Below are 136,377 nucleotides of genomic sequence, written 5' to 3' on the forward strand. Positions count from 1 at the left end.
CTAAAAAGAGGTCTTAATACAGCACTGTCAAGGTTGGTGGGCCAAAGGGACTCCCTGCTGGTCCCCCAACATGAAAGAGCCCCAAACAAGTCTGGTTTATTTACCCCAGCGTGGAGAAATGCAAAAAGCAGGAAAGCGGAGATTCCGATGAGAAATCAGCCCTGGAATGGCCTGGGGCAATAATCAGGCAGCTTAATCAAGAAAAAGACGGACAAAGGGCCGGGGTCTCGGCTCAGGCCCCGCTGGGACCCAGAGCCTTTAGCCCAGAGTGGGTAAAGGGTCAGGAGGTGGGGAAGAGAGTTCCCAGGACTCCTTGATTAGGAGCCCCATGAGCCGTGGTACCCAAACCCGTTGGTGAAGGCCTGACGTGGGCTACGACTAGAGTGAGAGCCCATCGAAATGCAAGACGATAGGATGTGAAAGTCGGAACGTCAGACAGGCTGTACGTCCAGAGGCTGCGTCTCCTTTACCGGAACGTTTTATGGGAATGGACATTGTGTCACACTGGGGAACAACGCCCCTAGTACTGTACTGTCTAGTCTGTAAAACCTCGTCTTGTCCTGTGGCTGAGGGTAAAAGAATGAATACATGAGTTACATAATGAGGGAAATCCAATGTGACATTAACACCTCGAAAGAGGCTCAGAGCAAGAGGTGATGCTGGCTCTTAGCTCCATTACACCAGACGCCTGGAAGGGAGAAGCCAGGTATTGCCGAGACCACTCCTGCTTTTGGAACCTGATCGAATGGAAGCCTGCAAACCTGCGTGTCTTTGTCGGGGAGACGTTCTCATATGATATGACGGACTGCACTAAGCTAGTAATGTGCCAGGAGCTTTCGACTTTTAGGATCGTTTTGCTATAAGGGATCTAGTCAAAGACCAGAGGGTGGCCTGTGATATAATAAAAAATAAATATTTGGTCTTTGTTCTCGTTCCCCGGCACACAGCTCCTAAGACCCTAAGCATCTCCGGAGTGATAAGAGGGTCTTTTGTAGGCTAATGAGATGACTAGTGGCTGAGGGCCCCCAGGTGGCTTCAGGACAGGGGCGGGTCTCCAGAAAGACCACGTGTGATCACAGCCCCACCCCTTGACCTCCCCGGAAGAGAGAGAGGCTCACCAATGGCCATGGCCTATGATTTAACCAATCCTGCCTGTGTGATGCAGCCTTCACAAAACCCTGAACTGACCAGGTTTAGTTGGTCAACACGTGGACGTGCCGAGAGGGTGGCACCCCCAGAGAGGGCAGGAAGCTCCGAGCCCTGTCCCCACACCTTACAGGGTCCAGCTCTGCCCTCTGTCTCTGCCTGAGTTGCGTCCTTTATAATAAACCAGTAATAATAAGTAAAACGCTTTCCTGAGTTCGGTGAGCCGTCCTCGCAAATTATCAAATGTGAGGAGGGGTTCGTGGGAGTTCCCACTCACAGCTGGTTGGCCCTGGACTTGTAATTGGCATCTGAAGTGGAGCTGAGCCCCTAACCTGAGGCATCTGACGCTGATTCCGAGTTGATGGTGTCAGAACTGACTTGAATGGCCCCCCAGCTGGTGCCCAGAGAATCAGAGAACTAAGCATTGATGTTGGAAAACATCACTGAGGGACTGTTAGAAAAACAGCTGCAAAGGATGTTCGTGTACAGGTTTTTGAGTGGACATATATTTTCATTTCTTGTGGATAAATGCCCAACAGTTCAGGGCTGGGGCGGGTGGTGGTGGCATGTTTGGTTTTATAAGAAACTGCCAACCTAATGAAATATTCTTTAGTGTTTTAATCTCCTGCTGAATCAGCAATGATGTCCCTTTTTAATTTCCTAACATGTTTTGTTTTGTTTTAGTTTTTTCACGATCTGATTTGCCGGAGTCTGTTAATCTCATTCAACTCTTTGGGAAGCTTTTGACTGTTGACCCTCTCTATTTTTTTCTTTTTAGATGTGAATCACTCGTTAGCAATTCACCAGAGTGGTTGATTTTTTTTTTTCAAAGATTGGCCCTGAGCTAACATCTGTTGCCAATCTTTTTTTCTCTCCTTCTTCTTCTTCCTCTCCCCAAAGCCCCCCAGTACCAAGCTGTATATTCTAGTTATAGGTCCTTTTGGCTCTGCTATGTGGGACGCTGCCACAGCATGGCTCGATGAGTGGCGCCATGTCTGCGCCCAGGATCCGAACTGGCGAAACCCTGGGCCACCAAAGTGGAGTGTGCCAACTTAACCACTTGGCCATGGGGTTGGCCCCTGACCCTCTCTATTGTAATGACACCCCTCATTTCATTAATTTCTGCTCTTTATTATTGTTAGTAAACCAGGTTTGCTTTGCCTGCCGCATGATTATGCCAATCGCCAAGACAAGTTTGCAAACAGAAAGGGTTTAATAACAAAGCAGCCAAGTGAGCAGACAGGAGAACTCAGCTCAAATCCTCCTCCTGGAGAAATGGGCATCAGGGATGTCAATGGGATAAAGGGGCAGGTGGTCTGAAGTGGGGAGAGATGACTGGAGGTGAGAAGGGAGGTAGCTGATGATCTGAGCAAGCGTAGTCCAGCTTCACGGCTCTTCACGGGACGCGTGTTCACAAAATGGCAGTGTCACCATGATCTGAGGGTGGAGTTTTCAGCTCGTTGACATCAAAGGGTGACCCATCGGTCGTCTGTGCAGGTCCAGTGGATGAGTTAGTGGTCTTAACCAGCCTGAACTGGACAAGGAGTCGACCCTCAGTTCCTGAAAAACCCAAGCACCTGTGCCCATGGTGACCCAGGCGTCAGAGATCTCATCTGTACGGTGGGTTTCAGTAAAGCGTTAGCTAACTACTTCTGCAAACGGGCAACTAACCAAGGGCAGTTAAAGCAAGTCAGCCCCCAGCTGCACTATTTCCTTCCTTCTGCTTTATCTGGGCTGCTCTGTTGTGCTCCTTCTGGCTTCTGCAGTTGGATGCTTGGCTCCATCCCTTCCAGCCGTCCGTCTCATCTAAGTACCAAGACCACACATGTCTCCCAAGCTCCACTTGGTTGCGGCCCATGAGTTTTTACTGTAGCTTTTCAAATATCATCCACTTCTAGGTATTTTTAAATTTCCATCATGATTTCTTCTTCGGCCCTCTCGTTGTTTAGAGTTGATGTCTCGTTTTGTCACCGATGACCGACCTGCCGCGGTCGGCAGGAGGGACAGGCCGTGTGATGCTGAATCTTCTACCATCGCGGAGCCTGTCTTGTGGCAGAGTGTGGAGGAACGGGGCTCGAGGGGCATCCTGCTGGAGGACAGCTGCACCCAGGTCCTACGTCCACTGTCCTCGGAGTGCCCCGGCAAGCCCGGCCCAGCTCTCCTCAGTCTTTGGCCTGTCTTGACCTAGTGACAATGAGCTCCTCCTCCCCACTGGGGTCAGCTGGCGACACTCTCACCCGCAGCAGGCTCCTGAGTTGGCTTTGGTGCCACAAGAAGCAGCCCATGCCCCTGGTCACATTCCTGCCAGCTCTCCCTTATCTGGTCCCACTGCTGCCCTTCCAACACCCTGGCTGGGGGCGGGGGGTGGTGGGTCACAGGCCTCCCAGGATTTCCTCGTGACTCTTTCCCCCGTCTCCCCAGAAGGGGGTTTTGCAAATTTTTCAGAAGCAGCGGCCAGACCACAGCCAGGGCCTCTGCTCCACCTCTGTCCCCCGGGAGATGTCGTGTGGCAGCCTGGCCACTTCCTTCACCAACTGGGGTGTGCTGGCCACTCAGGTTTTCAGCTCTGAACAATAAAACTCTCAGGTCCCCTTGCAGATGGACACGCACTGTCCTGGCCATGTCCCACTGCTTGGGCTGGGCAGGGCGCACAGGTGTCTACACTTGCTCTCTCTGCACCTCTCTCTGTACACTGATATACAATTCCTTACGTATATCAACATCTCACAAACATAAAACATAACACTGGAGACTCGACGACACCCCATCGCTGGCCTGCTGTGTACCAAGCTCCCGCGTCCTGGTCCCTGGCTCCCAGGATGGTAGGAACCCTGCAGGCTCGGAGCAGCCTCTCCACATGAGCGCTGGTCTGTGCACTTGCAGGTGCTGACTCACTCCATGTCCCAGGAGGTCCTGGTGCTGTCGCATCGCAGACACAGAGGAAACTGAGGCCCAGCAGTTGGGCAGAGGACCCCTGGCCATGTGGCATCCCCCTCGCCATCCATAACACTCACCCTTGGGAGGCAGGAGGGTGGCAGGAGGAGGAGAGGAGGTGACAGATGCTGTGAGGGGTGCAGTGGGAGGTCCTGGAGAATGGCAGCAAGGGGCCTGGGCAACTCTCAAACGCCCCCACCAGGGGCTCTCAGGTCCGCGCCCTGTGCCCACGGACGACAGCCCTCCTTCCTCCCTGCGCATAGAGGCAGCCAGCATTCTGGGCGCCTCTCCAGATGGACCCAGGGTGACCCAAGCGGACAAACACTTCAGCTCTCAGACCAGACAGGCATTTCAAATCCTCAGGCACACGGGAGAGCGAGGCGTGGGCACTGGTGGTCTCAGTCCTCCTGGCCCAAGGGACCAGAAAGCCCCAAATCCAGGGGCCAAATGCAACAAAGGGGGCCCTCCAGAACCCAGACCTGGGTCACAGGCCCCGCCAGGCCTCGGGGCAAAGGTCACACAGCAGTCCCTGCACGCCAGGTCCTGGACGTCCAGGGGGTGAGGCACGTGACGTGACTGAGACCAGAGTCAAGGGCAAACTCCCCACCCCTCAGTGGGAGGGCGCCACAAAGTTACAGAGCAGAAGCCTGGACACAGGTCATGGTGAGGCCTGGGGACACCAACACGATCTGTCATGGGGGGGACAGATAACTCAACTTTAAAGTCAAGGCTGCTGGATCATGACAAGGCATATCCCAACCCAGTGTGCTCATCACCTGGAGATTCTGGACCTGGAGGTGGACGTCGAGACCAGACCGGCTTTAGGAGGCAGAGAATGTGCTCTGTGGGAGGTAAGAAGAGTAAGTTGTCTGGTGAGCAGAGGGCTGCTGGTGGGAGAGACAATGCCACCATCCACTGCACCAAGTCCTCTTCCTGGGCCAACAGAAAGACTACATTTCCCAACCTGCCCATGGTCAGTGTGGTCACACGGGGGTCATGTGACTGAGTTCCAACCAATAGGATGAGAGGGGAAGTGATGTAATCTATTTCTTACATAGTCTTCCCCTTTCAAGGTGACCTTGGAGGCCGCATGTTCCCAAAGACAGTTGGAAGATGCAGAAGAGGTACTTAACCCACATTAGACCACACGCGAGTGAAAAATAAAAAAAACCTCAGATCTCAGGGTCTATTCGTTACTGTAACATGGTGTAGTTTTGAAGTGTGGCGCCTGGACCAGCCGTGTCACCTGAATGTGGGAGAAATCAAAATCCCTGGGCCCCACTCCTGACCTCCTGACAAAGAAGTGCTGGGGTGGGGCCGGCAATGGTGTTCTAACGAGCCCTCCAGGGAGACTGAGGTCCCCTCTGACGAATAAGGAGTTGAGTGAAATACACACAGGGCGAACTGGAAGGCTCAGAAGTGGTGGGAGGTCCCAAGATCAACGAGATCCAAGAGGTGGCAATGGGCTCACTCACGGCAGCAGAGGTGAGGGTTGCCTGAGATGGGAGGTCAGCTGGTGTTGGGTGGGTTGTCCCCCCAGGCACGGATACCGGGATTGGGCTGGAGAAGATGACCCTGAGCTGGTGGCATCCAGATCCTGCACACCCAGCTCCAAGGACAGAGACGCAGTCCCTTGGAACCAGCTCCCATGCTGACGTCACACTCTTGGAACAATTCCAAGGACGCAGTGTATCAGTCAGGGTTCTCCAGAGAAACAGAACCAATGGGATATGTATATACATAGAAAGAGACTCGTTATAAAGAATTGGCTCATGCGACTACAGAGGCCGACAAGTCCTGAGATCTGCAGCCAGCAGGCTGGAGACCCAGGAAACTGGGTGCTGTAGTTCGTCTGATTCTGAGGGCTTGACACCCCGGAGAGCCAACCATATATATGAGTTTCAGTCCCAAAGCCCACATGCTTGAGACCCAACAAGGACTAACATTTCAGTCCACTGAAGGCAGGGAAAGGCCCATGTTGCCACTCACAGTCAGGCAGGAGGGGTTCCCTCTTACTCAGCCTTTTGTTTGATTCAGATCTTCGACTGGTTGCATGAGGCCCACCCACATTAGGGAGGGCCATCTGCTTTACTCAGTCCACACATTCAAATGCTAATGTCATCCAGAAACACCTTCCCAGACACGCCCAGAATCATGTTTGGTCAAATGTCGGGGGCTCTCACAGGGCAGGTCCCTCCTGAGGCCTCTCTCCTTGGTGTGTAGACGCCGTCTCCTCCCTGTGTCCTCGCAGGGTCGTCCCTCTGTGCGTGTCTGTGTCCTCATCTCCTCTTAGAAGGACCCCAGTCAGATGGGATCAGGGCCCACCCTAGTGACATCATTTTACCTTAGTCACCTCCCTAAAGACCTGTGATGAGGAAATAGCCACTCTGAGTGGCTGCCCGGCACTTCCCAGCAGGACGGCTCCGCTCGCACCGAGCCTGGACGTTCAGAGAAGGACCGAGCGCAGGAGGCCCGCCTCGAGCTCCCTCTGCTTCTCCCAGGACACCTTTCAAAACGACTGCTCAGAGTGGAGCCCGAGAAAAGTGAGTGCTCTCTGCCCCAACCACCCTGCACATAACAGGTGCCCACCGCCCTGCTATCCGTCTCCTGCGGGCTCAGGACCTGGACAGAGGACTGCCCTTCCCCCATCTCCCTGCCCCCCAGCTCCTGGATCTATGGTGATAAACCTGTGACCCCACTTCCTTTGTGTGATGGTCCTGAAATGGCGCCTTGCGTCAAAATGACCCTGGGGTTTTCACTTCCCCAGCAGAGTGGGAGCTGGGACGCCCAGGGAGCAACCTGCTAACCCCGTGTGGGTGGCTCGTGCCCCATCATTCAGCAGGTCATCATCTGCAGATTCTTAATTCACTACACCAGCTATAGTGCCCCCCACACAAGACCCGATCTCCAAATACAGCCACATGGGAGGTTGGGGCTTCAACATACGTGTTTTGGGGGGACTACTCAGTCTATAACACTAAAGGAGGTAAAAATGCCAGAACTCAGGAAAGCAGGAATGCCAGATTGGATATGAGCTCGGAAGACCAGTGTATTCGTTTCTTCTCACTGCTGTAAACATGTGCAAATTCCTGAAAACTTGGTGGCTTAAAACGGTTTTGTGGTTTCTCACAGTCTGGAGGCCAGAAAATGAAACTGAAATCAAGATGCCTTAGGGCCCTGTTCCCTCCGAAAAGTCTAAGGGAGTGTCCTTTTCCTGGGCTTTTCCAGCTTCTAGAATGGCATTCCGTGGATCATGGCCTCTTCCTCTGTCTTCAAAGCCAGTCGCCTGGCATCTTCCAATCTCCCTCTGCTTCCATCCTCGCATGACCTTCTTCTGCCAAATCCCCCTCTGCCTCCCTTATGGGCCCTGGTGATGACATCGGGCCCACCCGGAGAAACAGGCTAAATTTCCTCATTTCAGAATGCTTCATCGCATCTGCAAAGGGATTAGAACCTGGATATCTCTGGGGTCCTTATTTAGCCGATCACAGCCAGAAACCCCACCAGCGGGTTGTGCTCTGTGGGAGGCCCTAAAGGAAACTTCATTTACCAATGTAACAGGAGTGTTCGGGTGAGGAGAGCACCAGCATCAGCGAGAAGGCGAGTGGAGGCCGGCCACTGTGGGCCAGGCCGATGGCAGGGATGCTCTTTCAGAACTGTACTCCCAGAGCACCTGGGACAATGGGACCCGAAACAGCAGAAGGCCAGGAGCAGCACCCAAACATCAGAAGCAAGGAGGGTGCATTATCAGAGGCCCAGCAGGGTGGTCTTGGAGCCAGGGGCTCAGTGACCGGCAGAGAGCTGAGAGACCATCAGTAAAACATGGCATTCCTAGGTGAGACCCATGGGCAGCCAGCAAGGATACTGCACCATCTCTATGAGCAAAAGAAATTAACAAGGTCTGCTCAGGAGGCTGAGAACGGCCAGCCTATTACAGGCTGAACCATGTCCCCCAAATTCATATGTCAGTCTTGACCCCCAGCACCTCAGATGTGACCGTATTTGGAGATGGGGTCTTTAAAGAGGTGATTAAGGTAAAATGAGGTCACTAGGGTGGGCCCTAATCCAGTGTAACTAGCGTCCTTATACGAAGAGGATATGAGGACACAGACACACACAAAGGGACGACCATGTGAGGACACAGGGAAGAGACGGCGTCTACACGCCAAGGAGAGAGGCCTCAGCGGGAACCAGGCCCACCCACACCTGGATCTCAGATGGCCAGCCTCCAGGACTGGGAGACAATACATTTTTCCAGTATGAGCCATCTTTGTGTAGTGTTTGTCACGGCAGCCCAAGGCATGGTCCCCTGCCTGAGCTAGTTTTCAGACCCGTAACCACTGACCAAAGGAGGAGTCAGGTCCCCTTAGGAAGGACCCTGAGATGCCATGGTGCATGGATGTGGTGGACCCCAGCGGCCCTGCCCCACCCCCAAAGCCATCACCACGACTGGAGATGTAATTCAGAACCACATCGTGGGGAAAGGAGAGCACGCAGGCTCTTCGAGGCTGCTGGACCTGGGCGCCAAGCTGGCACTGACAGCCAGGGATGGAGGCACCAGTGTGGCCCTGTCAGAGGAGGGCGTATGGAGGCCATGGAGGCTTGGTGGCTCACACTGAACCAGGCCACTACTGGGTCCCTGGACCACTGCTTATTCCCCCCAGACCCCAAATGTATACCCGGACCATCTTAGTGGCTGGCAGAACTCCCCCGTAGGTTGTTGGTCCAGGGGAGCAAAAACCATCACAGCAGAAGCCTCTGAAACTGCCCCTCCACCATAGCCAAGACAGGAAAACAAGAATAATACACACGCTGGGGAGGAGCAGCGAATGGTGCCCCTCCGAGAGACCACCATCGCCCCCAATTAGTTCACCAGTCCAGCTGCACAAAACGGGAGGAATGGCGGAGGATGCTGGCAGACCACTGCGAACTTGTGTCAAGCCGACTGGGCCCTGGGGCGCCCAGACATTTGGTCAACCGTTATTCTGGGCATGTCTGTGTGGGCGTTTCTCATAGAGATTAACATTTGAAAGGATAGATAAGGAAGGAACGAGGGCCGAGGCCCGGCCCTCCCTAGTGCGGGCGAGCGTGCTCTCTGCCCAACAGCCTTCCAGCTGGAGCCAGGGTCTCCTCCTGCCTTCAGAGTTGCACCAGACCTTATACCATTGGTCTCCCAGTTCTCGAGCCTTCAGACTGCTGAGCTTGGGACTTCTGGGCCTCCATAATCACACGAGCCAACTCCTTATGATAAATCCCTTTGTGTATATTTATCCTATTGGCTGTGTCCCTCTGGAGGACCCTGACCAGTACATAAGTCAACCGAGCAGTCGCCCAGTGGCAGCTGCTGGGCCAGCTATGACATCTTCGCTAGAGCAGAGTGACACAGCGTTGGGTACATGGTACGTGGCCACCAATCTCGCGAGTGAGTCCTATTCCACCCCCAGTAAGAAGGAGCCCTGGATATCTCTGGGGGGCCGTTATCCTGCCCTGCGCCCCTGGGGAAGAGGCACGTGGTAAACCTACGGGATTGGCCGTGAGGGGCAAGATCTTGGTACCACGTGTTTGTGTCCTCCAGGAGAGGCAATAAGCAACCGACAGGTAGAATGGCCTCTGACACTGGCCTCCCAAATGCTGGCCCACTGGGCCAATGAATGGGGTAGCCTTGGGGACAGACGTGGAGGCTGTCTATGGGGCCAACAGCATGGCCTCATCCACCAAGGCTGATCCAGCTAGGACCGCAGCCAAATGTCCAACCTGCCAGTCACAGGCTGCTATTGAGCCCCAGCTATGGTGCCACCCTTGAGGGGGGCGTTCAGGTAAACCACTCACTTTGGAGACTTCCCACTGCAAGGGGCAGCTTTGCATCCTCAGTGGAACTGACACACACACCAGGCTGATCATCCCCGACCACAGGATCTCAGCCCACCCCACTCTATGAGGACTTATAAAGTGTTTGACCCACCAACACGGGATGTGCATGGCATCACCCTGGACCAAGGGACCCACTTTATGACTTGACAGGAGGTGTGGCAGTGGGCCTGTGGCCATGCAGTTCCCAGCAGAGACCACAGCACTCAGAGGCCGCCAGCCCCCCAGAGCATGGGAGCTGCCTTTGGAAAGCTCAGCTGAGGCCACCGCTGGGCTGACACCATTTGAGAATGGGGCATCACGTTGCAGGATGCAGCATTCACTCTAAACCAACAAGCACCATGTGGTGCACCATCCCCATTGAGTCTTGGAATGAGGGATAGAGCGGGGGTGGCCTCACTCACCATCACTCCTGATACCGAACCTCTTAATCTCAAGTTTGTGTGCCCGATGCACAGGAAACCAGTCACTGAGACGCAGTGCTTGGAGATGCGGAAAGGTTTATTTGAATTGGCCAAAATGAGAAGGCAGGAGGATAGGTCCTCCCAAATCCACCTTAACAAGAGAAGAAAGCAGGGGGTTTTATAGAGCTAAGGGGCTTGGGAAGAGGCATTGAAGAGAAACAAAGAGGTAATCTGTGTTTCTTGCACTCCAGACAAGCCCTTGGGCAACCTGACTTCTGGGGATCAAGGGCAGCTGGGGGCTGGTTATCCCTGATCTGTAACTTAGCCTCATTGAATATTTACAGTAACCCTCAGGTACCCGGCTTCACTCCCAGTGACCCACGTGGGACTTGCGCTTGCTGCCTCTCCACTAGGCTGTGTGGATCAGAGGAGGACCATTCCACCAGTGGACACGGCAGGAGTCCCGCTGACCTTTAGGCCATAGCTCCTGCTTTGTCACTTTGGGTTCTTTGTCCCCAGGGACCCAGAGGCAGGACAAGGAGTCCCCAGACTGTCAGGGAGACTGACAGTGACCATGAGGAAGTAGGACTGCTGATCCACAATGGGGCCTGGGTGGCCCACCGGGGTCTCTTGGTATCTCCCTGCCCATTTTACTGGAGAGTGGGCCAGTGCAGCAGCCACAGCCTGAGACAGGAATGCTGACTAGAGGGTCATTCCCCCAGCAGGCGATGCTCACGCAGTGTCCCTCCCTAGGAAATGCCCCCGCCAAGGGGAGCTGCCCCACCTGAGGTTTTGCCCCCTCCCTGCTGGCAGCCTGGACCCAACGAATGACCAGAGGACGAAGCAAAAAGGCTGGTTCCTCTGCCTCAATTCAGGACATCTCTCAAGGGCCAGAGACGTCCTGAGGTACCATGCGAAGCCTTCGTCCTCGGGAGCCCGTCAAAGCTCGACATCCGCCTCTGCCCGCCCTGCTTCCGGGGCTCTCTCACACGCTTGCTCCAAGTCCTCCCCACGAAACCTCTGGCCTGACCTCTCTGTCTCAGAGTGTCTTTCTCAGGAAACCCAATCGCAGACTCTTTCCAGACAATGAATCCTCAGGAGGTGTCCAGGCCTCTAGCTGGGTTGACACCTCTCCACCCCGGGACCTGAGGGTATTGCTCGTCCCCCAGGCCTAGCGTTTCGTGGTGGGCACTGGCACGCCCACACTGGCTGTTAAAATGCTAAGCTACTTCCATACAGACTCATAAGCAGCCCCTGCCTCGAGCCTCCAGGTGTCCCCACGAGGCCACCCCAGCCAATCCCCCAGGATCCATCCAGGGCACCACAGAGGACTCCTGGAAGGATGCTCAGCACTGTGGCCAGGCCCTTCTGATGGGTCAGTACCCCGCAGTGTCACCTGCTAACCATCTCATCTCACCTGTGTGAGTCCGCTCGGACGGCCGTAACAAGGCACTGCGGACGGGGCGCAGACAATAGCAGTTTACTTCTCGCAGTCCTGGAGGCTGGATGTCCAAGAGGGAGCTGTCAGCAGAGTTGGTTCCTCCCAGGGTTGTGAGGGAGAATCTGGTCCAGGGAATTTTGGGGGCTCCTTGGCTTGTAGAGGCATCACCCCAATCTCTGCCTCCATCTTCACATGACGTTCTCCTTGAGTCTTTCTCTAGTCTCCCTCCGCCTTTCTCTTATAAGAACACTTGTCATTGGATTTAGGGTCCACTCTGAATGCCATTTAGGAGAGGCAGGGGCTGTGCTTAGCCAGGGCCCTCTGCTCTAACGGGGACGCACAGCAGCACCCGGCCCCAGTGGGTGACGGGATCTGACCCCAGAGTGTCCCAAAGGAGAGGGCCGTGGGAGCTGCTGCCCTGCAGCTGATCGAGCCAGACCCACGTGCCCGACAAGGTCCAAGGTCGGCTGGGGGGCCTCCAACGCAGACCCCACCCCTCCAGGAAGCCTGGCTCACCCACCCCAGGACTCTGGGAAGGAAGCAGGCTGGAGCCAGGACCCATCCTGGACCCCGTATATGCTCCCTGCCCACCCCCGAGACTTGGCCTGCCCCGCTATCCCATCCCCCTGGGCAGGCCTGGCCACCTGAGCCTGTGTTTGAGGTCGAAGGTTGCTTGGCTGCACCCAGATTCAGGGCTCAGCCCAGGTCCAGTGCCCTCAGGTTGGGCACCCAGTGGGAAGTGCCCGCACTGGATCTGCCACGTCCCCTGCCACCCTCTGCCCTTGCTGGTAGGGGTGGGGAGAGAGTGAGGCCTGAATGATGGGGGTACAGGCAGCCGTCGCGGAGCCCCGGCGCACTTTGGGGACGGGGACGAGCAGAGGGGAGGTCGAACCTCGGCGTTCTCTCCGCTGAGGTCCTTTCCTACCCTCCTGGCAGACTCAGGCCCTCTACTTGGGGGGACTCCTTCTCCACCCTCCCCTGCGCCGGTGCCCCCACCTCAGGAAATGGCCTTTCCACCCCGATACAGCCAAGCCTGGGAGCCTCCCTCAGCGCCCCCTTCCCGCCTGCCCATCACCTGGGCTGTCCCCCAAATAGCCCTGTTGTCACGCTGTGGCTCCATCTGGCCTCTCCGTCGCCCACCTGGGCCCCTGGATGACTGCCCCCTCCCCCTCCCCCCCAATCTGTCTTCAATGTCACGGCCAAAGGCATCCAAATTCCTGATGAGCATCGTGCCCTCCTCTGCAGAAGCCTGGAGCCCCACTGCCTGAAGACCCACTGCCCATGGTCAAATCCTGGCTCCTGGGTGGAACCTTTGCGACCCCAGGGCCCGTCTCTGCTCCCCTGCGCCCTGCCCCCTCATCCGCCAAGGTGCTCCCACCTGCCATCTGAGGGCGTGGCTTTGACATTTTCTCTCCCGATTATGTAGTCATTTGGAGACCAGAGCCGGCCCTTTGGTGAAGCTGTGACAGGAGGCAGATCTGACTGCATTCCTCTTCCTTAATCTTAAGAACTGAAACCACATACCACCCCCCCACCCCCACCACGGTTCAGATACTGAGGACGCCCGCCCCCACGCCACAGCCTGCAGTCTCCATTGGCAGGACACCCTCCTCGTCCGCAGCCTGTTCGAAGCCTTGGGCTCATGGGGACCCATCAACTCTCCAAGGAGAAGCATCCACGACAGTTAGGTCCCCGACCCCTCCCCTGCTGGGGACCCCTGCAGCCTGGGCGTTACCAGTCCCCAACAAGCTTCCCACTTTTGAAAGACCCACCTTCAACCAAACTTCCTGCTCTCAGTAGCCCCGCCTCGGCCCCCACCTGTGTGGGCACCCCTCCTTCTCCTGTGCATGGCCCATTTCTCTTTCAGGTCTCAGCCGGGCAGCCCCCTCCCCACAAGTACGTTCCGGGACCCAAGCGTCCTCTTTGTGGCCCCAATCGTGTTGATGTAAAGAAGGCAATGTTGATAGCTGGTGTCTGAGTTCGTCCAGGGGGAGAAAGACCCCTGGGAGCCTCTGGCTGAAGGCCTGGACCCTGAGGGTCCCTGGAGCTGGAATAGGGCCTGGAGGCACAGGGAAAGCACCGAGGTCCCCTCCTCCTAGGGGATGGTGACGACAGGGGGTGGGGGTGGGGGGACAGGAGGGGCCGGAGTCAGGTCAGAGCAGGTTGACAGTGGCCAAAGGCCAGGTCTGGATGGGCCGAGTAATTCTGAGAAGCAGGAGCTCTGTCATCCGTGCTGCCCCATCCCAGCTCCTGCAAACCCCACGGGTGGAGTAGGGGCAGCTCAGAGGGCCTCCCAAAGTCACTGCTCCAAAGGGCCGGAAGTCCCAGGGCATCTCAGGCAGCCCAGGTCACAGCAGGACAGACCCCCGTCCACCTCGTCCCACCCAGCCCTTCCTCAGGGAATGGGGTCCTGACTCACCGATTTAGAGGAGAGCGGAGGCGGCCCCGGATCCCACTCCCCAGCAGGAAGCAGCCCCCAGGACTCTGCTATCATCTGGGCCAGGAAGTGCCCCCAGCCCCGCAAGTATTAGGCAAAGCTCCCTGAGAATTCTCCCTCCCAGCATGCTCAGTCCACATCACCTCCTGGGCCCTTTCCAGCTCCGGTCACTAAGCTGAGCCCTCTAATTTACAAAGAGGGAGCTCCATGAGGTCAAGCCCCCGGTGAGCGCAGCGCTGGCACAGAGCACCCTGGAGAAGCTGAGTGAGCATCCACCTGGCCCCAGACTGCACCCTGCACCCTCTGTGGGCTAACTCGTGCCTCGCAACACCCGGGCGCAGGTGCACTAACATCCCCACCTTGTCCGCGAGGAACGAGAGACTGACGTACCAACGGACAAGGACAGGCCATATGCAACAGCAGAATTCCGACCCACACAGGAAGTCCAGGAAGGCGAGTGACAACCTCTGGAGCGATCAGCCCAGAGGTTCGAGGCACAGCCAAGACCACCAGATTCTCTTTTTTTGCCCCCAACTCAGGACCGCCCAGAGAAAGCCACAAACGCCCCCCTCAAACCAATCACATGGGATGCCCACTCCTGGTTGGCCACCTCCAACTCCCGCAGGCCCACAGCCTCCAATCAGAACACACCTGAAACCTTCCCTTTTCTTTCAGCTTTATTGAGACAGAATTCACATACCATAAAATTTACTCATTTAAAGTGTACAGTTCAGTGTTTTGGTTTTTTTTTAAGTCATTGGAAAAATCGAGAAACTGTTTTCTCCTTTTTCTTCTTTCTTTCTTTTTTTGGCGAGGAAGATTGGCCCTGAGCTAATATCTGTTGCCAATCTTCCCCTTTTTGCTTGAGGAAGATTGTCGCTGAGCTAACATCTGTGGCAATCTTCCTCCATTTTGTATGTGGGACGCTGCCACAGCATGGCCTGATGAGTGGTACCTAGGTCCATGCCTGGAATCTGAACTGGCAAACCCTGTGCTGCCGAAGCAGAGCGCACAAACTTAACCTCTACACCACTGGGCCGGCCCCTGTTCAGTGGTTTTTAGCATATTCACAGAGTTGTGCAATCATCGCCACTACCTAATTTAACATTTCAACACCCCAAAAAGAGACCCTGTATATACCCATTAGCAGTCGCTCCCCACACCCACCCCCCAGCCCCAGGCAACCACGAATCTACTTTTTGTCTGTGGATTTGCCTGTTCTGGACATTGCACACAATGGAATCCTACAGGACCTGTCCTTTTGTGTCCGGCTTCCTTCACCCAGCACAACGTCCTCAAGGTTCATCCACACTGGAGCAGGTGTCAGCATGTCACTCCTTTTTACGGCTGAATGATACTCCATGGTGTGGCTATACCACAGCTGGCTTAGCTGTCATCTGATGATGGACACTTGGGTTGTTTCTGCCCTTTAGCCGTTGTGAACAATGACACTCGTGTACACACTTCTGTATAGACATCTATTTTCATTTCTCTTGGGAATATACTTAAGAGGACTTATTGGGTCATGTGGCAACTTTATGTTTAGCATTTTGACTTTTCCAAAACGGCCGCCCCATTTTGCATTCCCACCAGCAATGAATGAGGGCTCCGATTCCTCCACGTCCTAGTCAACACTTGTTACAGCCTGTCCTTCCATGATAGCCATCCTAGTGGGTGGGAGGTGCTATCTCCTTGTGGTTTTGATTGGCACGTCCCTGACGGTTAGCGAGGCTGAGCACCTCTCCATGTGCTTTTTGACCATCTGTTTGTCTTCTTTGAAAATCTTTATCCAGATCTTTCGTCCACTGTTTAAGTTGGGTTGTTTGCTTTCCGGTTGTTGTGAAGAACTCCCTACATGTTACGGACACTAGTCTCTTATCAGAGACACGATTTGCAAAGATTTCCTCCCATTTCATGGGTTGTCTTTCCACTTTCTTTTCTTTTTTCCAGATTTTTTTTTTTTTAAAGATTGGCACCTGAGCTAACATCTGTTGCCAATCTTTTTCTTCTCTTTCTCCTTCTTCTCTCCAAAGCCCCCCAGTACATAGTTATATATTCTAGCAGTAGGTCCTTCTAGTTCTGCTGTGTGGGACGCCACCTCAGCATGGCTTGATGAGCGGTGCTAGGTCCACACCCAGGATCCGAACTAGTGAAACCCTCGGCCACCAAAGCAGAGCACGGGAACTTAACCACTTGGCCGCAGGGCTGGCCCCTCCACTTTCTTGATGATATCCTTTGACACACAGAAGTTTAAAATTTTGACTAACTCCAACTTACCTACTTTTTTCTTACTTTGCGCTTTTGGTGTCATATATAAGAAACCACGGTCTAACACAAAGTCACAAAGATTTACACTCATGTCTTTCTCTAAGAGTTTTACAGTTTTAGCTCTTACATTGAGGTCTATCACCCATTTTGAGTTAACGCTGAGTTAATTTTTGTGTACAGCGTGAGGTAGGGGCCCGGCGTCATCCTTTTCCACGTGGATACCCAGTGGTCCCAGCACAATGTGTTAAAAAGACCGTTCTTTCCCACATTGAATGGTCTTGGCATGAAACCAATCAACCATGAATGCGAGGGTTTATTTCTGGAGTCTCAGTTCCATTGCAATGGTCTGTCTGCCTGTCCTCATGTCAGGACCACGCTGTATCGATCGCTGTAGCTTCGCAGTAAGTTTGAATTAGGAAGCGTGAGTCCAACAATTTTGTTCTTCTTTTTCCAAGTTGTTTTGGCTCTTCGAGATGCCTTTGCATTTCCATGTGGATTTGAGGACGAGCTTGTAAAAAGCCAGCTGGGATTCTGATAGGTATGGCATTGAAGCTGTGGGTCCATTTGGGGCATACTGACGTGGGCACAATATGAAGTCTTCTGCTCCGTGAACATCGGATATCCTTCCATTTATTAGATCTTCTTTAATTACTTGTGACGGTGTTTGGTAGTTTTCAGTGTACAAGTCTTAGATTTCTTTTGCTAAATTTATTTCTAGGGATTTTGTTCTGTTTGCTGCTATTACAAATGGGATTATGTTCTTAATTCCATTTTTGGATCGTTCATTGCTAGTGTATAGAAATAAGACTGAGTTTTGTATGTTGATCTTGGATCCTGCCAATTGCCGTACATGGTTATTAGTTGGAATAGTTTTTCTGCAGATTGATTTCTCAGGATTTTCTATACACAGCATCATGTCACCTGCAAATAGAGATGGTTTACGCCCTCCTGTCCAATCTAGGCGCCTTTCATTTCTTCTTCTTGCCGAATTGCCTTGGCCAGAACCTCCAGGACAATGTGGCATGCAAGCGGGTAGAGTGGACGTCCTCGTCTTGCTCCTGGTCTGAGGGAACTCCCATCCTTCACAATGGGTAGGGGTTAGCTAGGGGCTTTGTAACGCCCCTTATCAAATGGGGAAGTTCCACTCTGTTCCAAACGCTTCCCTCGTGACAGAGTGTTGGGTTTTGTCAACTGCTTTTCCTGCATCTATTGAGATGGTCACATGACTTCTGTCCTTTATTCTATTAATATAGTGTATGACATTGGTTGTTTTTCGGATGTTAAACTCTCCCTTTTTTTTTTTTTTTTTTTTAATATAAAGCTGTCCCTCTCCGGCTCTGTGAGTCTCTGCCAAACGCAGTGAGGGTGGTTGGGTCCCTTGCTATAGCAGCCTCTGCATAAACAGCCTCTGTCGGTTTCATCTGGGTGGTCCTCTCTTATTTCCACAGGAAATCAAGGCAGGGGGGTGGGGTTCAGTGATTCCCCCTGGACAGGACGACAGTGTGTGTGCCCCCCAAGAGAGTGGTGAGTCACCAGTCCTGGGGCTGTGCCTGGTGGACAAGCCTCTCAGTCAAAGAAGCTTAAAGGAGGCAGTGACCTCCTGCCTCAGGGCCAGGCCCTGCTCCAAGTGCTTGCAAAAATCCTTGCATTCCACCAACCCAAGAACGCAGGGAGCTGCTCTGCCACAGATGGGGAAACTGAGGAACCAGTCCGAAGCCACACAGAGGGGCAGACTCCAAGCCAAAGCCAGCTGGCCAGGAAAGGCCTGCTCTTCTCGCCCTGCTGCCTGCTACTTGCCCATCAAACCATCAGCCCCAACTGCCCTCAGGGCAAAGTGCAGGGAGGGGTCTCCCATCCCAGGCACAGCCCTGCCCCTCCTTCCCTCATTCTCCCTGCAGCCCATCTGGGTGCTCCTCCACGAGTGCTGGGGCAGCATCCAGCTGACAACAAGAGTCTTTCTCAGGACGCACCCCCGGGATGGCCCACCTGCCCCCCGATCACACTGGTACACGTCATCTCATCACTGCCAGTGACGTTTAGTGTTGTGTGTCAGCATGACTGGCCACAGGGTGCCCAGATAAACGTTATATCTGGGGGCGTCTGGGAAGGTGTTTCCAGATGAGATGAGCTTTGGAATCACTGGATGCAGGAGAGCAGACGGCCCTCCCGCGTGCGGTGGGCCTCGTCGTCCACCGAGGGTCTGGAGGAACAAAGGTGGAGGAAGCAGGAATTCACTCCTTTTCCCGCCTCACCCCGTGTGCTGGGACATCTCAGCTCATCTTCTCCGGCCCTCAGACTGGGAACACACCATCCACTCGCCTGGGCATCCAGCTTGTAGACGGCAGACCTTGGCAGTCCTCAGGCTCCATAACTACAGGAGCCAATGCCTCATAATAAAGCTCCTTCATCTCCTCCTGGTTCTGTTTCTCTGGAGAGCCCTGACCAATACGCTGCTGGTGGGTCCCCTGAGGTCCTCACAAGGTCAAGTTGATGGGCCACTGGACAGGGCACTTCAGAAGTGGTCCCCGGGGAGAGCCCCCAGGTGCCAGGCACCTGGAGGTGGTCCTTACACCCTCGCAGCCATTTCCTAGCGAGCCCCCAGGTGCCGCTGAGAGCTGCTTCCACCGTGGAGCCAAGGCAGCCTGTTGCCGTCTGTGTTCCCACTCAATCTGGAGCAGGCCTGAGGCTCCCTGGGGAAACCCTCTGGTCACTCCCACTGCAGTCAGAAGCGAACAAAGCCCCACTCTGGCTTTCACCTGCCCCCTCACCTCCACCTGCCCCCGACCTCAGCGTCCCGCCTCTTCACCATCCCTCTGCTTGCATCCCACTGCCTTCCTTTCTGTTCCTCCAACCTGCCCCTCTGTGCCTGGACTGCTCCTCCCCAGGCGCTGCAGGGCTGCCTCCCCCCTCCTAAGGGCCTGGATCCGTTGTCAACGCCTCCAAGCCCCCAGGCTGCAACAGCGCCCCCATCTGTGACTCTCTTTCAAGTATCCTGGGAGTTCCCTCCCTTCCCAGTATGGACATAAACATTGTGGGGTAACATCCGTCACCCTCCCCAGGGCCTAAGTTATTCAAGGGAAGGGCTCCTGGCTGCCCGGCTCCCGGCTGCCCGGCTCCCCACAGCCAGCGTCTGGAAGGGCACCTGGCACACAGCTAAATATCTGATGCCAGCCCGAGGCAGGGGACAGAACAAGCCAGCCGGGCAGGACTTGCTTTGGAGATGGGGGACCGAGGATGCAGCGTGCTTGGTTCTGCCCTTGCCCCTGGTCCCTGAGGGTGAGCTCAATATCTCCCTTTGCCCCCTTCCCAGAGGGCTCAGGGAAGACCCTTTTCTGAGGATACAGCTCACAACTTTGGCAGGAATGTCCTCATCACTGTGGATGGCGGGGAGCTGACAGGACACGAGGGCACCCAGGACATCCTGACCAGGTTCCTCACGCCGGAGGTCTGTTCTGCCTCCTTTGCAACCAAAATGCATCCTGGCAGACCCCCAAGTGAAGACTTACGTTATTTTGATTATAGTGTCACTTTCACGTGCACAAACATAACACTGGGTATCAACGTGTGCTTGTGGCTCTTACACAAGCATGAAGCCAAAACAAACTTTAAAATTAATCACCAAGCAAACTACGAAACTATTAGAGCAGAGATGAATGCGATCAGGCTTCTGTCTAAAGTGGCAGCCACTGGCCACCACGGCTACTCACATTTAAACTACAACGAACGATGACGACAAAAGACTCCCTTCCTCGCTCGCGGCAGTGGCTGTGTTTCAAGCGGTCAGTGGTCATTTGTGCTAGAGTTCCTGCAGACACAGAAGGTTTCCAGCTCTTCACCTGCACGACACCTGGCCACAGACTTGCTCCGTCACCTGTGGAGAGGACACCCCTCACTTGATATGTCACCCTTCCACTTCCTCATCGCCCAGGCAGTGAGGGCATTGGGGCCCGGCCCCCACACCTTCGGGAAGACAGCAGGACTGTGGGGCTGGCCTCCCTGTGCTACTGGCACCACCACGGTGTGCAAGAAATACACAATATTTGGAGGTTCTCATACAAGTGACTTGGGCCGTCTAGACACAACACGGGTCTAGGGGACACCCTCTCAGTGCCCCTTCCAAACACAGACTCCTCTAACGGCGGTCAGCAACTCCACCTGTCCACGGGACAAGGGCTTGGCTGTCTAGAATTTCGCTGTAGGATTTTCAGGCCAGACCCCCTGACTCTCGGGCCTCACCCAGGTTCCCGTCCCAGGGAGGGGTGTGAACAAAGCGCCGGCTGGCTACTTTGGCATCACCATCGCGAGAGCATCATCTCCTCCAGGGAGCCTTCTCGGATATCCAAGGAGCCTGAGGGAGGGGAGAAGGAGAGAGGAAGGGGCTCTTCCCTGGTCAGCCCCCGCAGGCTGCGCCCCGCACAGAGCGTCCGGATCCCGCGGTCCTGGCTGCACCAGGGTCCGCAAAGTGTGCGCGCGGCAAGGGGAGGGGTTGCGCGCAGCCTCCCCGGGGGCCGGACTGGGTACCGGGCCGCGGCCGCTCGGCGCTCGGGAGGCGGGAGGCGGGGCGGAGCGGGACGGGGCGGGGCCTGGGGGGGGGGGGGGCGCGGCGCCCGATAAGTGGCGGAGCCGAGCGCGCGCCCGACCAGAGAGCGAGCGCGCAGCGGCGGCAACGACCTCGGCGCGCCCCGGCCAGGCCTCCCGCGCCCCGCGCCCCCCCGGCGTCTGCGTGCCTCCAGCGCTCCCGCGCCCCCGCGCCCCCGCCCTCGGCCCCGGCCGCCGCCTCGGCCCCCAGCCGCTGCTCACCCGGCCCGGGCCCCGCCGCCCGCCTCCCAGGACCAGCCCGCGCCCCCCAGGTCGCCGCCGCCCGCGCCGCCATGGGGGTGGAGGGCTGCACCAAGTGCATCAAGTACCTGCTCTTCGTTTTCAATTTCGTCTTCTGGGTGAGCCCCGGCCAGGGGGAGCGGGGGGCGGGGGGGGGGCAAGGCGCCCCGAGCCCCGCAGGCCGCGCGCCCCGCTAGGCCCCGCGCAGGGGGCGCAGCGGGGCCGCCAAGTTGCTGGGCCACCTGTGCACGGCGGGCGCGGGGTGGGGAGTCCTGGGCCGGCAGGCCCCGCCGTTGGGGGTCGTCTGGGGCTGCCGCGCCCCTCGACGGTGGGGCGGGTGGCTGCGAGCCGGGTTTCGGGGCCTCTGTGTCCGGGCCCAGAGCCCCGCGGCCGGACTGGCGCCTTTGGGCGCCACGGGTCTGTTCCCGATTGGTGATGGGGGGTGCGGTGGGTGCGGGCCCGGGGCCGCGCACCCATACCCGGGCCACCGCTCAGCCCCTCTGGCGCTGTTCCTGGGACCACCCTGTTTTGCGAGGACGGAGCGGGGGCTCGAGGGCCGGGCTCATGGCGCCCCGCCCCCATGAGCTCATCTGGGCCACCGCCCCTGATGAGCGGCCGTGGTGGGAGGGGGCGCACACTCTGTCCGAGTCTGGGGGAACGTTCACCGTACTCCTGGCCTAGGCTCCCAGTCTGCTAACGCCACGCTGGGGATCGTCCTGGGGGTCCGGGCCCGGGAACCTGGTGGCCTGCGTGCTGGGGTGCCTGCACCATCGTGGCCCCAGTTTGTGGGGTCCGGTCCTCCTGCCCTCTTCACCCAGACCGAGATTCTAGCCCGGCCTCGCCCTGGAGGGGTGCTGTGGAGGCTTTGAGGGCAGTGGGGTCGGAGCTTGCCTTCTGAGTTGGCACGGGGCAGGGGGCCGTGAAGACCTGAGCGTCTCTGAGTTCGGGGGGGCCTGGGTTCCCGGTGGATACCCAGGTCTGTGCTCGGGCATCCACTTTGAAAAGAGGCAGCCACAGGATGGTCATCTCTGGGTGTAGGGAGGTCTCCTGGGATCTCCAGCTGCTGGCCTGAGAGTTGCATTTTCCTGACCTTATTCTTGACTGCTGTCCAGTGGCCGATGATGCTTTTGCTTTTGTTTCCATTTCCTGTCGGTGTTGGAATTGGGAAGGGGGTGGAGATCACTTTTTGGCCTGATGGGCCCCTGAGGGAGTGTCAGGAGCCTGCCCGAGGGCCGTCCCCTACCTCCCCTCCGTGCTCGCCTGGGCAGGGACCGGGACCCCCTCCGGGGCACCCTCCCTGCTGCTCTGCCACCCCAGGCTGCTCACCCCTTCTCACTGAGGACCAGGGTGACGTCTGCTGGATGGTGTATTTCTCAAGTTGACTCAGGGAGGATAAACTTTTAAAATGGCCCCTGGAGCTAAGGTGTGGGACTGGGGACATCTGCTTGCCATCTGGACGCCCGAGGATCTTGGGGTGGATCTCAGGGCAGTGAGGTATTTGGGGTGGGGAGGAGAGAGACTGGACTGAATTCTAGCTGGGGGTGGAATGGGGGTATCACATCCTCCCTGGGGGGCACCTTTGCTGAAGGAGTGGTGTCTGTGTAGCTTTAGTGTCTGCCTGCTGTGGCCCAGGCAGGTGGGGATTATGGGGCCACCCAGACACCTCTGCTGGCTCCTGAGCCCATCGTCCCCTACAAGCACAGCCTGGATGGCGGGGGAGGACCAGCAGGAGGTGGAGGGGAGACAGAGGAGGGAACCTCTCCCAGAGTGGATTCTGGGGCTGGGTGTTAGTGCTGGGTAATTCCCTCCCACCTGCCCAGCCTGGGAGGTCTCCAGGGCAGGCCCCCTGGAGCTTAGCCTGGGTGAGTCTGGTAGTTTCCCAGGCAGCTGGGGTGGAGGCCTGACATCTGTGGCTGCTGTCCCTTGAGGCTTGAGGAAATGCTTCCGAGGCCTCTCTCTCCCCTCCTGGGGCCTGCCCAGCTGAGTATTGAGAGCGCCTGCCTGCTATAGTCACCGTAGCCCCACACACCCATGCAGGGCCACCTCCTGCAGTGGGGAGATGCAGAACTGAGCGAGGCTGGGCTGAGGGGAACCACTCTGCCTGCCCCCTGGCATCTCTTGGCTGAGAGTATGGTTGGGGGTGGGGGAGATGGACCCAGATGGAGTCCCCACCCCACTACTCTGGTCCTGGGCCTCAGCCCCTCCCATCTAAAGTGGGAGTCCTGAGTGCTCTCTCCTGGGATTGTTGGTGGAGTATCTGATGTACGGAGGGGCCACCCTCAGGAAATGGATGTTGGGGATGGTGGCTGGCTGGGAAGATGGCCAAAGGGAGCCCAGCCCATTGGCTTAGGCAGTGCCTTGGGGAAGGGGCCTCAGGCACAGGACCCAGTGGGTGAGGGAGGGCTCCTGGTGCCCAGCATGACTCCTCACTGTGCACCCCAGCCCCAGTGCAGTAAGGGATGCTGAGGGCAGGAGCCAGGAGGAGAGGTGGACAGTGGGTCTCTGGATTAGGGCACGTTTTAAAGTTCTCTTTTAGAGAGTAAAGGGGCTTCCCACGGGGAGGAGGCATCAGAGGCAGGCTGGCATGCTTCTCCAGGGAGGAGCCGGTCACCCTGTGCACCCACACACATACTTGCTCCCTGCCCTTGCACCGAGACCCCAGGGCCCCGGGCGGTGTGCACTCAGCCTTCTTTGGGGGTTCCTTGGCCAGGCAGGCACCAGGCTGTGAGGTAGGGATAGGACAGGAGGACGAGCAGCCACCCGGCCTGAGCAGGGGAGACAGTGCGGACACCCTGCCAGGCGGTGTGGAGATCCTACTCCTGGGGTGGGACCAGGAGCTTCCTGGCACAGGCAGCCGGTACTCGAGACCCCCGTTCCTGGAGCACATCCGGAAGAACAGAGGCTCTTGTCCCTGCTTACCCCAGCCGGTGACCTGGGCAGTCGGCCGACCTGTGTGAGTCCTCCCTGCCTTCCTCATCTGTGGAATGGGTATGACAATAGCCCTCTCCTTGGGTGCTGGCCAGGGAGCCCTGGAGGTGCCACTGCCCCAGTGTCCCCCGCCTGGGACTGGGACGGGCTGCTCCTCCAACCTAATGCAGTCGGTGGCTGCCTTCCAGAGGCAGGGCGGCCAGAACTGCCTGGGAACGGGGCTGATTAGAAGCCTTGCTAACTGGCATTTAATTCTCGCTTCCAGACAGCACATGACTGTCTGTCACTTAGTGATGCTGTCGCCTTCCTTCCGAGGGAGGGGGTGTGACCCAGGCGGGCTCTCGGTAGGGGTGGGGATTTCCTGTGCCCGGTTTCAGTGGGTGGGCCAGGGACTCGCCCCAGTGCGCCCCGTGTGCTGTGGTGCTTTGGGGAAACGGCCGTTGGGCTGTCCCGGGGCTGAGAAGAAGAAATCTGTGGTCTGTCCCTGGGATGGGCTGGCCCCAGTGAGGGTGTCGGGGCAGTGAGGGGCACGGAGCTGGAGTGAGGGGCAGGGAGCCTGGGCCCCTGGCGGGCTCTGCTTCGGTGCTGACGCGGTGTTCTCCCTGTGGGGTTCCCACCCCCACCCCAGCTCAGTTGTCTCCAGAATTTGAGTTCACTCTCAGTCCCCATCTCATACTGCTTCAAAGCCCGGACAGTGACATGGACCAAACAAAACTAAAGAAAAAAACACAGGGCCAGGCCCGGTGGAACAGCGGTTAAGTTCGCCTGTTCTGCTTTTCAGGGTCCCACGGTTCGCCAGTTCGGATCCCGGGTGCAGACATGGCCCCACTTGGCAAAAGCCATGCTGTGGTAGGCGTCCCACGTATAAAGTAGAAGAAGATGGGCATGGGTGTTAGCTCAGGGCCAATCTTCCTCAGCAAAAGGAGCAGGATTGGCAGTAGTTAGCTCAGGGCTAATCTTCCTCAAAAAAAAAAAGGAAAAACCATCCCACTCCCTCCCAAATACACTCCCCCCATGCCTTCATTTCAGCACCGAAATCCCGTGGCGGGGAAGAACCAGGGCATAAAATCAATACGGCTTAGAGCCCAGGCACCCGGTCAGGGAGGACTGACAGTCACCTTTGCACTGACCCGGCATTCTGGAGAGGGCCCTGGGGTGGGGGTGGGGGTGGGGATCGAGGAGAAGCCCAGGGCCTGGCCCCCCAGGTCCCAGGCTGGCCACCCAGCAAGGGCAGGGTGACTTTCGACCCCAGAGGCGGCACCTGCCTGGTGGCCAGGACTCCTTGTCCTGGGCGGAGAACCAGGCTCGCCAAGAACTAGCCCTCAGTACCCTTCTGAATCGTTTTCCACCTGTCCAGCAAAATGTGTTTTGACCCAGGGGCTGGCCCCGTGGCCGAGTGGTTAAGTTCGTGTGCTCCGCTGCAGGCGGCCCAGAGTTTCGTTGGTTCGAGTCCTGGGCGCAGACATGGCGCTGCTCATCAAACCACGCTGAGGCAGCAACCCACATGCCACAACTAGAAGGACCCACAACGAAGAATATACAACTGTGTACCGGGGGGCTTTGGGGAGAAAAAGGGAAAAAATAAAATCTTAAAAAAAAAAATGTTTTGACCCAGCCCCTCCTCCCGATGGCCGAGCAGGTGCTGGTTCATTCCAGGTGGGCCCCCAGATGCCGAGGAGTCCCCACAGGTGGGCAGGGGGCATGCCCAAGAAGCTCACCAGTCGTCAACTGGCAGCTGGATCTTCTTTCCTAAGCCAGCCGCCAGCACTGTGGCCACGGGGGCACCTGGGACGGGCCAGCCGCCCTCTGTGGGTGTGACGGCTGGTGAGGCCACAGGGTTAGCAGGCTGGGGAGGCACATTAGGCCTGGGGCTTGGTGGGGTCGGGCCCTGTACGTGCCTCAAGTTGGTGGGGAGGGTGCTCCGGGCTGGGAAGCTGAGAGCCCATGCATGGGTGGTCCAAATGCCCTGGAGGCCTGGGGACAGGGAGCCCCTTGCCCTCTTCTCTGAAGCTCTGGCTCTTCTTCTGACTTTGGAAAGTTAGTGCTCTCCCCACCCCTAGTTGTTGGCGTAACACGCTCGCTGTTGAGAGGGTGAAGGACAGGAAACCAGGAAACCGTGCAGAGCTGGTGGGCAGGTGACCCACCCTGGCATCCTGCGCTGTCATGCAGGAATCTTCTGTACCCACTGTCCCACGCCCAGGTTGGCCTGAGTCGTAACTGTCCCTTGGCGTACATCTAACGGCGCCTGGTGACCTGTCTTCCTGGTGCTGGCACCTGTGGGCGGGCGCTCAGGGTGGCTCCACGCTGCAGCTGACAGCCAGCTCCCGGCGGTGGGTGTGGGGACTCAGGCTGAAGCCCCACAGGGCTGTGGGAGTAAGGACCCCAGGCTGCCCACCTTCCCAGGTCTCAGTCCTGGGGGCTGGGAGGCCTGAGCCCCCGGGCTCAATGCCATAGGTCTCAGGGGTTCGGGGGCTTCCCGGCGGCAGTGGTTTTGGGAACCGCGGACTGTAGTCTGGCCCCGCCCGCTCAGGGCTCACTGGGTGCTCAGCCCCCACACAGCTGCAGCAGAGGCTCGGCCCGCCCACCCTCTGGACGGACAGTCTTTCCCTCTGTCCCCAGAGGGTAACAGCTCAGTGCACACGAAGCAGGACTCTCCTGTGCCAGGCAGGCCTCGGGCTGAAGCCGGGCTTTTATCAGACCCACTGAGGAGATAAGGGGAGACTGAGGTTCCCAAGTGACCACATGAGGAAGTCATGGAGGCGGGCTGGAAACCGGAGTGTGTCCTTCAACCACTGTGGTTCGTGGCCCGGCACGGCTCCAGGCCCGTGGGCTCCCCCAGAGTGGTTGGCTGTGCCCAGGTAGCAGGTTCCGGCTCTTGGCCAGGCCATCAGGTGGCTTCTCAGTGTTGTTGCTGCCCAGGGACACCCTGACCTGCCCTGGGACCCCTCCACCCACTCTGGTCCCCTGACTGACCCCACCCACCTCCCATCTCCCTCCCCAGTGGGTGCCCGGCCCACCCAGATCCTCCTTGTTTAATGCACACGGCCCTCACATGCCTCTGTCTGGCAGGTCACTGGGACGTCAGTGTCCACATGCCCCTCCCTGCAGGGGCCAAGGGGGCAGAGGGCTTCCCACAGGAGGGGCCCTTCCAGCCACTGGGGTGGGTTTAGGGTGGGAGAGCAGGCCATTTCCTAGCTTCCCTGCCCTGGGTGGGGAGGGGGTAGCGGGCTTAGGGTCTCCCTGGAAGCGACTTGGTCCTTAGGGCCCCAGGCCCACTCCGCTGCACCCCGAGAGATGGCAGGGTATCCTCGGTGGCCTGCACTCACCTCTTGGCGGGAAGTGGCTCCTGCATCCCTCAGCCAGTGGGGCCCAGGAGGGCCAGTGTCCTCACCTCCCCCCACCTATTTTTAGCTGCCAGGCCAGGCAGCTTCCTGAGGTCGAGGGGCCGACAGTGGTTTCCACTTCCTGGCTGAGGTTAGGGTCTGCTCTTCCCTCCACACTTCCTTCCTGCTTCGAGCCTGGCGGCTCTGCTCCCGGAGGCCATGACAAGGTCCTAGGGGCAGCTTCCCACCCCCCGGGAAGGCCACAGACAGGCCCTGTGTCACTCAGGGAGGAGTCTGGCAATGTCCCCTCATGGTGAGTGGGGAGCGAGGGTCAGCCTGTAGGGACCCAGGCCCCCCAGCCACTGTCAGAGCCTTCCTCTCCCTCACTGACCCTCCACATCTCATCCTGAAAGAGTCCTTGCTTGCCGCCTCCCTCTGACAAATCGCCGCATCTCCAAGGGCATTTCTGCCTTACTTCCTGCCTCAGCTCTCACTGCCTCCTTGGGAGTGTCTCCAGGCCCCTGGGAGACCCCCCCCCCCCGGTTGCCAAGCTGTTCGGGCACTCTCCCAGCAAGCATGTGCACCCCTCACGGTGGTAGGTTAGGGAGCAGAGCTGGCACAGACTGAGGCCCCTTGGTGTGCCCCCGCCTGGTGGTCCTCCCCTGTCACGGTGGAGCTGCCCTTGCTGAGAGCATCCGGCTCTGAACATCGGCGCTGAGGGTCCGGGCTCCAGACCAGCTGCTACTTACCAGAGTATGTTGATGCTCCAGTCGTCCTAGCCGCCCATGGAATGCGTGGGCAGCACCTGGGTGACCAATTGGGCCAGCCGGGTGGGGGTGGGGGAGGGCTGGGGAAATGATCGCTGTCCCTTCCTGGGGCAGGGGCATGCCTGCTGGCATGGGAGAGGGTCCTGGCAGAGATTGGCGCAGCCGGTGCTGGCATGGGACGGGGGGCTGCCCCGGGCCTGCCTGGGCAGCGCCCGCGCCACTCGCTCCCTTTTCAGTGGCTTCTTGGAAACGGCAGACAGGCTGGGCAGGAACCCAGTGCCCTTGGCAGCCCCGCTCTTCTTTTAGCTGATGTGTTATTTATTAATTCCCAGAAAGGAGGAAGAAAGAAACCGAAACAGAATCTTTCCTAGGGTTATGGACACCGTGTGCTGTGCTCTAGCGCGGAACCTCCAGGAACCCCCACAAGTTGGCTGGCTCTTCCTGAGAGCTGGCTCCCCACCCCCAGCCCGAGCAGGAGCATCTGGGGATGCAGGAGCAGGTGGCAGTGGTGCTTCCAACAGGACAGCGGGCAGGAGAGAGGTGTCTGTGACCCTGTGTGGAGGGATCTGTTGGGAGAGAGATGCATGCAGACTGCCACCGATAAACCGGCCTTGAAACTCCTGCCAGTTAATACTGATCGCCCCGTCGTCGATGGCTTTCTGTATTCAGCTGCGTTATGCTAAGCACTCGACATTATTAGTTGACGTACTTTTATTTCTTCCTTTTACAAAGGATATTGGAGGCACACAGACCCCGAGATGGGGGGCCGGCCCCGTGGCGCAGCGGTTCAGCGCGCCTGTTCTGTTTCGACAGCCCAGGGTTCGCTGATTCTGATGCCGGGTGCGGACATGGCGCTGCTTGGCAAGCCATGCTGTGGCAGGCATCCCACATGTAAAGTAGAGGAAGATGGGCACGGATGTTAGCTCAGGGCCAGTCTTCCTCAGCAAAAAGAGGAGGATTGGCAGATGTTAGTTCAGGGCTAATCTTCCTCAAAAAAAAAAAAAAAAGACCCCGAGATGGGCCTGAAGTGACCCAGCAGCCAGGGGCCTGGGGGCCGCCCTTGATCGCCATGCTCCGGGCCTCGCCCAGTGCCATTATGACACACTTCCCCTTCATGCTGGCCTCAGCTTCATCATGGACATTGTGTTCCCCAGCTGCCCAGTCCCTTCTTGGACTGACCCTAAACCCTCAGCTCTGTGGACGAGACCGCCATGTCCCAGGGGCTTGCTGCTGGCCGCCAGAAGCCTGGCGAGCCCAGGATCCTGCTTCTCACCTCGGCGCACAGTTGGCACCAGCACGGCAGCCTGGATCCTTTGGGACCCGGAAGAGACATTTACCCCAAAGGCCTTGCTGCCTAGAAGTTCAGTCATCAGGGATCTGGGGGGATGGGGAGTTTTTAAACAGCTTTATTTGACAGAGTAGACTGCGCACATTTAAAATGTACAGCTTGTGGGTCCGGCCCAGTGGCGCAGTAGTCAAGTTTGCACCTTCCGCTTCTAGGCGGCCCGGGGTTCGTCGGTTCGAATCCCTGGTGCAGACATGGCACCGCTTGCCAAAAGCCATGCTGTGGCAGGCATCCCACGTACAAAATAGAGGAAGATGGGCATGGATGTTAGCTCAGGGCCAGTCTTCCTCAGCAAAAAAGAGGAGGATTGGCAGTAGTTAGCTCAGGGCTGATCTTCCTCAAAAAAAAAAAAGTTCATAAAATGTACCACTTGTTAAGTTCTGACAGAAGCAGACACCTGAGAAGCTCACGGCTGTCAGGATGGTGGACACAGCCGTCATCCCCCAAAGTGTCCTCCGGGCCTTGTGAGGCTCCTTTTGCCCCTCCCCCAGCCCAGAGCAGCCACTGTCTGTTTTCTGTCTATGTAATTTGCATTTCTTACACCTTTATGTAAATAGAATCAGAAGGGGGTTCTTTCTTCTTTTTTTGGTCTGGCTTCTTTCACTCACGTGGTCCTTTTGAGGGCCATCCAGGGTGTTGTATGAGTAGTTCTCTCCTTTTTACGGCTGCGTAGGATTCCACCGTGTGGCTGGACCACAGGCGGTCCGTGGGCACCATCCTGCCCCAGTTGGAGGCCATCTGGGTCGTGTCCAGTGCGGGGTCCTCACGGGGAAAGCTGCCGGGCCAAGCGGGGGACGCATCTTTGTGTGGACGAGCCCCTTCACGTCCCCCGGGAGAGATCTAGGGGAGGAGTGGCCGGGGCCGGGGCGTGTGGATCGAACTTTCTGGGGAGCGGGGAGCGGCTACACTGTTTTCCTGAGGGGCTGTGGCCTCCCACTCCTCGGGCCTCCCGCTCCTCCGCGGCCACCTCAGCATGTGGTCCGGCCACTTGTCCTCATTTCAGCCGCTCGGGTGGTTGTGCAGTGGCGTCTCTTGTGGTTTTAGGTGCATTTCCCGTGACTGATGACGCTGCTCGTCATCTTACTTACTCGTCATCTGTGTCTTTTCTTTGGTGAAGCGTCCAAATTTTTTGCCCATTTTTTAAAAAGTGGATTGTTTTCTTATTGTTGAGTTTTGAAAGTTCTTTGTAAATTTTGGATACAAGTCCGTTATTAGCCGTTTGCAAGTCCCAGTCCGTGCCTCGTCTTCTGAAGGCTTGTGCTGTCTCAGGGGCTCCAGCCCTGCGCCCCACTGGTCGGCTGTGGGGCGGGCTGCCTTCCCTTTAAACCACCCCTCCTCTGCTCTTCCCCACAGCTGGGGTGACCCCGGTGCTGCCTTTACCCTCCCCCACCTCGTAGGTGACCTCAGTTTGCTCACCTGGAAATTGGGGATGGTCGTCGCCTTCATCCAGCTCCACCCCAGCGCGTCTGCGCAGGGCGGGGAGTGACTGAAGTAGTGCCAGCAGGGAGCACGTTGGCGCCAGGCTCTCTCCTGCCACCACCCCCCCGCCCCGGGAGGGTGGGCTGAGGGCCACAGGGGAGTCCGAGGCATTGCCCCACCCTGCCCGCCCTGGAGTCTGAACAGAATCCCTTCTCTTCCCAAAACAGTGAGACGTGGTGACTCTGTCTGCAAGCCCACCATTAGGGTTTGGGGGGGTAGGAAAAGCATGGCCCGCATTTCTGTTAGGACCATGTGCCCAAGATGGGCTTGTCCTCCCAGTCCTGAGGTGAGGGGACTGCAGAGGGAAGATAGGGATGGTCTCAGCCCAGCTGAGGCGGCGCAGGCCCCAGCAGCATTCGAGCCATGCGCTGCTCCATGCTCGGCTCCCCTCTAGTGACGGGGATACTGAGCCTGAGTCAGGGCTTGCGGCCAGTCTCTGCGACTACAGAGGCGGCCCGGGACGGAGCTCCCGCAGCCCCTCCCCACGGCGTCCTGGAACGTCTCACAAAGCCGTTTCTGGACCACAGTTTCAAAACAGAATAAGGGATGTTTTGAAGCCAGTTACCAGGGGAACCCTCAGCCTCGCCTCCCCTGCAGCCGCAGATGGCAGCTAGCTAGAGAGGAGCTGAGGACTCTGGGGCACCCGCCCTGCCCTCACGGTCTCCACCTCCCCCTGCACATGTCCCACAGGCCCTCCGGCATTCTCGCAGGTGTGACAGGCACCAAAGAGCAGTGACAGGATGCTGGGACCTCAGGCAGCAGGTGCACAGGAGGCCCAGATGGTCCCACTACGTGCTTGCTCGAGCGCGGGGAAGAGCTTCAGAGCCTGGGTCCTGCTGCGGTGGGAGAGTGGGGTCCCTCCCACCCCCATCAGACTATGAAATCAAGTGGAAACTTTGGGAGAAGAGGGGCTGAGAAACTACAGCTCCAGGCTGGTGGGGGTCAGAGAGGTGCTCACCTCCTGCTCTGGGGGAGGTGTTGACAGCATCCCCTTGGGAGTGGGAGCCCAGCTGCTGCCCTGCTGTCAGCCAAGCCCAGTGTAGAAGGCCGGGGAAGGGGGTGCAGCCCTAGGCTCCTCCTGTCCTCTCACCGTCCCCATAGTGCCACCTGCCTGGGGAGTCCCCCGGGCTGGTGGGGCTTTCCTTGGGGTGTCCCATGGTGCTGGGGTCTCAATTCTCACACACACTATTGAGCATGTTTCCTCTGAGCATCGTCTCGGGGCCCCGCTCCTTGGCCAGGGTCTCAGGGGCAGGCACGAGGCAAGGCCAGGTGGTTTTCTCGGGGTCCGATTTTCAGTTTCTCTTCCCCATTGAACATGTAGCTGTGTGTCTGTCGGGGGGGTCAGCAACTGGAGGTGCCGGGTGCTGCTATGGGAAGGCCTCAGCTGCCAGCATGTGATGGTGGAGAGGCAGAGGATGCCAGGAGCTGGCTGGCGGCTGCGCTTGTGGCTCTGGGAGTGGATTCTGCCTTGGTGGAGCGTTTAGGGCCAGGGGAGCCTGGGGAGGAGGCAGGGCATAAAGGACAGCCCAAGGAGGAGGCTGGGGCGTGGAGGGCAGATGGGGAGGAGGCTGGGGTGTGGAGGGCAGCCTGGGTGCTTGCGAGGGTTGATCTGATGCTCAGGCATAGGCCTGACCAGGCCTAGTCTGGGCTCATGCTCGAGGGCAGACGTCACGCCCCCCTGGCCCCAATCCCCACCACCAAGCCATATGCTGGCAGGAGGACGAGTCTCCGTCAGCTGGGAAGCCCCCCTCCCTCATGCCAGGCCCTAGCTTTTCCTCTCCTGGCCTACCCAGAGAGCACAACGAGCTTCCTTCCTCAAGCAGCTTCCCTACTCAGGGCTGACGGCAGGGGTTTATCCCACAAACCGCCTGGCCCCTCTCCCCTGTGGCTTCCTGGATGCCACCAGCCCCAGCTGCCTCCCCTTCACAGTCACTCCCACTCTCTCTGTCCTGGCAGCAAGGACGTGGAGTGCCCTCCACACACTGTTGGGGCAGCACCCACCCTTGGAGGAGGGCCCAGCGTTCCTGGGGCGCTCGGGTCTAGTGTGGCATCTGGCCAGATTTAGCAAAGAAAAATACAGGACGTCAGTTAGACTTGAGTGTCAGATAAACAAGATGTGGTTTTTTGGCATAAGCATGTCCTGTGCAGCGTTTGGGACACGCTTAAAGAAGTATTCGTTGTTCACCTGAAATGCAAATTTAACCGAGTGTCTCGCATCTTATCTGGCAACATCTCATGGGGTCTCACTACAGTAGTGCTGGTTGGAGGGTCTGGAGCTGGCCAGGTGGTTGCTGATGCCCAGGCATTTCTGGAGTACCTGGGCAGACATCTGGAGCCAGCAGGCGGCCCAGAGCCCAGCGGCGCCTATGAGCACCGCCCGAGAGGGGAGACCCCCCCCGGAGAGGGACCTCGGAGCCGTGGAGGGGAGGGGCCGGTACCCGCCTCTCTCCGGCTGTTCAGTGTGGATGATTCGCACCCACCCCTGCACTGCTCTGGGCCACAAGTAACGCTGTGTCCGTTCTTTCCCCAGCTCGCCGGAGGTGTGATCCTGGGCGTGGCCCTGTGGCTCCGCCATGACCCACAGACCACCAACCTCCTCTATCTGGAGCTTGGAGATAAGCCTGCACCCAACACCTTCTATGTAGGTGAGTGCACGTGGGGTGGGCCAAGGACCCCAGCCGGCTGTGGGCTGGGGGTCAGCAGGGACGGCCCAGCAAGGTGTCTGACCATGAGCTCAGTGAGGCTGCAGACGGGCGATCAGGGAAGGCTTCTGGGAGGAGGCAGGGCCTGAGCCAGCCCCACGGGGCTTGCTGCATGCTGGGGTGGGGAGGAGGCCAGCCAGGAAGGTCTTTTTGGGCGACAGGGTGAGAAGGAGCCAGAGAATGGGTGAAGTGAGGTCAGCCTGGGGGCCTGGAGGGCCTGGGTGAGGCGTGGGGCCTAGGTCCCTCTTCGGAGGTGGTCCGGTGCCTGGCCGGGTTGGGGTGCCTGGGGCAGGAGTCAGGTTCCTGGGGAAGCTGGAACTTGGAAGGGCATGTGGCTTGTTGGGACCCCAGCAGATGGCCTCTGGGGGCTGAGCCAGGGCAGGAGGGCGGCAGCTGGGTGGGGGCAGGGCCGCTGTGTCATGTGGTGGGTATTTTGGGGCAGGCTCCCTGGGAAGGGGTGGGGTTGGATGCCTGGGCAGCAGGACTTGCAGCTGAGGCAGCTGAGCCTGGAGCCACAGAGGATGGAGACTCAGGCCCAGAGTGGCAGGGAGGACACGGATGGATGACACGGGCCAGCAGCGGTGACTCAGGCCACCCCTGCAGCCATACCTTGCTGCCTTATTAGGCTGCATGTTTGCCTCCCAGGCACCAGCTGTGGCCCCCCGGGGGCGTCTGTCCGGCTCGGGGGACCGGGCGGGGGAACTGAGGAGGACCTCTCCTTCCAGTTGGTCCCCAGCCAAGGGGTGGCAGGCGGGCAGGCCCTTGTGGAGCTCTGGCCGTGTTTGTTGAGATGTTTCTCTCCTTTAAAGGGACGGCTCCTGGGCGGCCCCTCTTGCCCCACAGGTTGAGCAGCAGGGCGGGAAGCTTGTGCGCCTTCAGGGTTCAGGGCTTACAGCTGGGGCCAGCAGCCACTCCCACTCGGGACCCCACACACTTGGGATACATGCTTAGCTGCTGAAGTGGGGATGGCTCTGCATCCTCCCCATCCCGCCCAGGGCCATGAGGGGGGTGCCCGTCCCTTCCCGGCCCATGGGTCCCTCTGGGCCATGGGGTGGAGAGGTCTGGGTTCCAGGGAGCCTCGATGGGGCAGCCCCTCTCCTCCCCAGAGACGGCAGCCTGTGGCTCTGGCAGTGGTTTCAAGGGGCCAGCTGTCCCTGGGGAGCCCCTCTGGCCACTGAGTCCCTGCCGATCCAGGACTGGCCTTCTGGAGCCTCTTGCTGGCCCTGATGCGAGCTGGGCCTGCCAGGGAGGCGGGCAAGGAGATGGCGGCCTTGACAAAGGCCCTTTGTCTGGTGCCAGGAAGTGGGGGTGGGTTAAATGACTCGCTCAGCACCCTGGGCAACGCTGCAGGGCCCGGGTGCGTCCCTGACCTCACTTGTCAGAGCCAGGCACAGGGGTGTGGATGGGAGCCCCACACTGGGGGGAGGTCTGGGCTGGGCCTGGGAGGGGCTGTGGCTCAGGCATCTGCTCCTGGGTCTCCCAGCCCCTTGCAGGACCCTCCATAGCCCAGATGGCCAAGACGCCCCTCCCAGCACTCTGTGCCATCGCGCTGAACCTCATGGGGATGCAGGCCCGGGGGTCCCACCTCACCTCACAGATGGGGGTATCAGGGCCTGAGGAGAGGGAGACAGACCTAGTTTGAGGGAGCCTCCTGAGGGCGGCCGTGGCAGGAGGCTTCCCCTTGGCAGGTCCGCTCAGTGCTGCCCGGAGGCTGCGTCTGGCCAGGAGGAGGCCCTGGGCCTTTTCTGAGCCCGGCCTGGCCCCCAGGCTCCTTCTCCCAGGGCTAGCCGGGCACCTGAGCCTTGGAAGCCATTGTCCTGGCTCTGGAGGGGGCTTGGGCAGCCCACAGTATCTGCGGGGAGAACTAGGGACGTGGGACGTCCCCGGAGAGACGCGGTCAGTGTTTCCCACAGGACACAGGGCCCTGTCTGGGTGGGCGTGGACACTGAGAAGGGCAGCCTGGCCAGGCCAGAGGCCTCTCGGTCCCCAGTGCCCCCAGCCTCTGGTGGCCTTTCCCGCCTCCCCAGGAACCTGTTTTCAGCCCAGTGGGTGTTGGGCAGGTCAGGAGGGCAAACTGCCCCCTGTGTGCTGTCCTTGAGCCATCCCTGCTACCTGCTACCACATGCCCTATCCTGTCCATGGGCACAGCCACCTCACCACCCCAGCCGCCAGGGCACCTCGTCCAGCAGGTTCCAGCCCGCGGCTGGGGGCCTCAGAGGCAGATTCCAGCCTACCCCTCCGGCCTGAGGGGCTGCCCGGAGCTGCCTAAGAGGAGGAGCAACTGAAGTGGGCACTGCATGTGGCTGGCAGGGGATCCCTGCCAGCAGATCCCTGGCTGCCCTACCCCCTCCCACCCCCAGGCCAACAGCTCTGCACCAAGACGAGGATGATCCTTCTTGGCCCCCACAAGACCAGGAGGCTTATGGGAACCAGAGTGAATGCAGGTGGTGGGTGGGTCACCCTGGGAGAGACATTCCGAGTAAAGCTCTGATCTCCAGGTTCTCTGAGCACTTACCATGTGCCATTGCGTGCTGCCCCCGCATCACCAGTCTCCCTCCCACATTGTAGAAGAGGAACCGAGGCATGGAGAGGTGCTCGTGCAGCCTGGCCGGGCTGTGGCACCCTCCCCAGGGCATTGGGCACCTGACCTCTTCTTGGTAGGGCAGCCTCAGGGTGGGCGTCAGTAACCGTTGGACCCTCCAGAGTCCTGGGCAGTGGTATGTGTGCACAAGGCCGGGGAGGATGTCTCAGTCTCTCTGGGATGTCGAGCACTGAGGATGTCCATCTTTCTTCCCACAGGCATCTACATCCTCATTGCTGTGGGGGCCGTGATGATGTTCGTCGGATTCCTGGGCTGCTATGGGGCCATCCAGGAGTCCCAGTGCCTGCTGGGGACGGTAAGGTCCTGGGCTGGGTGGGGAACTGCGTCCAGCTCAGTGAGCAGGGGGCGCTTCGGACTGATGCCGACAGGCAGCACCAGGAGCTCCAGGGAGGCAACGTGTGGTCAGCCTACACAGGCCTCCCATGTGGAGCTCGGCGCTTCCCCTCGCCAGCCTGGCCCTGGAGGAGGGGTCCCGGGCAGCCTGAGGACCTTCCCCAGAGGGCCAGCTCCCTGTTTCCCTGTTTGGGTCTTAAGTTGCACTGCGGTTGATTGCCCTTATGTCTAGTTCCTAAGTCTAAGTTCCAAAGTTGCTTTTTTCTTTTCTTTCTTTAAAGAAAAAGCCACAGATATAATAGGAGTGTGTCCCAGTCCCACGGCCAATCTCAGGTGTCCCGGGGCACGTCACCCCCTGATGGGAAGCTTAGGCCTGGCTCTGGCGTCCAGGGTCTAGCCGGTCCAGGAGGCGTGGGCTGTAGGAGCCTGTGCCAGTGTCTCCATTGGGGGAAACGGAAGCCCACCACAATGAGCCCCTTCCCGTGGGGAGAGGAGAGGGAGAAATGAAGCAAGGAAAGCGGCACTAGGGCTCAAGCTTCCTCGGGGCATGTGCCACTCTGCACTTTCCAACCCACTGAGCCCCGAACCTCATCCTTCTGCATCAGCTGCCCTGTCCTGTGGATCCTGGTCCTGCGGGGACAATGAGAACATTGGCCTCCCACTGCTGGGGCCAAGTCAGGCTCCATGCAGCTCATCCCTGGTCGGGACATGGGTGGGTGGGTACTGCCAAGCACACCTGTTACTCGGGCATCTGTCATCTGTGGAAGGCGAGCCCTGAGCTGCCACACTGGTCAGGGCCTCGGGAAGCCCTGGCCGTGTGTGGCCTGCTCTGATCCCCCCTCTCTGCCCCGACCCAGTTCTTCACCTGCCTGGTGATCCTGTTTGCCTGCGAAGTGGCTGCTGGTATCTGGGGCTTTGTCAACAAGGACCAGGTGAGCCTGAGTCCACAGGGGAGAGCCAGTCCCAGCCTGGAGGGGTGGGAGGAGCACCCGCTGCTTAGGCTGTCAGGGACAGGTCGGATTGCAGGGTACTCTTTGGGGCCGGCCTGGGAAGAAGACCACAGAGGGCTTTCTGGAGGAGGCGGCATGGAGGCAGGGCCGCCAGACTCCCAGCCTTGGGGTTGCGGCCGAGCTGTCCTGAAAGTGATAGCTTGCAGGAGAGCCAGGTGAACGCGTGTCCCTGGGGATGGTCCCTGCTGTGGTGTGACCCCCACCCCCCACCCCAGATCGCCAAGGACGTGAAGCAGTTCTACGACCAGGCATTGCAGCAGGCCGTGGTGGACGACGACGCCAACAACGCCAAGGCCGTGGTGAAGACCTTCCATGAGACGGTGCGGGGGAACTGGGGGGAGGCCGGGGAAGGGGTCCTGGGGGACCAGGGGAGAGGCCAGGGGTTTTTGAGGCCCCAGTGAGGCCTCAGCCCAGACCTCAGGAGTAGGAGGGGCTCTTGGGAGGCCGTGGGGCCCCGTGTGCAAGCCCCGGGGGGCTTCTCTGGGACCTGTGGGTCCCTGGTGGGAACGAGATAGGCCAGGCTGGCTGGAGTGCAGGGGTCTCTGAGCAGCACAGCTCAGTGAGAGGAAGTGGGAGAGGGGGGCGCCTGGGCTCAGTTCTCCCCCCCGGAGGGGACCATCCCAGACCCCTAGCCCCACGTCAGGCCAGGGTAGCTGCTGGCACCTCTGCGGCCTGCAGGATGGCTATCCTTGCCCATCTCCTCTCGCTCGGGTCATCTCCCCACGTGCGCCTGGGGCTGACTGCGGGCACCCTGGGTCTCTGCAGCTCAACTGCTGTGGCTCCAGCACGCTGACCGCACTGACCACCTCCGTCTTAAAGATCAACCTGTGTCCCTCGGGCAGCAGCGTCCTCACCAACTTATTCAAGGTGCGTGGCGGTGGGCGGGGCCTCCCTGGGGCCCAGCGGGGCTGGGGCCTGCCCACTCCCCCACCTCACTGCCACCCTCCTCTCTCCGTGGGTCCTGGGTGGTGGGTAGGCCACGGCCACACAGTGGCACTGTGGCCAGAGTCAGAGCTGCTCTGCCTGGGGGGCTGGGCCATGGCTGAGTTTGCACTGACAGCCCACAGGGGAGGTGAGGGTGCCCTGGGTTCCCAGTTGGTCGGCTCTCCTCCTCTGGCAGCTGTACCTATACCCAAGCGGGCATGGAGGGCGCCCTGACCGCTGGGTCAACGCCCGTCTGTGCCTGGTGACCGCTGAGCAGAACAGGGTACACACAGCCCATCCCTTGGTTCCACGTTTGTTTTAAAACGGAGAGACTGGGTGTCGTTCACGCCTCTTCTGAGGGAGCCAGGGCCACGCCCTTCCGTGCTCTTTTTGCAATGACTTGTCTGCTGCCTTGTGGGGGACCTGCGGACTGACACCCCTGACCGCCTGTGGCCATCCCCTACAGGAAGACTGCCACCAGAGGATCGACGAGCTCTTCTCGGGGAAGCTGTATCTCATCGGCATCGCCGCCATCGTGGTGGCGGTGATCATGGTAAGTGGGTGGGCGGGGTGTCTGCTCAGGGCCCGCCACAGGTCTGTGGGTGCTGAGCGGCCGGCCTGCCCCTCCCTGCAGATCTTTGAGATGATCCTGAGCATGGTGCTCTGCTGTGGCATCCGGAACAGCTCCGTGTACTGAGGCTCTGGCCGCCTGGGCCGCAGGGAGGGCCGGTGGGACCCCTGCGGCACCCCCAGAGCAACCCGGACACTTCTGTGGAGGGCCTCTCACCACCTGTGTATATAACTTTTCTGGTATTATTACTTTGCTGCATTTATTAGTCTTTTTACTTTTGAGGTTTTGTTTTTGTCTTGAAGTTCCCTGTTACCTTCTGGGGCTGACGTCACCTGTAGGTGGCATGTGAGTGGGCCCTGGGGACTGCAGGCCAGGGGCCCCCTCTGCTTCTGGGGCCGCCTAGGAGGTCTTGCCTGCTCAGCCAGGCTCTCCAGGGGACCTCAGAGGCCTTCTGGCCGAGCTGCGTCCTCCCACCCACCCATCCCCATGGGCTGCACGGCTCACGCCGGTTTTAATCCTTGTTTCTCTCCTGTCTCTAGAGCCGGGTCTATGAGCGGCCTTATGCCTTTAATGCACCTCTCCTTTCTAACGCGTCACTTTCAACTGTAATTACGTCTTGAAAGTCATTCAATAAAGAAGGAAAAACCAGGCATGCTAACAAACTGTCTGGCCCCTTCTTGTGCCTGCAGCGTCCAAGACCCAGGGGGCGGCTGGAGGGGAAGAGGAGCCTGGCAAGGGTGGGGCTGAGTTCTGCCAGGGTGTGCTGCCAACCTTGTTGGTGGGTGGTGACAGACCTCCAGGGAATGCTCTACATGGCGAGTGCCCCTTTGTTGGGCCTTGTGCCACCTGCAGCAGCTTCCACCCCACCTGTCTCCTGTTCCTACTCTGTGCACCACTGCCCAGAGTTGGGTGGAAGGGACTGGGTGACCAGAGAATGTGGTGCAGGAGGTGCTTGAGGTGGGGGCCCTGTGAGACTCTCCTGAGGGACAGCTCTGTGGAGGCTGGACGCCCTGCCCTGTCCCTCCCCATCTAGGTGCCTATAAATGTTCAGTCTGGATGGCTCGGGGCCTAAGCCCCATCTTGCAGGGCTTTGGGGAGCCCGCCTGGCCCACCACAGTGGACAGAGGCCTAGCCGCCTCTTGGATCCAGCTGCTGCCCTGTCTGGAATGCTGGGCGACATCACCGTGAGCTACTGGCAGGCACGGACGTGCATGTATGTTAAACTGACCCCTCAAGGCCACAAAAGCATGGCTGGGGTTTATCTGTGAGGGCTCCTGGCAGCTTCCTTGGGGGCTGATTCTGGAAAGGAACCCTAGCCCTGCGTTGGGGGATCCAGGGGTCTCAGCAAGCCTGCCCCTCCTGCCACACCCCTCCGCCGAGCATGCTGGGGTGGGTCGGCCGGGAATACAGGATGGTCCCAGGAGTCCCCTTTTTACCCGGGGTCCGGAATAGGGCCTGGGTGTCACCTGCAAGCTGCGACGCGACACTACGGAACTAGTGCTTGGGGGAGACTGGCGAGGCCGTTGTGGGGGGGGCTGTCTTAGGAATGGGGAGTCCCGAGGCTGCACAGGGACGGGCCCCGTTTCTTCTCCGGGTGCCTGGACTGCCGGGGACACAGCCCTGGGAGAGGCCGAGGTCTGGCCGTCCAGCAGGCAGGGGCCGAGGCGCCTGTACTCTGGAACACGGAACGGCTGGGTGCCGGCCGCCGGGGCCGGGGAACACGCGCCTGTCCAGGGAGCCGGGGCCTGTCCTCGCTCCCGGACGGAAGGGACCAGCTGAGCCACAGGCAGGCGGGCCACTCCCGTTTCTCGCCGACTCGGAAGCTGGCGCTCAGCCGGGTACCCGACCTGCTCCCAGGACCCACGAGGGGCGCGGTCCGCCGCTTCCGGCCAGGACCGGAAATGCACGGGGACAACGCTGCGCGTAATGGCGCACTTCCGGTTCGAGGAAAAGCTGTCCCCGTGGCTTCCGGTAGGTGGCGCTGAGGCCCCAGAGACTCGACGATAGCTGTTAGCCCTCGAGCATTCTGGGAGTCGCAGTCCCACCGCCTTTTCCCGCTTCTCCTTAATCAATTCCGGGCTCTTCGCGAAGGAGTTCCGCCGTTTCCGGGGAGGGGAGGTTCGGGAGAAAAGCAGGGGCGCACGCGCAAGGACTACACGCCTAACAGGCTTCTGGAGTAGCGGCCCAGTGCCTTGTGGGAAATGGAGTTCTTCAGGCGTGGAAGCCGCGGCGCTTGGCCGGCGGAGGACTCGGTTTCCCAGAGGGCCGAGCGCGGCGCAAGATGGAGGCGGTGCAAGATGGAGACTCCCGGTCCGCCGTGAGCCGGTAGGTTTGCGGTGAGTACCTTCTCCGGGAGGTCGCCGTCCGCAACCTCCTGCCCCGAGCCCGGAGACCCCGACGTGCTCCGTGTCCCCCGTGCCTCGCGGCCTGGCCCTGGGGACCCCGAGCTTTGTAAGGCCCAGACATTTCCCCACCCAGCCCGAGTGGGTCCCCAAAACTCAGGTCACGGCTCTGCCTCCGAGGGGGAGACAACCTGCAAGGAGGCCAGTGGTCCGCCTCCCGGGGACCCGATCCTCCCAGGGACCCCCAGCCCCTCAGCCCGCACTCAGCTCCGCCTCCTCTGAGCCCCCGACGTTCCCAAAGAGCTCCCGTCTGCCCCGAGCGCCTCGCTGGTCAGCCCCTTGTAGTCGCGTCGGCGACCCTGCGCCGCAGGGCACGGGAGTGCGGATCTGGGGAGCAGGGGTCTGCTTGGAACTCCAGCTTTGCCTGCGACTTGCCGTGTGACGGGCAGGTTATCTCCCCCCTGCCCTGCCTGCTCGGGAACCCCCCGGTGGGGTGTGCTCGTATCCCCGTTCCCGCCTGCAGTCGTTCCTTTCTTTGGGAGTCAGGCCCCCGAGGAATGGAGGTCTCGCTCGTGTCTGACCCGGTCCAGGGCCCTTGGAGCCGCTCCTGCTCCGCCTGGCCGGGTCGTCGGTGGGAGCAGGTGCACTCGGTCCCCCTGGGCGAGGGAGGCTTCTCTGGTGAGACTGGGATGCCTCTGATCATGGAAACAAGCTGCGGGGTGCCTGTCACACTGACTACTGAGCGGTGTCGACAGCAGTTCTCTGCTGGTCTGCGGAAGGTGCGGTACGTGGAGAGTTACGGGAGAAGTGTTGCGGGGCTTGCGTCTGCCCTGCTAGGCTGCTCCAGGTGATCGCTGACACCAGTTCCCTGCGAGCTTGACCCGCAGACGCCCAGGACTTGGCTGCAGACCTCCTCCCCGCAGACCTGGCCGGTGCCCCAGTCTTGCTGGAGTACCTACTGGGTGCCGTGCGCCCTGCTGAGCGGTTTATGGACACCCCTCCTTGGTCGGGAGTGGTAGTGCTGACCAGTGGCTGCTGTCAGCCCTGGGTCCAAGCCCTGCTGGCCACCTACCACCAGAATGCCCGCCGCTCCAGCAGGCCCCTAGTCCTCGAGTTAGACTTAGCTGGAGAGGATTGAATGAGGTGACACGACCAAGGGCCTGCTCCTGGGCCTGGCCTGTGCTGGGGGCTCCGTAAAGCCAGGTCCCGGCCCTGGAGTCCTGGCACCACGTCTGCATGCTCACTGTCGGTGTGATGCTTGGCTCTCCCTCCCTACCCTCAGCCAGCTACAGTTGAGCAGCTGAACAGAGCTGTGCCGGGGGCACTTCTGGGACTGAGGACACCACACCTTTGCCAGCGCTGCTCCCACCAGCACTCCAGTGTCAGCGCAGGGACCCCGCAGACAAGGAGGTGAGGAGGGCTCTCGGGGTGTGTGGGGGGGGTCCCTTCCTTTGTCAGACACAGTCCTTTCTTTCTGCTGACCTTGCTGTCTGCCCGGGGCAGTGGGTCTGCGGGGAGGGATTTGTTCTAAATGCATGCTATTCTCAGAACAACTTTCGGGGCTGTTTTGGTCTAGGTGTGGCGTGGCCTGGAGACATGGCTGAGGCAGAGACAGGCGACTATGACACCCTGCCTTCTGACACCATCTCCCTTAGCGACTCGGACTCCGACCTCAGCCTGCCGGGCGGTGCTGAAGTGGAAGCTCTGTCCCCAGAGGGGCTTCCTGGGGAGGCCCAGGGGGATTCAGGCCCCGATGAGCCCCTCACGCCCCCCAAGGGCCACCCCACAGTCGCTGTGCAGCCGTTCCACCTGAGAGGCACGAGCTCTACCTTCTCCCAGCGCAGCCACAACATCTTCGACTGCCTGGAGGGGGCAGCCAGGCACGCTCCCCCCTCTGTGGCCCAGAAAGGCATGGGTGACAGTGGGGTCTTCAAACGGCCCCTGGCGCCCTCAAGCCAGCCTCCAGCAGAGGGCCCGGGCAGTGCCAGTCAGAGCCCTGTCCTCGTGAGGGTGCCCCCCGTCCCTGATTACGTGGCCCACCCCGAGCGCTGGACCAAGTACAGCCTGGAAGACGTGGCTGAGGCCAGTGAGCAAAGCAACCGGGCTGCCGCCCTGACCTTCCTGGGCTCCCAGAGCCTGGCTGCCCCCAGTGACTATGTGCCCTCTTTCAACCAGGATCCCTCCAGCTGTGGGGAGGGTAGGGTCATCTTCACCAAACCGGCACGAGCCAGCGAGGCCAGACCTGAGAGGAAGAGGGTCCTGAGGAAGCTGGGAGAGCCGGGCAGGGGCGACCCTGGGAACCCGGCAGTGGCCGGGGGTGAGGGGCCTGTGGAGCTGGCCCACCTGGCTGGGCCTGGGAGCCCAGAGGCTGAGGAGTGGAGCAGCCCCTGCGGGGGTTCACAGGAGGGGGACACGCCAGAGGGGCCTGCCCCCACCGGGTCAGTGGCAGGCCCCCCAGTGGTGGAGACTGTTGGCTTCCATGGCAGCAGGAAGCGGAGCAGAGACCACTTCCGGAACAAGAGCAGCAGCCCCGAGGCCCCTGGTGCTGAGTTCTGAGAGGACAGACTGTCGGGCCAGACGTCCCAAACAGGCTGCCTGCGGGCTGGCGTCAGAGGGCTGTCCGGGCCACTGCCCACCTAGGGTGGCTTTAGGGGCAGAGCAGGCTCCAGCCCCACTGCCTTGGGAAGGGAGCTGGCGGGCTGCCGGCAGGTGGCGCCAGCGGCCCTGGCTGGGTCTCAGTGCCAAAGTGTCTTCTGAGGCAGAGACCTTGCTGAGGGTGTGGGCCAGAGGACGGCGGAAGCCCTGGCCACCGGGTGCCGATGGGGGAATAGTAAAGGTTTTGGGTATTTCTCAGCTCCATGTGTCTGTGTAGACCCCCCAACCCCCAGGACTGGCGTGGCTGCGTCTTCTCCACTCTCCAGCCCACCCCATCTCCTCGTTCGCACATTTGAGCCTCCCCGACAGTGTCGTGGGCCAGAGGGGTTTTAAAGCGATACCTGCCTTCAGCAGCAGCAGATCTTGGAGGGACTTGGGTGACCCCTCCTCAGTCAGGGGCAAGAGGTGGCGACCCTGGGCCCCTGTGCTCCTGAGGGGTCTGCAGACCACAGTGCCGGGGTGAGGGGGTTGATGAAATGGGTCTGAGGAGCGAGTGTGAGTGGCATCGGGGGCATGGCCACCTGGGCGGGTGTCCTCCCCAGCCCTGGCCAAGCTTGCCCCTCAGCTCGGCCCTGCCCAGGCCGTGAGAAGGTGACTAGTGTCCTGGGGCCGCATGGCCAGTGCTGCTGAGCTTCCGTGTGCCGCAAAAGGACAGCTCCCTGAGGGTGTCAGGGAGGGTGATCGGAGCGGGCAGGGCGTGGGGGTCAGCCAGCCTGTCGTGCTGCTGAGCTTCCGGGCCTGGTCTTGTCCCTGCTGTCCCTGTGCCAGGCCTCCAGGCCCCCAAGGGAAAGGGGGATCCACTTGGCTGGCCAGTTTGCCTAGCTGGGGGGTACACAGGCGCCTGCACCCCAATCCCGTGGGCAGTTAAGCCCTCTGTCCCTGTCCCATGTGCTTTATTGACTTGGTGCCCTGAATGCCTCCCATCCATCCCTAGTGTCCACTTTGATGGCCTGGGGCTGCAGCCCAAGGTGCAGGTGTGCTCTCTGTGCTCCATTTAAGATAAAGCAGCCTGTCGGGGGGAGGCAGGTCTTCTGGGGCGGTGTCCAGGGCCACTGCCCAGGCTGGACACAGTCTAGCACTCACTGTGCAAGCTGTTGGGGGCGTTCCAGGGTGAGAGCGAACACACAGCGGACATCAGCCCCGGGTCTTAAAGGACAGAAATTGTAACCACTAGAGTTTCAAAAGCATCACTCTTAGCAGGCAGCACAGATTGGGTGGGGTGGGTGCAGGTGCTTGCCCGCCCAACGGGAGGTGGCTCCAACAGGGTGCTCAGTGAGGGCTTGCTGTGCTGGCCCAGGCTGGTTGGTTCTAGATGGGAATCCAAGTGCTTCTGTCCAGGAGAGGGCCCCTGATACCCTGCTGCGCTCTTGGGCCAAGGAAGGTGCCAGGTAGGGCAAAGAATGATTCGTTTAGAGAGCCACATCCAACTGGGGGATTCCACTGGAACTGGAGGAAGCTTGGTGTGTCCACAGGGCTGAAGATGACCAGCTAAGAGCCATGCACCCCCCGCCCACCGTGGGGCCAGAGCTCTGGGAAGGATGGGCCCCTTTCGTTGACAGTCCAAGTAGCTTAGGTGTCTGACGGTGGCTGGCCAACCTCTAGGTGCTCCCTGCTGCCCGGGCCCCCTCCATGGTCAGCAGAGGCCTGCCAGTTCCCACTGCCGAAGGTCTGAGAGTCTGGTGGGGAAGGAAGGCCCCTCCTCAGCTGCTGGATGCCCATTCAGGCAGGCCCAGGGAAGGGAGAGGTGGCCTGCTCAGGGGCAAGCCTGAGGTGGCCCTGGATGGGGAGGGCTGGGAAAGCAGCCCAGTAGGGCTGGCACCAGGCAGAGCTTCTGGAGTTAGAGTGGCCATGCCCTCACACCCTGGCTGAGTCAGGGGGCTTTGTCAGAGGACACCTCCCCACCCTGAACACTGTGGCCAGCCAGGGGCCATCAGAGACTTGGGTTAGTCCCCTCCCCGGCAAGTGGGAAGCAGAGGCCCAGGGGAAGGCAGTGGGCACAGTGCAGGCCCATGGCCTTCCTCCTGCCTCTGGACCAGCCAGCTGGAGGGTTGCCCACCCTCCCTAGATATGCACTTACTCCGGGAGGCGTTGCCCTGGGCCAGGGTGTCAGCCATGGAGGAGAGGAGCACTGTGCAGTAGTTGATCTGGAAGAGGGTGAGGGAGGCCCCAGGGCCGAGCCCCAGAGCTCTCAGGATGGCAGGACACAGAGGCCCCTCCCCATCTGCCTCTCCTGTCCTGCCAGGGCCCTGCTGCCCTGTGCCCTTCCTTCTGGTGGCTGCAACTCAAAGGAAGTGGGCAGGAGGGTGAGGTCCCAGTGTGGTGTGTGGAGAGTGGATGGTGAGGGGTCTTATATGCAGAATCCCCTACAGGGAGGTTGCCCAGTCTCTAGAGCCCCTTTGGGGAGGCCACAGGGTCTCTCTAGTGAGTTGGGGGTGGGGCAGGTACAAGTCCTGAACCCCCAACGCTCCCCTGCCCTGCCCCGACTGCTGAGCCGGAGCCTGGGTGCAGCCCGTGAGTTTGGATGTTGGGATGCGGGGCTGTGGGCGGGGCCTGCCGTCCAGCTGCCTGCTCCATCAGGAGGGCACACCGAGTTTGCCTGCCTACCTGCGATTCCAGACGCTTGATCCGCTTCTCTTGCTCTCTCAGCCCGCCGAGATACTTGGCTATGAAGTCCACCCTGTGGCAGAAGCAGGTGGCAGCAGTCGCTGATGGCCACAGGGTGCTTCCCAATTTGGGGACCCTCCCCATCCTCCCCACTCCCCTGTCACCCAGGCCCTTTGGGTGGGTTTAGGGTCACTGAGTTCTCTTTGGGTGCTTGAGTCCGGGGTGCTCTGGCCCGCTCACCCCAGGACTTAGGTACAGAGGGCTTCTGCACCCTCCCCCTGTGTGCAGCGGGGGCTGGGTTCCCTCCAGCAACAGGAGGGCAGAGGGCGGGACCATGCCCCCCGCAGGCAGGAACCATGGGCCTGAAGGAAAGACAGGAAGGACCATTCTGGGGAGACCCGAGAGCAGGGAGGACGCCACGCATATTGGCCCCTGTCCCCTAAATGCAGTGCAGGCAAGGCCTCAGCAGAGGCGTGTCCAGGGTCAGGAGGCCAAGTGTTGGACCCCTGAGCCCTGGCCACATCTCTGCTCCCTTCAGCCTGTTTCCCCAGCTCAGATCCTGTGACTGGCATGAGAGGGCCACACCCCAGCTTTAAGGGAGCCTGGCACCCAATAGTGATAATGGTAGCGGTCCCGGAGGAGATCTTAGGATCTCCCAACCCCCTAGCTGGGGTCGGGCCTTCCCAGGCAGGCGCCTCACTCGCTCTGCTGGCCACGCTTAGCACCCTGCAGGAGACTCAGCCGTCTGCCTCCAGGGAGAGGCTGTTTCTATGTTCTGGGCAACCCTGTGGGCTTAGCACCCCACGCCAGCCCAGGGGTGGGGCAGAGGCCCCTATCCAGCCCCCACGCACCTGTGGGCGGTTTTCCGCAGCACCTCCTGCTCACTGTCCTTCCTCCGCTTCTCCAGCTTGCTGAGGAAGTTCTCCTTCTGAACAGCCTCCCAGGTGACCATCTTTTGGTCCAGGGCTTCCGGCAGGTCTCTCTCTGAAAAGGCCGGGGCAGCCTCAGGCTTGGCTAGGGCCAGGTGGGTCTCAGCTGGGGTAGGGGAACCCAGGGCAAGCCCAGAGAGAGCCCTGTCCCACAGCCGTGCCACTCACTGCACATGTGGGCAGAGCACAAGGTGGAGGGGCAGAGCTGGGCCCTGCTTCCGAGACCTCTAGGCTTAGCCAGCGCCAGCTGCTCTGGGACCTGGACAGACTTGGGCTGAGGGGCCCCAGAGGCTGAGGAGGGGCCCAGGCCTCTCCTGCCTGCCCACCCGGACGCATTGCCCCTCCCCCAGGCCCAGCCCCTGCTCCTCGCCCCTCCGCACGCATGGTCCAGGGCAGCCGGGCTGCCATGTCCAGGCCTGTGGCCTCACCCAGGCGTGCCCGCTTTTGCTTGGCCTCCTTCTGGAAGACCCTCTTGAGCACCAGGCTCAGGTGGCTGAGGAGAATGAAGGGCGGGGCCAGGGCGGGGCGCTCGTGGTACTCTACGATGAGATGGTAGCGCTGGAACTTCCAAAACATGTCAGCATTGCCCTGCACGACCTGGAACGTGTAGCTGTGGGGACAGGTGTGGGTGGCCGTGGGCACACATGGCCCTGCACTCTCTCTGGCTTGCATCTCCTCCCGCAGCCCACATGCAGCCCAGAGCCATTTCCAGAGCCCTGGGGAGCCTTTTCAGAAACAGAGGCCCGGTCCCTTCTACTGTGATTGCCTAAAATCACTGATTTCTCTCTGTGGGGTGGGTCTAGAGTGGGGTTCGCTCCTCTGGGGTCTTCCACTGGCCCCTCTGCTTTCCTGAGCAAAGCTCAGGCTTCCAGACACACCACTGAACCCCCGGCCTTCACAGACTCAGGCCTGCTCCCTGGGTGTGGGAGGGGGCCCATGGAGCAGGGGGCTTGGGAAAGCAGTGCCCTACTCTGCACCTGCCATGCGCTGTACCACCTCCTGGGGGCGCTGCCCTCCTGCCTGCACTCCAGGCCCAGCTGGCAGGGGAGCCAGTGTGTGGGGTGACACTCCGCATCCAGGCCTCTCCTAGCACAGGCCCCAGCCCCTTCTCAGGGCAGAGAGGCATCTGTGGCCCCAGGTCTAGAGAGCCAAGCAGGTCTGGGCCAAAGCCGGCTGGGCCAGCTGGGACTAAGGCGGCTGGGAACTGGGGTCACCAGGGCCACCCACACGTGGACAGAGCAAAGGGGGCGGGGCAGGGCACCTGAACATGGCGATGAGCAGGTTCATGAGCAGTACGTTGGTGACTAGCAGGAAGGTGACCAGCAGGAGGATGACCAGCCAGTTGGCATAGAGGTTGGGGCAGGAGGGCGAGCCCTCCAGCAGCAGGGGGTGCACGGAACAGTTCACGCGGGCTTCTGAAACCGAGCAGGCATAGTGGGGCAGGGCGAGGGCTGAGCAGGCTGCTGGGCTGGGGCACCCACTGGGGCAGCCACGGGCAAACACCCTTGGGCAGCAAGAGCTTCATCCTGGGGTCGAGGCCACTCAGGGCCTGAGGGCACTGCTTAGGTGAGCAACCATGCTGGTATACCAGGGATTCTCTGGGTTTTAGCATTATGAGTCCCCGTCATGGGACACCCCAGACCCAGGCAACCCAGACAGATGGTCAGCCTAGCGGCACTGGTCCTGCTTTCCCACCTCTGCCAGGCTGCAGTCACAGCCAGGGCCACGGGTGTGGAGGCAGAGCCAAGGCCTTTGGGGGATGAAGGGGAGAGGACCCTGGTTTCTGCGTGGGTTACCCCCCACCAAAGGCTCTGCTCAAAGCCAGTTTGTGGAGAGCTGGCTGAGGCAAGGAGAGACAGCGTCTTTCCTGCAGGACTTCTCAGGGCTTTTCTAACACTGACGCCTGTCACAGGGCTCCTTGCCAGGGGGGCAAGTCTGCACCATTTCCAAAGCCTCTCAGGCTGGAATGTCCGCACACTGACCACTGTGGGCCCTGCGGCCATTCTGGCCTGGGGCGCGTTGTCCAGGAGGTGGAGTGAGCATGTGGTCCTGTGCCCTGGCCAGGGATGACTTGGGGGGGGGGGGGGCGGCATCCCTGAGGGACCCAAAGAACACAGCTCCAGCCCCTCCCCTGCCAGCCTCTCCCAGGCCTGCTTCCCCCCTGCAGGGCCAGTCCTGACCCCAGCCCAGCCCAGCCCACAGGACAGGAGGAAGGAGCAGATGGAAGGCAGGTGAGAGCGCAGGCCCCTGGTGGCCCTGGGTGCTCTGTGAGCCTCTTCAAGAGGGGCTGTGGCTCCCCTTGCCAACCTCCACAGGCTGCAGGTGTGTCCACGTGCGCACGCCCGCACGTTGGACCGGGATTCTGACTGCCCTTCCCAGTCTTCACGCTGTGACTGAGTCCAGCTGGCACTGGGAGTGTCTGTCTCTCTGTCTGCCTGTGTGTACGCGTGTCCCTACCTCTGTGCTCAGGGCTGGCAGGGCCTGTTTCCACGTCTCCCTCACTGGGGCACATCCCTGCCTCATTTCTCTGAGGGAGTTGTGGCTGCGTCAGGGGGATGCAGCTTCCTGCCCCTCCGCACCAGCCGCCGCCTCCCGCCCGGCCCATGGATCTGCTCTCGAGCTGCTTCACGACCCTACTCTGTCCGCCTCGCGCCCCGAGAGATAGGCCGGGGCCAGGCCTGGGAAGCGTGTTTGTGAAGCTGTAAATCTGTCTGATAAAAGCAGCTTTGCAGTAATGAGACCCCGTCCTCCCCTGTGACTCTCAAGGCGCCACCAGGCCGGGCTGGAAATTAAATTGTCCCTGGGGCCTGGAGCCCAGAGAAGGAGCTCTGTCATGGCAGCTCAGCCCCGGGGCTGCCGCCTGCCTGTGCAGACAAGCATGGTAGGGCGGCTGACCTGGGCCCCAGGGACCCGCAGACTGGGGGCTGCCTGAGCCTCAGTTTCCCTCTCGGCCTGCGCACATGTGAGTGGATTACTCTCCACCCGCAGCGTGGTGGGCTCACAGTGAGCGGCCAGTGCTTCACCCTGAGCAGACGGGAGCCGAGGCCCGGAGAGGGGAAGGGAGTTGCCAGGACGATCTGTGAGCCATAGGACTCTGCCTGCAATGGCCACAGCGGCACTTCAGGCTTGAACCCCCTTGGAGAAGTCTACACTCCCTCTGCCCTCCCCAGGTGGCCCCAAACCATACCCGGGTCCCCCCATACCAGCATGTGGCTGGGGCTGGCCAGGCTGGAGATGTAGCCATCAGGGTCGGAGTGACCTTCCCACCCAGCTGTGGAGGCGCCCGCCTCACCCCCCTCCTCCTGAGGGGCCCTGTGGGACTAGGGCAGTATTGGGGGTCACAGCACCATCTCCCAGCAGGGACCATATGGTGAGGGTGGGAGGGCTGGAGGGCAGCAGGGTCTGAGTAACTAATGGCCTGGAAAGCTATTGCCCGTGGATGAGCAAACACCGAGAATTCACAGAGGGGCCAGGGGGACTAAGAAAACAGCCCAAGGAAACGGGCCTCTGGATCACCCCAGTTAGGAGGCAATTTCCGTGACGGCATGGCCCCTTTCCCATCCTGGAGGCCTGTTGGCTTCAATCATGCCCTCATCCCTCTGACAAATATTTACCGAGAGACCTCGCCTCATTAACTGTGATGGTCAGGCTCAGTTCTCAGTGACACGGTGTTCCCAAGATTGCCCTGTGGGCCCCGGCGGCCCCAGTCTGACGCCAACCTGAGTGAATGACCCCTCTGCCCTTGCTCCACATCCCGGGAGTACGGCATGGGCCTGGGCCCCTCACACTGGCCCCCCTGCCTTGAGGGGGCTGGTCCCCTTGCCTCCCCCTTCTCCTCACTGAATCCCAGCCATCCCAGGGCCTATACAGGTGTCCCAGACCCCCCACCCCAGGGATCCCCTGTACCCATCACCACCAAGCCCCCCATGGCTGAGCGGCTCTGCCTCCTGCACTGTACCCAACGTCATGGGAAATTCTCAGAGCCTCCACCAGCCCCAGCCCAGTACCGGGGGAGACACCCACACCCTCAGACAGGCCACACACACACGACAGGAGGTAAGGCACACACATTGGGGTGGATGCCCAAAAGCAAGGGTGCCACCAGGAACGGCCTCGAAGAAGAGGGGCCTTTCTGGCAGATGGGCCCAGGCTGGGTGCCGGGCTTCTGGTGGATGGGTGACTGACAGGGAGACCCCTGCCCAGCAGGGCCAAGCAGGAGGGCAGGGGCCTGGGGGTGTGGGGTAGCCAGAGGGGCCCAGAACCCAGGCAATGGTCAGGGTCCAGCAGGGATGGCCCCTGCCCTGAGTCCACAGCACCTGCGCATCCTTCCACCTAGCAGACTGCCCCAAAGCCAGGCTTGCCCTTGCCCACCTTGCAGCCTCCTCGTGTCTCAGTCTCCAGCCCGAGGTCGGGGGCCTGGCCCTGTGTGGGTGTGCAGGGCCTGACGGCTGGCCTCAGGGACTTCCCCACTCTCGACCAGCTCCAAGCCAGGGTCTCACGTCACCCCAAAAGAGCCCTGTCGAGGGCCACATGTCTGGGGTCTTACAAAAGGAACCTTCGTAACCTGGACTCAGGTCGACCGCCCCCTGGAGGGGGGCGTCCTACTTCAAGCTGGGCCAGAGGAGCCACCCCGCCCGGCCCTGCCCCAACGGGCTGCTTGCTGACCGTCAATCTCGTCCAGTGGGATCTGCCCAAAGATCTGCAGGTAGGGCCGGTAGAGCACGCGCCGGAAGATCCACTCCAGGCGGCTGTCGCGGGGGTGCAGCAGCGCCTGGGTGGTCACGCCGTAGGCCACGAGCCACACGCTCAGGAAGAAGAGGAAGAAAAACACATCCTTCATCTGGGGGGCGTCAGAGGCCGCCTGGGGCATTGTCCCGCCCTCCCCTGGGGTCGGGGTGGGCCGTCAGGGGGCTCACCATCCGCTCCACAATGATGATCTTGGGGCCCAGCTGCTTGTGGATGGCAAAGATGTGGATGAGGCGGAGTGTGAACACCATAAAGTCGATGGCAAGCACTGTGCGGCCGGCCTCAAAGACGGAGGGCAGCATCCTGGGGGAGGATGGTGGGCAGACAGGCTGCTAGCGCCCAGAGAGGGGAAGAGACTTCCCCCAGGACACACAGCACAGGTGCTAGAGACAAGCGGGATTTCTGAGGCCCTTAGTGGCTCCACCCTACAACCAGCCCACCTGAGGCTGCCTCTGCAAAGCTTCGGGGCCCCACAGACCTGCAGGTGACACCAACGATGAACAGGAAGATGGCCACCATGTCGCACTTGTTCCAGTTGTCCTCCACATAGAGCGTGAACTTCTTCACCAGATGTGTGTCCTCGTCTGTGAAGAAGCCCTGGCGGAGAGGCAAGCAGTCCACTGACAGCTGCTTGGGCTCCCACCTTGCTGGAGACAGCCCCGTCCAGACCAGGCTAGGATCAGTGGGGATCAAGGCTGAGTCTGGAGCTGGGATCGGGGCTCAGTCTGGAGCTGGGATCGGGGCTTAGTCTGGAGCTGGGTTTAGGACTCAGTGTAAAGCTGGGATCAGAGCTCATTGATCTGGGCCCACCACTGACCTGCCGGATTTCCTCCAGCACCAGCGTAAAGACCCAGAAGTAGAGGGTGACCTCAGGCCCCGATGGCCCCTGGGGAGGTGGCCTAAAGTCCACCAGCAGGACAAAGGTGAACAGGAAGAGGAACGCAAAGTACATGACCACGTTCCCCAGGAACACGGTCACGGGTGCACCCCAGAACTTCCTCCAGCGCGTGAGCAGGAAGGCTGCACGCAGGCCTCGGTTGCCCTGAGTCCTCGGTGCTTCGGTCGGCTCCTCCACCCTACGCCACAAAGGAGCCACAGCCAGCGGTGAGTGGGCGGCCCAGTGCCCACGGGAGTCAGCTCCCTGCGGCCGGCCCGCCTCCTCGGGGCCTTTACCAGCTGCCTGGGCTGCAGAGCAAGCTCTTCTCTGTGTCCAGGCTGTCCAGCTCCCGCAGGTCCTCCAGGCCACCCCTTGGCAGGGCCTCCTCACTGCGAGCACAGGGCACCCTCAGGGCCCGTGAGAAGTGCCTGCTTGGCCCCAAGCACCCAGCCCGCCAAGAAAGTGCTGGGCACACCAAGAAGGGACATGGGCAGCAGCTGTGCATTGCATAGCAGCCCCACATGGATGCTGGACAAGGAGGGACGTGGGGACGTGCCGCCACCAGCACCCACGAGGCCCAGGGCCCCCCAGCGGCTCTGGTAAACCCGCTGCCAGACATGCCTGCCGGACAGACCTGAAGGTGATGAGGTTGGTGTAGATGAGTGCTGGGCAGAGGAAGGCGCCCAGCAGGCATAGGACGGGCGTGCCCGAGGCCATGTCCCCCCACCAGATCTTGGTCAGGAAGGCCTGAAATAAAGGCACGGCTGCTGGCCTCCCGTCCCCACACCTTTGCCCCGGCTGTGCCCTGCACCAAGTGTTCCCTTCAAGGCTCAGCTGAAGCATCGCCCCTTCCAGCCCTGCCTCCTGGAGCCTCCATCCTGGTGGGGAAGAACCTTCAAAGAGGGGAGGCTAGGCTCGGGGTCCGGGAGGGCTGAGCTGAGGAGGTGGCACGTCCCCTGAGACCCGAGTTGGGGAAGGGGCTGGCTATGGGACGAGCAGGGAGAGTGGCCGGTGGAGGAGGAAGCCGGGCATGTGCCTTCCAGGAACGGAACAGCCCTCTCCTGTGCCCCCCACCCCACATGGTAAGGACAGGGGGCGTGAAGGCGGGTGGCCGCAGGCCGGGGGAGGGCAGGCAGGGAGGTCCACTGGGCTGCCTCCTATCTGCCTGCCTGCCCCTCCCCGAGGCCGGCCGCTCACCTGCACCCCATCGTGGGCAAAGAAGGCCTTGGTGTCAGCCTCGGTGGCCAGATGCAGACAGGTGGTCCTGCTCCAGCAGCGGTTCCGGCGCACCAGCAGGGCAAAGGCGCGCTCCTCGCTGTTGCTGTAGCACTCGGAGAAGAGGTCTGCCCCGGGCACCGCCCGCTGGCGTGGACGCTGACGCCTGGCACCCAGCCTCCACCCTCCCTCCTCCTCTGCCCTAGGCCGGCCCTGCAGGACGGGCCACTCTGCCCTGTACCCACCTCCCAGGGGCCTGTGCCACGTGGATGCTGACCGTCCCCTCCTGGCCTGCCCAGGGCCCTTCCCTTCCTGGTCAGTCAGGATTATGGGAGCCTCCACAACCCTGAGTGTCCCCGCCCCGCTGTAGGCCCTGGTGTGTGCCCGAGGTGTGGGGCTGCGTGGTCATCACTGTGCACCCATCTGTCCCTCTGGTAGGGTTTTAGGGCCCACCGCCCCCCCGGGAGGAGCCCACGGGCCGAGGTGGGTTACGGAGGTCATCCTGCCTCGCCCCCCCGAATTAGTGGCCTGATCGCTAGGCTGGTCACTCACCCAGGGCCAGCTGCTCATACTTGGCTTCGCGCATGGTGCGGTGCACCTCGGCCTCTGTCTCCAGATGCGCCATCTCTTTGAGGATCTTGCAGGCGGCCAGAGCGGCTGCCACACCCTCCTGGCCCTAGCAGACGGGGTCTGAGGAGGGTGGCCAGCCTCCCCCGCCACCCTGGGGAGCCCCGGGCTCCGTGGAGCAGGGCCCAGGGCTGGGTGGCCATGCTCACCATGGCCCAGAAGTAGGTGGCCATCTCGTGGCGGTTCTGCAGCACGGCCCACAGGAACAGGTCCCTCCACGGGTTCTCGCTCTTCTGGTTCAGGTCCAGCAGCCACTTCTGGCCCCCAGGCCGCCTGGCCGGCCCCCTCTCCTGGAGGACACAGCTGTCAGCCTGCAGCCGCGGCACCTGCCGGCCCCCGCCAGCCCCCACCAGCCCCCGCCGGCCGCTCACCGCCTGGTAGAGGCCGCGGCAGGCGTCGTGCAGGAAGTCCTTGAGCACGCGGGACACCTCGTGCAGGGAGAAGGCGGGCGGCCCTGCGGGCGGCTCGCGGGACTGCTGGGTGCTCAGGCCGGCCAGCGGGCGCCGCCCCTCCTCGTGCTTGCGCTGCAGCAGGTCAAAGAGCAGGCTCTTGGGGGGCACGGAGCGGTAGAGCTGCTGCAGCCGCCCGTACGTCAGGAATTCCGCCACGTCGGCCCCGTTGTCCACGAAGAGACGCACAAACTCGGGCTTGTTGCTCACCAGCGCGTCCATCATCACCTCCTCCAGGTCACAGGACTGGTGGCCACGGAGACATGCCCAGGGGGAGAAGGGGAGACCGAGTGGGTGCCGGTGGAGAAGGGGACCCTCGGCACAGACCCCCAGCTCCCAGGCACCCAAGCCTGTCCCTCTGGGCCACTCAGAGCTCGGGGTTCTGGGCTGCTGAGGGTGTCAGGAGTCCAGAGGGCTTCAGGGGAGGTCCGCAACCACTGGTGGTTCAGCCCATCCTGCCTGGGGGGCCGAAGAGTGAGGTGTCAATCTGGGAGGTGGCCCCCCCACCCTGGCAACAGCTGGGCCAGAACGGGCCCAGCCAACGGCCCTCAGGACACCAACTGCCCCCAGACCCTCTGCCTGGTCCCTGCCGTGTCGGCCAGAAACAGGTCTCAGGATGCGCCAGCTGCCAGGGTGGGCAGGGCACCTTCCACTCCACGTCGCCATTGAAGATCTCACTCTTGGCGATGTCCACCCGGTCCCAGGCCACGGCCAGCTTCAGCTCGTCCAGGTAGTCCTGCGCCTCCTGGCTGTGGCTCTTGCAGGCTGTGTCGGAGTGGGCAGAGGGGCTGAGGCCAGCCCAGGGCCCACAGAGCCACTGGGCACAGAGTCCCTCAAGGTGGGTCTTCTAGAAACACGGCAACTGGAACCATGCCCTGGTTCAAGCCTGGGTAACAGCGAGAGGCACAAAACGCCACAGACCCCCAGGGACACCATGGGACGGGGCGAGCAGGGAGGGGTGGGAGCAGGACTGTCTGTCAGGAGGAGCCCCCCTCAAGGGCATCCCCACCCCCTGCCCAGCACAGCCCCTCCCTGCCTGGGCCTGTGTCCGGCTGCCAGAAGTCAGCCCCTCAGCACGTGCTTGTCCCCAAAAGAGTACATCGAGTGACAACCAAAAAGTGGAGACAACCCAAGTGTCCGTCGACGGAGGAACGGAGAAACAAAATGTGTCCTCCCACGCCGTGGAACGTTATTCCGCCTCACAAAGGAGCGAGGCGCCGAAGCCCACTCTAGCGTGGACGCCCTCAAAACCCGCGGCTCCGGGAGAGAAGCCAGACACCTCAGGCCACGCGGTGAGGATGCCACCGCCAGGAATGCCCCCGAGAGGCACCAGAGCCAGAGCCAGGGGCTGTGGGGTGGGGTGCTAACGGGTGCCCGATTTCTTCTGGGGTGACGGAAATGTTCTAGAATTAGATGGTAGCACTGCTTGCACAACCTCGGAAATATACTAAAACTGAATGGAAAACTTAAATCATGTGTGACACGTACTCACACACACAGGGGCATCCCCCAGGATGGGACAGGGTGTGGGAAGCAGCCCGTGCCAGGCGCGGAGCCCTGAGCCGTGGGGTGGGCAGTGGTTGGCCAAGCCATCTCCGCCAGGTGCCCTCTGTGCCCAGTGCCCTCTCTGGGCCTCCCAGGGGGCGTCCAGCCTGCCAGGCCCTCACCTTTCACCAGAGCCTTGAGGATGACAGTGTCCAGCTCCTCGGATCCCTCCTGCTCGAAGTCGTGCACAGTGAGCAGGTGCGGGTGGGAGGTGATATTCTGCAGCTGGGGACACCAGGACAAAGGCCATGAAGTGGCCCCAGGGGCAGGGGTCGGGGCAGTGGGCAGACCGCGGGCCCAGCGTGGCTGGAGGCACGGAGCTGGGCACAGGGTGTCGAGGCCATGTCCCCTGGTGAGAATGCCAGCCCAGCGTAGCACCACCCACAGACCCGGGGGCTCGCGTCAAGGTTGCCCCTAAGGCTCTGAAGCAGGAGTGAGGAGCATGGGGGCTTTGTGGCAAGAAGGGCCAGGCCATCCGGGTGGGAAGGGGGCACAGAGACTACACGGTGTTTTCCCCAAAGACCAGCCCTGCCTGGGAGGAGGGGTGCGGAGCAGGGCGGAGGGGGCGGCCTGCCTGACCCGGCAGTCTCTGGGTGGCTCATACCAGCTCGGTCCAGCGCACAATGTCCTCCCAGGAGAAATGCTCACTGGGGAACTTCTCTTTAAACTGCTTCTCGGCCACCTGGGGCACCAGGAGTTGGGGCTGGTTCATCAGGGCAGCAAGCACGTCGGCGATGCCCCCTGAGCCCGCCAGGATCAGCCACGGGGCAGCATTCTCCACAGCTCTGGAAATCCTCTGAGGCAGGCAGAGAGCGGAGAGCAGACCCCGAATCAGCTCTGGGCACCGTCCTGGGACCACAGGTTGCAGGTGCCCCCCAGTCATCCCTCCCTCCCCCGTCCCAGGCCGGGGCAGGCCCTGGAGGGGGTCCCAGGCAAACCCCACCTCCCTTCCCTCCCCTACCTCCAGGGTGCTGGGGTCACCATTGACCAGCAGACAGAGGACTGGGATCTCGATGCTGCCGGTTCCTGTGGACAGAGCACCAGTGATGTCCCCCCGGGTGCCTGGGGCCAGCGGGGAGCCTGGCCCCTACTCAGGGGGTGACCACTCAGGCCTCAGACCATCACCTGCCATGTTTTCTGGGCAAACGCCAGCCAAGAGGCTTTTTCTAGTGAAGTGTGGGCTCCAGGCTGCATGCCAGGGACCGTTTGTCACAAGCCCCATCACCCGGGACAAGGACGCTGATCCCACAACCCACTGTCCAATATGGCCGCTTCACAGTGACATAAGCAAAGTTGAGCACAGTCCTTGGCCTCACCACCTACATCCCAAGTGCCCAGCCTGTGCTCCCCCCCACGGCAGGGAACTCTGTTGACCACGCTGCCAGATCATCTGAGGCCCGTTGGAGCAAGCCAGAGGTGCAGGAGGGGCGTTGGCGGGTTTCTCCCCCAAACATAAACTGGAAATGAGACTTCCCACGTGAAGCCCCCAGAGAAGCCAGGACCTGCCGGGTGTGCTGTGTGGGAGGAGTGTCAGCAACCTGCCGGGGGCTCTGGGCCCTGAGAAGGCGGGAATCGCCCGGCTCCCAGGCAGGGTCCCCTCTCACTCCTAAAGGCGCCTCCTGGGGGAACCTTGAAGGGACGCCAGCGTGCTGGGCCAGCCATGCCTTCACGACCCAGAGCACCACATTGCCCCTACGCGGTTTAAACACGGCTTTGGTTGTGTTTTCATTTTTAAAGAGCGCTCAGTTGATAAATATTCCATATTATTATCTATGTCCTAAGCAATTATACATCTTGTGTATAAATATTAGTCACGCACTGGTACGTCTGAGTGAAGCCAGCTTTCAAGCGCTCCACCGGCCACAGCGGCATCCATTCCTCGGGCAACACTGCCTCCTGGTGGCAGCATACCTCACGGCCGGTGGAGGGAAATAGGCCTCTCTCAATTTACAAATCTCATGTCTTCCCAAAGCCCTGAGCCCGCAGCCAGAGCCTCTGGCCAGGGGAGTCCCAGTGGAAACGGACCTGCAACTACTCTGCCGTCTGGTGGGAATGCCGCTGCCTGCCAGGGCTACTCCCCGAACTGCGCCCCCATGGCTCCACTGGCAGCTCCCCTCCCAGGCCCCCTTTTGGCCCAGGTCTCAACACTCAGGCATGCTCGGTGCCTTCTGCCTGGAATGCCCTTCCCCGCCCACCTGCTGGTCCTTGCAGCCCAGCCCGCATGCCGTGCCCCACGTCTCCGGCGGCCTCCCTGGTGGCAGGCAGTCCTCACCCCCGTAACCGGTCCTCTGCTCTGAAATGTGCTTCTCCAGCCTCAGTCGCAGCTCCGTGGGCTCGTCCTCCTTCCCGGAGGGACCCGGCTCCACCAGAATGAAGTGGGAGTGGTTGTTGTCCAGGGAGCAGAGAGGGCCCTGGCTGCCGCCGTCATCCATGGGGTAGTGGACGGGGCTGTCCTCCTGGGCCCCCCACACACCATGAGTCCTGGGCAAGGCTCTGCCTGGGCCTGTTCCCACCCCCAGGCAGAGAGAGGGCCCAGGGGCAGGTGCGGGCTGGGAGGGGATCCCCCAGACAGAACCCAGGCCTGCAGGAAGCTCCACTCACTCACTGGGGGCTGCCCGGGCCTCCTGGAGCCCTGCCTGAGACAGACTCTGGGTGGGAGCACAGGCCACTCGCCCAGGGTCGCCCGGGGTTGCGGGACAGTGGCCAAGGCAGGCCTGGGCCCATTTGGGCACCAGTCCTGGGCAGGGCCTCAGAGCCCAGGTTCCCATCCCAGGTCTGTGCTGGCTGTGAGCCTGGCAGCCCCGCCCAGGCCATTCCCTAGGCAATGCTGCCATCTGCTGGCCGCATGCTGGGCACATGGATCCCCCTCCTCCCTTTCTTCATCCTCCCCCAGCACCTCTTTCCCCCACCTCCTCCACTTTCCCTTCCCCTCTTTCTCCTTCCCTCCCCCTCCTCCCCTCCCTGCCCCCTCTCTGGCTCTGAGTCCTGTCCTCCCACAGCTTTACCTCACCGTCTCAATCCTTCAGAGCACCTGCCTCACTGCCCCCCGGACCCCCAAGCCCGTGAGTCCCTAAGGGCGGGGGCTGGTCTGTCCACTGCCGGCCTGGCCCATGGAGGGGCTCAGAAGATGTTTGCCAAATAATGACGGGTCCACAGATGGCGGGATGTGGTCAGTCTTCGAGACTGCCTTGCCCTGCGGCCTCAGTGCTCCGAGCCACACGCTCACCTGGGCATCGTCCAGAAGCTGACGGTGCAGGATGTGGCCCAGCGAGGCAATACCGATGGCCACCACGCGGGCCTTGGTGGACGTGCTGGCCAGCGAGTGGTCGCGCACAGCCTGCCCGACATACCGGGCGAGGCCCACGCGGAGTGCGCTGGTTAGGATCCAGGCACCTGCAGGTATGGGGGGGCTCACTGTGGCCCCCAGGTCCTCCCCAGCCTGCTGGTCTGCCCAGGACGCAGGCCCGGTGGAGCCGCAGCGCCCCTTCCCGCCCTCAGCGTGTCTGCTGGGACCCCCGGGCGCTGTCTGGGGCAGAGCAGGCTGCAGCTCTGTCCAGTTGCCTGTGCTGGACCAGTGCCTGGGAAGGTTTTTCCAAATTACAAAGCCCCAGCCCACCTCTGGTTCATAGATCTTTTTCCTTTGCTACAACCATTTCCGGGGTGAGGGAGTCCAGAAAGCCCACACCTTGTACAGGGTTTTCTGTAGGCCCAGCCGGCCTGAAAATAAAGCCCAGTGATTTGATTCTGACCCCAACGGTTGGAAGGCCAGATGGCTCCCCCGGGGAGATGGCGGGGGAATGGGGGCCCACCCTTGGGCAGCAGGGTGTAAGAGCAGTGACCGCCACCGGGGCATCTCGCTGAGGCCTGTGGGCCCTACAAGTGGAGGGGCCAGGTCCCTGCCCACGGGGTGGGCTGGCACCCTCCTGGGGGGCTTCTGAGCTGGGGGGACCCTCAACCCCTCTGCTGTGTTCCCAGGAGCCGCTCCCACTGCAGGCTGTGTGGAGGGAGAGAGGCCGTAGGGACTGCCACGGAGGGACGGCCATGGGAGCCAGCAGGCTGGGGTGCTCCACGCTCGGGGGGCTACGGGGGGCCTTGAGCCTGGGCCAGGCAGGGTCGCACCTGTGCTCTGAGCCGCCTTCACCAGCCCTTTGCGCAGGACGTCCCGCAGCCAGGACTTCATGGCAAAAGGCCGCTCCTCGCCCACGAGGGACACTACGAGGTTAGGGGCTGGCAGGTGCCACTCAGCCAGCAGGAGGTCGAAGAGCACGGAGGGGGCCACGCTGCTCGGCACCTTCACGAACTGCAGGACAAGGCAGTTGGCAGCCTCAGGGCTTAGGGCAGGGGGGTGCTTGGCAGGGGGGGTGCTGGGCAGGGAGTGTGCTGGGTATGACTGGGGTACTGAGCATAGGAGGTACTTGGCATGGGGGATCCTGGGCGTGCAGAGTACTGGACCTTAGGGATGCTGGGTATGGGAGGTGCAAGGCATAGGGGTACTGGTCATTGGGGGTGCCGTTCATGGGGGTACTAGACGTGGAGCATACTGATCATGAGGGGTGCTGGGCATGGGTTACTGGGTATGGGAGGTGCTTGGCATGGGGGGTACTGGGCATGGGGGTACTGGGCATTGGGGGTACTGGGCATGGGGTGCTGGGCCTTGAGGGTGCTGGGCATGGGAGTTGCCGGGCATGGGGGTGCTGGGCATGTGTATACTGTGCAGGGGGGTACTGGACCTGGGGGGTACTGGTCATGGGGCTGCTGGGCATGGGGGATGCTGAAGATGCAGGGTGCTGGACATGGAGTACTGGGCATGGGGAGTGCTTGGCATTGGGGTTTCTGGGCAGGGGGGTACTGGACACGGTGGGTACTTGGCATCAGGGTTGCTGGGTATAGGCAGTACTGGGCATGGGGTGCTGGGCATTGGGGGTGCTGGTCTTGGGGGTTGCTGGTCATGGCGGGTCCTGGGCATGAGGGGGACTGGGTTGGGAATGCTGGGCACAGGGGTACTGGGCATGGGGGTACTGGGCATTGGGGGTGCTGGGCAGGCGAGTACTGGACATGGGGGGTCCTGGACAAGGGTATTGTTGGGCATGGGAATATTGGGTGTAGCGTACTGGACATGGGGGGTCCTGGACATGGGTATTGCTGGGCATGCGGGTTTCTGGCCATGGGGGTACTGGCCATGGGGTTTGCTGGGCATTTGGGAAGCTTGGCAGAGGATACTGGACATTGGGGTTTCTGGGCATGGGGTGCTGGGCATTGGGGGTGCTGGTCCTGGGGTGCACTGGGCATGGTGGGTGCTGGGCATGGGGGTGCTGGGCACCAGGGAATGGGGGACAGGCAGCAGAAGGAGAAAGGCCCGAGACCCTTTTGAGGGTAGGGCAGCTGCTGGAGGCCAGGGCTCGGCGGGCCCTGCCTTGCCTGGCCTTGTGAACTGGGCAGTCCTGACTCCTGTCTGGCCTCACTCCCCTCAGTGAGAGGTGGGTCTGGATAGAGGAGGGTCCTGGTGTGCCATGCGTGGGGAAAGGAGGCGGGGACCAGAGGGCACTGCCAGCTTCGAAATTCCGCCCTCCTGGGGCCTCTGGACACAGCCTCTGAGAGCGGCCTGGGGCGTGGGCAGGCACTGGGGTGCTCAGGTTCGGGGAGGAAACGGGGGCTCAGGGGTTCTAGGGAGCGTGGAGGCTGGTGACCGGGGAGTGGAGGCTGAGCACCTGCATGGGGGTTGGAGGGGCTCACCTTGCCTCGCTTCTTTCCAGAGCCTCCGAATTCGATCTCACCCCGGCACAGGCCCGGCCCCCAAGCATCTCCAGCATCCCTGGGGGCGCCAGGACAGGTGCCCCGGGCATCCTGCATGGGGACCTCTCTGCAGGGACAGAGCCAACCCCTGAGGGCTGGAAAGGCAAACTCTGCCTCCTTTTCTCCCTCGAGGGAAACCCCTCCCCCAGCCTACGTGCTGGCAGAGATTTGGGGCCACCAAGAGGGCGTCTGTGCCCCAGTGCCCTTCCCACCCACTGACCCTGCCTAAAGGCCCCAGTTGCAGCTTCAGCTGCCCACGCCCGCGTCGCGCCCATCAAGCTCCTGCTTCAGCATCCAGAGCCTCCCAGGCAGCCCGACCCCTCTTCCTGGGTTGGGACGGCGGTCGAATCCTGGTGCCTCTGCCTGGCTCCTGGTCCCGCTACTCACCCCACCCCGGGCGCCTCGGGCCGGCCACTCCCGTCGCTACTTCTGCAGAGGCTTTGGCAGGTGGTGTCCTGGAAAGCCCGAAAGACTTAGTGGAAGTCTGGTGCCCTTCCGGATACGAAGCCCACCTGCCCCACATCCCCGTCGGGCCCCAGGACAGGAATGGGCCCCCTGGGTGTGCCTGGGGGTAAGGGGGCGGGCAGGTGAGAAGGTCAGGCCAATACACGTAGCTCAGGTGCTGGGGGGCCGAGTGGGCCTGGAGAAGACGGTGTGGAGGAGGGAGGGACCACTCCTCTTTGCCCAGGTGGGCAGGCCCTCATCCCCCGACCCCGGGCTCTTCCCACTGAGTTCCCGCCTCACCCCAGCCCACCGCCAGTCTTGGCGCCCAGATCATCTCCCTGCAGCCCAGCAGGGTGGGGCACGTCAGCCCCACTCCACTCAGCAGGGGCCCGAGGGCTGGGGGTCCAGGACTGGCTCATGGAACAAGGAGCTGGGTCCTACCAGCCCGCCCGACTGCAAACACCCCCACGTCTCTGTGGCCAGCCACCCCAAGTCTCCCAGCCTCCCAGCTCCAGCCACAGCCCACCACACCCACTGTGGCCATGGCAGCCCGGCCCGAGGCCTGCAGGGCTCAAATGGTTTTCTCCGTAGACCCCGCAGAGGGAGTGAGCCCGCGGGAGGAGCAGAGGTCCCCCAGAACCCTGCTCGAGGCCCTGCCCCTGAGACACCAGTGAAACTCAGTCTCTCCGGCCCCCTGGGCGGGAAGCAGCCCTCGGTTCCACAGCCCCCCTGTCCAACCTGGGGTGTCAGCAGCCCCCTCTCACTGAGCTATTTTCCCAGCTTCTCCACGGTCAGCCCCACCCAGTCTTCTACCCCCGGGAGGCGCCCTGGGCAGTGCCCGGCCACGGCCGGGGCCCTTTGTGAGAGCAGAATAGATCCTTTTGTCAAACCCTCTCTGCCGGTGGCTCTTAAGACCAGCTCTTTGTTTCTCAGAGAGGGTCCACCTGTGTACACAGGCGGGGACCGCAGGGGGGCAGGATGCCCGCAGGCACGACAGGGTCCTGGATCCTCATGGCCTCCCCAGCGTCCCGCAGAAGATGTGCCCCGTCCTGACTCCTGCACCTGCGAGCGGGGCCTTGTGTGGAAAGAAGCTCTTTGCAGATGCCGTCAAGTTAAGCTGAGATCATTAGGGTGGGCCCAAACCCAATGACTGGTGTCCTTTTAAGACAAGGAACCCGTGTGTGACCACGGAGGCAAAAGGGAGTGATGCGGCCACAACCCGGGAACACCTGGACCCCTAGAAGCTGGGAGGACCCTCTCCCAGACTGCAGAGGGAGGCAGCCCCGCCGACACCTTGATTTGGGAGCCCTGGCCTCCAGAACCGGGAGAGAATCAATTCCTGTTGTTTTAAGATACCCCATTTGCGGTCGTTTGTTACGGACGCCCCAGGACAGGCATACAGTTATTGACCCAGAGGGCCACAGAGCCAGACAGGTGAGCTGGGCTGGTGCCAGGCCCCAGGCCAGGTCCAGCTCCCCCCGCACCCCCGGGTCCAGGCAGGACCAGCCTGGGAGGCTGCCCATGCTCTGGGTACCGGTGACCTCGGGCCCCGCCCTGCGGGTGGGGTGGGATGCAAATCCTGGCGGTTTTCCATTCCTAGAGCAGGAACTCGGCACCAAGGGGCCACAGAGCGATGGGATTTGAATATGGCCTTTCCGAGTTGATGATTATGGGTTTATAGTATTGGAGGCTGGTGTCTGGGGACGAGGCCTGGGTGTGTGGGGGAGGGGGACAAGACATGCGCTGTGCGTGAGTCTCCAGGGCAGCTGTAACGAAGTCCCACAGACTAGGCAGCTTAGAACCACAGGAATTTATTCTCTCAGTTCTGGAGGCCAGAAGTCCAAAACCGAGGTGTGGGCTGAGCGGCGCTCCCTTGGTAGGGTCCGGGGAGGGTTCTTCCTGCCTACATTGCTCCAACCCCTGTCTCCATCTTCACACGGCCTCTCCTCTGTGTCTCTCTGTCCAAATTTCCCTCTTCTTATAGGGACACCAGCCGTGGAATTAGGGGCCCACCCCCCCCTACTCCACTATGACCTCGTCTCGGCTAATTATATCTGCAAAGACCCTGCTTCTAAATAAGTCACATTCTGAGGTTCTGGCGGGTGTGAATTTGGGGGACATTCCTCAACCCCAAAGCACAGGCATTGAGGTGGGGAGTGTGTGTCACTTCGGGAGGGTGGGGTGCAGTGGGGGCCTCAGGGCTGGCTGCTGTCTGGGGACGGCCCTCACTCCCACCAGGGCCCGGTCATGCCTGGCCACCAGTGGGGTCACCTGTCGCTGTGTCTGGACAGTGCCTCAGAAGCAGGGAGCGCACAGCTGGACATGTCCCCATCCCAAGTGTGGGGGGTTTGGGGCTCGGGGGCCTGGACAGCATGGATGTGCTCATACGCCATGAGTCTCAGGCTTGCTGGGCCAGTGAGGGGGACCTGGCTGGTGGGAGGCCCTGCCTCGGAGAGGGTCCTGGGGGGTTCCCGACCTGGGGCCCACGTCACCTCTCTCCTCGATGATGGCACAGGTAGTGGCAAGCAGGCGTGTGGAGGGTCAGCCCTACCTTCCCTGAGGCCACAACCACCGCCCCTCACCCCACACCCCAACAGGCCTGGGCCAGGCCCTCTGCTTCTCCACCCAGGGCCGAGGGGGCATTTGGGCACTGTGCCAGATGCCAGGCAAATGGGGCCACCAAGTGGGAAGAGAATGCAAACGGGCAGGATTTGCATGAGCAGATGGCGGCTCTTAAATGCCCCCTGGTTCCTGGAGGGGGAGGGGGGCGGGGCAGCTGGGGGTCCTACCCGACCGCTGGCTGGAATCCTATCCCACAGCTCCAGAGAGGACCAACTGAGGCGAAATCTTCAGCCTCAGCGGCGAAGGCACCGGGTGCTCCTGCTCGATGGGCAGACGGCCACCCCCTGGTCGGAGGCCATCAGGGAAATGGTCCCAGGCCCCTGGGGTCCCAGCCCAGACCTCCTCCACTGTGTGACCTTGGGCAAGCCCCTCAGACTCTCTGGGCCCATATCCTCCTCCGTGAGGTGGAGGAAGACGGCAGTAACCAGGAGGAGCACGGACCAGCCCGAACTGCACCCAACAGACCAGTGGTCAGTGAGGTGGCCCCCTGTCCCAGTGAGGACACGGGTCTCCCGGGACCGGGTGTGGACCGGGGAGGGGCAGTGAGGGGCACGGCCTCCCCAGCACCCCCTTGCACTTCTCAGCCTCCCAACCCCAACAGGCTCTGGCTCTGAGCCCCCCGGCCTCTCCAGCCACTGGGACAGAGGCCAGCCCCGAGTCCAGGACCCAGGGCCTGGAGACCACCGCTCCTGCCCAGACTATGGGCCGGGGTCGAGGGGCAGCCCCTGCCTCCCCCACAGAGGGGCCTCCCTCTGCCGCCCAGGAGGGCAGAATTCTCCCCAGGCTCCACACAAGGAAACTGAGGCCAGAGGTAGGTGTGTGGCCTGAGCCCCTTCTCTCCCGCCCAGGAAGAGGGACCCCCACCCCTGCTCCCACCTGGCAGCCGGCGGCCCTGGGCACCTACCTGCCTGCTTTCTCCCCGGCGCCCTGACATGCAGCCACTGGCCAAGGAGCAGTGGAGGCTGCCCGTGGGACCGAGAGCCTGAAGCCCGTGCCCCCCTCCTCCCTGCCCCGCCCACCACGCCTGGCGCCTGGCACCTGGCAGCCAAGGCCGGGACCAACGTGGGTGCCGCCTGGTCTCAGCACGGCTGGGCCCGCAGGCCTGCCCTGACCAAAGCCTCCTGGTGCCGAGGGTCAGCATTCCCCCGGCCTGATTGGCCCAGTGGCCCCTCGGGCATGTCCGGTTGCCCGGTGCCAAGAGGTGACCCTGCGTCGGGGAGGCGGTTGGGCCACCTTGCTTGCTGTTATTCCCTCCAAGGGCTATGCCTGGGGGTGGACTGGCTGGGGCCGAGTCCAGCCAGTGTCACACCCTGACCTGCCTCAGTTTCCCAATAAGCCTCAGTTGCCCTCTCCAACAGGTGGGAGTGGCTGACCCTAGGGTGTGCAGCGCAGCCGTCCCCCGGGGGACTCATTGCAGAGACTGCAATTCTGCAGTCTCATTGCAGGGGTCCTGTAAAGCCGAGAGGCATCGGCCCCGAGGGTGTGCCATCCTCCTGGACGTAAGCACTGCATGAACTCTGTCCCTTCGTCCTGGGACAGGACGGGGGTTACGGGGGGAAGGACGCCTTCAGGAGTCCCACGGTCCTGGGCTCACATCCTGCTTGACCTTCAGGTTCCTCAACCACTCTGGACCTGTTTCTCTGGAAAATGGGGATCTGAGTAGTCAGCTTCTGGGAGCTTGTGGGCAACACCCGAGGAAAGCAGAACCTCATGATAGTTCTGAGTCTCCAAAGAGACCCCCCAGGACCCCCCCCCCCCCCCCACTCCTGAGGACCTCCTCCCAGGGACCCTCACCCCCTGTGCTTGGGTGGGGACGGGCAATGGCATCCAGGCCCTGCACTCTGGGACCCCTAGCGGCTGCTCCAGTCTGGCTGGTAGGCCACCAGAGGGCGCCCCAGGCCTGTGCACAGAGTCGGGGATGGCGGAGGCGGTCCAAGGCAGTGGAGGCCAGCTTCGCCCTCCAACAGGAGGGCTCCGGTCATGGGCTGGGCACGTCCCACTGCTTCTCCTGGAGCCCACCCAGGGAGGAGGAAAGACTGGGCTTCAGGAAACTGGGGATCCAGGGTAGGGACCCACCAGCCCTCAGGGCCTGAGACCCTGTGGGCCAGATTCTGAGGGGGAGAGGCTGATCTTGGGGCCCCAGGGCAGAAGGGTCAGACCCCAGGCCTGGCAAGGTGGTCCACTGGGCCACACGCCTAACTCTGAGAGAGCAGCCTGGGCTCACACCCACCCTGCTGGCCTGGGCCTGTCAGGGTATGTGGCAAGCGAGGGGGTCTCTCCAGACCCTCCGAGCCTGTGGGAGTGGGGAACACACAGTCCTTGCCCCCTCCCTTCCTCTATGCCAGTTCCGCCTCTCTACCTCTGCCTCCTGGATGCCCCTCTCCAGCTCCTCCCCTGCCTACAACCCTCCGTGGCTCCCTAGGACCCAACAATAAAACCCAGTTTCCACCCCTCTCCTCGGCCATCTGGCCTCGTCTTTGGTCCCTTGTCCTCACCTGACAGCCTTCCCTTCTGCTCCTCCAACCCCACCCCTGGCCACACCAGTGCAGGGGTCCTGCCCTCCATCTCTGTTTCCATGTCACCTGGTATTATTTTCCAGGGAGTCTGACCCTCTGGAGTGACCTTTTGTTTACTCGTTTGTTGTCTGTCTGCTTCCTGCTTGGGAAGCGTTCTCTGCTGCCTCCCGGGGCCCAGGACCCAAGCTGTTGGATGAATGAGCGAATGAATGGTGAGCGTGCACCTGTGCATTTATGCATGAGGCGCCGCAGGCAGAGAGGGGGTGTCTGGGCGTCTTTGGGACCAATGGGCTGCTGTGCCCGGGGTGGGCAGGGCGGGAGGGGCCGGGCTCAGCTCAGCAGGACATGGAGGGGATGGAGGTGTCTGGGTGCCATCTGCGCCCCCGACACTGTCTGGAGGGACGTCCAAGCTGGCCTGCACTTCTGCTGTATTTTTAGCTGCCTCCATCCCCTTTGCTACAGTTGGCCCCAGAGCTGCTCCACACGGGACAGGATTGCATTCACGTGACACTTCCTTTAGGGGAGAGGCTGCCCGGCAGAATGCGGGCCCAGCCCCTGCAGGCCTCTGTCCCTGGGACAGCAGATCCGATTCTGGAGTGGGCTGAACACGGGGACCCACCTGTCTTCTGAGGCTGGGGAGGGAGGGAGGGGAGGGGGCTGAGGGTGGGCTCTGACACACATGCCCCCCCCATGGGCAGCCCTCCCCCGGTGCATGCTGGGTGCCACGCGGGGTTTAATTTGCAGGAAGATTTGCAGCCCTCTGAGTCACCTCTGCTCCTTTGTCTCGTGGGACGGAAGCCATGACCCAGAGAGGGCCCAGCTGGCCCTGGGTCTCCCAGCCGGTGTGGGGGCCTCCTCCGACCCAGTGCTTCCTTTGAGTCCACATGAGGTCCAGACTCAGGACCCCCCGGTCCTCTCTGGGGATGCCACCTCTGGCCCCTCCTGGTTGGAGAGCTCAGGGCAGGCTCGGCAGGCCGGGGATCCGGCCACAACCTCTGGGCTGCCCGAGCGCCCGCAGTGGAGCCGAGAGCCTGGGGGCCACCCTGTTGAAGGGTCACCCACACCAAGCAGCCCAGACTCGCCCCCCACCCCAGTGAAGCAGACACGTCCTTGCTGACCCCTGCACTCCCAGGTCCTCCCCACCCCCACCCCTGGGACTCCAGGGACCCGGCACCCCTCCTCCCCACAAGGGCACCACAGTTCTGAAACTGTGCCTCCGCCCCCACAGCCATGGTCAGTGTCTTCTCCCCGAAGTGACCACCAGGATCTCAGCCCAGGGTCCTGCGTCCAGCAGATGGACCCTTGTCCGTGGCCTCTGCCCACAGGAGCAGGGATGGGGAAGGAACGAACAGGGGGCTGTCGGCCCCACAGTCAGCACTTCTGTGTCTGGTGCAGGCCTCCCATCAACCTGGGAGGGGCACTGGCCCCCCATAGGTGCGGGGTGGAGGCCAGAGAGGGGCTACAGCGGCACTCGGGCATGGCCTCCGTCACAGGCTCATCCTCTCTCCCTCCCCTTGTCTCGCCCCTGGGGCTTTCTGGAGTCGGGAGCTCCAGGAAGGAGACACCCCGCTGCTCCCCGCGCAGCATGCCTGGCGGTCAAACGCAGCCCTGCGAGTAGAGGAGCACCTCCCTCCGCAGCTCGCAGGGCAGCCCGTCCATCAGCCCGAGAGCTGTGTTGGCTGCGGGGGTGGACAGCTGGCAGGCCACGGGCACGCCTGTGTGTGCACCATCCAGGAGCGCCTGTGTGAGGGGCAGGGCAGCGGGCGCCCCTCCGTGAGTCCCTTCATGCCTGTGGGTCCAGGTCCCCATGTGAGGGGAGGACAGTCACACCACCTCGGAGGAGCCTGCGGGCCAGGGCTCCTGGGGAACGTCCAGGAAAAGGACGGGGAGTGTGAGGGTAAGTATGTGTGTGTGAGTGTATGCAGTTTGGCGTGCACAGTGTATGTGTACACAGTGTCTGAGTGTACACGATGTGTGTACACGGTGTGTACAATGTGTGCACAGTGTGTGTGTACACGATGTGTGTGCATGTGTGTGTCTATGAGGACACACTTTGTATATGAACACAGTGTGTCTGCGTGTTTGGAAGCACTGTGTGTCTGTGTGTCTGTGGACACACTGTGCGTATGCCTGTGTGTATGTGGACACACTGTGCGTGTGTCTGTGTGGACGCACAGGTTCTTCCTCTGCAGGTGCAGCTGGAGCTCCAGGATGTGGGCGTCAGGCCAGAGGGATCACAGGCCCACCAGTCCTCAGCTGTCTCAGTCCTCAGGAGGCCAAGAAAGCAACTGTCCCTTCCCTGGGGTCTGCAGGAGAAAACAGGTGTTTAAGGTTCATTAAACACAGGCCTCTTTGGAGGCCCCGCCCCTCCACACCCCTCCGCAAACATCCCATCGCCCGTAAGCTCCTTCAGTCATTCAACACAGATTTGTTGAGCAACTTCTATGTGCCAACACTGTGCTAGGTGTCAGGCGAGACACAGACAACGAACAGAGAAATAGATAAGTGAATAAAAGAAAGACATGATTAAAATGGCTATGCAGAAAAATAAAGCAGGGGAGAGCCAATGGTTGGGAGATTTTATTTTTAAATGGGCTGGTCAAGGAGTACCTCATTGGGAAGGTCACATTGGTGCAAATAAGTGAAGGAAAGGTGGTCATCTGCCCATCATCCATTCACCTAACCGCCCCACCCAGCCACCCAGCCATCCACCCATCCATCTGGCCATCCATTCGCCCATCCACCCACCCACCCAGCCATCCATCCATCTATCCATCTATCCATCCAGCCTATCCATCCATCCGTCTGTCCATCCATCTGTCCCTCTGTCTGTACACCCACCCATTCATCCACCCACCCATCACCATCCATCCTTCTTTATCTGTCGGTCCCTCCTTCCACCCGTCCGCCCACCCACCCGTGCATCCGTTCTCTCCAGGCACCCCCTCACCATTTGTTAACTTCTCCTGGGCACCTGGACTCACAGAGATGAGTGAGTCAGTCTCAGCCCTCATGGTGCCCACGCGCTGGAGCAAGGACAACCCTTTCACAGGCTCTATGTGGCCGTCGGGGGAGCAGGGGTGGGGGCTGGGTGAAACACATGCCAGGTGTGAGGTTCTCATGTGGTTTCTCCCTCCATCCGTGTGTCTCACAGACACGATCACTGTCATCCATGGGTAGGGCCTCACCTTCTGCTCCTCTGGCCTTCTAGACGTCATAGCCAAAAAAGGCTGGGAACTCAGTAGGCGCCGAATAAATACCAGCAGGCTGGCTGAGTCATCCCTGCTTCCTCCTCCTCCGCTCACCCCTGTTTTGCTGTTGGCTCCATCACCTGGGCCTCCCTGCCAGCCTTTGGCCCGACCTGCTCACCTGCCCTTCAAGTCCACTCTCGGCCCAGGCCCAGCCTGGTCTCTGGCTGCTCAACGGGCCCTGGCGGCAGCTTCAGAGGGCCGGCCCTGCTGGCTCAAGTGCCAGGCTGGCAGCACCAGCAAGATGGACGAGGACCTTGGCTGGGAAAGTGCCCACCGTGGTCTCGAATGACTAGGGACAGGACACCTCGCCCAGGCCTCCCGCCTTCCATTCTCCCAGTGGCCAGGGACACCCACCTGACTCTCCACCAAGGAAAGGCCTGCTAGCTTATCCGACGTCCCAGAACGGGTGCTGCCTGGGCTCCTGGGATGTGTGGCAGCCTGTGGCCCTGGCAGGCTCAGCTGAGGGCTGCGTGCGGTGGGCCCTTGAGGACTGGGGAAGTCTCAGGTCTTGGTGATCAGAAGCAGGGGCATGTCAGTCTCTGGCCCTCACTCTCTGGGCTACATGGGCTGACGGTTGCCCTCGAGGGCCCCAGCTGGCTTAGTGACTCCACGCTCTCCGGCTCACAGGAAAACCGAGGATCAGGGTGATGTCTAAGGGTGCACCTTACGGGGGATTTCACCAAAGAGGGCTCCAGAATATGCGCACTTGCAACAGCTGGGCTGAAGTCTAAAACGAATTCGAGTCTTGATTTTGCAAGTAGTCTGTGCAAATTCTCTGCAAAGATTCCACAAGGTGGCCCTGCCAGCGGGAAACTGACTCCGAAGCCCAGACCTGACTTTTCTGCCCCCAGTGACCACTACTCAGGGCTCCTGTGAGGGAGCCCCTGCCTGGCTCTGGTCCCCAAGACCCCCACTTAGAAGGGGGGGGTCAGTGGCCGGTGGGAGGGTGACTGGAGGGGCCCCAGGGAGCTCACAGCACTGGCCACAAACCCCTTTGCTGAACCCGAACCCCCTGGCACGAAGCCGGGGTCAGCAGCCCCAAACTTCTGTAAATCTTTTGCTGGATTTGGAGAACAGGAACCGAGCCCCAGAGAGTGTCCAGGAGGGCTTTCCGTCAGCTGGGCTGGGCCCCGGAGCCATGTGGAGACCAGCTCTCGGGAGGGTGGTGATGTCAGATGACCTAACCTCAGACCACAGGAAACAGGCCGGGGGTCCCCACCCGCACACTTGGTGCCGGGCAGGACTCTGGGTCCTGGGCTGGGAGGGGTGAGTGTGGGTGTGCGATTCTGCAGGCAGGGCCCAGCCACCAAGCGACCTGCGTGGGCCAGCTAGTTGGGCTGTAGGCATGGCCCTGCCGAGGGTGGCTCCCTGCCCCCCAACTCTGACCCTGCTGGTCTTCCAGCACCCCCTCCTCAGCCCCCCAGATCCCACTGATCTAAGGCTGCTCTTTTCCGGAGTGGGGACAGGGTCTCCCCAGTCCCTTTGTGGTCACGAAGGGCTCATGTGCACATGCATGCACACACATTCATGCACACACACAGATGTGCACAAATACGCACATGCACACATGTGCAACACACATGTACCCATGCACACACCACGACATGCTCATACATACTGTGCATATGTGTGCACATGCACACCATGCACACACCTAACACACTCGCACCCACAGGTGTACACAGTGTACACACACGCACACACACAGCCCTCAGTCTTCCCACCCACTCTCAGCGTGGTGCTTTGGAGGAGGAGGGGGCAGGGTGTGCTCAGGCAGTGAACCGAGGGGACAGGGCGATGGCACCGGGATCTCCTGCCTTGCCAGTGCCTCTGCTGTGATGGCGTTTTCAGCTCCGTCAGCCTGCCCAGCTGGGAGACCAATGAAGGCAGGGCCCCTCGCTCGCCAAGCTGGACACACAGTCAATGCTAGTTAACTCCACTGAGTGGCCGTCTCATGGCCCACGAGTGTGGGAGACGGAATCAAGTCAGAGCGGAAGGACTCCCCTGGGCTTCTGGCCTGGTCCGGTGCCCAAACTCAGGAGTCCTCAGCGTCCCCTGCCCAGGAGAGAGGGGAGCTCACAAAAATGCAGGTTCCTGGGCCCCACTCAGCCCGCCGCACCTGTGTCTGCACAGGAAGACCACGTGCTTACAGGGCCCCCAGGTGATTCCCTGTCCACCCCTGAGGGCCACTGCCTTCGGAGGGCCTTCCCGGCCTGCTGGCAAGGGCAGGGCTGCACTGGCATCAGTCTCAGTGGGGGGGCAGCCATGTGGGGCTCAGACGCAGTGACGGTGGTGCATGAGGAGCTGCCTGCAGGCCAGGATGGAGAATGGGGCTAAGTGGGGAGACAGGTGGTGCCAAGTCACACTCCCCAGCACTGCTGTCCCTGAGGGACACTCACCAGCCAGAGGACCCTCTGTGGAGAGCCTCATTAGCTTAAGGAAGACAGAGGTGGTGGCCTCCCACCTTCTCCCTGCCCCCCACTTAGCCATCCATCCATTCTGTACTGAGTACCTACTGCATGCACATACTTCCCTGGTCAGCTGAAGGGCCCTGGGAAGGGTCTCTGTGGACACACCGCCCCCAGACCCTCACCGGCATCGCTCTCAGCCATCTGCCCGCCCCCCGCCTCCTGGGTCTTCATCGTCCGTGAGTGCTCCCTGCCGACTCTGAGCCCCAGATGGCAGGGCCTCACACACACAGCTCTACGGCTAGTGCCTGAGCAGAGCCTGGCATGCAGCCGGCGCTCAGTGAGGATTCAGGGAAGGAATGGATGAACGAATGAATCAGGAGTCAAGCTGAAGGAGGACATCAGCCAGGAAGCCACACAGCCCTCCCTTCCCCGGCCTCAGCTTACCCTTCTCTTCTTTAGACTTCTAGGCTCCTCCCACGATTGGCTTCTGACCCCAGGGGAGGAATATGGGGTGAGTATGGTGAACAGAGGGGTGTTGGCAAAGTGGCCACTGAGGGGAGGTGAGTGCAGCGTTTCCAGAATGTTCTGAGGCCTGGAGACAGCCTGTGGGCCTGAGAGGCAGGGAGGGGGCTGCTTTTCGGTCCACACTCAGCCAAGTAGATCCATGAGCCTCTGCATTCAAGAACCCAGGATGTGACACTTGTAGCTAGAGTGACCAAGGAGCCCTCATGCAGGTCTTGGGGTGGGGGCTGTAGGGGGGAGGGCCCCTGGGGAGCCAGTGCGTTGGGTCAGGTCCGCCCACCAACCAGGAGGCTCGGCTGGCTTGTGCTTCCTGCTCCTGCTGCAGGCCCAGCCCCAGCCCCACCCCCAGCCCTCCACCCTCACCCTGGGCCCTTCCTCACCTGACCCTCGTCAGCACTCAGCCGGACTTCACCGCACCTGCGCACCTGGCCGCACCCCTCCCCCCCTTCCCAGCTCCTACCTTTCAGGGCACCCAGGGGTCCCCAGTGCTCCCCCAGGCCCACCAGCTCCTCTGAGCTTGCAGGGAGCTCTGGCAACCCCTTGTCCAGCCTCCCACGCTCCCCGGTGTCCCCATGCTGGTGGGCCCAGGCGCCCCAGAGCAGGCGCCTGCAGAGTCAGGGGCCCCTTGTTCCTCCCGCCGACCCTGGGCCTGCACGCAGACCTCCGAGAAGCCTCCTCAGGTGCTTGGGTGGCTACGTACACTCTTTGAAACTTGGAAACACACACAAAAGTAAGGTGCACAGAGTCACCACTGCATTCACCGGCGGCTCAACAAGGACGGACTCAGAGGCCGTTTGCTTTAATCTCTACCCTGACTGCCGGCCCCTCCCTGCTGATTATCTCAGAGCAATTCCCAGACATCACACAATTGTCTCCGGAAATACCGCCTTACTTGCCTCCAGCACGGTGGCTTCTTTCTACCCCGCAGTTCACTTGGGGCATGGAAGGCCAGGTGAACGCTTGACCCTGTCCCAGTTTTTTACAAGTTTTCGGAATAAAATGAACCCTAGCAATGGGCAAAGGGCCAATGAGGATGTTTTAGTATCGTTGTGAATTACTGGGTTTTTAAGATATTTGATATGTTTCAATGCATAATTCTTTTTGACGCGCAAATTGTTCTGTTGTTGATGGCCCCTCCTAAAACTTGTCAGTGGACAGAGCTAGAAAGGAATCTTAAGAGAACATAGCTGAGGACTTTCTGCTACTATTCCCGATTCAAATTGAAGGACTGGTTTGTACTTCTTCGATTTGATATCTGTATCTCGTTTCTCTTATGCTGCAAATCTTGGCTCCTAAGGAATTTAACATGATATAGACACTATGTGTATGTTAGACATATAAATCATTTCAAAGTAACGATGCCAACGTTGTTCCTTACACTATGATCCTTTGGGTTCCTTTTGTCCTCAGAATGTTAGAGAGAACATTGATAAGGGCTACACTGTGTGTCTGTAGCACAGCATGGTTCAGCGTTCCGGGGATGTTCCGGCTGTTTCTAGTCTTTTGCTCATACCATTAATGTCACTGTGAATAGCCGTATGCAGATAACATATTTTTTTCAGGGATCTTTGGGTCAGTTCCTAGCAGTGGAACTAACTTGCTGAGGCAAAGGGTATGTGTGCTCTCGCTAACCCTCCAGGCCCCTTGCCCAGCTGTGTCCCCGCCGACCCGCCCATGGGGTGTGCAAATGTCTGGATTTTTGCCAATCAGATAGGTGAGCGGCAGTATCCAAGTGTACTTTTAATTTGCATTTTTCTTGTTGTGATTGATGTTGAGTGTGTTTTCCTAAGTGCAAAGATCAGGAACCTCTTTTCCTGTGAACCGGTCGGATCTTTCGCTCCCTTTTCCAGGGGTTACTGCTCACTGTCTTCTCCTTAGGTGTCGGTGCTGCTAACCCTCGGCCGGTGATGCCGACTGCAGACACTGGTGTCATCTGTCATTTGTCTTTTTCACTTTGCTCATCTCAGCTTTTGTCTCTGGATCTCAGAGGCTGGAAACGTTTTCCCCGCTTCCAGGCTGTGGAGGAATTCCCCCGTACTTTCTGATAGGATCTGAATGGCTTCACTTTGACATTTAAGCCTCTGATCCATTCAAAATTTATTCTTGTGTGTTGTGTGCCATGTGGACCCAACCTTATCTCTTTTTCTTTCTCTACGGCTCTCCAGTTGTCCCAAGAATGCCTGTGAAAGTTCACCTTCCCCCTGCTGACTGGGCGTGGATGTGCAGACACTGCTCGCTCGTGCATGCATTCATTCGGAAAGTATTGACTGAATGCCTGCTGTGTGCCTCATCCCGTGCCCCCAGGTGCCCTGCAGAGGTGGACTCTCTGGCTGTTTGGGATCCTAAGCGATGCACTTCTGAGGAAGTTGTCCTGGCCTCGGCAGCCCCCAGTGGCCACAGAGCCTGGCATTCGCTGAAACACACTTGATTCTTGTCTCTGCAAATACAAATGAGCTGGCTGTGTGCAGCCACTCTCTGAGGGGTGGGGAGTCAGGGGAGAAGGGCCGGAGCTGCACTCTGGCCATCACCAAGAGCTGACTTTCTGGTGGTGGATACAACAGCCCCGGGTGCTCAGTGAAGACCTGGGAAGTGTCTTCTAAGTTATGGACCCTGACGTGGCTGGGGGCGGTTCTCCCTCTGCCCCAGGCAACGCCTCCAGAGAAGCTGGTTTTTCTGTTTGCCACCCCATCCTCCATCCTGGCGCCTGGTCAATGCACGGGGACCCAAATATCAGCGCAGTGATTGCCGGAGGCAGCGTGGGGGACCAGCAAAACCCTGATCCCAACCCCCACCTCTACACCCACCCTCACCCAGGGAAACCCAGAAGGCCCAGGGGCAGACCCGGCAGCCCCGATAGGGAGGGGAGGAGGATAGGACACCCACTCTGGGTGCCCCTAGGACTGTCCAACCGCCTCTTCCCTGACCTGCCCAGGTAGCCCCACTGGCCATGTCTCTGGTCAAACTCCATCGGGACCCAGGCTGTGCAGCCCCGACTAGGCCCACATCCTCCCCACGCACACAGTTCCCACTGGGGCTTCTCTGACCGACAATGGCCCCATCTTGCCTCCCCGGTCCGACGGCCCTAATGGGCACCGACTGACTGCATTCTTCTCTGCCCACAGCGTGCACCCAGGGGACGCTCAGTGTTGGCGGGACTAACAACGCAGTTCTCCCCGCGCCCAGAGGGTCAGTCTGCGTGCCCCAAGGCGCCCCTCCTTGTCTCTTCGAAGGGGTCAGAGCGGGTAAAGTAGGCGCCTGTGCGCTACCCGGCCCTCCTGCCCAGGCTGGGCGGTTCTCTGTCGGTCGCTGCACCTGCCAACGCCGCGCCTTCCCGGATTGGCTGGAGGCTCTGCTAGGGCCGAACAGGTGGGCGTAGGAGGCGAACACCTGGGTGGGTGCAGGTGGGGATGAGCAGAGGAGCGAGGAAAGGGGCAGGCCAAGCAGGTGGGCGAGGGCGGGGCCAAGCAGGTGAATGCGAAAGGGCCGGGCGGAACAGGTGGGCGCATACGCGGGCGGGACGAAGCAGGTGAGCACCGACCGGGTGCCCCGTGCCCGCCGGTTGGTCAAGGGCGGGGCGTCCGGCCCGGGGCGGGGCACGCCATCCCCGGGGACCGGCCGGCGGCCACCGCCCCCTCCCGGCCCCGCCCCCCCACTCCCGGGCGGGGCAGGCAGCGGCCCCCTGCGGCGGGCCTGGCAGAAGAGGCCGCCCGCGCTGCGCCCCGGCGCCTGTCTTCGCTGCAGCTCCCAGTGCCGCCGCCCAGCCGGCCCCTGCCTGGCCATGGCCGCGGCCTCCTCCCCGCCCAGGGCCGAGAGGAAGCGCTGGGGCTGGGGCCGCCTGCCGGGCGCCCGGCGGGGCAGCGCGGGCCTGGCCAAGAAGTGCCCCTTCTCCCTGGAGCTGGCTGAGGGCGGCCCGGCGGGCGGCGCGCTCTATGCGCCCATCGCGCCTCCCGGCACCCAGGGGCCCGCGCTCCCCGCGTCTCCGGCCCCGCCGGCCGCGCCCCCCGCAGCCGCCGACCTTGGCCCGCGGCCGCCGGTGAGCCTCGACCCGCGCGTCTCCATCTACAGCGCGCGCCGCCCGCTGCTCGCGCGCACCCACATCCAGGGCCGCGTCTACAACTTCCTCGAGCGCCCCACGGGCTGGAAGTGCTTCGTCTACCACTTCGCCGTGTGAGTGTCGTCGCCGGCCGACCGGGCCGGGCCCGGAGGGGGTGGGGAGGGGCGTGGGAGCAGCGCTGTCCTCGTGCCACCTGCTGCTGCCCAGGCCATGTTGGAGTGCCACTGGGAGCAGCTGGGAGGGAAGGGAGAGGTTAATGGGAAAAACATAAACAACGTGGAGCCTGTCCCTTAAAGTTCAGGGCCGTCTGGGTCTGACCCTGTCGGGGTGCAGAGCTCCTGGCAGGGCCTGCCTGGGCATGTGTGTGGGGACCCAGCTGGGGAGGGGTGCTGGAGCCCAGAAGTTGGCTCCTCTCCTCCCTGGAGGGACGGTCCAGGTGTTAATCCTTCTGGGAAAGGACTGTGCTGGGGAGCTTGCCCCTGGGTGCAGGGGAGAGGTTTCCCCAGGGTTGGCCTGTAGGCAGGAGTCTGGAGCCCCCAGCGGGGAGGGCCCTCGGCTCCTGTAGCGACATCTCAGACCCTCCCGGGTTTGGTCAGGCCCGGCGGGGTGGTGTTCCCTGAGGGGTCAGCATGGAGGTGGGGAGTGTCCACGGCCCACTTAAGGAACCAAGCTCATGAAAGCCTGGGTTGGAGCAGAGGAGCCTGGGGTCGGGGGTGAGGGCACGCTGCGGCTGCCAGTCAGAGGAAGCTGCGCCCAGGAGACGACAGGGCGCTCTAGGCCGCGCACGGCCCGCCGTTACCCAGGTGCTTCTAATTCCCTGTGTGGCGTGCCTGCAGGGGACAGGGGCACGAGGAAGTGACCTCCTCGGGGTGCCCTCCTTGTGGCCTGCCGGAGCCCTCCCTGCCTTGCATGGCGCTGCTTGCTGGCTGCCCGGCCAGCGGCCCCTTGGTCTGGTGCCAGCCTCTGGCCTGTGAGCCTTTGCTGATTTCGGGGGCTCCTCCGGGGGTGGCCTTCCTCTAGCTTCCTACTGGTAACGGTGGGTGCTCGTTCCTGCTGCCTCCCTGGCTGGGGGCGTCCAGCGGCCTGTTTTCTCCCACTGGTAGCCTCCACCAGGGTCCCCAGGGTGCAGCGGGAGCCAGGCTCCGGCCAGCTTGGAGCATCCTCTCAGGCAGGTGAGGCGGGACGGCAGCCTCAGCTTCTCACCTTTGCTCCGCTGGGAGTGCAGGTGGTACCCAGGGTGGCTGCCCTCCCTGCTGAGGGGCAGGCCTTCCACAGCAGGAGGGCAAGTCTTGGGGTCAGTGTCCCCCAAAGCATGGATGGGCCACGATCTTCAGGCCTCTTCCCCACCCCAGCCTCCCAACGTGTCAGAGGGCACCTGAGCTGTGACCGTGGCTGCGGGAGATGGTGCCCCCCCCCCTGCAGCTGCCACTGCTTGTCTCAGGGTTTGGGGGAGCATTCCTGTACAGTAACCGGAAGGGATCCCACCTGAGTCCGACGCCAGCTGTGTGAACATCCAGCCAACACCAGGCTGTGGGTGCTGCTGTGCCCATGGGCCGCCTGCCTCCTCGCCCTCGCCTGCTGCATCCCAGGCTCCCTGAGATGTCCGGGGTGGGACGGAGCCCACGGCAGGGTCCCGGGGAAGACCCTGCCCAGCTGTGTCTCCATCCTGGAGCCCTGCCCGCCAGCTCCTGGTAAAGGCAGGGAGGCGCTGGCAGAGGGTTGCCAGGTGGTCTGCAGTGACCCCACCCTCAGAGGGCTGCCGGGGTGAGGGCCTCCAGACACACCGCTGGTTCGAGTCCTGGGGACACAGGCCCGTGGGCGCGCAGTGCCGTGTGGAGGAACAGGGCCCGCCGCACCCCAGAGGAAGTCTCTGCTTACACTGTGTTTTCTTCCGGATCTGATTGTTTAGCTCTCGGAAGTTTGCTCAGCAGTCTGCGTTTGCCCGGCCTCCCCAGGAGCTGGCGGGGCAGGGGCGGCTTCTGGGGACACGGGCAGAGCCGCTTCTCCTCGGGGAGCCCGGAAAGGGATGCTCCTGAGGGTGGCTGTGTGACCTTGGGTCAGTGATTTCCCATTCTGGGCCCTGTCCTGTAAGAGGTGTGCTGTGGCCCTGGGGAGTGGACGCCTGCCACAGTTCCCCCCGTGTGGGTTGGGGCTGGAGGGGGACCCCGGTCAGGCAGGGCATATGGCTTGTCTGGGGCCTGGGAAGTCACCCCCTCGCTCCTGATGTCTCCAGGAGATTGGCAGAGCCCTGGATGCTCTCTGAATCGGCCAGTCTCTTGAGGGGACCTGGCCTTTGAGCTGGGATTGCAGCGGCGGCCTGTGGCCCGGTGGCTGGAGCCTGGCCACAGCCCCGTGAAGGGAGTGGACAGTGCCCGCTCCAGCCCTGCCGTCGCTCTAGGGATCGTCTGAGATAGCGGCAGAAAAAGAGCTCTGTCCTTGGTGACGCGGATTGTGAAACGTGCAGGGTTATTGTTGTGCCCCAGGCCTGGCTTGGTTTCCGGCCCGAGAAGGACGAGCCTGGCCTTGAAGGGCCCGGGCGGGCGGGTGTGGAGCCGTGGTCCTGGCGGGCACTGCAGGGCCGGGCTCCCTCTCCCAGGCACAGCTGGGGAAGTAGGCCAGGATATCCTGTTCCCCCCTCGTTGGGGAACCCCTGCTCCGGCCGAGAGGAGAACAGCCCTTCCTGTGTGCGCCTGGCCGGCCCTGTCTGCCAGGGTCAGGGAGCAGGATGCTACCGCCCCCAGCCCTGCCCCCTCGGCCCCCAGTCCTCTTCCGAGGCCCTTTGCGTCCCTACCGTGGGTGGCTCCCGCTCTCGCTGAGGGCGTCAGGGCGTCCTGGCTCCTGGCGGATGGGCCTCGGCCGGGATCATCTGGGCTGGGGAGATGCCTGCCCAGGCCACGAGGCTGGGCCCCACCCCTCCGGAGGGTAGGATGAAGGCTGCCCCCAGGGCACTGCATCCCTAGCCTGAGTGGCAAGGGGCTTCCAGTGACAGGAGCCCCAGGAGCCTCTCGCCCTCTCCTCTCTTTCTCCTCCTCCAGCTCTTGGGAGCCGCAGGATGATATGGCACGTGAAGATTCTCGTCTTTTCCAAGCTGCTTCTTCACCACACCTCCTACCATGCAGCCCGGCCTCAGTCCTCAGCAACCACTGTGGCTGTTTGACCCTGAGCGAGCCCCTTCCCTGTGCCTCAGTTTCCCCATGCAGGTGCACGGTGCCCCACTCAGTCAGCGTCCACTCTGATTGCCCAGCCGCTTGGAGACCCAGGTGTAGCTGAGAAGGGGTTTGGGGTGGGGCCCAGCAGTGAGTGGAGAGCCACCCTCCCTCCCCCCGGCTCGCAAACTTGGCTTGGGGCCTCCTGTCCCCGCCCTTCTGCCACCCTGCCTTTCCTGGGTTCCCAAGAACTTTCCGGTGGCTTTGGCGGCACTTCACAGGGCACATTAATCATTGATGGCGCTGGAAGCCGGCCCTGGCGGTTTGTTGGGCTGAGCCCGCCTGCCTTTTGGAAAGTGAAGGCCAGGTCACCGGCCACGTCCCCCCAACTCTGTGGCTCCCCGGACACACCTGCCCCAGGCTCCGGTGTTAGGGGCTGAAGTGCCCACAGGCAGTGATTCTGCAGACCCTAGAAGGGGGGCCAGCCAGGGCGGGCGGAGGGCTTGGCGGTCCACATGGGGGGCTGTTTGGAGGAGGATGGGCTGTCCGGTCTCTTCCCACCGTCCCCTTTGAGACTCCTTCACGGCTTCCTCAGCCCCCAATTCCTGGTAAAACTGGGAATTCCTTTTGTTGCTTCTCCCTGTGTCCCCTTCCTCAGGGCCTGTCCCCTGGCCTCACCCCTGGCTGACCAGAGACAGCTCTCTGCTGCCACAGACCCAGCCCCACGTTTCTGGACGCACTGCTGTCCACGTGTCGAGCACCTCATCATGGCCTGGCGTTAGTTGGGAGACCATAGGCGTCCCTTACTTGGGGGCCACCAGCTGGGGAGGGGAACCCGGGAGACCTTGAGGCCACGAGGGAGGTGGTGGGGGAGAGGGGCCCGTCCAGGGGCTGGAAGGAGGTCCCCAGCGTGTGCTGCGGTCTGGATTCAGGAGGCCGCCTGGCGCTGGGTGGGTGGTGCATGGTGTGTGGACTAGAGTAGGGACAAGGTTTCATGTCTCAGCGTTGTCCCCAGGCTGGGCCTCCCTGCCCGGTCCTTGAGCTCTCCGATTCTGCGTCCCGTCTGTGGCAGGCTCGGCACCTTCTGACAGGGTTGCTCAGGTGGGAGAGAACATTCGCCCGTGCCTGGCACTGCATCCGCGCTCCCCGTGGGCTCAGTGCCCATGGTCTTGGCCTGCACCCGGGAGGGTGCCAAGGGCACTGGGGGACAGGAGGGGCCCCTTTGTGGTCATAGTCCCCATGCACTGGGACCTTCACACACAGCGGTGTGCCTCTGGACCGGAGCCGGGAGAGGGGCCGGGGCTCTTTGTCCTGGGGAAGACAGGCGAGGGGTGTCTGAGGGGCCCACCTGCCTCTGGGCAGGAGGGCCAAGCACCCATGTTACGGGGTCCTGGCTGTTGAGGAGGCGGCCGTTTTGTGTGATGGAGGTGTTGGAGTGTGGACTCGCGATGGGTTCACACAAATCTTTCTATTAAGGTTGAATCACACCCCTTAGAAAGAGATGTTGAGCCCTGACCCACCGGTACCTACAAATGTGACTGTATTTGGAGATGGCCCTTTAAAGAGGTGCTTAAGGTTAAGGGAGGTCCTTGGGGGGTGGCCATATACAAATATGATTGGTGTCCTTATAAGAAGAGATCAGACACACACAGAGGGACGGCCATGTGAGGACATGGGGAGAAGACAGTGTCTACACACAAGGAGAGAGGCCTCAGGAGGAACCAGCCCTGCCTGCACCTTGACCTCGTACGTCCAGCCTCCAGGACCAGGAGACAGTCAACGTCTGTTGTTCAGGCCCCCTGACCTGGGGGCTTTGTTATGGCTGCACCAGGACACTCACATCCCATGCCTGGCGGGACCTCGTTGCCTGAGGTCAGGGTGACCAGAGCCTGGGAGCTGGCATATCAGGTGTACACATGCAGTGGGCCCTGCTGTGTGCTGTCCCGGGAATGGTGAGAGGCTCCCAATGCAAACCATGCATGCCCCCCGTGTTCCCACCAGACGCATGTGCCTGCATGTCCCCGAGCTGAGACAGGTCACATCAGGCTGACGGGCAGCAGCGGGAGCCCAGGCTCTGCCGGAGCTGCTGAAGTCCTGCTTCCAAGGGCACGACCACCCAGAGTCTCCTGCCACAGAGGCTGGTTCCCCAGGTCCCTCGACCACTGCTGGCATCCTTGCCTGTAGGACACACTGCGTGGCCAGCATGCCCTGGAGATGCTGTGAAGGTGGCGTGGCAGCCCAGCATCCTCGTTTCTCACCAGCTCCCAGTGATGTGCCTGCTGCTGTCCCTTGACCATGCTCGGGGCGGTGGGGCGTGGAGGCACGAGTCCCTGTGGAATGTCTGCTCAGCCGCTCCCGCCAGCGCCCTGCCTGCCCCCCTCTGCACCCCAGCTCCCTCGTCTGGGGGATGGACCCAGGTGAGCTCTGCGGCCTTTCTCAGACTGATGGTCGAAACCAGCTCTGGGCTCGTGTGACACCTCCCGCTGCAGTTCAGCGCCCTGTCCACCAGTGAGACCAACGAGGCTGGGCCAGGCTCGTGTCGGCTCCCGTGCCGTGGGAGGCATGGCCAGTGAGGCCCATCTGCAAGGAGAATGTGCTGGACCCAGGAGGCACTGTGGGCTGGGGTCATGCCCAAGGTGAGATGTGGGTGTGTGGCCAGTGCCGGGAGACCACGGCATGCGAATCCAGTGAAGATGCCATAAAGAAGCTTCCAGAAGCTTGTGTGTACTGGGTGCCCAGCCTCTGCTGCTAGAGAGGCGAATGAAGAGATGAACTTCACCATCCAGACTTCTTCAACTCAGACCCACAGATTCGGTTACAGAGCAGGTGGGTCCTGCCTCCCTCTCCTCGAGGAAGCACCTCAGAGCAAGGGGCAGAGCATGGAGGCGGCCGCAGGGTCCCTCGGGCACATCAGGTGACCGTCCGTGGTCCTCCTGGAGGGCAGAGAGGGCCACAAGCAGTCTTTCTCTCGTGAGCCGCCCCCCCCCCCACCCCGAGTGCTGTAAGCATCCCTCTATCAGGGCAGGGTTACGGCTAGCGAGGGCAGCGGTGACCACTGGCAGCGCCTGTGACCGGAGCCCGGGGAGCCATTCTCTGAATGGGTGATGGCTCTTGTCTTCTGTGATGATTTGTCCTCTTCTGCCCAGCCCGGGTGCACTGGCTGAGGCGAGGGGCAGCCTGGCTCTCCCCTCGAGGCCTGGGGGAAGTGGGAGGGGATGGGCGGCTGCTGTGCGCCCTGGGGACCCTGGGCTCAGAGAGGGGAGGTGATGCGCCTTAGGCTGCCTGACTGGACCCGCCGCTCCTGATGGCCAGGACTTGAGTCCAAGTGGGCCCAATGAGGTTCCCGTCCCACCCTGCCACCTTGCCAGGGGGTTGTGACGTTGACCTTTGGGTGGCTTGGCTATGTGAGGAGTAGATGCCACTGTTTGTCATGGGAGGAGAAGGGAAAGAGCCCCTGGGCAGGAGGAAGCCACCTCCTGAGAGTGGCACGTGGGGCCCAGGCAGCCCACCCTGGACGCTCTCCTCTGGCAGCAGCTAGTGAACTGGCCCCCCATGTCCTGGGGCTGTCCGCATTGTGGGTGGGGTGACCAACCTTCAGAGGGCTTTGATCTGGCTGCTTTGGGCCTCTGCCCTAAAGCCCTCCTGCCCAGGACCACAGGCTGAGGCTCAGCTCAGAGGCTGCCTCCTCCAAGAAGCCTTCCCATGTTGCCCAAGGCAGAGCCATGCCTTCTTTCTGTGCTGCCGCTCACCCCCCCCCCCCCCCCACCCCGCCCTGGCTCCACCCTGGTGTTCAGAGTCCCTTGGTGGCTCAGCTGCTCTGGGTGCTGTGCAGGGCATTAGCGTGTGCTGGCCCCAGCACTCCTGGGCGTTAGAGGGTCCGAGTGAGTGGGCAGGGCTCCTGGGAGCTGTCTCCATCCTTGCCTGGTATCCAGCAGGGATAGGCCCTCATGAGAGGGCCACCTGGCATCTGACCCAGAAGCCCAGGCCCCTTCCTTGCCTTTTCCCTATTCCAGTCCCTCCAGCCTGGGCCGTGGCGGTCAGCCTGCTGCCCTGTAGCTCTGAGCCCCACAGACAGGCCGGGCCTGATGGCATCCGTCGTCGGTGGGTATTTTTATCCGGCGGCATTCCTGAGCTGGGGAGAAGCATGAACTTGGAAGGTGGTGAGCAGAGGCCCCGGGACCCCCAGTGGCTGGCAGGAGAGGCCTGCTCTTCAGACCCCTCTTCCCAAGAGCGCCTCGGTCTTCACAACAGCCCCGGTGGGGTGGGCACAGACCTCGTTGCCCAGATGAAAAGCTGAGGCCGGAGAGTGAGAGGGGGCTGGGGGTGGTGGGCCAGGGCCACGCGGCCCTTGATGGTGGGACCCAGGTGTCCAACCCCTTCCCCACCGCCCGCACCTGCTTGTGAGCAGATGCTTCCAGAAGGCCCTGGGAGGAGGGCAGTGTGTCCCGAGGTGAGCCCCTCTGCAGGAGTGTGGTCCCCACGGGAGGGTCACTGTGTGGCCGCGGGTGCAGCGAGTTTGCTCTGAAGGGCTCCGCAGAAGCCCTTGGTCTGCTTGCCTGTCTACGGCTCCCATATGGGAGGGACTGGGCCGCCGACCCCAGGGCCTGCCCCTGTCCACTCTGGGATTCTGGGCCTGCTCTGCTTTTCTGCTCAGCAGCTTGCAGATGGGGAAACTGAGGCCCAGCTACTTGGTTCATACTGCACCCGGAAAGCTGCTCCACTTGGGCCCGAAGCTCTTATGATGCTGACGGCTTCAAGCAGGATGAAGCCTCGTGCCCGGTGTGTGCCCACAGGCACCCCCGCTGGCCCTCACCCTCAACCTGCAGAGGCTCCCTCCAGTACCTCCATGGAGCGCCCCATGGCCACCCCCCTCTGACTTCCAAGAACGCTTGCCTCTCGGCCATGGGTGCCCTCCTGGCCACCCCCACCCGCAGGGGGCCGACTCATGGAGGAGCAGGGGCTATGGGCTTCCCCTCTGTGCCTCCCAGGTGTGGGCCCCCTGCTCTGCCCGCTCTTGGGCAGACTGAAAGGACACTCAGGACGGCAGCGCCCTCACATCTTCCTGCTGAGTTTGCTGCTGAGCGCCATGCAAAGATCCAGAGAGAGTCAGAAAACAGGAACTGAAGCCAGGCTAGCTGGACAGAGACCCCACCCCGCTCCCCGACTTCCTTCAGCCCTGGAACGCTTCTCTGTATGGAGACTGCCTGGGGACCCCAGCCCAGCCCGGGCCAGCGGCTGCCTCCGTCACCTCCAGGCTGATCACAGCTTGGAGGAGTGAGCAGAGCAGCCTGACCCAGAGGGACAGGCCGTTCCCTCCTGGGGGTGCCCACCAGCCAGCGGAGGGGAGCAGCTGGGGATCCCCGGGGAGCCCAGAGCAGCTCCGGGAACTGTGTGCTCTGGATGTTGGACCTTGATGGGTCGCAGGTTGGGCTTTCTGTTCCATGACGTCTCCAGCTGGTCTCTTGTAAAAGTCACATCCAAGTTCTTGGCTGGGATGGCTCAAAATATTATAAAACATAAAGCTCGGTTAATTAAAACAGTGTGCTGCTGGCATATGGACAGGCAGATAAGTAATGGAACAGAATAAAAAGTCCACGTATACACTCGATTACGTGTGGAAGTTCAGCCAAAGTATAGGCAGTGTCTCTAACCAGTGGGGCGAAAACAGAGTTTTTCATGTGATGCTGGGGAAATGGGGGGCCAGGAGGAAGGAGGTCAGGCCGGACCCTCTTCACACCGCCCCTCAGGGTGAATTCCAAGTGGGTCGGAGAAGTGCTCAAGCGCCAGAATAACACACAGAGTGGTCCACCAGCCGAGGGTGGGAGACTTCTCTCACGGTGACTCAGACGCCAGATGCATTAAGGAAAAGATATAAATGTTTGTGTAAGAAAGAAACAGCCTTTGTGTGACACCGCCGCCTTAACAGTAAAAAGACACATGACAAACTGGGGGAAGATTGTGACATATCGCAAAGGATTAACATCTCTACCATGGAAACAGTTCCCCAAAACAGAGAAGAGAGAACCAACAGCCCCACGGAAGATGGGCAGAGATGTGAGCAGACAGTGAGCAGGGCCGGTGGGGTGGTCCTTCAACATTCGAGAAGGTGCTGACTCACTTGTGGTCAGAGAAATGCAATCTCTGCTGAGATCCCATCAGACTGGCAAACACCCTGGGCGGTGGCGGCCGAGGCTGTGGGGAAACGGCGCTCTCATGCTGCCGGAGGGTCGGTGAAGCGGTGGAATCTGTGAGCAGGGGAATTTGGCAACATCTGGCAAAATTATGCAGCCTTCTCCCCTCTCACCCAGCAGCCCCACTTCCTGGAACCTGTCTTGAAGATCTTGGCAAAAAAGCAGGAAAATACGCATGCCTAAAGCTGTTCATTAAAGCACTCTTTGTATCAAGACAGATGGGGAAATCTCAGGTGCCCACCTGCGGGAGACCGGTGGAATCAGCCCTGTGTGGAATATTACGTAGATGAGAAAAAGGCGTGTGCCATCTCCATATGCTTTTATGGACTAAGTACCAGGATTTATTTGTAAGTGGAGAAAAATATAACAGGCTATTACTCACCTATTAAGGGAAGGCTATCATATGTACGTACTTGCTTTATGTCAAAAACCAAAAGCCGTGGAAAGATAAACCAAAACTTATAAAGAGGTCACCTCCTGGCTGGGGTGGGGGAAGGGACGTGATGGAACCCGAACATCTCTGAATACACTTTGTTTTATAGATTTGACTTTGGAACCATGTAAATCGTTTCCATAATTTTAAATAAAAAAGCAACCCCTAATCTCATAATTTAAAAAAAATCCCTAAATAAATCTTAACTAGAAAAAGAAGCCCCTCAAAATAAAAATGGAATAAGTGAGCCTAAATGTGTGCCGAGTGGCTGGAATCACCCCCAGAAGGCACTTGTTTCAGGTGATCTGTCCCTAGCAGGTCATCTGCCGAGGACACAGAGCTGTGTGTGTGTGCACGCGTGTGTGCCGGTGTGTGCACTATTTTCAGTGATTGTATCACAGCTGTGAAGGTGCTTATTCGATGATTCTGAGGCCCTTGCCTGGGACTCGTGGGTTAAGGCAAACGAGTTATTTCATCCGTGTCCTGGAGAGCGGGACTCAGTGGGAGAAAACAGCCGACGTAATTTAGATGAACCCTGTGGCCCGTATTTGAATGAGAAGTGTCAGTGTGTGTTCGTGCTGATTTTATTTAAAATATTTCTCTGTTGACTGGAAGGGGCTAGAGAGAAGGACCGAGGCTGACGCCGGGAACGCTCCTAGCCCCCATTTCCCCTGAAAGGGACCGGGGTCCTGGAGAAATGGCCAAGTCCAGGTCTGGGGCAGGAAATGTGCCAGGGGAGCCTGGACCATCGAGTCATGCCAGGAAGGAGGAACATTATCAAAGGCCACCAGGGCCATGTCACAGGATGTGGGGACAACTTGACGACGTGCCCACGGGCTGAAGATGCGACAGGTGGAGAAGATTGGAACGCGTCACGGGAGTTTAAATCCTGGAGCTCGCTGATACTAAGGGGCAGAACCAGCAGTTGCCTTTGGGGCCAAGAGGGAGACACCTCATTATTTTGAACCCCCACAAATGAAGGGAGAGTGGCAACTCAGGGAAACCAAATGGCAGGTGAGATCGTGCCTCTTCAGGATCCTGGCCAAGGCCGGAGGGGGACTCAGGGCCTGAAGCATCACCCTGGCTCCTGGGGGGCGGGTGGGTCGGCGGTGACCGTCGCGGCTGCCCACCTCTCCGGAGCAGAGACGGGAGCACGCCCGCCCATGAGCTTTTCGCCCCAGAATGGCTGGGTGGAGGGGGAGCGAATATGATGGAGCCTAAATGCAAGCTTGTCGGAAATCCTGGGGGCCGGGGGACACGCGAAATGATACCGCAGGGGTGCCACCCACCAGACCCCAGTGGTGGGACCTCAGCAGGACAAAAGGCCTGACTTTGTCAACAAATAAATGACCAAGAGATAAAAAAAAGGGTGAGGGGACATTCACATTGAAAGAGTCAGCGGGACCATTCAGGGAGCCATGAGGCCATGGCCTTCTTTAGGTCATGGTGAAACAAATTGACAACATCTTGTTTGAAATTACCTGGGTCAGGATCCTGTGCCTTTGTGTTTTGTGTCGCTGGCCCACTGCCACCACTCCAGGGCCTGTGCCGTTCCGGTGTCCTACCTTCCTGACCCGTCTGGCCACAAGCTGGGCCCGGCCCAGTCGGGAGGGTTTGGGGCTGTTAGGATCCTTTTGTGAGTGGCTGCCCCCTTCCCTGGGACAGGGACCTTAGGAGCCCCTGGAGCCCTGGGTTCACACCCAGCTCCCCAACTCACCACGGTGCCTCAGCTCTAAGGCGGGAGAGCCAGGCGTCCCTGGTGGGCGGTGGCGGGAACTCCCCGGCCTCCCATAGGTGTACCGCGGCGCCTGGTGGCGTGAGGTCAGCGTCTGGGGTGTGGTGCCTTAAACATGTCTCACAACGTTGAAAAGGTCCCAGATGGCGCCCGGTGCCCTCCCTCTCTCCTGCTCTGTCCCTTGGACCCCACATCTCCTCCCTGGTGGCCACCGTTTTCCAGAGTGTTCTCCCCGGGACTCTGGAAGACACTCATGTGCTCTCTTTATATGGATCGTAACACGTTTCTGCAGTGTTCACAGCTTTCTTTTTCACTGTGCTGTGCGTTTTGTTCAGTGCGGAGTTCTGTGGTTTACAGTTCAAGATGATTCAAGAGTCATCTCAGCTCTGTGGTCCTGCGTCGGAGCGTCACGAGGGGGCGTGGTCTCCTGAGTGTGCCCTGCTGCGGCCTCGGCGGCTGGGGAGCTGACCTCTCGTGTGCTGGGGCTGGGGGGCGAGCAGCACCTGTGTTTTTCCGTACCTGGAATCCTGTGTGGTTGCACAAAGCATCTTTGTAGGTGTCAGTGTACACAGAGGCTTGTGTTACACTATTTTCAGTGTGAACATTCGCAGATTGCTAAAGGCGTGAAAGATTTGGGGTGGAATCACAAACAAGTGGCTAAAACGCTAGGATGTCAGCTCCTCTGTTGGGCTGCGTCTTTTGTTCTCTGCAGAATCCTTGTGCCTGGAACAGCGCTTGGCATGTGACGAGCACCAACATGTGTTTGTCAAGTGTGTGACAGGCTGACAATCTTTTTCATGGCTGAGTAATATTCCCTTGTACTGCAGTGTATGTGACTGATCTCTGCTGAGGGGTGTTTAGCTTCATTTCTGAACTTTCAGCTCTTGTAAGCAGAACTATATGCAGCTCTCCAGATGCCGTCCCTCGGGCTGGTGCTGCTGGGCCCGAGTCTGTGTGCATTGGTGCATCCTGGCCCTGTCCTCCCAGCATGTGGCCCTGGGCGGTCGGTTCATTTCTCCAAGGCTAGCCCTGCACACGTGGATGGGGCCTGACCTGGAAGCCCATCTCAGGGCTGTGGACAGACCAGGTCTGATCAGTGTTGGGGCTTTGGTCTCTGGGGCTGAGTTTCGACTCACCTCCTCCCTCTGGCTGGCCTTGCACCCGCCCAGGAGGCTCACGGTGAAGGCCTCAGTTTCTAGAATGTGCTGCCTCTGGTGGCCCAGCGGGAGCCGTGTGCAGTGTTGGCTCTGATTGGGGTGGCAGCCATCATGGCCCCACCATGTCTCCTTGAGACCCCCGCCTTCCAGAGTGGTGTACCCTGGGGGTGCAGGAAGGTCAAAGGGTGGTCCTGCTCTCAGGAGGCTGGCCTGAGGGCTGGGGGCAGCGCTGGTGGAGAACAGCAGACGCAGAGGCCAGAGGTGGGGGAGCATGGCCGTTTGGAGGAGCGGGAAGGAGACCCACCCCACGTTGGCAAGTTGGAGGCCAATGGGTGGTGACAGGAGCAGAGGCCGGGCTCAGCAGGGGCCACGTGGCCTGGCCAGGAGTCCAGGTTCTTCCGAGCACGCCCAGCAGCCACACAGGGTCTCAGTGGGCGAGGTCCTCGGCTGGTTTGAGCCTCTTGAGCTGCTGGGTCGTGGGGGAGCAGGGGGTGAAGGTGGGACAGCAGTTGTGGGGGGCCTTTTGGAGACGTGGGGACTGGTGGGTTCCAGGGGGCCACAGTTTGCTTGTGATCAGAGTGGGGAGTCCCAACACATCACTCTGCTCCTGGCTCATCCTTGACCTGCCGAGTGCCCTCGGGTGACCAGTTGACCTCCTCATGTCCCTGGAGAGGCCCACCCCTACCTCGCTGGGCGGGGGAGGAAACGGGAGACGGGGGGGCAGGAGGGGCTCTGAACCCCTGCAGCCTCTGGAGGTGGAGCCAGCTCTCTACCCCCACCTCCTAGTCTGTCCCCTGGGTCACGGGCTGCTCAAGGTCCCCGTGTGCAGCTCCAAGGAGGCGTGGCACCTCCCGGGCACCTCCCGGGCAGTGCTGGAATGTTCTGGCTGCCCTTGGCACAGGGGGATGGGCGGGGCTGGGGGCTCTGCGGGCCTAGCTGGCCTCGTCCCCAGGACAGGGCCCGCCTCTGAGTTCTTATCAAGGCCTCTCTGCTGGGCCGCCAGCCACCTCAAAGTCATGCCACCCCAGGGTGTCCATGGGCCTTTCCAGCCTCTTCCGGGGCAGGGGTGGCGGTGGAGGTCGTCGGGGGGGTGCTGTCCGGGTACACTGGCTCAGGGAGCTCCCAGCGTGTTGCGGCCGAGATCTGAACCCGGGTTCGGAGGCCTCGGCTCTGAGCAGCAGCCTCCCGACTCCGTGAGACCCCAGAACGTTGCCTGGGAGGGGGTCGGCCCCGTGGCTGGTGACTGGGCCCCTGGCTGCAGCCAGCCACTCCAGGGGTCCATCCCCACGGGGCCACTTCTCCAGGAACCGCTTAGCAGATCCCCACAGGGAAGGAGGAGCCAGCACCCAGAGGCCTCCTTGTTCCGGGGCTTTTTGGTGGGCGTTTGGTTTGGTTCATTAAGAACGGGCTCAGGACGGTGGGCCCTATCTCTGTAGCACAGCCATGCTGTGGCCCACGGGGGACAGACAGGGTCTGGGCAGGGCGGATCAGGAATGGGGGACACTCTGGGACAAGTAACATAGGGATGGATGTGACTGACACACTGGTGGCCAGGACGCGGGCCGTGCAAGTGTGGGTTGGGGGATCTGAAAGTGGAGCCCAGGGGTTCCCCGAGGTCACCCTGCGCGTGGGTTCTGAGTTGAGATTTGTAATTTTCTGCTTATCTGAATTTTATGCTTGAAAAATATCAGTCATTTAAAAATGCTAGCATGTCGTTTTTGTTAAAACGAGCAACAAGAAGACCCCAAGAAAGTGTTGGGACCCCCGGAGTGCTTCTTGCTCGTCCTTCCCGGAGCTGAGAGTCTGCCTGGGTTGCGTGCGCTATGGGGCCAGGAGGGTCCCTTGGGGGCATGTGCCTGGCGGCCCCTGGGCCCTGTCCTTGGGGACACTGGGGGTGGGAGTTGTGTGGGGTGGGCAGGGCCACTGTGTGGGGGACTCCGGCCCCTGTCACAGGGTCAGGATCACACAGCTTTTGTCGGGGGTCCCACTCAGCCCAGCTGTGGGGTGGCCTGTGGGGGCTCCTCCAGGTGGAGGACAGTCTGCCACCATCCCGCTGAACCCTCACGGGTGGGCTGGGGGATGGAGGGCGGCCGCCCATCTTGGGGAGCGCTGCCCGGAGATGAAAGGAGCCGCCTCTGTGCCAGGGGCACCAGGAGGAGGTTCCCACGTAGCTTGGGGGCCTGCCACTCCCTTCAAAGGCCCCGTGCCCGTGGAAGGAAGCGCGTCCCTGGGGACCCGAAACCAGGCTCACAGCTGGCACTGTGGCCTGACCTACGTGACCGGCCTGGTCCCCCGTCCAGGAGGGAAGCCCAGGGCCCTTGCAGAAGCCCGCAGCTCTTGGACGGAGTGCCGTCAATCCAGGGTCTGAGTTGAAAGGAATCACGTCCGCCAGGGCCGCGGCGGCTTATGGAAGCGGGAGGAGCCCTGAGGGGCAGGCGCTGGCCCAGGCCACAGCTGGTGGGTGGCAGGGCTGGTGTGGGCCGCTGTCACGTGCGTGTCCAGTGATCCCTGAGTTGCTCTGCACAGCCCCTCCCTCTGGTCCTGCTCACACCGTGGGTACTGGACAGGCAGCACCGGGGGCCTGTTGGGTGTTGGGGGTGGCTGCTCAGGGCTGCTGGCTCCCTCCTCGGGCCCGGGGAAGGCCTTTCCCTCCCTCCTGGCTGTGCCTGGGGTGGCTGGGCCTGAGCAGCCATGCTCTCTGGCAAGTCCTGGGCTTGGCACTGGGGGGCCAGGCCACCTGCCAGGGGGCAGGGGGTGGGTCAGGCAGGACAGAGATGGTGGACTGGCCTCCCACTTCCAGGCTCCTCTAGCGGGACTTCTCTGCTGGTGGCATCTGGGGTGGATTTTGGGGGAGGTGGCCTTGGGCTCTCCACGCCTCCTGGCGGACCCCGTGGGGCAGAGACCAGGGTGCACCAGGGTGCAGCCTGACACTTACTGTGTAGGCTGGATGGTGCGCTATCAGGCCCCGAGCCTGGGCAGCCCTTGGGGAGGATGGCCCGCCCGGCCGATGACCAGCATGCCTCCTGGGAGCCAGGAAGGTCGTCCTCAGCCTGGCAGGCCACAGGCGGAGCTGAGCCTGGCTGGCTGGTTCTGGATTTGGACGGTTCCTGGTGGCTCCTGCCTGGCTTGTAACCCCCGTCCTCCCTGGGAGGAGCTCTGTGTGGCCTCAGGATTGCCTCCCCCTGGGTGTGGGGGAGGGCGTGCGCTCTGGGGCTGGGCATGAGGACCCCGCTCCCTCCCATCCTGGGCTGAGACCAGGTGTCCACAGGCCGCTCCAGGTGGCTCAGGAACATATTTGACTCTTCCTGAGGGCTCTGCCCAGGATGTGTCGCTGACGTGGCTGGACAGTGACCTTCCTTGTTAGAGAGATGCAAACATGCTGGGAACACTGAGGCCTGGAACAGAGCAGGCCCTCCAAAGGGGCAAGTGACACCTCGGCCGGACACCTGCCTGGACCCTGGGTCCCCTCCCCAGGCCCAGCCCTCCCCACCCTGCAGTTCCCTGGTGCATCTCCCATTTTGCAGCCAGAGTCATGGAGGAAATGGGGTGCTGGGGTCCTCCCTCCTGGTCCCGGGGCCACTGTCCTTGGAGGGGCGAGTGGCTGGCCAGAGTCTCGGGGCATGGTGGCTGCAGCTTCCCTGATCCCCTCGCTTGTCGTGGAGCGGGAGTCAGGACAGCATTGTGAAAACCTGCCTGGCCTTGGGGACTCTGGCCTGTGGCGTCGGCATTGCCCAAGGGAATGGAGTCCCTGGGAGGCCAGAAAGCCCTTTGGGGACCTTGCTGCTGTCCCCTGCCCATGGCGGGGCTGCAGGAATGCCAGCCAGTGTTGCCCAGGGACTCCTGCCAGGCGGGCAGAGGAAAGAGCGCTTGTCTTCATGGGAGGGCCCTGTGCCCCGGCGACTTTTCAGGCCTGGGGTTACTTAACCTCTGGAGGCCTCAGCTGTCCTGTCTGGAAACAGGGACCATGATAGTCATCGGTTTACAGAGCAGGGTTCCTCCCCCAAGTACTCGTGACTTTTTGGTCCAGATCCTTCTCTGGTGGGCGGCTGTCCCCTGCGCTGTAGGACGTTGGCAGTTCTGGCCTCACACCCACTAGACGCCAGTGGCATCTGCCCCTGAGTCGTGACACCAAGGATGTCTCCAAATGTTGCTGAGGCAGAGTGCCGGTTGGGAACCGTGCTTCTAGAGTACGTGTGGAGGGTGTCTCACTGCAGGCCTCGGGGGCGCTTGGCCACTGGACGCTCTGGGCTGGCCCGGGCTGTCGCTGTGGACGGCCCTGCTGGGGGCAGCGGGGTACCATCGTGGGGAAAGGCTTGAAGGTCGGCTTGAAGGATGGCCATGCCACCGTCAGCCGGCTGGCCTGTTCCCCCAGCTCCCCGAGACTCTCCGTGGCTCTCTGCCTCCCGTGGCTTCCTTCTGCCCACTGGCTCCCCATGGCCCCATGTGGTCAGTGTCTTCCAGTGCGGGGAACAAACCCAGGAAAGGCCCTTGGTGCTGATGGAAGAACAGCTTGGCCCCATGGGGACAGCCGACTATGGGCTGCGTGGTCCCAGCACCGCATCTAGCTTGGGATTCAGGGGCATCGGAGTCAGACCCCTGGGACTTGCTGGGGTGCCCGCTGCGGTCATGGCCCAGTCGGGGTTGGGCCTGTGGATCCATGCTGAGGCCCACGAGTGACCCAGCCCTGGGGAAGGACTCGGGCTTCGGCCCCGCCCGCCCTCTGGGTCCTCCGTGTGTGCCTTGAGCCCACAGCTCCCAGCTGGGCCTTGGTCTTCTGGCCCCGCCTGCCTGGGCCCCGCCCTCTTCATTGCCGCTCTCCTGGGTCTGCTGTTCCAGGTGGTTTGGGGCCCAACTCAGCTGAGGCCTTGCCTCGTGGACATGCCTGCTGCTCACCCTGGGGGACTGGCCTGTGCCCAGGAGTTGCCCAGCAGGCAAGCAAGGGAGGCCCCCGTGGACCCGGCCCGCTGCCCTGGCTGTCCAGCCCTGGCCGTTTGCACTTGCGCCAGCCTGTACACAATGGCCTGCCTGTGCCTCTGCTGCCAGCCTGGCAGGTTGAGGCCACCTCCCAGGGCCCCCGGTCCGAGGGCCCCTGCCTGCCTGCTCTGGGCAGGTCGGAGATGGTGGGGCCAGGCCTCTGCTCTCCTCGCTATTCCTGCACTGCTCGCTGTGAGCATGCCCCAGGACCTGCCCTGCACCCTCCCAGGACCGGGCCCCAGGTGGAGGTACTGAGCAAGACCTGCTGGTGGCCCAGGGGACTTTCCTGGCTTCGGGGGCCTATGCAAGCAGCAGGGTGCCCAGGGGCAGCAGGAGCCGAGGGAGGGGCTCCCATACGAGGCTGGAGGGGAGAGAGGCCGAGCTGTGGCCAGACAGTTGGGCAGCGCTGGGCAGCAGGCCTCGGGGCGTGGGCTCCCTGGGGTGGGGGTGGTGCCTCCACAGGGGGCACTGGTTTTATCCCCCATGGCTCCTGGAGTGGGGCTGAGCCCTGGATGCTCCTCGCAGCACCTCGGTGTCTGATGGGAGGTGGGTGCCCAGAAGAGGTCAGGACTGGCTTTGACTGTGTCTGCTCCCCCCTCACCCCCTCCCTCAGATGCCCCCTCTTCCCTGGATCAGGAGGATGGGGGCACCGCACAGTCCCTGAGCCTGAATAGGCTCTCGCAGGGGATGTGGTGTGGCTGGGAAGGGTCAACTGAGGAGCCATGAGAAGGCAGAGAGGCCTCAGGAAGTGGCCCTAGGACACGGAGCACCGGGGCCATGGAGATCACATCGGGGTGCAGTGGGGGGAGCGGCCTCAGAACTGTGCCAGGCTGGAGCAAACAGCTGGTACACAGTTGCTTCCACCTGCCACGGGCTCTTCTCAGGGTGACTTCAGAGAACAGCTTTGTTGGGATGTCGTCAGCATTCGGTAAACTGCACACATTTCAGGTGTACAGTTGGATCACGTTCGACACACGTGGACGCTCGGGAAGCCCCCGTCAGCATAGCGAACACATCCGTCACCCCAGAGGAGTCCTCGTGTCCCTTCCTAAGCCCTCCTTCCCGCCCCAGCCCTAGCACACGCGCTGATCTGCTTTCTCTCTCTGGTTGGTTTGCATTTCATGGGCTTCTCTGTAAGTGCCGTCGTGCAGGGAGCCATCTTTTGGTCTGGCTTCTTTCACTCACATTGTCCTTTTGAGGGCCATCCAGAGTGTCGTGAGAGTAGTTCTTTCCTTTTTACGGCTGTGTAGGATTCCACCGTGTGGCTGGACCACAGGCACTCTGTGGGCACCATCCTGCCCCAGTTGGAGGCCATCTGGGTCATGTCCAGTGCGGGACCCTCCCGGGGAAAGCTGCCGGGCCAAGCGGGGGACACATCTTTGCATGGATGAGCCCCTTCACGTCCCCTGGGAGAGACCTGGGGAAGGAGTGGCCGGGGCCTGGGGCGTGTGGATCGAACTTTCTGGGGAGTGGGGAGCGGCTACACTGTTTTCCTGAGCGGCTGCGCCCTCCCGCATCCCCGCCGGCCGTGCGTGTGCCTTCCGCTCCTCCTCAGCCCCATCAGCACTCGGTCCAGCCGCTTGTCCTCATTTCAGCCGCTCCGGGGTGGTTGTGCAGCCGCATCTCCTGGTGGTTTTAGGTGCATTTCCCGTGACTGATGACTCTGCGTCTTTTCCTGGACTTACTTTCTTCTGTGTCTCTTCTTTGGTGATGTCTGTTCACATCTTTTGTCTGTTAGGAAAAACTGAGTTGTTTGTCTTCTTGGCTGGTGAATTTCAGTTCCTTATTCTCTTCCGGACTCAAGTCCTTTACCATCTACTTGTTCTTCAAAGACTTTCTCTTGGTCGGTGATGTCTTCTTGTTCTCTTCTGTTCCTTCAGAGAGGAAAAGTTCCTCATTTTGTTGAAGTCTGATTTATTCTTTGTTGTTTTATGGGTTCTGGTTTTGGTGCCATGTCAAGAAATCTTTGCCTAGCTCGAGGCCCAAAGATTTCCCGTGTTTTCTTGTAGAAGTGTGTAGTTCTCGGTTTTCCCTTTCGGCCTAGGTCCATTTTGAGTTCATTTCTGTGTCAGGCAGGAGCTGTGATCGAGGCTCCCTTTCGTTCGCAGATGTCTGAGCACTGAGTGGGGAGGGGCTGTCCCAGCCAGGTGGCCTCCAGGCTGGTGGTTGATTCTGGAGCCTCTGATGTTAACAAGCCTTGACTCCACCTGTCCACCTGCTGAGATGACAGGTGGGTCATTGAAGTGTCAGCAGACCCAGCAGGACCCACAACCCCCATATCACTCCACACACCACGAGTCCCTGGGTCTTGGGGGGCCCAGTGGCCCCGATGGTTCTGGCTCTGGGTTTTGAGCATGGCAGCATCTCGGCCTCCTGTGTGTGTGCACGTGTGTGTGTGCAGGTGCGTGTATGTCTCTTGCGCACGTAGGGAGAGCAGGAAGGGACAGGAGAGCCCCTGAGGCTGGTCTGTGCACTACAGGGTGAGGTGCCTGTATGCAGAGAGCAGAGGTCACAGGCCGGGGCTGGGGCTCGGGGCCCTGGCCTCTGTGCCTGACGGAGTCAGGTGGCGTGGCTAGGAGGGGAGGGTGGCATGCTGAGAGTTTCTGGGTCCCCTGTGATGTGAGCAGGTAGGTCGGGGCTGGCAGATGGCAGTACTGGTCAGTGCCTTGGGCTCCTACCTGCCGTGTGACCTTGGCCAGGCCCCTGCCCCTCCCCAGGCCCCCGTCCTCTTCTGGACGTGCCAGGAGAGCTGCACCTGCCCTGGTCCCCTGCTTGTTTGAGGAGTGAATGTGATAGCGCTGTGAGCGCAGCCAGGTCCATACCGTCCTCAGGGGCACTGGGAGGACATCCCGACCTTCCTGGGTCTCCATGGGGGCCGCTGACAGCTCTGGGTCAAGACTCAACCCCAGGGCCCCCTGGGGGCACCCAGATGGGCACGAAGAGAGGGGCTCTTGGTGAGGAGGTGAGCGCAGGCTGAGGTGAGGCTGACACATGTAGGTGTCTGTGCCATTGGGCTTCCTGCTCACCCCCTCCCTGTCTTGGCCCCTGGGGGGGGAGCACCTTCCAGGTGGAAAGGGGCACAAGGTCCCACCCCCTTGAGCCTCCCACCACCCATTTTGCCCCCAGGAGGCTCCCACCCACAGGGTTGACTCACTGTGTGATGGAACCTCTAGAAGGTTGTGCCGTCACTGAGGAGCAGCCGGCATAGCACGGGGGCAGCAGGTGGCATGATGGGGCCCGGCCGGGGTGGTTCTGATATTTTCGATGTCCTTTACTGCTGCTCCTTTATTTGTACAACAATAAACCAACTGACTGGGAGGGAAAATTGTGGCTTTGGTTCCCTGGGGAGCCTGGGGTGGGTCAGGGACTGGGAGAGGGTGGGTGGCCTCTCAGGTTCCGCTCTGGGGGCTGCGGTGGGGAGGGGCCCCGGGGCGTTTGGGGGTGGGCATTGTGCTGTGAGTCCTGCCAGGCCAGGAAAGCTGGTCCTCAGCAATGGGGGGCCGGGCGATTGGTGAGGTCCCAGGCCTGTCCCTGGGAAGCAGGGGCGGGGGTGTCTGCCTGGGAGCCTGAGAGCACAGGGATGTTTCCTGTTCAGTCTGTCATCGCATCCCCAGCAGTGGCACGGGGCTTGGTGTGGGACAGACGGTCGATCATTACGTGTGGTCGTAGTGAGCAGGCGTGTGTGGCTGGTGTCACTTTGCTGGCCGAGGGCTTTTCTCCACCACGTTGGGAGTCTGGGCAGGTCTGGAGCCTGCGGGCGCCCGATGCCCTGACCACTGGGGAGACAGCTCGCTGAGCAGGGAGGGCCAAAGGACCACCTTGCCCAAGATGACCATCGGTCAGCAGGCGCCACCTGGGCGAACAGTCCAGCTGTGCACCTCTGGCCACGGCAGATGGGGGTGGCGGTGACGGGGAGGGGCTCGTCCTTGCCCCGAGGGAGGCCTGGGGAAAGCCTTCCCATCGTGGCTCTTGGAACGGATGTCCTCCTTCATCAAACCTGCCAGCAAAAGCCCGCTGCCAGGAGCAGGGGAGGTGGGGTGCCACCCAGGGTCACGCTGCTGCCGGGAGCCGGCTGTGGCTGGACCCAGTGCTCTTTGCACGCGCTCAGCGCGGAGCAGCTCTTGGTCCCGCCCTGGGAACAGACGCTCATTTTGGATGCCCTCCTGGGGCAGCTGGACGTCCAGAGACCCACAGACCCTGGGGGGGGGGGGGTGGGAGTCAGGGTCTCAGGGATGCTGTATTTGGGACCCGGTTCCTCCTGTCCCTGCTCTGCTGTCCTCGGGTGTCCTGGCAGTGACAAATAGTGTCCTCCATGGCACCTGGGGTCACAGCTTCTTTGCTCACCTCCAGCAGGAGAGAGACAGGAAGATGCGGGTGGGGTCGGTCTGGAGCAGGTGCCCGGCCTGGGCAGCAGCTGCTGCGAGGGGACCTTTGCCTGGTGGGCCAGTGCCCGGGTGTGCTGGGCATCTGCACCCACTGATTGGGAGCCCCCTCTGATCACACTGCCTGTAGGAAACACCCCACTCTACAGCTGAGCAAACTGGGCTCCAGCGGCTAGGTGACGGGTCTCAAAGTGGCTGGCAGGTGGCAGGCGCTGCCAGATGTTGCGGCCATCTGAGGCTCACTGTTTGCCCAGCAGAGGTGTCCGCTGTGCCTGCAGGGAGGGATGGGCAGCCGGGATGAGGTCTCTGAAACATTTACGATGCAATGCATCGGCTGCGGCTGCTTCACTGCCCAGACAAGGCCCCTTCGTCAGAGTGCTGTGTCAGGTGTGACCCAGTGCAGGGCAGCCGGGGGCGAGCTCTGGGACAGAGAGGCTCATGCCTGGGTGGCCACACCTGCTGCTTTTCCAGCCTTCAAGGGCAGCTTCGTGCAGCCGGTGATGGTCAGGTTCTGTTTGAGGAAGGGGCACCGACAAAGTGGGTGTTCATGGCTGGGATGGATTATTGTAGATCACGACGGTGGTGATGAGCTTACAGCGGGGGGACCCTGGATGTGTGGACTCACTCATCAGAACCTCTCCATAGCCCTACATTAGCCTCATTTACAGAAGGGGAAACTGAGGCACGGGGGGCCCAGCTAGTGAGGGGCAGAGCCAGGTGGGAACCCAGGTGTTCTGCTTCAGAGGTTGCCTCTTTGTGTGTGTGTGTGTGTGTGTGCATGCGCTTAAATATGCACTTTTTTATTGGGGTAAAATACACATAACAAGATTTACCATTTTAGCCACTTTAAAATGTACAGTTCAGTGAATTCACAAGGTTGTGCAGCCATCACCTCTTCCTAATTCCTGAACATTTTCATCACCCGAATGGGAAGCCCCTGTGCCCATTAGCAGTGACTCCCTCCCCTCCCCACCCAGCCCCAGGCCATCGTGAACCTGTTTCTGTGGATTTGCCTTTTCTGGGTATTTGATATAAATGGAGTCAAACAAGGTGTGGTCCTTTATGACCGACTTCTTTCTCTTGCCATGATATTTCAAGCTTCGTCCGGGTGGTAGCATGTCAGAATTGCATTGATTTTACGCTGAATGCTGTTCCACTGTGTGGGTGGACCACGCTCTGCGTATCCATCCATCCGTCAGGAGACACTTGGGCTGCTTCCACCTGCGGGCTGTTGTGAGCCGTGCTGCTGTGAACATGCATGGACAACCTTTTGTGTGAACACCTGTTTTTGATTCTTTGGAGTCCACGCCCTGGAGTGGGATTGCCGGCTCATGCGGCCGCCCATCGGGGCTGCCCACGTGCCCCTCGCCTGCAGCAGGGCCCCGGCAGGGCCTCTGTGGGCTGTGCATTCACCTGGGGGGCCGTCCCCAGCGAGTCTTGGTTTCGGGTCGCATCAGCTCCCCCCGCACCTGCCCATCCCCAGCCTCCTCAACTCTGGCTCCGGGATGAAGCCCCTTCTGCTGCCCCCTCCTCGCCCTCTTCGATCCCATCACGCTGGGCACCCAGCCTCTCCCAGGGCCACGTTCCTTCCTCCCCCTGGAGCACCCCCAACATATGTCGGATCAAATTCTGCTCCTTTGCCCCTGTTTGAGATGGCAGCGGCTTCTCAGCGCCCAGTGTCCACTGTGATGAGAAAGAGCCACACTGACAGTAGCCCCCAAGGCTGTGACGAGGGACAGGATGTGTTCCAGAACTGGACTCTGGGGAGGAGCTGTTCTCCTGAAGGGTGTCGGAGGACCCTCCATCTTCCCTCCCCCTTTCCTTCCTTCCTGTCCCCTCTTCCTCCCCCCTCCTCCCCAGAGGAGAGCGGAGGCAGGACCCACATCGAGATGGGGCAGCCGCCACCCTGCTGCTGAGTCTTGGCTTCCCCAACCTCTCCCTCCCACTGGGATGGCCTTGCCTTGCACATCCCCTCTCTTTCTTGCCGCCAAACCGCCAAACCCCCACCCACAGCCCTACATCCTTCCTTCCATGTCCTCCCAGCACGGCTGGGTGCTCCTTGGGGTCCCCACACTGCGGAGGGCACCCCCTCTTTCCTGATTCACCTCCTGCTTTCTACTGGATCTTTCTCAGCATCATTGCACACACTTCCCTCTGTCCCCCAGACGAGAAAAAAACCAGCCCACTCCTCAATTCTGCACCCCACCCAGGCTGGCTTCTCTCTCCCTTCCTGGAGGGCCAGACTTCTCCATGCACGTAAACAGTGGCAAGAGCCCCCTTACTGAAAGCCTGTATCTTAGAATTGATTAAAAACAAACTCGAATACGTGTCGTCTATAATAATCACAAAATCAGGTATGGTACCAAGGAAATAAAAGATTGGCTGAAGGTTTTCAAGTGCATACACCAAGAGATAGCAGAGGTTGTGGCCTTAATCTCAGACAAAGAATTAGGGCAAAGAGGGTAATTTTAAATTGCTAAAGATATAGTCAGCCCTGAAACTATAACTTTCCTGAAGGGAAGTAAAATAAAAGCTGTTTAAAATGCGAAGAGAAATAGCCAGAAACTTGAATCACCGCATCCAGTCTTTGGTAGATCAAGAAAACAAAAAATAACTTGAATTGTTAATATAGTTAAATTGATAGATATACTGAACTCTGTACCCTATAAGCAAAAGATGTAGCTTTTACAATATTCCTGGAACAGTCACCAAAGTTGACCTTCTGCTTGACTGCAAGACCCTCAGTGCATTCTAAAATTAACAAACTATGCTGGATTCCCCTGATTTCAATGTAAGCTTAAAGCTAATTGCAAGTTTAATTAATAGCAAGTTTAAAGAAGGCAAATCTACTTAGATATAACAGCAACAGCACTATATATAAGAGGTATAAAAATTAAAGGGATGTGTGCATAGCTGCACTCTGAGGCAAATTCATAGCTACACGTACTTTCATTCTTAAAGAAGAGGGTTTGGCCCAGTGGTGCAGTGATTAAGTTCTGACGCCTAGCTTCAGCAGCCTGGGGTTCACAGGTTTGGATCCTGGGTGTGGACCTACACACCGCTCATCAAGCCATGCTGTGGCACTGTCCCCCATACAAAATAGAGGGAGATTGACATAGACGTTGGCTCAGTGACAATCTTTCTCAAGCAAAAAGGGGAAGATTGGCAACAGACATTAGCTCAGGGCCAATTTTTCTAACCAAGAAAAAAAAAGAAAGAAAAAACTAGCATGTAAGTTAAAAAATTCACTATAAGGAAAGCAGAAATGAAGAAGTAAGAGATAAATATAGAAAATAATAAGTTAAGAAATAGAAAAACTGAATTGACAACTCTTTTCAGGGACTGGTTTTTGGTTCTTTGAGAAAAAAAGACACACCTTTCAGAATTTCAATCAAGGGAAAATAGCAAGTATATAATTAAAAATTAGACATGAGAAGGCTCTTTAGCAACAGATTTAGAAAGGATTTAAATTTGACAGTGATTTGTGAAATTCTAACAAACTTGAAAACCTTTGTGAAATGGTTGCTTATTTGGGAAAAGATATTAAGCTAAAGTTGAACTAGCAAGAAGTAGAAAATCTCAGTAAAGATGAAATAAGTTGGAAAAGTCTTCAAAGTGTCTGCCGCTCACTCTGAACGTGTCAGGAAGTCAGACGAGTGGAGGGACTATGGGTGACAAGGATGCTCAGCAGGGCGGTAACGGTGGCATTTAGGTGCTGGCTGTGGGGTCTTCACTGCACGGTGTTTTCATGCAGTATGTTTGAAAAATTCCAAATGAGGGATAACGAATAATGAGAGAGAAGATGAGTTTCCTCCTAGAAAGCCTCTGGCCAGGTGACCTGCCACACAGGTCCTTCGCAGTTCAAGTAAGATGCTCATGGCTGTTGAGAGCACCAGCAGGGGTGCTCCTCGGGGTCCCCAAGACCCCAGGGTGTTGAGTGGCTTGATGAGCAAGCTGCCCGCTTTGTCTTGTAAACCTCATGCTGACATGAGCATCTAGCAAAGAGGAAACTACAGATCAACCAGGTGTACAAGTAAAGGTATGAAAATCCAAAATAAAATAACAGCGACTGACTTCCAAAAGTGTGTTAAAAATGACCACACCCCCAAAATGATGAAAATGGATATAACTCACGAAATAAAAGAATCTACGCATCTATACTGACCTCCCTATGTGTATGTATGAGTCACTTAGTGGGAGGAGGGGAAAGCACTCCCCACAGTTATAACCGGGCCAGCTGTAACAGTGGAAGTCATCAGTGGATGCCGCCTCGTGTGCAAAAGTTCCTCTGTAACTCTTTTAGAGTTACATAGTCTCCAAGCATGCCTCCATGCTGCTAATTAGTTACAAGGGGAAAACGTAACCTTCCAGGGACGAAATCTGCAGACGCCACCTTACTCAAGTGATCAAAGTTAACATCCCCAGGAAGGGGACAAACCAACTTCAGGAACCCCGGAATGGATGTCCTCAGTTAACTGTATTCTCGCCAGCGACACACAGCCTGAATCTAATCGTGAAGGGACACCAGATAAACCCCAGTTGAAGGACACATCCACAAAGTAACCGGCCTGAACTCTTCAAAAATGTCAAGGTCAAAAGATGTAAAGAAAGATTGAAGAACCGTTCTGATTACAGGAGAACAAAGAAATATGAGCACTAAATGGAATGTGTGGTTCTGGATGGAAGCCTGGCCGGGGAGGGACAGCCTTGGGGTGGTTGGCGGAATTGGGGTGTGTGCTGTGGATGAGGTCACGGTGTCATGTCGGGCGTTAGATTTCCTGACTCTGACAATGGTGTGTGGTTGCGGAAGAGAATGTCCTTGTTCCTGAGACGTGCACGGGGAGGTATTTAGCAGAAAACGGGCGCGGTGTCTCCAACCTGTTCTCAGGTGGCTCAGAAAAACCTGACAGAGAGGGAGTACGATAAGGCAGGAAATGGGGCAAGGGGGGGACCATTGGTGAATCTGGGCACAGGGTGTCTGGGAGTTCCTTGTTCTGTTCTTGCAACAGTTCTGTAAGTTTGAAATTAAACTACATAAATAAAGTTACAAAAATCCGCTAACCGTGGGAGTGGGTGGGTTTACTCTTCTGAAATGTACCGGTGGATATATTGTATCACGGATTCTAATCAGAAGCACATGATTATTTCCATCGCTGCCGGAAAGGCTTCTGATTGTCTCCTCGCCAAATGTAAGAACGTGTTTTTAGAAGATTAGTTTTTCTGATGATAAAATTCAGAAATGTTGAGCATAGACCATTTGGAAATTTTAAAGAAGAAAATTAACATTACTCATTGAACCACAACCCAGAGATGCCTGCTGTCGCTTCCCTTCCAGAGCAATGTGGGTGTGTGTGTGTGTGTGTGTGTGTGTGTGAACACACTTGGGGCAGTCAGTGGTGAGGAGCGTGTCCACAGCTAGATTGTCCTCCAAGCTGTGTGGCCGTATTAACCTATTTGTGCCTCAGTTTCTTCATCTATAAAGTGCGAATAATCAGAGTCCTAGCCTTGCATGGTTGTCGGAGGACTAAGTGAGCACGCTTAAGTTAGTGCCGCTCTGAGGAAGCGCTCTGCACCACTATTTTTCCATGTATATTTGCACGGGTGTATTTGTGTAAATATTTGGTAAGACCGAGATATGGTAAACCACTCATGTGTATCGTTTTATGATTTGACATATGGTGAACATTTCCCACGTCGTCCGTTCTTCCACGACGTGTGATTTTTATGGCTGCTTCATGTTTCCGTTGTGGAATTGAACATCACGTATTTAACCGTCTCTACTGTTGACATCTGGGTTATTTCCTATTTTACTCTTATAAATAACATTGTGATGCAAATCCTTGTACATTCATTTTGCCCGGAACCCAGATTATTTCCTTGGGTCACATTTGCAGGAGAAGAGTGACAGGATCAAAGAGTTCCCACGTCTTGATGGCTCAGATACCTTCAGCCAAACTGTCTTCCGGGAAGCTTTTCCTGATTTAATTTCCCTCCGTGTGGTGTGATGCTGGCCATCACTCATTCTTTTTCACCCGCTCTAAAGCTGGGTGTTATCATAAAAACACTTTGCCATTTCAATGAGGCAGAAATAGCATCTCTTCATTTGTCGCTGAGGGGGAATGCTTCCATGTTTATCCGCCTCTTTGTATTTGAGCCCTTCGTTCACTCAGCTGCCCGCTGTGCCCTGTAATGCACGGGGCTGTCCTCTGGATTCTTGGGAGACGTGAATTAATGAGACAGGGTCGCTGTCCCCCAGCAGGTTACATTCGAGAGAGTGGAGAGGGACGTGAAGAAACGAGTAGTGGGTCAGGCGGTGCTAAGAGCTTGCAGAGGCATAGAGCAGGGAAGGGAGCGGAGAGGGTGATGGGGCGTCCTTGTGTGGGGCGGTCAGGGGTCAGGGACAGCCTCTCGGACTGGGTGGTGTTTGAGCAGAGACCTGAAGGAAATGGGCTGCATCCACTTTTGGAGGAAAAACGTCTGAGCAGAGGAGACAGCACGTGCACAGACCCTCCGGCAGGGAAGTGCTTGCACCCGTGAGGAGGGAGGGGCTGAGGCTGGAGCACAGTGCTGTGGGGGAGGTGCCCGGGTCACCATGGACCAGGGCTGTCACTCTGAGAGCAATAGAGCCACCAAGGGGCTTGAATAAGGAGTGATGAGATCTGTCCTCGCTTCTCTACTGTTTTTTTTTTTTTAACTTTTTATTTTGAGATAAATTTAGACTTACAGAAACGTTCCGAAACAGTACAGAGAGCTCCCATAGACTCCTCTGCCATCCTCCCCCAATAGTAACATCTTGCACAGCCAGGTACATGTATCAAAACCAGGAAACTGGGGCCAGCCCCGTGGCACAGCGGTTAAGTGTGCACGTTCCGCTTCGGCGGCCCGGGGTTCGCCGGTTTGGATCCGGGGTGTGGACATAGCACCGCTTGGCAAGCCATGCTGTGGTAGGCGACCCACGTATAAAGTAGAGGAAGATGGGCATGGATGTTAGCTCAGGGCCAGTCTTCCTCAGCAAAAAGAGGAGGATTGGCAGCCGATATTAGCTCAGGGCTGATCTTCCTCAAAAAAAAAAAAAAAAAGAAATCCAAAAACCGGGAAACTGACATTGGTACGTTATTCAAACTGCAGACCTTGTTCAAGTCCCTCCGGTTTCTCGCCAATGTCCTTTTTCTGTTTCCCCAGCTGCATGCTGCCTTCTGTTGTCATGCCTTCTAAGTCGACTCCAGTCCCTGACAGCTCCTCAGTCCCCTTCGTCTTCCAGGACCTGCACATCTTTGATGAGTCCTGGTCAGCTGTGTTCTAGAATGCCCCTCGATCTGAGTTTGTCTGATGTGTCTCATGATTAGGTCAAGACTACGCCTTTCTGGCAAGAACACCCAGGAACGGTGTTGGGTCCTGAGCGGTGCCTCGTCTCGGTGGCGCATGACGTCGCGATGTCTTCTGACTGGTTATCTTGACCTTGATCTCTTGGGTAGAGCAGCGTCTCACTGCAAATGTACAGTTTTCTGCTTTGTCATTAGTAAAGATCTTGAGGGAGCTACTTGGACGCATTGCAAATATCCCTTTCTCCCCCGGACTTTCCCTGCTGATTTTAGCATCCATCGGTGGAAACTGCTGGCGGCTCTTCCAATGGTGCCTGTCCACTGGGGATTTTCTGTTCCTACTTTCCTTCTCCATTTATTAATTAGCTTTCTTCTATAGGAGGAGCTGTCCGTTCTCCTCCATTTATTTATTCCGTGGTTTATTTTGATCTGTTTGGTCTTGTGGATGTTGACTTTATTTATGAGTTATGATCCAGTACTATCGTTATTGATTTTATTGCTCAAATTGTCCCAGCTTTGGCCATGAGGAGCTCCTTCAGGTAGGTTTCTGTGCCCTTCCAACATGCCCCGTCTTTTTTCGAGCATTGCATCACTTTCTGCCACCCCAAGGTGCTCCAGCCTTCGCTTGCTCTTTCCTTGCCCCACTTGTGAAATCAACCGCTTCTCCAACGAGCCCTGGTCCTTTTCTTGATCAATGGTGTTTAGACACCAAGACCTGGGTGCCAGCTGTGCTCCCTGTTACTGTACGGGCTGTCTCAGCTGGCAGATCTAGGGAGACGGGTAACCAACCCCACACGCACGTGCACATCTGTTTGTATTTCTGTCCCTGTCCACCTGCGTGTCTGTGGTAACAGAAGTCTAGATTCGTACCGCGTCTCCAATTCCGGGTCAGCCCCATAGGGCTCATTGTAGCTTCTCTGTGTCTACTGTGATGTCTCCCTTGACTGTCACTCTGTTTACTTGTTTGTTCAGCCCTAGTATGTCACTGATACCCACCCCTGTGGAAAACGGACTTACCAACGAGAGCACATTGTGTGCAGTTCCTTTTGTCCTGGGCTTAGAATATTCCCTCCAAATGCTGTTTCTCACGCTTACTCAGGACATTTCTTTCCTCCGCACTCCTTCCTTCCACGTGGTCACACCGTTTATTTAGAATGCAGGTAAGTTCCTTTATTAGGTTGGCATTCCACGTTGAGCTCCCCACGTCCTGATTGTTTTATTGCTTGTTTACCTGGGGGCACGAGAACCACTGCTGTGGCCTTTAAGCGTCAGAGCTGTACAAAAAGGCGTCCTCAGAAGGTTGGCTCCCTCCGCACCCCTGCCAGCCCGTTCCCACTGCCCTCCCATCACCCCTTTCCCACCCACCCCCTAGATGACCCGTCTCTTCACTCTCTGGTTTCCCCTTCCTGTGGTTCTTGTGCGCATGTGACCAAGCGCACATGTGGTTTCTTATGTTGCCTTCTTTCTCACGTGAAGGGAAGCATACGACAGATGTTCTTTTGTAAAATTTTTAAAAATGGACATAACCTAAAATTTGCCATCTTAACCATTTGGAGGTATACAGCTCGATGGCGTTAAGCACATTCACGTTGTTGTGCAGCCATCACCACCGTCCGTCTCCAGAACTCTTCCATCTCCCCAAACTGAAACTCTGTCCCCATTAAACACCGACCCCCCTCCGCCAGCCCCTGGCATCCGCCGTTTTGCTTTCAGTCTCTATGAATTTGACAACTCTAGGGACCTCCTGTGAGTGGAATCGTACAGGTGACTGGCTTGTGTCACTTAGCATAATGTCCTCAAGGTTCGTCCATGTTGTAGCAGGTGTCAGGATTTCCTTCCTTTTTAAGGCTGAATAATGTTCCACTGTATAGATGGACCACATTGTGCTCATCCATCCATCCATCCATCCATCCATCCATCGGCGGACACTTGGGTTCCTTCCACCCTTGACTATTGTGAATAATGCTGCTACGAGCGTGAACATTCTCTCTTCGAGACGCTGCTTTCAGTTCTTTTGCATATATAAGCAGAAGGAGAATTGCTCGATCGTGTAGTAATTCTATTTTTAATTTTTTTGAGGAACCTCCATACTGTCCTCCTCAGCGGCTGCCTCGGTTCACATTCCCGCCAACAGTGCATGGGGTTCAAGTTTCCCCGCGGTCTTATCGACACTTGTATTTTCCGTTATTGACAGTAGCTGTCGTCTTGGGTGTGGAGTGCTATCTCACCGTGGTTTTGATTGCATTTTCCTAACGATTAGCGATGTGGAGCATCTTTCCATGTGCTTATTGGTCATTGTGTGTTTTCTTTAGAGAAATGTTTATTCAAATCCTTTGCCTTTCTTTTTCCGCTTTACCGACGTATAGCTGGCAAATAAATCGTAAGATGTTTAAAGTGTACAGCGTGATTTGATATACGTATACTTTGTGAAAGGATTCCCCCCATTGAGTTAATTATAACACATCCATCACGTCACATATTTACCTTTTTTTTTTGGTTGAGGACATGTAATTTCTACTCTTTTAGCAAATTTCAATTATACAATTGTTATCAACTATAGTCACCATGTTGTACATTAAATCCTTAGACCGGGGCCAGCCCATGGCGCAACAGTTAAGTGCGCACATTCTGCTTCGGCAGCCCGGGGTTTGCCAGTTCGGATCCCGGGTGCGGACATGGCACCTCTCAGCAAGCTGAGCTGTGGTAGGCGTCCCACATATAAAGTAGAGGAAGATGGGCACGGATGTTAGCTCAGGGCCAGGCTTCCTCAGCAAAAATCCTTAGACCTTATTCATCTTACAACTGAAAGTTTGTAATTTTTTTTTACCAACCTCTCCCTAATTTCCCCACCTGCCAGCCCCTAGCAAGCACTTTTCTACTCTCTGTTTCTATGAGTTTGATTTTTTGTTCTTTTAGATTCCACGTATAAGTGAGATGATGCAGTATTTGCCTTTCTCTGTCTGACTGACTTCACTCAGCATAATGCCATCAAGGTCCATCTATGTTGTGCCAATGACAGGACTTCCTTCTTTTTCATGGCTGAGTAATATTCCATTGTGTATCTGCAGCACATCTTTATCCGCTGATCTGTTGACAGACACTCGGGTTGTTTCCTAAGTGTTGGCTGCTGTGGATGATGCTGCAGTGAACGTGGGCTGCAGGTGCCTCTTTGAGGTCATAGTTTTGTTTCCTTTGGGTAAACACTCAGAAGTGGGATGGCTGGATCATATCGTAGTTTTATTTTTAATTTCTTGAGTAACTTCCATACCGTTTTCTGTAGGGGTTGCACCAATTTACATTCCCACCAGAGGTGCGAGGGTTCCCTTTTCTCCACGTCCTCTCTTGCCCTTGCTCTCCCTTGTCTTTCTGATAACAGCCGTTCTGACAGGTGTGAGGGGATTCCTCAGTGTGGTTCTGATTTGCGTTTCCCTGATGGTTAGAGACGCCGAGCACGTTTTCGTGTACCTGTTGGCCATTGGTATGTCTTTTATGGAAAAATGTCTACTCAGATCCTCTGCCCATTTTTTAATCAGACTGTTTGGGGTTTTTTTTTTTGCCGTAGAGTTGTATGAGTTCCTTGTATACTTTAGATTAACCCCTTATCGGATATGTAGTTTGCAAATATTTTCTCCCATTCAGTAGGTTGCCTTTTCATTTTGCTGATGGTTTCCTTTGCTGTGCAGAAGCTTTTCAGTTTGATGTAGTCCCACCTGTTTGTTTCTGCTTTTGTCACCTTTGCTGTTGGTGTGATTTTGGTCAAATCCCAGAAATCGTTGCCAAGACCAACGTCAAGGAGCATAGCGCCTGTGTTTTCTTCTGGAAGTTCTATGGTGTCAGGTCATGCCTTCAAGTCTTTAATCCATTTTGAGTTGATTGTTGTGCCTGGTGTAAGATAGTGGCCCAGCTTCCTTCTGTTGCCTGTGGCTGTCCAGTTTTCCCAACACCATTTATTGAAGAGACTTTCCTTTCTCCATTGTATGTTCTTGGCTCTTGTCATAAATTAATTGACCATGTATGCGTGGGTTTATTTCTGTGCTCTCTGTTCTGTTGCATCGATCTATGTGTCTGTTTTTATGTAATAACGTGCTGTTTTGATTGCTATAGCTTTGTCAGATAGTTTGAAATCAGGGTGTGTGATGCCTCCAGCTTTGTTCTGCTTTCTCAAGATTGCTTTGGATATTCAGGGTCTTTTGTGGTTCCATACAAATTTTAAGATTGTTTTTTCTATTTCTGTGAAAAATGCCATTGGAATTTTGATAGAGATTGCATTGGGTGTGTATATCACCTCCGGTAGTATGGACCCTTTAACAGCGTTAATTCTTGAATTGGATGAGTTCCTTGTATATTTTTAGATATTAACCCCTCGTCGGATATGTGGTTTGCATAAACACGGAGTATCTTCCCACTTATTCGTGTCATCTTTAATTTTTTTCATAAATGTCTTAGTTTTCAGTGTATAGATCTTTCACCTCCTTAGTTTAATTTATTCCTAAGTATTTTATTCTTTTGTAAATGGGATTGTTTTCTTTACTTTTTTATTTTTGTATTTTATTTATTTATTTTTTTGAGGAGGATTAACCCTGAGCTAACTACTGCCCGTCCTCTTCTTTTTGCTGAGGGAGATTGGCCCTGAGCTAACATCCGTGCCCATCTTCCTCTACTTTATATATGGGACACCTACCACAGCACGGCTTGCTGAGAGGTGCCATGTCTGCACCCGGGATCCGAACCGGCAAACCCCGGGCCGCCGAAAGCGGAATGTGTGCACTTAACTGCTGTGCCACGGGGGCGGCCCCTAGGATTGTTTTCTTAACTTCTCTTTCTGATAGTTCGTTTGTGGTGTGTAAAAATGCAACTGATTTTTTTAGTATTTATTTGACTCTTCTCTCTTTCTTTCTTGGTAAGTCTAGCTAAAAGTTTGTCTATTTTGTTTATCTTCAAAAAAAAAACCCAGCTCTTAGTTTCATTGATCTTTTATATTATCTTTTTAGCCTCTATTTCATTTATTTCCACTCTGATCTTTATTTCCTTCCTTCTGCTAACTTTGGGCTTAGTTTGTTCTTTTTTTAGTTCCTTGAGGTGTAAAGATAGGTTGTTTATTTGAGATTTTTGCTTTTTCTTAATGTGGATGTTTATCACTATAGACTTCCTTCTTGGAACCCCTTTTGCTGCATCCCATAAATTTTGATATGTTGTGTTTTCATTTTCGTCTGTTTCAGGATATTTTTTAATTTCTCTTTTGGTTTCTTCATTGACCCACGGTTGTTCAGGAGCGTGTTGTTTAATCTCCACATATTTGTGAATTTTCCGGTTTTCTTCTAATAACTGATTTCTAGTTTCATACCATTGTGGTCAGAAAAGATGCTTGGTATTATTTCCGTCTTCTTAAATTTATTAAGGCTTGTTTTGTGGCCTCACGTATGATCCTTTCTGAGGAATGTTCTATGTGTAGTCGAGAAGAATGTGTATTCTGCTGCTGTTGGCTGGAATGTCCTTTCAGACGTCTCTTAGGTTCATCTCGTCTAATGCGTAGTTTAAGTCCAGTGTTTTCTTATTGATTTTCTGTCTGGATGATCTATCAGTTGTTGAAAGCAGGGTGTTGAATTCCCTGCTCTGATTGTATTGCTCTCTATTTCTCCCTTCAGATCTGTTAGTATTTGCTTAATATATAATAGGTTAGGAGCTATTAATGTATATTAACACGGTATACTAATATATAATAGCTTAGGTGCTCCTATGTTGGGTGCATAAATATTTACAGGTGTTATATCCTCTCGATGAATTGGCCCCTTCCCATTATATAATGACCTTCTTTGTCTCTTGTAACAGTTTTTGGCTCAAAGTCTATTTTTTTTTCTGCTGTAAGTACAGCTACCCTTGCTCTCTTTTGGTTTCCATTTGCATGGAATATCTTTTTCCATCGCTTCATTTGAGCCTGTGTGTGTCCTCAAAGCTGAAGTGGGTCTGTCGTAGGCAGCGTATAATGGGGTCTTGCCAGTTTTTTCATTGGGTTGTTGTTGAGTTTTAGGAGTTCTTTATATATTCTGGAGACGTGATTTGTAAATACTCTCTCCTATCCTCTGGGTGGCTTTTTCACTTTGTTGATTGTGTTCTTTGCTGCACGGAAATTTTTAATTTTCACGCAGTCCAATTGATCTATTTTTTCTTTTGTCCCCTGTACTTCTGGTGTTGTATCTGAGAAATCCTTGCCAAGTCCAGTGCCATGAAGATTCTCCTCTGTCATCTTCTAAGAGCTTTACAGTTTTAGGGTTTTATGTAAAGGTCTTTAATCCATTTGGAGTTAACTTTTGTATATGGTGTGAGGTAAGAGTCCAGTTCATTCTTTTGCATGTGGATGTCCAGTTTTCCTTGCACCATTTTTTGAAAAAGACTATGGATACTCCTTTGTGTTTGCTTTTCTCACTTACCAGCCTATCCTGGAAATCACCCCAAATCGTCGAGATCTTCCAGTCTTTTTCACAGCTGCCTAGCCGTCACCGCATGGATGCACTGTGGTTTATTTATGGGCATTTAGGTTGTTCCCGATATTTTGCAAGTACAAACCAGGTCGCAATGAGTAACCTGGTACATTTGTATTTTTTATCGTTGGAGGTGTCTCTTGAGGGTAGATTCCTGGAAATGGAAGTGCTGGGTTGAAGGAGAAGAATGTCGTTTTGTTGGGCGTGACCAAATTTCCCTCCAGAGGGCGTGTGCTGCCGATCCCCGCAGGGAAGGGATCTATAACTGCGCCGGTTTCTTGGCAGCTTCGCCAGCAGTGTGTGGTCACACTCTTGTATTTTTGCCAGCCTGATAACTTTGTTTCAGTCTGCGTCTCTGTAATGCTAACGATGCATTTTCAACATTTTTCATATGTCTGAGGATTACGCGTGTGTATCTGTGTGTTGTTTATGTCTTGTCCAAATTTTTCTGTTGGGTTTTTGGTCCTTGGTTCCTCAGTTTCTAAGTTGTTCATGTTTGGGGACTGTTAATCCTTGGTCTGTGGTTTATGTTGTGCCTGTTTTCTCCCAGTTGGTCATTTGCCTTTCGATTTTGTTTATGGCGCTTTTTGTTATGAAAGACATTTCTGTTTATCTAATCAAATCGACCAGTCTTTTCTGCTGTTGCCTCTGGATCGTGCGTCCCGATTGAGAGCCTTTCCCTACACCGAGGTGAAAGGGGAATTCACCGGGTCTTCTCCTGGAAGTCTGGGGCTTCCTTTCTTACATTCTGCTCCTCGTCCTCGTAGAGTTTACTCATGTGCGTGATCTCAAGTGCTGTCTTTCCGTATGGCTGCCCAGGACCCCTTCCTTAGATGTCCATCTCACTCACTAGAAACTTCACTGGGTCCCTCCGGCCTCTGAGTGGAGTGGGGACTGCTGGGGACATGGGGCAGGAGGCAGGGGACCAGGAGGCTGTGCTGGGACGGGCTTTGGGAGAGGGGCTGAGGGGTCCCAGCCCCTTGGTGTCACTCATTGCTTCCCCTCCATGTTCAAGTTCAGAATCTCTGCTCCCAGGATCCCCGTGCTGGCGAAGCCTGTGCCCCCATCCAAGGTCTGCTGGGGCTCCTCGCTCTGAGGAATGACCGGCTCCCAGGGGCTGATCTGTATGGCGCAGGGGGCACACAGCATCCTGAGGAGGAATCTCCATCGCGGGCAGAGGTGAGGGAGGCGGGGCGGCCTCTGCAGCCGGGGTCTGGGAGGGCTACTCAGAGGATGTGCGACTATTCTGGGCGGCAGGCAGGAAGCCAGGCCAGCCGGGCCGTGGGCGGCTGCTGCGGGGGCTTGCTCCCAGACGGCTGCGCGGAGTCGCAGGCCTGCTGTCGGTGTCTCCGGTTCCGCGTCCGGCTGTGTCCTGGGCTGGCCCCCCTTCCCTCTCCTTTACTCTCTGGGTCAGGCCCTGAACTGAGAAAGACAATAGGGTCTCTTGGGGGAGGGGTCCGGTGGCCACTGGCTGGGCCGAGGGGCCACAGGTACGGGCCGCCGAGAAGGCATGGGGCAGCCCTGTTTGGGAGATGCCGCAGAGGTGAGAAGTGATGGCCGGGACGGACACACGGCCGATACTTCCTTTCCGTCTGGATACGTCTGGGCATCCGACTTTGGTTTCCTGGCATTCAAAGGCTCCTCAAGTTTTTCTCCTGCCTTTGTGGTTGGTGTACGTGAAAGCCGAGCGTCACTGATGTCATCTCACTCTTCGTTCCACTTGGGGTCTCTGGGGCCTAGGCCAGGCGCTCAGTAGATAGACAGCACATCCCAGCCCAGAGCCTGTGCCCGTGGATCCTGGGGGGCCTGGTGCTCCTCAATGCCTTTCCTCCGCCTGCAGGACGCTCCTGGGCACGGCCTTCCCAAATCCTGCCCCAGGGCCTTTACACGGCAGTTTCCTCTGCCTGGAATACATCCCCGGCTCCTTTCCAGACTCAGCTTATATGTCACCTCCCAGAGCAGCCTCCCAGCCCTGTCACTCACTGTGACATCGCCCTTTCTGTTTTCCCAGGCGGCTGTCACTGTCCATTGTTATTTTGTGCCTTGTATTCTGGTTTATCACCTCTTTTTCCCTGTCTGCCTCATCTCTTGCTGCGGCCCTGGAGCCTAGCATGGTGCCAGGCACACAGTAGGTGCTTTCTGTCCGAGGGTGGGGATGACAGCAGACCCCGCTGGGCCTCACAGGCAGAGCAGAGGGTGTGCATTTTATTCTGAGCACCTGGGTGCCACACTGGAGGGTTCCTTGGGGAGTGCCAGTTGGCACCAATCAATTCTCATTTCTAAAATCTCCCTTGGGGCCAGAGTGGCCCCACAAAGCCCAGGTGTCCCTCATGGTGAGCCTTGTTTGGGTGGGGACCTGGTTTAGCCGAGTCCTGGTCACTCTGAGGCCTGGGAATTCTCCCTCTGCGATTGGCGGCTAGCGGCTGGCAGCAGGTGACAGAGGAACGTGGCTTTGTGCCCCTGCTTGGCTGGCTGTGCTGGGCGGAGGCGCTGGCCTGCCCCTCTGTGACCAGAGCCAGGCCACCATCCGGCCGGAGCGAGGATGCTGAGACCGAAATAAAACTGCTAATTGCGTCCGCGTTGAGTGATTACCCAGCCAGGGCCCCAGGCCTGTCCTGCTGCAAAATCACTGGGTTCCTCCCTCCAGGCCCGAGTGGCTCCTGGTCTCGGTGAAGGCTGGACTTGGTTCTCCATGGCCCCGAGTGTTAGTCCAGCTTGCAGAGCCCCTGCACCTGGGCGCCCCGGCTTGGGATGGGGGCTTGGTGGCATGGGGGCACCTCGACCCGCCCCGAGGCCTGTGTCCTCCTGGCCCGCTTCTGTGCATGGGGAAGAGCCCGGCGTGGTGGTCTCCTGGCGGAGGGCGCAGAGCAGAGCGGGGCGCAGCCAGGCCAAGGGGAGGGCACGCAGAGGAAGTGGGGCGTTTGTCTGAGGCCAGCTGGAGAAAGAGGAAACGGGCAGTTTCCTGGAGAGGAAGACGCTTCAGAAACCGCGGCTGGAGCAGGCAAGGTCCGCATATTGTCCCAGGTGATGGTGGGCAGCACCAGCCTTAGGCTCCTGCCGCGTGCCAGGCGTCTGTTCCTGTCGCATGCTATCGGCACGAACACTGGGCCCTCAGGCCACTGCACGCGGCCTGAGTGGGAGCCGTTACGGCAGGAACGCCACTTTCTCAGCCCTCCCTGGGGGCTCATCTCCCCTCCCTGTGCCCACGCGCCCCCAGCGGTGCCAGGCACAGGAGCCCTGCTCCCCGCCGTATTGAGGGGCGGCCAAGGGGGCTGGAGGCACTGGGGTGGCCGGGCTGTGCTTCCCCTCCCTGTCCCCGCGCCTGTGCCCGGTCCCTCCTCCTGGGGCTGGGACTTCCATATGCCATTGGGGGAGGCAAGTCGGCTCAGGGCAGTGGCCACTGGTCAGAGGAACCCATGGTCCTTGGTGACGGACCATTCCCACCCTGCCCTGGCCTTGGGTGGTGATGCTGGGTGGGCAGGTGGTGGTGACAGCTATGGTGCAGCCTAGCTGGCCCCTCGGAGAGTGTTGGTAGCATGGCGGACAGGGGATGGGGGGCTGGATTTCGGGGGAGGCAGCAGAGAGGTGGTATCCCCAAGATGGTCAGCCAGGGACACTGTATCTGTGTGGCCCCCCACAATGTCCCCGCCTTATCGCCCTCAGCTCCCTCTCTCCCCCCAATATCTTTGACCCCCATCTCCCTGTCTCCCCTTTGGTGGCTGCCATGGCCCTGGTTTCTAGCGGGCTGCACGGCCACCTGGAATGTCGATGTCCCAGCTGTCCCACAGACGTGGCCATGAGCACGTGGGTGGAGCTGTGAGTGGAGGCGTCCCGTGGAGCCTTCTGTAGACGCTCTGCAGTGAGAGCTCATGCGCTGCTCCATCCAACTGGTCCCTCCCCTGTCTCCCAGAGCAGGGGCGCTGCCACCTTGGGCCTGAGGCCGGGCCGCGCTGGGGTCCCTGGGGCTCGCAGTGGAGGCCTGGGCCCGCTCTCTCCAGTCGAGCCTGTTCTTCCTTGGGACACCTCACAGACTGCGTGCGGCTCAAGGCTGGCAGGGGCACTGTCCCCGGCCCCCATCTTGAGACCTTCCCATGGAGAGTAAAGCTGACCGCTAAGGCCTGGTGAAGGGCCCCATTCAGGAGACCGGCCCGGGTTGGCGTGTCCCGATCTGTGCGGTCTGTCCCATCACGGAGTTCTTGTTTTGTCAGCAGAGGGCTTTCCTTCTCTGCCGGTGGGGTAGGCCCTGGGCCCGGGGAAGCCGCCAGCTGCCCTCGGCCCCTGCTTCCCAGTGCGGGGCCTGGGCAGAGGCAGGCACTCGCTCCAGAGCCCACACCCTGACTCGCTCGTTCTGAAGAGGGCATCCCTCTCACCCACGCTGGGCTGCCCGTGGGTTCCAAGAAGACGGTGTCTCATCCAGGGCATCTGGACCACGGGACGCAGGGACAGAGGGCAGCTCCATCTCGGCCACACAGGACAGGTGGCTCCTGGGGGCGCCACTCGCCTGGGCCCTCCGTGGTGTCAGGCCTGGCCGGCAGGGCTGCCTGGCACGTGGACCTGCTGCTGGCCCCCAGCTAGATGCTGACCCACTGGGATTAGGGGTGCAGGGGCCTGGGAGAGGGATCAGGGACCGCGGAGGTCCTGCAGTGGGCCACAGCTGCGGCTTCCCTGGTGATGGTGCGCTTGTGGTGTGAGCTGAGGCCAGCATGTCATCCTGGGGGGCCGTGTTGGTGGCAGAAGCAGGGCTGCAGCTGGCCGTCTCTGGCGGAGAGCGGACCCTTGCTTCTGTCCTGTCTGTGGAGGGGCTCTGTCTCGGGTTGGGGGGCCAGCAGGGGCTTTCTGCCTCTCAGAAGGGGCCTCCGCCTCCAGCCTGTGGTCGGGGCTCGGGGCTGGGGGGGCTTGGGGAGTGCAGGGAAGGTGGAGGTGAGTCGTGGCCGCTCTGGGTCTGGGCGGTGGTCTTGCCCCCGAGGACAGGTTGTTCGGGTGACCCCTGCGGGGTTCTGCTGGAGCCTCAGTTTCCTCCTCAAGGAAAGCAGGGACGGGGGGCTTCTGGCCCAAACCCTGTGCTGAGCACTTCTGCCCCCGAACAGAGCCGAGGCCGGTGGGCATGGCCCGTGTGGGCGCAGCCCTTGTCTGGGCAGGGCCTGCCTGCCGCAGCCGCCTGCCTGCCCGCCCTGCTTCCCTCTTTCTCTGGGGGAATCCTGGGCTTCTAGAATTGGGCAGGACCAGAACGAGCTGGATTTGAACGGGATGCTTAGCATTTATGAGCCTCAGGTTCCCCACCTACGAAATGGGCATCTTAATACCCAACTGGTCGTAACACTCAGCGTTCCCCAGAGAACAGCCGGTGAATGCGTGTGTGCGTGTGTGGACACACATGTGCACGTGGACACGCGTGTACATAGACGGAGGGGAGACTGATGCATTTTAAGGAATCGGCTCGCACGATCGTGGGTCCTGTGAGTTCAAGGTCGGGGAGCAGGCTGACGGGCTGGGCGCTCCGGCGGATTCTCTGCGTTGCATCTTGAGGAGAATTCCTTCCTCCTCCTCTGAGCGACTGCAGTCTTTGCTCCTACACCTTCCCCTGTTTGACGAGGCCCACCAGGTCATGGAGAATGATCTGCTCGCATCTCAAAAGACCTTCATAGAAAGGTCTAGCCTGGTGTCTGACCAAACAGCTGGGCACCACGGCCTGGCCTGCTGGCCCTCACGCCATCAACCTGTGGGGAGGGGTCCCCATGGCTTGAGCTGCGTGCCTGGGGCTGGCACTCTGTCTCCAGCTTCAGTCCGCCATCTGGGGTGGGAAGGCCCCTGGGTGGTGCCTGGTGCCCATGGCTCCTTGTGGGGTCAGCTGCTCCCCGATACCGCCTGGGGAGGCTGCCACTTCCCGGTGGGAGGAGCAGGGTCACTCCTGGACACTGCACGGCCCCCTGACTTTGAGCCACGCACGGTCCCAGGCCTGGCCCTCCTTGGGAGAGGAAGAAGTGAGGGGGTGGGAGAGCCTCCTTATCCCCTGTCCCTGCCACATCCCTGGTGGCCCCGAGGTTGGGGGGGCGGAGTCACCATCCCCTGCAGGCTCTCGCTGGTGGTGGTTTCTCACCTGGTTGGAGAGCCAGGTGGCATCCTGTTGAGCCCCTGTTGGTCCTGGCCCTGGGAGCCCAGGGCTGCCACCGGCTCCACAGCTGGGCTGACCCTGGCCCTGCGGCCTGTGCCAGGAATGACTCAGGCCGATATGACGGTGGTCACTGCTGTGGTGACCCTTGACTGAGCACGTGCAGGCTGTCCGGCACCCTTGATGCATTGCCACCTCCCAGTGGGGAGACTGAGGCTCAGACAGGTTGCACAGCAGCTCAGTTTCAGGGACTCCTCGTGTCCCCTGGAGTAGAGCTGAAGCCTGCACAGTGGGGCAGGAGGTTTCCTGCAGCTGGAGACCAAACTACAGCAGGAAAGACTTAGGCTAGACAAGAGAAGGGACTTTCCCTGGCAGGGATGGGCCTGAGAGCCCCATGCCCTCTCTGCATTGTGGGGTCACGGGGACATGGCTGCAGGCAGCCCTGGGGTCACTGTCCTTCCTTCTTCCCCACCGTGCTCCTTTCTCAGGCCCCTGTTGAGATGTCCTGGGAGCCCTGCCTGTGGCTTCAAGTCTTCAAAGCTGCCCCATTTGAATGAGGCAGGGCCCATGGCCCTGGGGTTGGGAAGCCCACCGGGCCCTCCCACCACCCACTCTGAGTCCTCGGCTCCAGGCCAGGCCACCTGAGGGGGAGGCAGGGGAGGAGGCGCCCTGTCCTGCCCCAGGTGAGGCCAGCGGGGGCCTGCCGTTCCCGAGCCCAGGTACCCTCTGAGGCACAGGCGCGTCCTGGGAGAGCGAGGGCACGGTGGGTGTCCGGTGGCCACTGCGTGGGCCTGGCCCCTCCTGTCCTGGACGGGCGAGGTCCTCCACGGGGAAGACGACGTGCGTCCCGCGTCCTGGGCGGATAAGGCCCCTGTCCGTGGGTCACTCCAGTTCGCTTTCCCAGCACCTTCTAAATATACCCTGTGAGGGGTTTCTTATCGCGGCCGCCAGACGTAACGTAGGCGACACCCTGGGGGACCGAGCCGGCCCTGGGCCCTGGATGGGCTCGCCGCTCTGCCAGGCGCCCTGCCTCCCCTCGGGCTCCCGGGAGAGGAAGCCCTCTCACACTGCCAGCACCCGACGCCTCTGTTCCTGGGCACTCCAGCCACCCCTCCAAGTGCACGTAGTGCGACTGCGGCGATGGCTGGGACATCCCACGGCCTCCTAGCCCAGCCCACCTAAGGCCTGTCCTCCTGCCACCAGGGCAGACGCAGCTGCTCGAGGGTGGGCCGTGGAAGGCCCAGGGGCCCCGCTGCTCCTGGGTGACCCCTGCAGGCGCTAGGCAGTGGGAGAAGGCCTGCCCTGGAGTCGAATGGGCCCGGAGTCCAGTCCTCTTTTGACCGTTTGGTGCTGTGTGACTCTGGGCAGTGAGTTACCCTCTCTGAGCTTCTGTCTGTCTCCTGTGATGAGGGATGGGCCCACTTCTCAGGCTTCTCCTGAGCGCTGGGGTGGACAGGAGGAAGTGGGCTTTTCCACGGCTTGTTCCCACCCTCCCACTGCACCGGGGGCCTCTGACCCGCTGAATGCTGGGGCTCCTTGGGGGCTGCCGTGGGCCTGCTGAGAGAGAGGACATGGGTCGCAGCTCCCCCAGGGCGGCCATTCCTTTGTCTGATGGGCCCACAGGAAAGGGGCCAGCGTGGGCAGCTGGAGGTGGCCCTCAGAGCCCTGGCCCAGCACCCCCTGCTCACTCTGCTGCTGTTGTCACCCACCCAGCAGTTGGGGTGGCCACGCCTGCTCCCGGCTCATGTCAGAGCCCAGCCAGGGAGGCTCCTTTCTGCCTAACACCGCCGCTGTTGGCACGCAGCTTTGGGGGGGGGCGTGTGGAGAGCTGCCGCAGCGCCGTGTCCTGGTCCATTCGAAGGCCCCGTAGAGCCCTGGCTGAGCCCGTGGGGGCAGGGCAGGGGGGGTAGGGTGAGGAAGGAAGGAATGGAGCAAAAGGATCTCACTTCTTGAAACACCTGGAGGCCTGCATGGAAGAGGCAGTGCTGAGAATTCTGTTTACTGAGTTCAACCTAAGCATTCATTCAGTCAGTCAGTCGACAAACACATACCAGGCCCGCTGCTGGGCCTTCAGGAGGGACACCAGCAGATAGGCCCCTGTGCGGAGCCCTTGCTCTATTGGGGAGGCAGCAGGTGGTCAGTGGTTTGATGGGGGGGGGGGGGGGCCATGGGTCAGCTGGGGCATCAGCAGCTTTCCCTGCAGGGAAGCTCAGGCTGAGGGGCGGGGAGACGTCCAGGAGGGCGGGTGTGGAGTTCAGACTTCATTTGGAGGGTCTTTAGCTCGGGAGGGCCTGGTGGGATGGCCCCTGCTGCCCAGTGGATATTGAAAGACTGAGGTAGGGGGACCAGTGGGGTGGGCTGCAGATTCTGGTACCGTTGTGGTGGCCCCCAGGCCATGGAGGCCCCCGGGTGGTGGAGACCCGGCCTTTGGGGAGGTGCTGTGTGCACAGGTGCTCCGTGAGGGCCCGGCCGGGGCATGGGATGGGCAGCTCCCGTGTCTCCGGGGTCCCTAGCTCAGATCCCTTTCAGAGGCTGGGGACAGGCTCCGCCTGGTGGCAGAGACGCGGGTTCAATCCCCTAACAGCTCCTTGCCAGGAGGCCTGGAGGCTGTTTAATGGGATCAGTCCACGTGGGGATGTCGGGAGACAACGGCTGGGGACCGAGCCCCCGCCGCACCCAGCTGCCTATTGTGCGGGCTCCCGCCGGCCGTGGATCGCATTGCCCGACTGAACCTTTTAAAGAAACGAGGCTCAGAGCCGCTGAACAAGATTCGGAGCGTGCGGGGGTGCAGGGAGCCCTGATCCCAGGAGGCCTGGGGGGTCTGTGAAGCGAGCCTGGACTGCCCAGCAGCCTGAGCACAGTGCCCGGCCCGTGGAAGAGACAGATGTTGGGGTGTGGCAGCCAGAGGGGCAGTGGGGAGATGGGCGAGGGCTGTTGGGGTCATCCGGTGAGAAGTGGGCTGCTTGGGGGCTTGAGTCACCCGTGCCCCCCAGCTCCTGTCTCTCCCTGATATGACGCGGTTTGGATGGTGCAGTGCGCTGCATGGTGCCATGTCCATGTCCTCACCCTCTGGACCCGTGAGTGTGACTTTATTTGGAAAGATGCAGTTAAGTAATGAGAAGATGAAAAGAAGTCTCTGAATGTATTTTGAACTGTTTTAAAAATTGTGACACTCATATCTATTTTATCTGATACCTAATGCTGATTTTTAAAAATTCACTAAACATTTGCTAATAGTTATCATCATAATAAGTAATTTGTTAGTTTATGAAATATCCATTATATCTTGTAGTAGGCTGAATAACCGTCCCCTGGGATGTCGAGCTCCCTGGCCCCTGTGCATGTGACCTTAGATCAAAAGAGCGTCTTTGCAGGTGTGATTCAGTTAAGGGTCTTGAGAGGAGGTACCCCTGGGTCCCTGGGCGGGCCCTCAATCCAGTGACACGTCCTCATAAAAGACACACAGAGGAAGTCAGAGACACGAAAGAGGCGGCCACATGACGATGGAGCAAAGACTGGAGAGATGCGGCCACAAGCCAGGGATGCTCAAGGCCCCCAGAAGCTGGAAGGGGATCGGTCCCATCACCCCCCCTCCCAGGACAGCCGCGTGGCACCCCCTCTTGGAGGACTGTGATCTTGGTGCTGGCCTGGACCCTGGCAGCAGGGTCTGGTGCTCTGAAGCTGAAGCTGGTTGTGGGCCCCAGGGTAAGCCGACCTGGGGTCCCTCTCCCTGTGGCCCGGGGCATGTCCCCGCTGGCTCAGAGCCTTGGTGTCCCCATTGGTGGCCAGGCCTTTTGCTCCACAATCTGGGGCCCTCTCAGGGCTGGCCGTTGTGGGGTGGAGGGCCAGCCCTGCAGTCTGGGACTCAGGACCCACTGCGCTCTGCCCTGGGCCCCTGTCACCTCCTGTGAGGTGATGTGACACCTTCCACATGGGATTTAGAAGGGCACCCCGTGCACAGTGCCCAGCACAGCCTGGGGCCCAATGTGTGACTGAGACACATCGGCCCAGCTTCCCCGAGAGCAGCCCCGGGCACGGGCTGGGCCAGCAGGTGGGGGAATTGGCGTCCCTCTTGGGCAATGTTGCCCCCCCCCCCCACCACCCTAGGGAAGCCCTGACAGGACCTGAGGCTGCACCCTGGGAGTGCAGCGTCCCATGGGTGTCCACGTCCAGGGGCGCGGAATCACTAGTCCCTGGCCGGGCGGGGGCACGTGTCCTTCATTTGCGAGGGGTGTTTGGAATCTGCAGGGTGACTTTTGTGCAAAGAGAAGCCCTCCGATATGGCCTGGGGTTTAGACGTCAGCACCTAATCTGCTAAATTACACATTCCAACCCGCTCGGCCTGGGGCTTTCGGCGGCTTCATAAGCCCTTTGTGTGTCACTGCCTCGAAGGTCCCGTTCTGGGGGGGGAGGGGGGGGGCGCGTCTCTGAACTTGCTCAGCCTCGGTTACAGCCCTAAACGCCGTCAGCTTCCAGCACTTGCCCATAGACATCATTTACTTAGTTCCCTTTTATAAAAAAAAAAAATTTGAATTGTGGTAAAATACGCATAACACAAAATTTACCCTCCTGACCATTTCTAAGTGCACAGCTCAGTGGCATGAAGCATTTTCACGTTGTTGTGCAGACATCCCCACCATCCATCTCCAGAACTTTCCATCTTCCCAAACTGAAACTCTGTGCCCGTTAAACACTGACTCGCCCTCCCCCACCATCCTACTGTCTGTCTCTGTGAGTCTGACTGCTCGAGTCCTCATTTAAGTGGAATCGCACAGTTTTGTCCCTTTGTGTCTGGCTTCTTTCACTCAGCATCAGGTCCTTGAGGTTCCTTCTTTTACACGACATTTTTCCTGGACCAACAAAGCCTTTCAGAGAGCTCAGGTCCTTTTCATACCTTCAATAAAGTAAGCGGACTAGCACGGCGTCTCACGTCCAGGGAGGGGTCCCGGTGCTGCGTCTGAGCGTCCTGCATTTCAGCTCACCCCCGAGTTAACCCAATGGCGAGTTCTTTTGAGCTGGAGTTCTGAGGGCGCCTTGAACAGTCCACGCTTTCTTTGCATGCCAATTGTGTGTTTACTTTTTAAACTTCATGGGGAAACATCCCAGGATTGAAAGATGCTTCCCCATGGGCTGGAGATGCTGTCACGGAGGCCTCGCATCCCGGGCCCTTCCTGGGGTCAGGCCTGGCTGAGCCACCGTTACAGGTGCCCGGGGCCCCAGCATGTGGGGGGGCAAGGCTGTGGGCCGCTGGCATTCTGCCTCTGTGTCCAGGGCACCCTCCTGCTGAGCCCCATCGCGGCCCTGGCAGGGTTCCTGCATTCTTTCACGTTCCCAGGGCACCTGGCCGCTGCAGATACTGAAATGATGGCCGATAACATTCTGGACGTCCCTGAGGCTGGCGCTGGCGGTCACAGCTCCCGAGGTGGATCAGCTGCAGGGGCACAAGCGGGGCATTGTCCCTCGGGGCATGGAGCTGCCCTCGCCTCTGGCAGCGGCCACCTCCTGCAGACATGCACACACCCTCCTGGGGAGTCCCATCGGGCAGCCTCGGCCACCCCACCGAGGTGACCTCTGTGGGGGTTGGTGTCCTCTCTCCCCCTGGCCCTGCTCCCCACGCCTGCCCAGCAAACAGGTCACATTCCTTCTTTCCTGGGCCTCCATCTCCCAGACCTCGGGGGTCTGTGGCTGCCTGATTTTGGGGCCTTGGGATGTGAGCTGGGACGGAGGGGTGGTGGCCAGCCCTGCAGAGGCAGGAGGGGCCATCAGGCGCCCCAGGCTGTGGGCCCCCAGGGGCAGGGACCCTGTCTGGCATCTCTGAGGCTCTCGGCCACCCAGGACAGGAGCACACCCTGTTAAATGATTCTTTGCGAACCCAGCACGGTGTATTCCAACATTTGAAGAGCTCTTTAGTCTTCGGAATACAGCAAGGCTGAAAAGGCACAACACGCAGGTAGAAATTGGCACCAGCCCCTCGTCCTCAGGGGAAGACCGTGCTCAGCCAGCCTGGGCGGAGCTCCTCGGGTGGGTCCCCCGCTCTGGCCCAGAGCCTCTGCTGTGGCTCTGTCTGCACCGGGGTCTCCCTGTGCACCTCTGACCGGGAGCTCGGGGTGGGACACCCATCCTGATGTACCTTCCGTGGGGGACCATCAAAGTCTGTGCACAGGTGGGGCTTCTCCAGCCAGATCCTCCCAATGGCTGACCACGCCCCCCCACCCCGCCAACTTCAGTCTGTGTCCTGAGCATCGCCAGGCCGGGGTGTAGGGTGGAAGAGGCCCCTGGGCAGCCAGCGTGGCCGTGAGGTCCAGGAGCTGTGGGGTGCGTGACTGGTTGACAGTGTGTCCAAGGCCTTGCTCAGGGCTGCTGTGCTCCGACTTGACACACGGTTCTAACAGGCTCCAACTCCTGCTTTCTGTCCTGTAGCTGAGGTCCTGCTCACAGCAACAGTGAATGGTGGGTTGCCTCCCTGGCAGCCCAGAACTGGAAAACTATCCTAAGCAGACACGGGGTCCAAAGGGCGCTGGAGTCCGTGGTCTTGGAGAAGAGAGACGAGCTCCCTTCCTGGGTCCCGAAGGATGGCCACGTTACAGCCTGGCGTGAGGCAGGTGCCACCACGATGCCCTGGAGAGGGCAGGAGAGGCCACAGGCCATTCTCTTTACTGCCTCTGCTCTGGGAGGCAGAAGACGTAGAGAATTTAGAACTTTTTTTTTTTTTTTTAAAGATTTTATTTTTTCCTTTTTCTCCCCAAAGCCCCCCGGTACATAGTCGTATATTCTTCGTTGTGGGTCCTTCTAGTTGTGGCATGTGGGACGCTGCCTCAGCGTGGCTTGATGAGCAGTGCCATGTCCGCGCCCAGGATATGAACCATTAGAACTTTTTGAGCACAACCTGGCCGTGGGGTCTGGGAAGCCCTGGGGCCTGGTCCTGGCCCGAAAGAGCCCCCTTCCCTCCTGGGCCTCCCGTTCCTCGCGTGTGGGGCATAAAGGCTTGGGGACAGTGGTGTGGGGCAGGGGGCACGTGACAGGTGCGGCCGGTTTTGTTGGAGTGGGGACTGTCGGTCAGCTGAAAGATGGCCCCAGAGATGCCCATGTCCGGACCCCTAACCCTGTTTGTGACCTTACATGGCAAAAGGGGCTTTGCAAGTGTCACTCTGCGAAGGATCTTGATATGGGAGGTCATCCTGGACCACCTGGCAGCAGGGTCTTGGGGTGGGGAGAGAGCCTGGGCTCCCGGTGCTGGGTAGGGGGTCCGAGTCGTGGGCCGGCAGTCTCTCCACACCTGTGTCCCTGGGGCCACACTGTTGCTCCTCTGCTGTCCTGTCCCTGAGAACCCGCTGAGAGGGTGCTTGCAGACCCTGGAATGTCCCCTTAGAGGTCCCTCTCCCCCAGGCAGGAGGAGGGCTGGGAGCTTGGCTCGGTGACATCTAGGGACGGGGAAGAGCCGTGGAGGGTCGGGGGCCTTCAGGAAGCAAGGGTTCTTTGTCTTTATGGTTGGGGCTCGGTCAGAGCTGCCGTCTGTGGTATCGGTGTGCAGGCGGGCTGGGGGCCATCCTACCCCCTTCCCTTTGCTGAGTTCCTGGGCTCCAGCTATGGCCCCGGGGAGGAGAGAGCAGACAGCGGTCAGAGCAGCCAAGGCTCCAAGGCGCCAGCCCCTCGGGGAGCCCGGGGCCCTGGTGACACCCCGTTAACAGGTTAGCAGGAGTTAACCCAGTTAGCAGGAGTCGGCCCGCCCTCCCCAGCAGGCTGGGTTCTGTGCTCTAAACACCAGGCGCCCTGTGGGGGCCGGGAGCTCCTGTCCCCCCTGGGCCCTTGGCTGCTCTGTGGACGCACTTGTAAGAACAGATACCAAATCTTATTAGATGTCACTTATGGAGACGTGGTCCCACCCCGAGAGGTCCCTGCATAAAGTGTGTGCCTCACTGATTCTCGGGGCATTTACAGGGTTGTGCATACATCACTACTGTCTAAGCTCAGAATACTTCCATCACCCCAAAAGGAAACCCCGTACCCACTGGCCGTCACTCCCTGTCCCTCTGGCCCTCGGTGACACCCAGTCAGATTCCTGTCCCTGTGGATTTCCCGTTCTGGGCATTTCATGTCTTCAGTGCCTGGCTTCTTGGCGCCATGTTGACGGTCCACCCGCCACAGCATGGTCAGAACGTCCTCCTTTTCTGCCAATGACGACACCTGCCGTGTGGGTGGGCTGTGCCTTGTGCACCCATTCACCGGCTGCTGGACACTTGGGTTTGGGTGGCCCTTTGAGTTCTTCCATCTGGGGAGGGGCGGGGCTTGGTCCTGCTGGGTGGGGTGGGCTGGGCATGGTGGGTGAGCCCCTCGACTCCCTGGACCTGGGCTTGTGTCTGTGGCAGGGGCAGAGGGGGCACGCTGGCCACAGGAGCTGACCAATAGGGCTGACCGCTATGTCCTCCTGTCTCGCAGCTTCCTCATCGTCCTGGCCTGCCTCATCTTCAGCGTGCTGTCTACCATCGAGCAGTATGTCACTCTGGCCACAGGGACCCTCTTCTGGATGGTAAGTAGCAGCATGAGGGGCCAGCCAGCTGTCACAGCCACGCTGGACCTCCTCGTGTCCCAGGCGTGGGGGCTGTGGGTGGAGTGAGGGGCTCCTGGCCTCTCTCGCCTGCACGATGACCCTGTGCTGGAGCGCCCCTGCTGGCCGGCAGCTGTGGGCTTGCTCTGATACCCGGGACTGGGGGTGTGGAGACCCCCCACGCTTGCCAGGATGTGACCGCCAGGCTGGAAGGGCCTCAGAATGAGAGGCACCTGGGCCTGGTGGTTTGGGAGGGCTTCCTAGAGGAGGAGGCAACTGGGCTGGGAAGGAAGGACAGGAGGATGTAGGCACGAGGAGCTGGGACTGGGGTCAGCAGGGGCCTGCGCTGTGGCTCCGGTCTGGGTGACTCCTGACTTGGATTATGGCTGGTACCCGGACCCTGCACGTGTCCCAGCCCCTGCCCACAGCCTACACCCAGAGTGTCCCCACCCTGGCCACCTGATGGCTCCTTCCACAGGCCTTCGAGGCTCTCAGCCCTCGTGCCTGTGTCCCTGGCCCCAGAATAGGTGTTCAGAGGTGGCGCGAGGACAGAAGGGGTTTCTAGTGCCGGCCCCGCCCCGACCCTGCCCACCTGTCCGAGCCCCTCCCTCTGAGAGTGGGGTCTGAGGGCTCTTCTCCCTGCAACCAGCCGTGAGCGCCGAGCGACAGGGCCTGGGAGGGGTCCCCACAGCCTCGGGTCAGCGTGGCCCTGGCGAGGCCTGGGAGCCAGCACTGAGAAGGACTCACGCCGCCTTGGTTACGTTGGGCCAGGTGCAGTGGGGACACCTCAAAGGTGGCCTGGCTGTGAAGCTGCAGAGAAGATGGGGCACAGGGGCCTGCTCCTGTCCCCAGAAGGCGGCCTGAACGCTGACGGCTGTGGGCATGGGGCCTGTGGGACGGCGGCATCTTTCTGTCTCTGCATTTTTGTGTCTTATCTGCGACGTCCCCACCACCTACGCAAGCAGCACCTGCACCCACTCCCGGGCTGGGTTCCTCTGGGCCCGGTGTGTCTTTCTTTCGTGCTTCTGGACTTCGGTTTACAGGAAAGCTTCCCCTCTCCGAGAGGATAGAGGACCTCGCCCATGATTTCTTCTGGCGCTTGTGTGGGTTACTCTCGTGTTTTTAAATTGTCGCTGGCAGTTGAGAGCGTCCCGGCGTGTGGCATGAGGAACAGACCCGCTCTTGTTCCGTGCCCCTGGCCTTCGGTCACCCAGTGCCGCTCCTTCAGAGTCCGGCTCTCCTCCCCGGCTCGAGGGGCCGTGTTTATCGTCACCCAGCTGTCCAGATGCGCGTGGGTCTCCCCCGGGCTCCTCCAGGTCTGTTCCACTGTCTGTTGGGCTCATCCCCAGGGCCACGCTGCTTTGATGATGTGTGTCCTAGGTCTGTGTGATCGCGGGACGTGATCGCTGCGCACGGCTGTGTTCAGGGGCTCCCTGGCACGTCTGGTTCGATTGTTCTTCCCAATGACCTTTGCAGCCAGCTTGTCTGGCTCCTGGGAAAAATCGGATGGAATCTGGTGAAGGGCTCTGGGGGAGACGGGCACCTCTCTGGTGTGGGGTCTTCCTGTCCACGGTCATGGTGGTCTGTCCATCTGGAGGGTTTTATGGTTTTGTAACACAGGCTTTCCATAGTCGTCGTTAGGTTTATTCCTAATTCTACTAATCATTGTTTGTGGCCCTCACAGATGGCATCTTCTCTTCCATTATGTTTTCTGGAGGTTTTTGGTGTACGTGAACACCATGGGTTTCTGTCCCTGGCATAGCCTGGGGTGTCACTACACTCTGCCATCGTTGTCCGTAGTCTTTCCTCCGGGCCTTTAGGGTTTTCTGGGTGTGGAGCCGGCCAGCAGGTGCGTGCTGCAGCGCGTGGGGCTTTGGCGCGGCGGCCTCCGTCGGTCACAGTGGCTCCTCCTGCTTCTCCGGAAGGAATGTGCCGGCCTCGGGCGGGCGGAGGGACGTGTGTTTGCTCAGGTCGGGAGGCGTCCTTCGAGTCCGACGTGAGGCCTGATTTTAACGTGATGGTGTTGCCTCTTGTCTGGTGCTTCTGCTGCATCCGTGGAGATGGCCAGGTCTGAGGACGTCCTGATGTTGGTCCTCTCACGTCCCCTGGGTGACCCCCTGGGGTCCCGGTGTGTTGTTCTGCTGTCCTATCAGGTTATACGTTCTCATGGAAGAGCAGCGACAGGCTTAACGGCAAAAAGTAGGCTAGCCGCCATCCTAGTGAGAGGGACCGCCTTTGGGTCACGCCTGCGTCACCCCTCCCTCTGGTCGTGGGAACCTGTGGAAGCTGCCGAGGGTGCCAGCCGGGTCCCTGCTGAGGCCCCGGGAGCTGCAGCTCCGTGGGGCAGGCCGGCCGCTCCTGCACTTGGGTGGTGTGTCGGCCACCACTGGCCTAGAGAGAAATGTCCCCAAACCCCTGCTCTGGGTGGGCCCTGGGGCAGGCCGGGCGGGTCCATCTCCCCTGCAGGTGAACGGTGGGCAGAAGTGACGCTTTTGTCTGTCGTGGGTGTCCCAGGTGCCCTCGCCAGCCCTGTGCCTGCTTCCTGGAGTGGGGACCGCCCTTCCCGCTGGCCAGACAGCAAAGGAGGCGCTGGATGGTGGACAGCAGGGGTGGGGCGGGCGTCTCTGGTGCTTTGGGATTTCATGCGGTGCTTCGAGCGCCAGCCTGGACCCCATAAAGCACGGCTGCTCTGCGAGTTGCTCCTCGGGTCCTCTCCTCACGGCAGCTGCTGAGCTCCTTGTCCGCTGGAGACCGAGGCTTCAGGAGGCAGTGGCTGGAAGGCGCCCGGGGGACCCTGCCAAGTGGGGCCCAGACTCCAAGCCTGCCCTCCTGCTGTGTGTACGTGCTGGGGCCCTGGGTGGGGCCAGGGGCCTGGTTGGCCTTGCTCCCTCTGTGTGAGTGTCCTGGGGCCGCCGGAACAAAGTGCCCGAGACTGGGCAGCTTAAATAACAGACATTTAGTGTCTCCCGGTCCTGGAGGCTGGACGTCCCAGATGCAGGTGTTGGCAGGGCTGGTTCCCCCTGAGGCCTCTCTCCTTGGTGTGTAGATGCCGTCTCCTCCCTGTGTCCTCACATGGTTGTCCTTCTGTGCGCGTCTGTGCCCTGGTCTCTTCTTATAAGGACCCCAGCCACACTGGATCAGGGCCCATCCTAGTGACCTCTCTCTGCCTTAATCCTTTAAAAGGCCCTCTCTCCAAGAACAGTCACATTCTGAGGTGCTGTGGGTTTGGGCTCCAACACATGAATTTTAGGGGGACACCGTTCAGCCCATATAACCCCTGGATGTCTTCAGTCAGTCCTTCCACTGCTGGGAGCTTCACCCTCGGATTTTGAGTGGCTCCGACAACACCTAGTTCCTGGGCTGATGTGAAGAGCACCAGGTGCCCCCTCCTGGGCCCTGCATCCAGGCACTGTCGGCACCGAGGGTCCTGAGTTCAGGTGGTGACTCACCACGTCCTGGTGCAGCTGGGAGGGTGGGATGGAGAGGGGATCAAACTTGCAGTGGCCCGGCAGGCGGGGACCTCCACGGACCTGCCCCGTGCTCCCAGGAATCACCGCTGATGTACCTGTGAGATCCCACGCCCCACGCGGGGGGTGGAAACCAGACCAGTGGAGGGGTTACCCCCATGACAACCTGGGGACTAGGGACCTGGTGGTCCGGCCTGCACTCTCCTCCCAGACTGGCCAGAAGCCCTTCTCATGTTCAGACAGAGCTCGCCGTCGAGGTTTCATGGCACAGTGGGGCCCAGAGCTGGGGAGGTGGCCAAGGGCCCCTGTCACATCCCTGCTGCCCGCCTGCCCACCGTCTCCCTCCTTGGCACCAACCTCTCCCGCCGCCCTGACATCTTTAAGGCTTGCCTGCCACCTGGTGGCCATTCTCTGAACTGTGCACACCGTTTCCCAGGCTGAGGATGGGGCTCAACATGGGCTGGGGGACACCGGGGTGCAGGTCCTGGGCCCAGTTCCCTCTCCCTCAGGGACCCGGGGTGGGTGTGCAGTGAACAGCTCCCCTACCCCAAGCAGAGAGCCCACTGCTGCTCCGGTCCCGTCTCCCTTTCCACCCCTGTGAGGGCGGAGACCCTGTGCCTCCTCCCTTGTCCCCGGTTCTCTCACATCAGCCATCTCCCTGCCACCCTCGTGTCCCATCAGCCGCCCTCCTTACACAGCAGCCATTGGTTGGGGGCGGGGAGCTTTCCAAAACAAACATCTGATCATTTCAGAAGCTCCCTGTGGCATTTGGAACCAACTCAGCCTCTCTCTCTCGGGCCCCAAAGTGCCAACATTCAGGGAACCCTGCCCCCGCACCTCCCTCTACCTCGTTCGCTCCCTCCACTCCAGCACACTGTTTGCTGACCCTCGGATGCTCCTGCTGCCTCAGGGCCTTTGCACGTGCTCTCCTAGTGGCCCAGCTGTTTCTCTGGCGTATTACAGGACCAGCTTCTTGTCCAGTTTCAGGCCTCGCCTTGGTCGTCACTTCCTTGGTGCACCCTCCCTGACCTGCCGTTTGTGGGGTCCCCATCCCTCCCTCCCATCGCGCCCCGCTCCTTTCTCAGCAATCTGGGTGTGACAGGGGCTCTGTGGGTGGGTTCAAGGTGTTCCATCTCCTCACTCCATCCCACGCTCCCTGAAGGCAGGGGCCCAGGGCCGTGCTCACGCCGCATGCCCAGCTTGGTGCCTCCGGGTTTGGAACCCCCTCCTTTGAGCCCATGTGCCCAGAGCTGCTCCCAAGGGGCACTCCCAGTTGCTGTGTGGTCCTGGGCCTCAGTTTCCCCACCTTTAAAATGGAGGGGGTAGGCAGGACCACCTCAGAATTACCCTTCCGATGGCCTTGCCAGGGTTTCCAAGGACTTTCCAACTCGTTGACCATGTGGAGACGGATCCTTCGAGGTGGGTTTGAGCTGGCTGTGTCCGGCTGCCACTGGAGAGTCACGGCCATGGGGGTAGGGGGCATTGGGGTCACAGCAGGAATGAGGCAACCATGGGGCCCAGCCTCCAGGGGCCGGTGTGAATTATGTTTGTGGTGGGGCCAGGAAGGAGGTGTGAGGTGAAGAGGCACTTGGGGTGAGATGTGTCTGTGGGGATGCTGAGGGCTTCCCGGAGGAGGGGACCCCCTCCCAGGGGAAGGAGAAGGAGGAGTAAGTGGGTGTCGGGGGGGGGGGTGGACAGCACAGGCAGGGAGCCCGCCCACAGCTCAGAGCCTCCCGGATGGGCTGGACACACAGGCCCTGGGGCTTGAGGCCCAGGCGGAAATCGGGGGCTTCCTGGGGGGGCTTCAGCCTGCGGGAAGGGGGTGTTGACCCCCGGCAGAGGGAGACCGGTGCGGGCATGAGGAGTGGGCTTCAGAAGCGGAGTTTGCAGCCCCCGGAGTGGGGCGCGCCCGGCGCTGCGCCCTGGGACACCAGGTGGCGCTGCCGTCTGCCTAATGCGGGCGCCGCTGGCCCGAGCCCAGAGCGCGGAGCGAGCGCGGGAGCCAGACCGCAGCCGGGGCCCCCGAGGGGCGAGGTGGGCTCCGCGCGAGGGTTCGGAGAGCAGCGTGATGTTTAGATGGTGGAAAAAAGTCCTTCAGCGCTGTGTTTTCCCAGAGAGCCCATATTTCTTCATTTCTTTCCCTAGCTCGGCTTTTATGGTGCCAGAAAGCTGTTATCTCAGCTCCGTGCAAGGAAGGCCCGGGGCGGCCTCGGAGGGATTAAGCTTTCTGCTGAACCAGGGATATTCGGTGGGCCTGAAAAAGCCATTTCGGGAGGAATCTCATCTCTGCTTCGGGTCCGTCCCGGAACTGTTAAGAGGCACGTGAGAGATCTGAGCTTTTGTCTGTGGCTGCCTGGGGAGAAAGGCCACTTCTGGGGTTGCCAAGACGGCTCCCGACACTGTTCCTGAATCCAGAGGAAGCCCTGTGTGTGCGCGTGTGCTTGTGTGCCTGACTGCTTGTGCACATTGCCACGTGCGCGCGTGGACAGTGCGTGTCCGCGTCTTTGCGCTTTGCGCCTGCGTTTCTGTGTGCGCGCGCGCGCCCTGGGAGCGCGTTCCGGGTCTGGGTGGCCCCTCTGTGTGACTCCCCGCCCTGCCACGGTGGCAGAAACCCCCCCCACTCCCTGCAGCAACAGACCCTACCCCAGCCCAGGTGTCTCTCAAATGGAAGCCTTTTTTTTTTTTTCTTTTTCAAATCCCACACAAAGAGAGAGGCACTCAAAGCACAACACGAACCCAGGGTGTTCCGTGCCTGCTGGTGGAGAGCAGACCGGGGATTGTCCTGCGATGCCTGTGGTTGAAAACCCCGGAGCCGCGGCCCGGAGGCCTGGGGGATGAGGTCATCGCTGCGGCTTCCTCCCTCGCTGCTGAGGCTCCCTCAGCCCCGCCGCCGGCACCCAGCCCTCCCGCCAGCTGGATTGCGCGCCCCCCCCAAGCGCAGAGCCCGACCCTCCGGTTCTCTGGGCCTCAGTTTCTCAGCTGCAAAATGAGGCCCCACAGAGACTCTGTGGGCCCCCCCAAGAAACCCTTGGTGGGTCCCCCATTTCTGTGGGACAAGATGCAGGCTTTGTCCCTGGTCCCCCCAGCCCAGCTCACATTTGCATGGGCCCCTGCAGACCACACGGTTCCAGTGTCTGCTCTCCACATCCTTCAAATGCCGGTGGAGACGATTGTGTTAATGTCAGGGCTGACCGCTGCCATCACCCAGAGCTCGCCTGTGCACGCCCTCTGCAATGTCCTTCTCGCACGAGGGGCTGCGACTCACGAGGGGCCGAGTGACTTAAGTCACTTCTGCCCAAGGTCAGGGCACCGGCGGGTGGCCCAGGTTTTCCATTAACAAACCCCAAGGTCTTATTTTCTCTGTGGCCGACTCCTGCTGGCACTGCTCCGCTCACCCAGGCTTTGCCTCCCTACTTGGTGAACTCCTACATTTGCAACAGAGCCCCGCTCCTGCAGAGGTGCTTGTGGGACACCTTCCTGCTCCCCTCCCCCCACCCCCCGCGGTGTCGCCTGCCGCCTCCCCTGGACCTCAGCG

General features: G+C 59.7%; 4 protein-coding genes and 3 long non-coding RNA genes across 19 annotated transcripts in view; 5 read left to right on the forward strand and 2 right to left on the reverse strand.

The window, feature by feature from the left end:
• The first annotated feature begins 4,709 nt into the window (after positions 1 to 4,709).
• Positions 4,710 to 8,144, forward strand: LOC138916455 (uncharacterized). Of its 2 annotated transcripts, none has more exons than XR_011423767.1 (2): positions 4,710 to 4,931; positions 6,494 to 8,144. It is a non-coding gene; the product is annotated as an uncharacterized lncRNA (long non-coding RNA). The 2 variants fall into 2 exon arrangements; XR_011423766.1 differs by lacking the exon at positions 6,494 to 8,144 and adding an exon at positions 5,154 to 5,262 and having other exon boundaries at positions 4,793 to 4,931.
• A 9,569-nt stretch (positions 8,145 to 17,713) lies between these two features.
• On the reverse strand, positions 17,714 to 21,017 carry LOC111776004 (uncharacterized). Of its 2 annotated transcripts, none has more exons than XR_011423763.1 (3): positions 20,735 to 21,017; positions 20,206 to 20,369; positions 17,714 to 18,698 (listed from the first exon to the last, which is right to left on the reverse strand). It is a non-coding gene; the product is annotated as an uncharacterized lncRNA (long non-coding RNA). The 2 variants fall into 2 exon arrangements; XR_011423762.1 differs by having other exon boundaries at positions 17,714 to 19,188; positions 20,735 to 20,869.
• A 123-nt stretch (positions 21,018 to 21,140) lies between these two features.
• Positions 21,141 to 39,962, forward strand: CD81 (CD81 molecule). Its single transcript, XM_023654709.2, has 8 exons — positions 21,141 to 21,435; positions 33,689 to 33,803; positions 36,660 to 36,757; positions 37,653 to 37,727; positions 38,021 to 38,125; positions 38,571 to 38,672; positions 39,196 to 39,282; positions 39,364 to 39,962. The coding sequence occupies exons 1-8, from the start codon at positions 21,370 to 21,372 to the stop codon at positions 39,424 to 39,426; spliced, it is 711 nt and encodes a 236-aa protein (XP_023510477.1). The 5' UTR covers positions 21,141 to 21,369; the 3' UTR covers positions 39,427 to 39,962.
• On the forward strand, positions 23,023 to 25,846 carry LOC138916454 (uncharacterized). Of its 2 annotated transcripts, none has more exons than XR_011423765.1 (3): positions 23,023 to 24,269; positions 25,026 to 25,093; positions 25,622 to 25,846. It is a non-coding gene; the product is annotated as an uncharacterized lncRNA (long non-coding RNA). The 2 variants fall into 2 exon arrangements; XR_011423764.1 differs by having other exon boundaries at positions 25,669 to 25,846.
• Positions 39,963 to 41,424: 1,462 nt separating the features above from the next.
• On the forward strand, positions 41,425 to 44,495 carry TSSC4 (tumor suppressing subtransferable candidate 4). Of its 2 annotated transcripts, none has more exons than XM_005598378.4 (3): positions 41,425 to 41,625; positions 42,925 to 43,052; positions 43,219 to 44,495. In XM_005598378.4, the coding sequence occupies exon 3, from the start codon at positions 43,239 to 43,241 to the stop codon at positions 44,196 to 44,198; it is 960 nt and encodes a 319-aa protein (XP_005598435.1). In that variant the 5' UTR covers positions 41,425 to 41,625; positions 42,925 to 43,052; positions 43,219 to 43,238; the 3' UTR covers positions 44,199 to 44,495. The 2 variants fall into 2 exon arrangements, with proteins under 2 accessions (XP_005598435.1, XP_005598434.1); XM_005598377.4 differs by having other exon boundaries at positions 41,487 to 41,636.
• Positions 44,496 to 45,468: 973 nt separating this feature from the next.
• TRPM5 (transient receptor potential cation channel subfamily M member 5) lies at positions 45,469 to 63,525 on the reverse strand. 3 transcript variants are annotated; one of them, XM_070229038.1, is made up of 25 exons: positions 63,470 to 63,525; positions 63,023 to 63,149; positions 61,409 to 61,589; positions 60,516 to 60,682; positions 59,562 to 59,745; positions 58,251 to 58,315; positions 57,894 to 58,085; positions 57,412 to 57,514; positions 56,391 to 56,509; positions 55,667 to 55,990; positions 55,445 to 55,585; positions 55,221 to 55,344; positions 54,651 to 54,796; positions 54,088 to 54,200; positions 53,750 to 53,842; positions 53,394 to 53,652; positions 53,055 to 53,173; positions 52,747 to 52,879; positions 52,496 to 52,670; positions 49,092 to 49,245; positions 48,259 to 48,440; positions 47,753 to 47,885; positions 46,902 to 46,974; positions 46,375 to 46,441; positions 45,469 to 45,973 (listed from the first exon to the last, which is right to left on the reverse strand). In XM_070229038.1, the coding sequence occupies exons 2-25, from the start codon at positions 63,137 to 63,139 to the stop codon at positions 45,867 to 45,869; spliced, it is 3,471 nt and encodes a 1,156-aa protein (XP_070085139.1). In that variant the 5' UTR covers positions 63,140 to 63,149; positions 63,470 to 63,525; the 3' UTR covers positions 45,469 to 45,866. The 3 variants fall into 3 exon arrangements, with proteins under 3 accessions (XP_070085139.1, XP_070085137.1, XP_070085138.1); XM_070229036.1 differs by lacking the exons at positions 60,516 to 60,682; positions 61,409 to 61,589; positions 63,023 to 63,149; positions 63,470 to 63,525 and having other exon boundaries at positions 45,474 to 45,973; positions 52,496 to 52,664; positions 59,562 to 60,101; XM_070229037.1 differs by lacking the exons at positions 45,469 to 45,973; positions 46,375 to 46,441; positions 46,902 to 46,974; ... (2 more) ...; positions 63,023 to 63,149; positions 63,470 to 63,525 and adding an exon at positions 47,001 to 47,263 and having other exon boundaries at positions 59,562 to 60,077.
• A 14,978-nt stretch (positions 63,526 to 78,503) lies between these two features.
• KCNQ1 (potassium voltage-gated channel subfamily Q member 1) overlaps positions 78,504 to 136,377 on the forward strand; it is a 344,780-nt gene continuing 286,906 nt past the window's right edge. For 2 of the 7 annotated variants that reach the window (XM_023653828.2, XM_070228557.1), the window contains exons 1-2: positions 78,508 to 79,015; positions 129,267 to 129,357. In XM_023653828.2, the coding sequence (XP_023509596.1) occupies positions 78,627 to 79,015; positions 129,267 to 129,357 (480 nt within the window). In that variant the 5' untranslated portion in view covers positions 78,508 to 78,626. 7 annotated transcript variants of the gene reach the window in all.

The sequence above is a fragment of the Equus caballus genome, chromosome 12, assembly GCF_041296265.1.
Source record: "Equus caballus isolate H_3958 breed thoroughbred chromosome 12, TB-T2T, whole genome shotgun sequence".
Lineage (NCBI taxonomy): Eukaryota > Metazoa > Chordata > Mammalia > Perissodactyla > Equidae > Equus > Equus caballus.

Excerpts from the sequence above, each read along its gene's own strand:
- CD81 (XM_023654709.2), top strand. The coding sequence starts at position 21,370 with ATGGGGGTGGAGGGCTGCACCAAGTGCATCAAGTACCTGCTCTTCGTT. Across the intron at positions 21,436-33,688 it reads TTTTCAATTTCGTCTTCTGG|CTCGCCGGAGGTGTGATCCT; the intron begins GTGAGCCCCGGC and ends TTCTTTCCCCAG. Across the intron at positions 37,728-38,020 it reads GCTTTGTCAACAAGGACCAG|ATCGCCAAGGACGTGAAGCA; the intron begins GTGAGCCTGAGT and ends CCCCCACCCCAG.
- TSSC4 (XM_005598378.4), top strand. The coding sequence starts at position 43,239 with ATGGCTGAGGCAGAGACAGGCGACTATGACACCCTGCCTTCTGACACC.
- TRPM5 (XM_070229038.1), bottom strand. The coding sequence starts at position 63,139 with ATGCAGGATGCCCGGGGCACCTGTCCTGGCGCCCCCAGGGATGCTGGA. Across the intron at positions 54,201-54,650 it reads TTGCCCACGATGGGGTGCAG|GCCTTCCTGACCAAGATCTG; the intron begins GTGAGCGGCCGG and ends CCTTTATTTCAG. Across the intron at positions 46,442-46,901 it reads TCAAGCGTCTGGAATCGCAG|ATCAACTACTGCACAGTGCT; the intron begins GTAGGCAGGCAA and ends ACCCTCTTCCAG.